The 144,179-nt window shown below is 40.4% G+C and overlaps 5 protein-coding genes across 5 annotated transcripts; 2 read left to right on the top strand and 3 right to left on the bottom strand.

Moving 5' to 3' along the window:
• The first annotated feature begins 13,339 nt into the window (after positions 1-13,339).
• Positions 13,340-34,884, top strand: LOC129101689 (calcium-binding protein 7). The gene is made up of 5 exons (XM_054611592.1): positions 13,340-13,448; positions 30,716-30,859; positions 30,981-31,093; positions 32,752-32,902; positions 34,754-34,884. Exons 1-5 carry the CDS (start codon positions 13,340-13,342, stop codon positions 34,882-34,884), a joined length of 648 nt encoding a protein of 215 aa, XP_054467567.1.
• Positions 34,885-58,116: 23,232 nt separating this feature from the next.
• On the bottom strand, positions 58,117-60,955 carry zgc:112294 (transmembrane protein 17A). The gene is made up of 4 exons (XM_054610179.1): positions 60,829-60,955; positions 60,041-60,147; positions 58,789-58,902; positions 58,117-58,437 (listed from the first exon to the last, which is right to left on the bottom strand). Exons 1-4 carry the CDS (start codon positions 60,953-60,955, stop codon positions 58,117-58,119), a joined length of 669 nt encoding a protein of 222 aa, XP_054466154.1.
• An 831-nt stretch (positions 60,956-61,786) lies between these two features.
• selenoe (selenoprotein e) lies at positions 61,787-63,793 on the bottom strand. The gene is made up of 4 exons (XM_054611605.1): positions 63,652-63,793; positions 63,354-63,430; positions 63,013-63,091; positions 61,787-62,100 (listed from the first exon to the last, which is right to left on the bottom strand). The coding sequence occupies exons 1-4, from the start codon at positions 63,757-63,759 to the stop codon at positions 61,957-61,959; spliced, it is 408 nt and encodes a 135-aa protein (XP_054467580.1). The 5' UTR covers positions 63,760-63,793; the 3' UTR covers positions 61,787-61,956.
• Positions 63,794-73,512: 9,719 nt separating this feature from the next.
• scarf2 (scavenger receptor class F, member 2) lies at positions 73,513-93,319 on the bottom strand. The gene is made up of 11 exons (XM_054610607.1): positions 93,061-93,319; positions 90,791-90,849; positions 90,602-90,703; positions 88,939-89,458; positions 88,179-88,397; positions 87,268-87,396; positions 86,812-86,915; positions 85,387-85,501; positions 84,984-85,081; positions 78,625-78,780; positions 73,513-77,289 (listed from the first exon to the last, which is right to left on the bottom strand). The coding sequence occupies exons 1-11, from the start codon at positions 93,168-93,170 to the stop codon at positions 76,052-76,054; spliced, it is 2,850 nt and encodes a 949-aa protein (XP_054466582.1). The 5' UTR covers positions 93,171-93,319; the 3' UTR covers positions 73,513-76,051.
• A 3,596-nt stretch (positions 93,320-96,915) lies between these two features.
• prodhb (proline dehydrogenase (oxidase) 1b) lies at positions 96,916-110,543 on the top strand. The gene is given in 14 exon segments (XM_054611594.1): positions 96,916-97,218; positions 98,652-98,860; positions 101,345-101,396; positions 101,435-101,591; positions 102,234-102,298; positions 102,408-102,524; positions 102,654-102,724; positions 103,015-103,096; positions 103,626-103,718; positions 105,686-105,832; positions 106,941-107,116; positions 108,063-108,161; positions 108,265-108,353; positions 110,353-110,543. Coding segments are annotated over 14 exon segments (1,830 nt in total). The 5' UTR covers positions 96,916-96,936.
• The last annotated feature ends 33,636 nt before the right edge of the window (positions 110,544-144,179 follow it).

Here is a 144,179-nt window from a genome sequence, read left to right as displayed (position 1 = left end):
GCAGGAGTTCGGGGTGCTGCACCCATCCATCACACTTGGGAACATAATGTGCATTTCCATCTGGCTGTTTTATGTGCATTTTTATATTAACGCATTAAATAACCTGAGAAGAAACCCAGAAAATTAGAAGACAAAAACTTTATGGTTTGCTGAGATGTAAGAGTTGGTGTATTAATACATGAAAAATGTGACAAAGTGTAATAGAAACAGACCTAGGAAATAAATCATGAAGCATAAACGGCAACTGAAGCTTATGATCCACTGAAGGGATGAAAAATGGCGTCAGACAAAAACATTAGATCTGTATGGAGCGATGTGGAGACTCTAACGTCCCACAAATTAACACATGAACCAAACCAGCGCTCTCTTAATTATGTCAATTTGTTGCGTCCTCTTCTTCTGAAATGGCTTGATCGTGATAAAACAACTCCTAACACTTGCTTATCAGTGGTGGATAAATTCAACTTTCTTTTGCAATTCTTTTCAGAAAATTCGGTCGAAATTTTGCCCATCAGGTGGTTAGAAACTGCCTCCAGTTCTGCAAAACATCCACTGACGACACCGTGGCGGTCTCCCTGGTTATTTTGGGAAAAAAATGGATTGGCACCAGCTGGTTCCTTCTGTCTGCACCTCTGACATGCCCTTGACTTCACTTAAAGGTTTCCCTCAGAGTGATTTCACCTTTGTACCAGTCAGTCATTGCAAGTTTGGTTCAACAAAGCTAATTCATGAGGCTAAAAACAGAATGCTGCAGAAAAAGCACGCTCATGACAGTTAGAGGCATGGAATATTACTCACGCCTTTTAGAATTTGAAAGACATTAAATGAGGTGTGTTTCTCATTTACATTTAAAGCACCATTTTCATAATGTATGCATGCTTTGATGCAGGAGTAATCTAACCAGGGACTTCTGCATATTGCAGAAATATATCATTACTGTATGGCTGATGAAGAAATATAGAGCAATAAGGACTGCAAATTGAAGGATTTTATGTATGCTCAGGTAAATTTATTCCAACATTTACATCCATTACAGCGCCAACAATTCATTCATAAAATCAGGATAAAACTGACATTTGAATGACTCAGATGGTCAAATTAACTAATCACTTCCATGTTGAGTAACGTTAAGCAAGACATGAGAATAAAAAGGGAAATGAGAATCAGAAAACCACATATTTAAAAAAGAATGATGCAATTAAGTCATGGGATGAACTTCCTGCTGTTCCATATCAATATTAGCGTAGTGAAACCGAGATGTGGACCAGATGTAAATAAGAACCATTGGCAACAATTCCTGCACTGCTTTTCTATTTATTTTATCACAGTCTGGTGGATCAATCTCATAGAGAGAACATAGTGCACAAACAGAACAAAGCATGGCAGCTCAGCATTCAGATCGATGTTGACCACTGGGTCACACACTGCAATGTAGCAATGTAGGTTATTGATGGCATACACACGAAGCGGGCTGAAGATAAAGCATCACTTGTTTGGTATTCTGTAGGAAACTAGGTGCGGTGAAGTGGAGAGGGGCTGTTGATTGTATTCTGAATAAATCTGAAGACGTAAACCCCTTGTTTTTTCACGAGGCAATTGTGAGAACTTTGTGATTAATGAAAATATAAAAATGTTTTAGAATTTTAGAGGTTTACAGGAGTCGAGGATGTATTTTCTGCAAGCTGTAATGGTAGGTATACTTGTATACTTTTATACTTTAACATACAGTACCAGTCAAAAGTTTGGACACAACTTCTCATTCAATGGTTTTCTTTTTCTACATTGTAGATTAATATTGAAGACATCCAAACTTTGAAGGAACACATATGGAATTATGTGGTAAACAAACAAAATGCTCAACAAACCAGAATATGTTTTATATTTTAGATTCTTCAAAGTAGTTGAATGAGAAGGTGTGTCCACTTTTGACTTTTGACTGGTACTGTATAACATTACTCAACCGACCAGAAGATGTTGAATGTGTGCTCATATAGAACAATAACAGACATATTTATTATTGGACATATCTCCTCTTCAACTGGCAGGCTATTGGGTATGCACTAATAATTTCTGATATGGACTTAAAGTGTCATCGAAAAGAAGAGGAAAATGGAAATCAAAAGAAGAAATGAAGAGGTATAGAACAGATGTGCAGGCATGCGCGCACACACACACACACACACACACACACACACACACACACACACACACACACACACACACACACACACACACACACACACACACACACACACACACACACACACACACAGAGTACCAGTCACAAAAGGCTGCAGAGGAACACTCTGCGTCCTTTCTTAATAAAACATTCACAACTTCTCAGCAGTGGGATCGTCAGTAAGACTCCACACTGAAGAGACACTGTAACCTTTTCCTATCTGCTCCAGCAGACCTGTCTGAGAGGCCCATTTACTCAGCGGGGCTCAGTCATGGAGGGGTGTTCCCGGTTACACTCCACATCCTGAATCTTACTCACATTATGCTAAAGGGTTTAGCCTGAACCGTCCACATACTCAAACACACACACACACATTTCGAATCATCTTAGGAAACTGCCAGGGCCTGCACATCCCTAGAGATTACTGTGAATAATTGATTTTAACCAGGAAGACGTTTGCATTCCACACAGTCCCACCTCCACATCCCCCCCATTTCCATATAGAGGAGAGTCTTGAGGAGGTGATTCAATAGTTGACTGATGCTTGCAACACTTTGGAAAAGTTAGAGAAAGTATCATTTGTAAGTCTACAATGTGTCCCTATGGATGTAAGGAAACATTTTCTAGTTTTATTGAGAAATATCTGAGCTTAACTGTATGATTTTGTTCTGTACAGGTTGATTTGGAAATAAATATTTAAAGTGACATGGAGCTACAACTTCCCCATGCATTATGCTTAATGACATTCACCCGTACCCTTTAAGGAACTTGAGAGTTTTCATCTTATTATTATATTTTCTGCCCTCAGGAACACTGGTGCAAAGAACATTTTCACCAGTGTCACAGTTATCTAATCAGATTCACCTCACACTCACTGAACTTGGAGTTTACTTAACTTTTTTCAAAAGGCTAAATTCCCTCGTGGTTTCGCTTTTTCCCACCGCCTTCAGTGTCTTCTTTCATTTCTGGGTCATGAGAGCGAAAAACAGACTCAGGCGTTTTTTTTGATGTGTCGAAACGGTTCCTGCAGAAAAAAGGTGCGTAAACACTCGGTGGCTCACTCAGGAGGTAAACATGACGCGGCTTTTCTTACCCTAGTTTCCACAACTTTGATGTTTGGGAGATGGCATTAACATTCTGGAGCGAGAGCGAGAGCGAGCTCGGAGCTTGTGTTCATCAGATATCCCTCTAACTAGGGGCTTAAGGCTGAAAAGTCTACCAGGAGTACAGCTCTAAGTCCTGAGCGTTTGTGTAGTTCAGTTGCTGTTCCGACGCCTCTGGCTGTTGGTAACACGGTCAGTCTGACATCACAGGGATTTGTGGGAGAAGCTGGGGGGCGAATGTGTGACAGCTTTTTCAAAGGACGATGTCTCCTGCGTGCATTCAATACAAGCGGCCTCAGTACTGTGGCTCTGTTAAGGACTAACAGGCATCCAAATTATTAAAAATCTGATTGATGGAACTCTTAATGGAACATTAAGTTTCATAAAACGGCTGGGGGATAACCATGCACTAGCCGGAAGCACAGCGTTTTCTGATTTTGATGAATAGTGGCCTGAATTATATATGCACAGTGTTATCTTTGCATTAAAAACTGCTCACATAGCACTGTTGCGGTTAGCTTGGGCTCATTTGCCCCCAACTCAGCTGCAGCACCATTGGTCCAATAACTTATAATTATTAAGAGGTTGAACAAATACTGGAAACTTCAGCTGTTTTTATGTGATAGTCGAGGAGACTTCAGTCAAACCGCAGAAACCTCCTCTGGGCAGTGAAATGATTGGCCTCCTTGGATCACACTATACACAGTAACACCACTGATTATTGCACGCCCGAGGTGTCTTTTTTCCCAACGCTGCTGCCAAGAACAAGCCCGTCAATATTGACTGATTCTGCAAAACTGGATGATGTTCAGTGACAACACTTTTCTTGTGTCTGATGCCAATGGTTTGTGCAGTTTCTGTGCATGGTAGCTTTGTTATTGATAAGGATAGGGAAAGATCATGGTCATGGCAAAAAGCTATGGTTAGGGAATGGATACTAACTAGTTCTAGCAACTGTGGACCTAGTTAAAATCTTAACTAGTAACTAAACATGCAACTTAGTCATTTTTTTGCACATCTGTTTGTGTTCCCACTGCATACAAATTTAGAGCATGATATTTCTAATCAAAATTCAACGTTCCTGAGATCCTGAAATGGTTCCTGGGCCGACAGAGAAGATCCTGTAGTGGAACCATAGGCTTTCGGTTAAGCAAAACTTGTTGCTACTGTTTTTGAAAAGGGGAATGTTGGACAGAATTCAGACATGCTACACGTTAAGCTGCCACCTTTATTTCTTGCCTCTCTACACACAGGGCATAGAACATCTTGAAATGTGGGATTTATTCCAGTTTTTTTGATGCACATTTAATGATTTTCATCTGCCAGATTCTTAACAATCTCCCTGCCTGTCAACAACTGTCAAGTCTGCCAGGGTTGTACATGTGCTTTGTTGAATCCCTCTGGTGACTTTTATCATCTTCACTCGCAAGTCAGCGCTGTCAAATGAACAGGGTTCATACTCGTGTCCAGGTACAGCACACCAACATTTTGTATTTTGTAAAAACTTTTATTTTTCATAAAAGGTTGTTCATCAATCAATGGATGTGATTTGTGTGTTGCAAAGGCTGTATGTTCCACAACAAGAGAATATATACTTTGCCAGGAAAAAATCTCAGGGTAAAATAGATAAAATATTTGGAATGAGACCATTCTGCCTGTTCAAACTCAAAAGAGGGCAATCTCTCCTTTTCCTTCCTTTACAAAAGTACCTCAAATATCCTCAGAGTCTCGGGCTCCTTCAAACGCTTGCATGATTTTTATTTGGAAGATCAAGGCCCCCTTTTTACTACAGGGACGAAACCAGCCTGCAACTGTTTGCCACAAGGGGTTGCTATTTGGTTTCTTCCCCAAATAACAAGGTTTTCTTTGCTTCCAAATCCAAATCTTTTTTTCCTCCTACACCTCCTCCCGGCGGAAGCTCCCCAAATAGCAAAGCAGCACTTCAAACAGGCACCGACATCCTCTTTAAAACCATCAACGGGGTCCAGCTCAAGGGCTGCCCAGCAAGATGAGGAGGGGGAGGGAGAGAGAGGAGGGGGGTTGGGGGATTGAGGTTATAAAAACAAGCCAAAACACCTAGGGAGTACATGTTTGGGCCTGCAGTGCGGCTTATGTTGATCCTGCAGCTGCATTCAGGGGCGTTTTCAGCGCAGGCGCCCACTGGCATATCCATAATTCCCTCCCAGACCGGAACCCCTTCTTCCCACAGTGAGAAAAGCCATTTAACAATGTCAGCACCAGGACAGCCATGTTTGGTAGAGGAGAGAGGCAACATCTTTAAAAAGAGGGATGATGCCAGTTCTTTCAACAGAATTGTCTGGATGTGTAAGGGGATTGGGGGATGTTGGAGTCAGGCGCGGCGCCAGGATTTCAATTTTGGGTGGGCCAAAGTAATTTCAGCTGGGTCTTTTAATTACAGAAGTTGATACTGTTGGCCTTACTTTGATGGTTTCCAAGTGGAAGTCTTGCTAAGACAGAAATGACTTGGAAAAAAACTTATGGTATGAATGTAGTAATGCAACGGATAAAGTAGAGGGTGTTGAATAGAAAGCAGTTTTACATCTGAACACTAGAGAATAGTGGACCAACAATGAATAAACAAAACTGATTTCATGCTGCAATACAAGCAGCAGTTTGTATTGTATTATAAGTGGCCCATAAGTGGATATATGCCTACAGCTCAAATTGGGCGAATATGAAACATGATGTCCTATCCATCATGTTTATTTCTTTGCTGTGGATTTTCCATTAATTTAAACACTGACATTAATTTATAATTCTATTTAAGGAAATACCATCTTGTTTGGAAGATTCTGTTGGATTATTATTTATTTAGGTTTATTGCAGATCGAGTGCGATCGACTGCTGTGTGAGCAGAACGCAAAAAAAATATTGTGGGAGCAGCAAAACATATTGCGATGTAACTAAAAAGTAGTCTTGAAGATAATGATCGCCGTCCTGCCGACATTGTTTAGGTCTTCTAGTCTCAATAGGAAATGCATTTGGAGCTGTGAAAATAAACAGTTACTGCATCTGCAAACTACACAGCTGAAAACTGATGTGCTACCATGCAGCATATAATGCTGGGAGAAAGCCAATAAAAAAAACACAAAAAGCCAAAAAATGTGACATTATTAATAACAGTTCTCATAGAACATTGACGTAATTCTTTCTTAGACTTTTTTTATTTTATTCTTCACAATATATATCATAAAACAACATGAGTACCAGGCTCTGTATAGCCTTACAAACCGTGAACCACACTCATGCTCTAAAACCCAACCCACCATAATAAATGCTGTCTTTTACTTTTTTTAAAGGAAAACTTTTTGGGTGATTATTGTATATTTGAAAGTCAATTTTAATGATAAGAAATTTAAAAAAAAGTCACTTAGGATGGGAAAGTTGTACAAGCGGCCCAGGCCGACCCACAATGCAGCGCCTTTGCGAAATGACGCAACATATCCTCATTCGACAAATCGGTTTATGTTTTGGTTTTTAATAAGTATGTTTGCTTCCTTACTTACCTGAAGCGTTAGTCACCTTTGTTTGACCCATCTACCCACCCCGACCTCATCTCTATGCAGCCTTTTGTTATTCTTTCTACAATGTCACCTGACTTCTTTAGAGGCAGCCCTGCATATGGCTCCCGATTACGTGATAGATACAAATGACTGTGCATTACATTTCGTAAGTATAAGTACGGACCACGAATGAGAACAGCCTGAGTGATGCAAAGTAGAGCAGAAATGGCAGACTTTTGTCAGCATTTCAGACTCCCAAAACCTCCTTCTTGTCATGCAGACATTTTGTAAATGCATCACCTAACAACATTACCTAGTTCAAGTGCCGAGCTTTGATGGCATGTCTGTTCAGGGGATTGTGAAATGACCACATTTGTCTTTCTTGTTTCTCCCAAACAGAAAGGGAAAGCTTTTTCCTCCATCTATCCCCTTCAGTCTGCAGCCCTCTCTGGCTCCATGCTCATAATCCTGGAGCAGCTCAGTGGGCTCGGAGTATGGGCCATTATTCACTCCAATACTTTTTTTCTCTGCTGGTCAATAGCCATGGATGTAGTCAGAATTGAAAAGGTTTATTTGTTCCATGGAGGGGCAGCACCACAACAAACCCTTATTTTATGGAATCTATAGCTTCCTTTTCAGAGAAATGACGAAGAAAACAACAAGTATTTTTTTCCCATATTGCTTTGTTTATATTTTTTTTGTCACCCAGGCAATTTGGTGGTTGCTATTTGTTTTGAAATATGGTAAATCCTCAGAAGTATCCTCAGAAGTAGCCTAACAAGAAATTGCAGTATTTTTCTCCCATTCCCTTTAATCTGCGGCAATTCAATCAGGCAGCTTCGAGTGCGAACCTGGGCTCTTCTCTGTGCTTTGTCCTGTCTACAATCTTGTCAAGCCTTTGCTTATCTGAGGATGAGATCTGGGCAAATAATGAAGCAATAGGGTGAGATTTCATGTTTTTTCCAAGTACTGTCAGTTGAGCTGAGAATAATGTTTTAAAATCTGTCAAGCCAAGTCGTGATTAGAAATCTTGAAGGGGGCTTGAAGGTGCAACCCCATCATACCACTAAGTTAATTTGGGGTAACAACACAACATGTGTGTTATTAAAAACACATCATTTTAAATAGTAGGACATTTCCTCTTGATTTTAAGTGTTGGTGGGTAAAATGTGTCACAAGATTTTGGCTTAATCTATCTCCTTTCAAAACAACAAGACTCTGGTCTTTAATGGCACCCAATTATTCTAATAAGGCTGTCACCTGTCGAGCTATCTTCAAAACAGCTGTAGAGGATGGAGTGTGTGGATCGCGAAGCTGAAAATTCACTGCAGCATCATGAACCAATTTTATTAAGAAATAAACTAATTTCGTCACGAAATCTACAATTGATTCAAACACACATTCAGTAGATAAAAAGGTTTATTTTATGAAAGTTAAAGCTACACCAATTAATTATTTTATATTGACAAAGGAAAAAAAAATACTTATAATGTGAAAGGTGTCACTTGTAGTGACGGATTCAGAGAGATTGTTCACTCAACACTGCAGTTCTCCTGATATCTATGCAGAGTTTTATCGTCTTTCAGCTCGTTGTTTTGGTTTTACTGTCATGGTTCTAATCATCCTACCAGCTAACTAGCTAAAGGATGTCAAACTAACTTTACTTCATGGGCCACATACAGCCCAATTTGATCCCAAGTGGGCAAGACCAGTAAAACCATTGCATAATAACCTATAAATAACACTAAATGTTTCCCCTTCTTTTACTGTAATGAAGCACACTTTTATTCTGAAATCTTTCGCAGAAAATGAACAATCCATCACAAAATAGATGATAAGCAGCCTGACATGTGTTGTTGATCTCTCGGCTGTGACTCAAAACAGGCTGTTTCCTCAAACCTGCCAACAAATCATTTATATTCTCTGTTCACAGTTGTCCTTGCAAGTTCTTGCACTTTTTCTAATAGAGGTGCTGTGAACACACCAAGCACTTTGGTTTCCCATTTACCTGAAGAAAAGAATCAAAATAAAACTGAAGAAATAGAAACTGCATCCTTTTTTTTCCCTGGAAGATCCGACACTGTGTCCACTTTTCTTGTTTTTGATGAAGACATTTTCCAACGAACGCTCCTTCATAAACAGTAGCCTACGCTTGACAGCATTACAGGATCGATATTAGCATATACAGCATTGGACCTGCTGGTCTTATTAGCGCGACCCCTAATGTACGAATAGGAATAGCAGTGCATTTTATTGAAAAATTGGAATTAATAAATAACACTTTGCATAGTCATCTAGTTAGCTGTATTAGACCGCTTGGTCATTTTAGTATTATTGCAACCTAAAGAGCGAAACTTGGAGTTGGTCGAGACGTAAACAAATCCCAACATTATTTTTATTGCAGGTATGTCAGTCCTGACATACAATCAAAAAGGGAAAAAGACAAAAGCACACACTCCTTGTTAAAATATAGCAAACATACGATTACGGGTCTTCTAGTCTTGCTCATACTGCCTTGCTCATCCAACAAAATGCACGATTTAATCAAAATCAAATCCAAAATGACTCATGCAATTCAAATACTACTCAGGGATTCTAAGCACTTGAACACGCACATAAGTTTTAGGCTTGTATTTGCAACTTTACGTCTTTGAAAGAGAAACTTATGAGCAGATGAAGGCAGCAAGACTTGTGCCAGACTGCTGTGAGGCGATGCATAGTGAATGAGAGAAATCTAGGACTTAATGAGAGAAAGATTGGACTCTTGAATCCGCAGTGCAATCATTTGGCTTCAGAACACTTGGAATATACCGCTGCACTTTTTCTGGGTAATATTCAGGTCCTTTTTCTTCCAGTTTTGGAACTTAAAAATAACATGTTCACCTCCTATTCAGTTAATAGAGACTTGTGCCTGCAGAGTTAACATTGAAATTTGCTTTTTAGATTTACTTGAGGGTGAGTTGAAAATGACAACGTGTTCATTTCTGGATTTAGTTTTATGCATAACCAGAAATTTAGAGACTTTAGCCTAGCAGGGGGCAATCATTCAACATTTTCAGTGACAAAAGAGCCATGTGACGTATTGGAGTTTGAACACTGCAGCTACTGGATTCTGAAAGTGGTCTGACCTTCAAAGTTTCATGCTGTAGAGAGGGCTTTAAGTAGCCTGCTTTTGCGAAAAACAAAAGGTGCCACACCCGAGGATACAAAGTTGTTGTGGTGCCCTTTTGCCTCCAGCCAGCGGTTGTGGACACTGCTGACACTGTCACACTGACACCGTTAAACATTAGGAAATGCCAGCCAGCACAGTGGATGCTTTTATGTGTGGAGAGTGTTGCAACTCAGTGACTCAGTTAAGGTGTTTTAAGTTTATTTTAAAGGTTATATATCCAACTCAGATATTGCAGATTATAGCAAATCAGGTTCCGCCCCATGACATAGGATAACAAGCCAATCTCCTACAGCAGGCACCAACCTAAAGCTGCTTTCACACCCCTGCGTGGCAACTGCCTACCTGCAAGTGCATTCTCAGAAACAGAGTTCTCAAAAAAGCAACTGCTGCCGCTACGGTCCAAGGCTGCGATGACAAGCAGGTGCTTGGGTGAACGTTATGAAGGCTTTCTGGCAGAAGTGCAGGCTAACACGGTGCTGTACAGATATTTCCCCAAGAAAATAGGCTTGTGGTTGTCCTTACAAGTCACTAGCACCATGTTGTACAACTCCTGGTATTTCAGAAACAGCATTTTCAGCTCTTCCCCAAGGAATTTCTTCTTCCACCCTCTTCTATTTCCCCCTAATACCTGGATGCTTCCATAAGATTTTTGTCCTGAAACCTTTCTAACAGAATGCTTGGTTGTGTTTTTAGGTTGGCATCCTGGTTCAAGTGTGAAGAGAATGGAGAGATCCTCTAAGCCCAAATGTACAGTTAGGGGAAAACAAACACAGGACTTTCACCCAGGTGTTGCACAATCTTATGTTTCATTCAGATTTTGACGCTAAGTTTACAAACTGTTATTTTTACCCAAACAATGTTTCCTACACTCAACTAAGGGGTTTTGTTGCCTACAACCAAGCAATCCTTTTTGTTTGAATTTGCAGTGTTAACCCTGTGTTTACAACCACCGTAGTGGAGCGTCAAAGTTTGAGATGCTGTCCAGTGCGTGCCTCGGTCATTCTTTCCGCATGGATGGTTGCACGGAACAAGAGCTGAAGCAGATTTGCTGCGAGGAAACATTTCTCCTCCTCGGGCCAAACCAATATTTCTAACTTCTACCACCAGCAGCTCCTCAAAGTTCTCTATTTCATCCACCTGTCTGCGTAGTTAGAAAATGTTCGATGTGCATGGATGGGCAAAAACCTGCAGCATGAACCCCCCTCAGTTGCTTTAAGCATAAATTAGGCAGAAAGTGACGTCAAGGGGTCCTGACAAAGAATCAATATGTGACAAGTTGCATATAATCACCTTGTTAATTAGCCAACTTGTTGGTACAGTTGATTATTTTCACAACCAGCAACAGTACCGTTCATTTGGAGTTGTGTTTGTTGCTACCTGTTGAATGTAAATCCAATATTTAACCTCTTATGGCTGCTTTTGGTCGCTGCCAACTCTTGAGGGAAATAACAGGCTCTTTAGATGCTAAATGTATTAATGTGTTTACCAGCTAGAACCTAACTGTGCCTGCTGTTTGGTACTGAGCAGGTACAGTGGGTTCCTAGAGGTTTTTTCACTGAAAACAGCTGCCAGCTGCGGCTGAAAACAAAGCTTTGAGAGCAGTCAGAGAGAACCAAAAAAACTAAATTGTGTGTTGGACAGATACACAATGAGCTGCAAATTCAGGTGATAATAATAAATCACTTTTACTGCTATACGTTCCTCAAAACAGATCCATAGACCCGTGAAATGACATGTTGAGCAAGATATCGTTTTTATTTTTTATATTGAAAACTTGAAAGATATACATAGTGGATGGAGGCCCCAAAAGCAAAATCCCACCACAGGGCCCCAATAGGCCGTGACTGGCTCTGAAACTGAATGAAAGAAAAGAGAAAAAGAAAGAAAGACGTTGTTGAAACCTGACTGACATGCAGACTCCTTCTTAAAAAGAGTTTTCAGGGGATTACGAAAAAGACAGCTCATGGTTATCAAAAATTCAAGTGGCTCCATTTAACATTGGCCTATTACATTTCACCCCCAACTTCTTAGCCAACCATGTCATCTGAAATGTACAACAGTTCATTTCAAAGGGTCTCTCCGCACAGACAGTGGTGCAGCAAAGCATACGACTGGAGATGATGAGAGACAGGAAGACAGATTTCATTTTTAACTCTGTTCCCCCCCTTTTTCTTCTTCTCTTACAATATGAAACACTGTATGTCACCTCATTCTAGCCTACTAAATCAGCAGTAGGTGCAGATTTGCGTCACAGTAAAACTTAAAAAGCTCCTGCAGCTTTATGGATTATAAATTAAGCAAGTGGCTTTGAATTGAGTTTTATTATAGCCTCGGCCTAGTAGGCGGAAATCAAGCATACACCTACCACACATGATCATCAATCACACTTTGTATGCTTTTCAGTCTAGCATCGGTGACTAACCGGAATGTGCACGAGGAGAGTATTTGAACAACACAAAAAAAGAGAAAAAAAGAAAGATAGAGATACAGGAGGGGAGGGTTTTTAACGGAGTGTGTGTGTGTGTGTGTGTGTGTGTGTGTGTGTTTTTGTGTGTTATGCGGGAGGGATTGCCTACACCCATATGTGCAGACGTATGTATGGGAGAGAGACAGAGAGACAGAGAGAGAGAGAGGAGACTGACTAAACCATCAGAGCACTCCTTCATTCCTCCAGCTGAGGATGGAACAACTGTACCCATGACCAATTAAGAGCCAGCGAGCAATTGCTTTCTTTTTTTTCTTCTCCACGCTTTTTCAACAGACACGTTTAGTATTTGCTCATCAGTCTGTCTCAGCGTGGCTCTGTGGATTATGTGAAGGTGGAGCTGTTGGATCCTGAGGACGGAGTGCGTCAAGTGAGCGCACGGATCCAACAAGTGGATGCACGAAATCTCTCCCAGCAAACCAACGCCGGGACTCAAAACACCAACAAGCAGCGCGTTGATGAGCTACAAATCGGCTTATCGGTTGCTCGGTGTCTAACCTGCAGATGTGGAGCTCGTCTTGGTGTCTAATGGTGATGTATATGTGTGCGCGTTGTCTCTGCCTGAGGTAGTTTTTTATTTTTTTTTTTTTTTTTCAATCAGGAAATTTTTTAAAGAAAAATTAAAAAAAAAAAAAAAAAAAATTAACAAAACTGCAATGAGGTAAGACACCCAACATTTCCACTGACCAAAAAAAAAAAAAAAAAGCAAGATTTCAGCGGACACGCTGCGGTACCCACCGCCGCCCACCTCACCCCTCTCCCCCATCCATGGACTCGCTCCTCCGTTCCCTCGGTGGCCGTGGGGGAAGCTGGGCACCTCTCTGTAGACGTCTCTGTATGACGAGGGCGCAGGTGGGAGAGCCAAAGGTCGCAGTCATGCCGATGCATCCAGTCACCTCCACGCTGATGTACCGGGGCATCTGCACCATCCCTGACATCCTCTCCTACAGCGCCCCGGTCAACCTGCCCGAAGACGAAGTTGAAGGTGAGATGTTACCTGCTCTTGTGTGAAACTGTGTGTGTGTGTGTGTGTGGGGGGGGGGGTTGTTAATAACAGGCTCATGAAGTGTGGGTCTGTGTGGCTGTGGTCAGCTCCCATTCAGACGGACGCGCATTCAGCACCTTGGACAGCGCTTGGAGATCCGGTGTGATGAGAGAGATAAACTGCTTTAAAAAAAAAAAAAAAAAAGGCCTGTTTTTTTTAGGGTTTTAAAGATTTATTTTGAAAATCGACCCTTTTCCCAATGTTGATATATGAACGATAGAGAGAGAGAGAGAGTACCCAACTAATCACACACTTTGTTATCAGTGTTACTCTAAGATAAGCCATCTTGTTTCAATTTGTCTCTCATTGATTTGGAAATATAGATTTGCAGCTCATTCAGAAGGTTGGTCACAAAAAGCCCTCAGTGTGGAGCTGATGTGTTTAGTAAAGAAAGGCATCCCTGCACCATTTCTGTCACAAAGTGTTGCTTCTTCAGGAAAGCAACGATGCATTGGCTCTGACTAGAAGCTGGAGCTTTTCGGGTGGAAATTTGGTCCATGGAAGCCCAGTTTCATTGGCTCATTTTAAGTCTGTCCACAAAGACTGGCCAGATTAAGTGGTATTAGATCGTTTTGTAATTTTTTTTTTTTTTTTTTTTTTTTTAGTGGGTGGATGGGGTGCTAAAAGATTTAACCAACTTCTCTTGTTTAACAAAAAAAAGTTACCTGCAAATCATCTCTCTGCATCAATATAGAAAACTCAACCTCTGCAGCACTGTAGTGGCACCTGTCAACAAAAAGAAGCATCCTCCAACAAGCATGCTGACACATGACAACCATTCTGAGCGTTTAGATTCTTTTCAGTATCCTGAGAATATTCATGCCTGGAGCACTTGTTATGTCAACCTGCAACATCTGCACATTCTTGCGTTGTGGCTGTGTCTTTAGTGTGGTGACACTATGCGGGAGCAGACGTTTTCCTGCTGAGTGATTTGTCAGCTGAGCCTCTCGTCCTTGTTACCTTAATAATGCATAGGGAAACAATGTGGAGACACATGCCCATCTGACTGGTCCGCTGTACGGATTCAGAGGGATCACATGTGCACACGCGTCTTTAAAAGTGCTGCATTTCTGATAAGGCTCTAATTGAAATGCTTGGTTTTGAATTACAGACAAGCTGGGCCTTGCGGGAAACTGTTGCAGTGTATGCTGGTGCAGAATTCCCCATGAGGAATCAGAAATGAACTGTAAATTGAACCAGAAATGTACACACAAGTACACAGCCACACACCCCTTGTTTGTCTCACACAGACACACATACGGTAGAGGTTTGCATCTGCATTACAGTTGGTGCAGAGGTTGATAATAATTAGACTCGCTGAGCGGAAGAGGCCAAATATGAATTGGTTTTGACTCCTAAAAAGGTGATTATTGATCGGCCTCAGTATCTGCTACATGACACCTGTTTCAGAACGCACACAGCACCGAGAAAGAACATCTAGAAATGACAAGAATGGGTGCAAGATAGATCAGGCTGCTTTAAGGTGCCATTGTGCTTTCTGTATTTTGCCTTTTTTTTCTTTTTTCTTTGACAGCCATCAAACTGAGCCTGTGATAAAAAGAGAAGTGTCAACGTGTCGGCGCCAAAAACGATCTTTCCACGATGTCATGCCCACCATTATAGCATAAACCATCACTCAGCGCTTTATTCTCAAACTTGATTTCCAGTGTGCAGAGACTTTGCGTGGCAGAGATATATTAGATGGATGCTCAGAAAAAACCCCAAAAGATGGATGTCTCATATTTCAATCATTTTGGTTATCGACTTGAAAAGATGCTTTTGGTTGCTGAGAAATTGAGGAATCTCAGTTTCCTCTTCACCCTCCCACTATAATTTACAGTCAGCTTCTGGTGCAATAAACAGAACAGCGCTTCACTTCGACTTCAGTTAGTCAAATCCACTTGTGCTTGCGCCTTGCTGCAGTCACTCTGTCGCAGGACAAAGTGATCCGTTTGGGGCTTTACAGCTCAACTTATAGTGGCAGTTTGACTGGAGAAGCAAATGAGGCTTTATGGGGAGAAGAGGAAAGCCCGAGGTAATGCACAGTTAACAGCAGTGACAGTGCCTTCTTCAGCTGTTGGAGAGCATTAGTGATCCCGTGTGAGGGATGTCTTACAGTCTGGGAAAGAGGCACACTTTAAAAGGCAGCGTCACCGAGGAGATTGAATGTTGTTGTTGTTGTTGTCAAGAGTTTAACTGAGGTTCACAGCTTTTCCTTCCAGATAGCACAAAATGGGAACAAAACAAATGAGACAGGACTGATTGGTTCATTGAATAATAGCTAAAGGAAGTGACTACAAATACAATACGTTGTGCCAAGATTTATGCTTTCTGAAATATATTTTATTAGCTTTTGGGAACAATCCTGCCCTTATCTTTCTAATGTTTTCAGCTGCTCAAAGATGGAGGACAGTGCTACAAGCGAGCAGCTGGCATCATAATGTTTTTTTCCTCCAAAGCAATTTCATGTTGGAAGATACATTCACCTCCTAATTGTACGTTTTTTTAAAATTTTATTTCTGCCATGATTGAGGAACTTCCTAAAAGGGACCAGGTCCACTTTAAGAGTTCAAAACATACTTAACATTTTTTTAATAAGCTTGATACTTTATGATTCTAAGTAACTTTGTGATTTGATATGAAACATATTTCTCAAGATGATGATTTTGAACTGAGGAGGTTTCAGAAGTCCGCTATTACTTCTATTTTGGGTCAGCTGTAAAACACGACAAAATACATGGGATTTAATATGCTTTTGATATGCATTTTGCTGACAGTAGTTCTAATGCAGTACTACCCTCTGAAATCCCAAATAACTTTCTTATACAGTAAAGTAACAAGCGTAAACTTAGCGTTTACTTTGGGATTTTCACAGCGGTCTCCTGGATTAAAGTCCTGTGTCTGTGTGACCAGGTAACTATTGTGGACTTTCTCCTTCTTTATAATTGATATTATTATTTATAGAAATGTGCAATGCAAGCATTTTTCTCCTGCCAGCTGAGCTGTGTAATAACAATGCTTTCTATTGCTGCATACAGGTGTTTGTGCGTTTAATGAAGGTAAGAAAATGTGGAAGGGTTACCGCTTCAAATCTTTTAATATATTGGTATTTAATGAGGTCAGAAGAAAAGAGGGAAATATTTCAAACGAGAGCAGTTTTGCAATTATTGTTATTTTTACACAATTAACGCAGTAGGAATCCATAAGACCCCAAACCACGAGGAAGTAAAGCCAATTTCATCAAAACACAAAGTCATTGTGCTTCCCAAAATTGCAGATACAGCAAAGGTCGATCATTTTCTAATTATAATATCAATTGATCAATCTTGAGCGCCAGTCTGATTCTCGTCACCGCTCCCATCTCTTGAGAGACGGACGTGAATTGCCTGGAAGTCTGGAAGTGTCACATACATCAGCTCGGCGGTCAGGGAGACAGGGCTTTGTCACGAAACGAAATAGCACATTAGTGAATATGTGTGTGCCAGTGCATGTATAAGGACAGGGGGCTCAAACCCTACCGGCACGCATAGCCAGAGACGCGGCTTTCAATTACTGGCTTTCGACACCCCAGTGGATTGGACCAGTGGCACCGTAATTTGCGGCCAAGAAGGCTGTCAAAGCTATAATTGGAACAAAACGCTAGATTTCTGATTCTCTTGAAGCCTGTATGTGTGCATTTGTATGTGTGTAAGGTAGCAAGTACGACAATGCGAGCATAAATTGAACACTCCAAATTGGGCTCCATATTCTCCATTTCCCCTCCCACACAAGAGGGATGAAAAAAATAAATAACTGTTGGTCATATTACCGGAGCTTGATATAGTTTAGACCTCCTCCACCACTACACACACACACACACACACACACACACACACACACACACACACACACACACACACACACACACACACACACACACACACACACACACACACACACACACACAGCCATGTGTCAATATCACTGCAGGTGGAATTAAGTGGGAAGCCATTTCCACACTGCCTAACAACAGCCCTATTGGAAGCCGCTTCAAAATAGTCCCAGAGCTGAGCTTACAGCATTTGTAACAGATCCCAGAGTGAGGCTCGGGTAAACAGACGCCAAATGTTTCCTGTAGACACAAAGCAAAAGATAAGGCTGGATCAGAATGTTTGCATCTTTCCGAGAAGGTCATGATCAAGGCAGTTTATTTAATTAATCCAGTTAAAATATGCTCTCTTTCCTTTTATTGTTTCTAACTTTTGTTATTGATGGAATTGTAGAATCAAATAAATGTAGAATGATACATATTCCAATGTCTGCCTCTTGTTCATTCACTATGCCTTGTGTCCATGCAAATAAACTTAGCGTACAGCTGCCCTAAAGCAACCATTAATTTAATGAGTTAGGCCCACATTTTCTTTGTTACTGACAACATTCCCTAAAGAGTTGTTCCAATAACCTCAAAACACCTTTATTCATTTGTGACCGAGTGTGAAACCAGAATTTATTCATAAATAGTCTATAAATGCTGATATTAAAGTAAATTATTCCATTCGACATACATGAGCGAACTGCTAAAAAATAGATAAACAAAAGGGTAATGTTATGCTACTTCCCCATTGGGCAAGTAGGAGAAGCCACAAATGTGAATTAATTCACAATAAAAGCTTAATATTGTAACCAGCCCAACAGAAAAAGAACAGAAAAAGAGAATTGAATCTATTTACATGACATATTTGATTTCATATTTGACACAGGAACCCTTTTTCTTCAGATGGAACCAGAATATCAATGATTCATCGAAATAAAATGTCAATGTACGCCAGAATTATGGTTTTATATCCATGAACAGTTGTTTTTTCCACACTCAGTTCCAGTTCCGGTGTGTTTGGCTTCTCTTAACCACTGTCAAGGAAACACAAAAGTGTTTCCCAGACCAAACCTGTCACAGAAGCCCAGCAGGGACAAATCTCTCCAGGAGCATTTCAAACTCACGGTGTAACTGTCTGCGGTAATTGAAATCAACACCTCCTGCAAAGTTATTTCTCCATTTGTTCACGCCCGTGGCAAGAGAAGGGGCTTTCCTCTACTCTAGATCTAACACAGATTGGGCTGTCACTTCACCCGCAGAGACAGGAAGCTAGGATGTTGGAAACAGGAAGTGATTGGATTAATGGAACCAAAGCAACTCAACCCTAAAGCTGAATTTATAAAAAAAACTATCTTTTATTTACTTTGTGAAATAAGCGATGGTGGGAAGTTGTGGGAAGACTATCAGCATGCAATCAACGTGTTTACTTTATTTCATTCATTTTCATATAGAGTGAAAAGATGGTTTGCAGAGGAGATGGGTTTTTAAGTGTTGCTAGGAAGGAGAAGATTACTGAGAACTTCATAAAATTGTTTAATGTTTTTAGTAATGCTAGCAGCCTCGGCTCCGATAAAAGCATTGCGAGTTGTTCAGCCTTCCACCAGTTTGGCCCAGACTGAAATAATTCATCAGCTCTTGGATTGGAGAGTTAAAAATAGGATTGGCAGCAATTCTGTTGCTTCTGTTGAGCCAGGAGCTTGCAGCTAACGGTGCTAACAGCACTAACGCTGCAATCAATGGCAAAAGTGTCATGATCGAGTCCGGAAGGTGGTTGCCATGCTTCGCGTTCGTTCCCCATATACTTTGGTTGTTTTTTTCCTTCTCAACAATCTCTACCTCTCCACCAAATCTTGTAGGAGAAAATAAAAGCAGGCCAAGCTAGAACAACACAAGATGTTATGTTTTCCACTTCCTGTCTTGCTATCTGCCAATTTTTTGTCAACTTTTGCTGCAGGCTAAGGGTTTTTGTTTTCCCATATCCCCTGCAGTCCCCAACAATGCAGCCCAAAATAACTACCCACGTTCAAATGAATAGGGGGAGTAGCCGTTTAGCTGCAGCACCTTATTAAGAGGGAGTGCAGCCCATTAAAAAAAAAAAATCCTTTTTGCATAAATGAATGAAATTAGTCCACTAAAGTGGGATTTGAGTATATTTGTTCACAGCTTTGGGTCATAAAATTAGTTGACCTCCTAAACAAATTAATTTGCATCACAGCTCATGGTTAATTTGAAGTGTGTCAAAGAGAAATACACTCAGTGGGGGGAGGAATGCAAGGTTGAATGTGAAACCAAAAGAAATAAAAACAGTGACACTACAATACTGCAGGAAAAGCCTTTACATCTAAACTCTGAAAGTCAGTGATCTTGGCTTGTAGACAGGACTTAATGTTTTTTTTTTTCCTCATGTGTGTCCTTGACTTGTAAATATGCATTTAAGAATATTTTCTCAATATATTCTGACTTCCACTCTGCGTTGTTTTTTAAAATGGTTTGCTTTCCGTTGTAGGAAAATGCAACACATGCTTCTTTTTTCATCATTTTTAGTCGTTCCCTTGGCAGAGTTTTGGAGACGTTGCAAATCGCTTTGACTGACAGCTCCTCAAAAAAAAACACTGACACCGCTGTGTTCCTAATGGCATAAACTGCCTGTGAGGCGATCTTGATGTTTCTGCTCGACTCCTACTGTAGCTGCAGCAGAAAACATTGACTCATCCCATCGCCCCGAGGTGGAGGGTTGACTTCCATTCCTTTGGAAATACTTACATGAATACAAATGAAGATATTTAAAGACACCGGCATCTGCTTGGAAAGACAGAAATTATGCACATAACGTATTGCTGGTGCAGAATCAGTGGGCGTTGTGGGGGTGAGCTTCCAAAGGGGTCAACTGCAACCGTTTTAAAACATATGCTGCTAAAATGATTTTATTTTGATATGCTGGCTCATTTTCAACAGTTAGGAGTGTGCAAATGATCCAGATGTGTTTGTTTACCAAAACCAAACAGTTGTTTTTCCTCTCCTGTTCACTTCAGCAATTGACTCTCTCCCTGGAAGCCAGAATTAGTTCAATTATTGTTCTCTTACAGAAACAAAAACACCTTGTTTTTACCCTTAAATTGGATCTCACATATGCGAGAGCTTTTCATACCTTCCTACAGGAAAAAAAGAACAGTTTCTCATCAAAGCATTCTCTGTCTGAAATAATATTGAAACAAAAAAGTGAGGCAAATAAATGAGGTTTTTTTTTTCTCGACTGCCAACCCCATTACATATCCACTTTCTGCCTTTCAAATCCTTTTGACAATGTAAAAAGTCGGGTAAACATCAGTTCATAACTCAGATGGCTTTTGTTAAATGATTAACAAAGAAGAAAGACTTGCGGCAACAACAGCAACTGACTGCTGTGATTGTTAAATTACGGCAATGCCTATAAAGCCTGCTACATATCCAGAGTTCTCCGTCAAAATTTGACTTAGTGGTGATGGATTTGTGACTTTTTATTCTAGAAAACACTGAAGCAGAATGGTGAAATAATACTGCATGAATGTCGACAGAAGGTGATGGATGGATCTGTAGTGAAGTATCAGTTTGTTCTGTTAAAGTGCCTAAAAGGCCTCTGAGGCGTTCCTGATTATCATTAGATAAAAACCCCTAAGGGTGAAAAAAAAAAAAGGGACACAACTTGGGGAAAACACAAGCAAAACAGGAAGATTAACTTCATCCATTTTGGAAAAAGGACGTGGTTCTTGACATTACAGATATGCTGCACTGGGGACGTCCATTAAAGCACCCGGCTCGTACATAATCAGGATGAGAATAATAAATCTCACTTTGTACGTCTTCCCGTCACTCAGCTCAATCCTCAACTGTTCCCGCTCCACCTGCATGATGGAGGATCGTTTTATACAATCTGCCAAACAGACAGACAGGCAGGAATGGATTTCAAAATGGCTCTCTCGGCTGTATCACCTGCCTGGATGAGACGGGCGGCATACGAAGAAGCTCTTCTTGACATAGATGGTGATAAAAGGGTGAGAGCAGAAATGGGTCACTTGTAAAGGGGGGGAGTGACCCAGCACCACAGCTAAGGAGCCAAAGGTTTTTATTTGTCTTTTGAAAGCGCTTCTGAAGGGTTTAACAAAAAAAAGTGTGCAGTTTGTTATGATATTATTAGCCAAACCTTAATGCATAATTCTAATATGTATATAATATAATAATGTATTCTACAAATAACCAACGAAAGTCTATTAAGTTAAAAAAAAACTATAAAGGTGCAAAGATATGGCCAGAATTTTCGTAATAAAACATTCAAAATATGAACTAAAATTATGAACAGAATGCTAAGAGTTGTTGACGTTATGTCTATTACATTTATGCGTTTTGTAGCTGAAATTAGCATGCTTAACAGCTAGCCTTAGCCTCACCCATCTTGTATTACAACTTGTTCCTCGAGAGGCGGTAGTGACTCACTGTATCGTCCAGTCTGCCCTTAGTTCCACATGAAACGATGAAGAAGTAGCCGCCCCGAGGGCTTGATAACAATGCTACCATGGGTTTTGTATGTTTTGAAAGTTTGATAAATAGATTAGTCGAATGTGGCCGCAAAGAGACTATTTTGCCGGGAGGAGAGCTAGGAGACGGAGACGGACCTTCAGTTAGCGATTAGCCCGTGTGAATCTCGACGCTGGTGTTTTTGTCCTTCAGAGCGGAGTTTGATGCGGTGAAAACAACAAACATTCCCTCGTCTCTGGCAACCCGGATCACAGCCGATAAACAAACTAAAGAAACATGCACGGACCACACAGCCCACAGTTAGTGGCACAGTAGATGTAAACTCTAGGCAGACGGCACACGAGAAAATTACAAGATGGCATATTCTCGCCCCGCTGCTCTGCTGTAAATTTAGATATTATGGACCCAGTACTGCAGGTGAAATGTTGACCTCTATTTCTGCCGAGAGTGCGGCAAGGCGTTACACGGTGCGTCTTCAAACCAAAAGGTTGATATTTGAGGAAATACTCGCTCTCTAGCGTAGAGTTATTTCGAAAGATTGATACCACTCTAAATGTCTGTACGATAAATGTGAAACTACTGCTGGCAGACAGTTAAAAGGCTGGGAACTGTCTCTTCTAAAAAAGGTACCAAAATCTGTCTTCTCGCCTCTTTGAAGCTCACAAACTAACGTGTTATATATTTTTTTGTAAAAAAAAAAAAAAAAAATGACATTTACAGTTTTAGAGCAGGTTATGTACCAGACTATATGGTGGTTCTGAGAAGTTGCCTGGCAACCAGAGAAGATTCCAGCGAGTAACAGTGCCTGGCCAAATTATAACCCTCTGTAAAACCTTTCTCGTTAAACTTTGGCTTTTGTACAATATAGCGTGTTAATCAATGAGCTTTAGAATTGCTGTTTGGCAGATTTAGTTGCTGTTAGAGCCAGACAAGCTATGTCTCCCTGTTTCTAGTGCTTGTGCTAAGCTAAGCTAATTGGCATCTCACATTAGTATCTCAACCAACTCTCTGCCAGAAAGAAAACAATTGTATTACCCCAAAATGTCAAACAGTTCCTTTAATATTAAAACCAAGAAAACATTTTTTGTATTTATTTGAAACGGATGCAGAAAATCTGTTAAAAGGTTGAAAAGTGGATTTGATATTTCCACTACGATTTCAATAGTGACCACTTTATCTAGTTTTCTCTGACATCCAGATCATAGCAACAACCACAGTCTCGTATAAATTCTCAGTTAATCAGTTACTGTAATCTGGCATGACATCCTACCTTGCCAAGTTGTGTGTTGATGGAAAGCATGTGGTGTAGATCAGCGGAGAATATCATGAATTGCTGTGATTACGGCTGTCGGGTAGGTTAAAGTAAAGTCATCTATTCCCATTTTGATCGATTGCCACGAAGGAGAGGATCCAGCAGACTTTATTACCTGTGAAATTAACTGTGATGAGTTCTGGAAGGTGAGGTGCTTTTTCCCCCTGTGTAATATTTCCTCCCTTTGATGAACAATATTGCAAAGTCTACACCAGACAATAACAAAATCTAGAGGTAGAAAAGAAACGAGATCCATAAAAGATCTGAGTGCGAAGCGTTAATGTGGTGGAACTGATGAGGGAGTGTTGGATAAGCTGGAATTCAGAGCGGAGGCTTTTGATTGTTCGTTTCTGACCTTTGTTTGAGGTGCTTCTCACAGGTTTTCCGCCATGTGGATATTGGCACCGCCTCAGTATGATATTGTCTATGATGATGAGAACTTGCAGCTTTGAAAACATAAGAGCGAGCGAGAAAAAAATAAAAAATAAAAAATAAAATCAGAAACAGATCAATGAATCCTCTTCCCTGCTGGATAAAAAAAAGTCTGAAATGAGCAACAGAGACGGGCTAAAATTTCACGGCCTTTCACTGACTTCAATCACTCAAGGTCAAGTGGGGTTTATGAAGAAGTCCTGGGGATTTTTACTTATTGGGGATGAAGCACCTCGACCTTTCCAACTTTTTTTCTCCTCCAGTTTCTCCCTGTGGTCGTGGCAGCGTTGCATTGCCAAGGTTTAAGCGGTTCACATTTCATAATGGGAAGAGGTTCTATCCAAACCCAGAGATGGGATTTTTTTCCTTACTTACACTCTGCCATATACCCCTTATGAATACTCCAGAGCCTTATTAGAAGCCTGTTATGGTAATATTCAAATCCTCCCGTCTTCGGCCCGTATCCAGCTAAAGATGGATTAAGGTTGCTATGGATGTTTAAAAATAGTTACCTAAGGTTCTCTCACACACACACACACCCAAGCAGTGTTTTTCTCACACTGATAAGGTCTTACATAAAGAGTCGGTAAGATGCAATTACCGTTTCCAAAGCAGCTCTAAGCAGATGCAGGTCTGACTGAGGCTCAGAGGTTTTTTTCTAGCCCTGAAAAACAGGCTCCTGGATTACATTCACGGACACTTCACCGCTACAAAAAGCCGCGGCATTACCCCGTTCTGCAAAAAGTGCAACGTTTGTAATTAGCAAAAGTTTTCACTGATGCTAAATTTAGACTGAAAAAGGGGTAAAGCTTTGCTCCAGGCATACCTGGAAAGTCCAAATGAATATTTCCCATGTGATGTGTTGATGTTCTGTGAGGATGAGGAGAGTTAATTTCACCCATTTTTCTTCTATTTTTTTTCTATTAAACAGGCCCTATTATGTTATTTTCCAGGTGCATATTTGTATCTCAAGTTACAGTTACACATGTTTACATGCCTTAATGCTCATAATCCTCCTTGTTTTTCTCATCCTGGCTGTCCTGCAGCACCTCTTCTCACCCTCTCTCTGAAACGCTCCGTTGTAGCGCTTGCTCCTCCCTCCAGAAAGCAAAGTCTGCTCTGATTGGTCAGCTAGCCCGCTCTGTTGTGATTGGTCAACGTTCCACATTTCCAAAAACTCTTCCTCCGGAGCTTCAGCTCTCTCTTTTGTTGTTTAAGGGCCAAAGTAGCCGGAAGGAGTTTTACGTCACTTCCGTAACATTGTGACCTCATAAAGTTACAGAAGTGAAGGAGAGAATTCAATGGAGCCGTTTCAGGAGCTTCTGAGGGGAGGGTAACTCCTTTTAGGCGTGGACTTCAGGTTTTACACTCTACGGACCTTTTACATGTACAAAAATATATATAACACACTAAAGGAGAGGGGAAAAGTGGAAAAGCATAATAGGGCCACTTTAAATTATAAACACCCAGAGATAATGACATTCTTAAAATCTTGTACACTCTATCTATGTACCCTTAAAAAAATCAAATGGAAACCTTTGCAAAAAAAAGTTGATGTCATGCCCTTTGCCATTGGTGCTTCACCCTCGTCATGAATCCAAACACTTTTCTATTTATCTGCATGAATCAGCTCCTTGTCCAAATGATTCCTGGCTTTGTCTAGTGCTGCATACAATTCACACACTGGTTCAGGTCTCTGCACTGAAGTGAGGATCCAATGCAGTTCATTGATATACAGCAGTGTACGGGGAGGGCAGTGCAATCGGAGTACACGATGCACCTTTCTCTTGTGGGAGTTCAGCTTCAGATGCTCGGCTCTCGCAGCGCATGATCTTAACTTGGGCTTTTCATCCTCTGTCAGATCACGCCACAGGGGAGCGCATGACATCGCATCTTTGAAGGCCAACAAGCACCTCTCTACATCAAAGCAAATACCACATGCTTTCAACAAATATATTCACATTTCCCCAGCGGAGCCGCGGTGTCAGAGGCACGAGTTGAAGATGCAACAACAGCATCTTGTAAAAATAAATTAAAATGTGTATATCAATAAGGTGCTAAAGTAAATTGTAATTGAAGCTGGAAGTGAGAGTATCTTAGTATAAAGAAGACTGAAGCAATTATAAAATCTGCACCAATTTGGGAAAATAAATAAATAATGAATTTAAATGAAAACGCAGGTTCATTACATAGTTCAAAAGAGGTCAAATTAGATTTTAACAGACATGGAGAATTACTCATCAGCTCTCATCAAACCAGTTTCCAACAGCAGCAGCTGTTTTAAGCAAAAAAGCTGAAAAACTCAAAAGACGGAAAACATCTGCAACTAGCTGGGGCATTTAGCAGCTAAATGAGTTGCTAAAATATTATACCATGCATTACAAAAAAAGTGTTTCACAGAGTTTAAGGTGGCTGAATTAATCTGGTTTACTTATGAAGCATTATTAACCCAATTTGAACAACAAAACTAAAGAAATACCACATTAATGCTAAAACGTGATGTAAATAAATAGATTAGGCCAAATAAATGAAAATGAATCAAAAGCAATTTTGATAATCAATTAAACTTTTAAATCAATAATCAAATCAAAAACCACAACTTTTCTTTGGTTTCAGGCTCTCAAATGTGAGGATGGATGATTGTAGACTGTTTATTTGGGAGGTTTGAAGGGTTATTTGGACATTTGACAATGTCAACTTGAGCTGCGGGAACATTTTTCATCATCATCTCTTATTTTAGATTTCAGATTAATGGATAATAAAAACAATCTAGACTTTAATTATGGTATATCCAAGAGGATTGTTTTAACAGGTGTAATAGGAAAAAGTTGTATGGCATGACACAATATAGGGAATTAGCCAACAGTGTGGTATTGTGGCCAGCCAAAATATCTCTATCCCTTACTTTATTATTTATTTTTCACCTCTGTGATTTGGTTTGGGAACATGAAAGTGGATTATAACTACTGACCCACAGTTTCTTTAATTATGCGTGCCTAGTTTTTAGATCCATTTATTTCAAGGCTACATGACTAACTGGTGGTGACATTTTGCCAACTGCCTCTCTTTGATTGGACAGAATAATTAAGGCCAACACCAATATCAGAGCTATTCAGTTTTTTTTACCGCCAGAGCATTTATTCACAGCGAGAGAGAACATTTTCCTAATTCTGACAGGGGCAGTCTCTAAAGGACAATAAATTCACTGTGCTGGCATTCGTGTGGATATGGCCCATTTTCGGGCTCACTGAGTAAATTGAAAATTGGATAATACACTTGTCTCTCCGAGGACAATTAAGACAGATAAACTCTCAAAGAGATAGCACTCTATCTTGATGGCGTGTGGTTAAAAAGAGAAAGGATGATTAGTCAGCTTCTTTTGATTAATTGGAGTGGGGATTATGTTTGTTCTTTTCTACTTTAGAGATTTGTCAGTACATTCTAGTAGTACTCTGTTTGCCCTGATATCAAGTGCTTTTTGAAAACACATTTGTAATGGCTACACATATTCCAGCTTTGCGCTTGTATATCTCTCTAGACTTGATAAGCCATTCATAATATTTCCGGCCCATGCAGCAGTGTTTGTACTCTGTAAATGGTTCGTGACAGAGTATACAATTCCCCTTCAGAAAATTGTGCCCCCAATTTCATTACAGCACAATACAAACTTTTTTCGATATGAAATATAGTATAAACCACTCACAAGTCGGGATGTTTTTGCTTCACCTTGGCCCCTTGATCAATAAATAAAGCTTTCAGGGGAGACAGAGTACTTACCAAAACTGTGTTGGCACCTTATTTAAGAGTGTGTTTGCCTCCTGTGTGGCAGCAGCATGTGTTTCTTTTCTTTTTTTCTAATGGAAAGCCCCTCTTTCTAAAGTAAACAGCTGGAGCTGGGACCTCAGGTGGATACTGAGGTATTGCTATTCTATAAACATTAAGATCACATCCAGGGAAGGGAAGAAAAAAAAAACACAGCTGGAGGCTCTCAATGATTCAAACTAAGACATTTTGTTGGGAAAAGCGATGTGAAAAATAGCTGCAGCGAATGCCATTCTGATGGGTTTTTATAAATTGCATGGCCCAGATGTAATCCATTGTAATACATGATTGCCAAATATCCCTGTGGCACGGTTTCTATTCTGCGGACGTGTGCTTGATTACAACAAACTATATTTCCTGAAGCCCTGCAACCACATTATACATTGGATGACACGCCGTTTCCTGCCATCACTGAACAGCTGAAATGTTTGTCTCAGACTGTCATGCTGCTGATTTTTTTTGGCCCCCGAGGCCCGGGCCGTTCGTCGCCGCTCTGACACTCCTGTAAGTCACCGGAGCAGCAATTCCCATTTTCCACAAGGCGGCGGATTGATGAAGTTTGTTTAGCATTACACTTCAGTAACTTAACAACAGCTAATTGGCTGTAAACTTAGAAGGGAGAGTCATTTAAATTCAAATTTGAATTCATATTTTGCCTAGGCAGAAGGTTGTTATTGTGATTGTCAGTCAATTGTATAGCAGAGACGTTGTGCATTATTTAGCACAGCATTCAGCTAATTTGGTTTTCCTTATTGATTCAAAACCAACTTTATACTTTTTTTTCTTTATTATTTAAAAACTGGTGTTTACTTTGATTTATTCTATCTATTCTTTGGAAAACACCGTATTCCCCTGAACCTTATCACACAGACGTGACTCTTGCATGACTATTCAATGATACGATTTATGGCTTCTGATTCCAACAGATTAGAGAGATTACAGATTCAACATGTCATTTTCTACAGATTTACTCCGTGTATCATCCCCATCTTAAGATTCATCCCCTGCTCTGCTCTTTTGTGTGCTAATCAGGCGTGTGACACGAAGATGTGGGAAGTCTAAAATTGTAGGTGACTCGGTTGTGGATGTGACTGCATATAAATGAAGGGATTTGGTACCTCATGAAGAGTAAACAAGCAGAGGACGAGGGGAAATACGCAGCGAGGCTGAACTGAGGAACTAACTGCTCAAAGATTTCCTGTTGTGATCGCGGCTACGTGTTAGCGGGGGGGCATCTTCTACTCTCGGAGGTAGAACCGTGTGTCTGGTACTCGTCTTTATTGGATTTAATTTTGCTGAGGCCTGAGTTTCTGTGGATGGAGCCGTTTTCTTTTATTTTGTGTAATAGCCCTTTTGTTTTTCTTCTGTTTATCTCAGATTATTCTGCTGTTACTACTGCTAATAATGTGACGCATCCAGTTTTTCAAAGGGTATAACATTACTTCAGTTGATTAATATTCAAAAGAGACAGGGTCAAATGGTCCAAATCAGAGCTGCAGAGGGAGATCTCTTTTACTGATTCGACACGTTTTATTACAATTATGAGTCGATATAGGTCGCCTAAAGGTTGAGAAGCTTGGGAGGAGTATGTTAGTGTGACTATTGCGTGAACTGGACAGCAGAGGTGAGATTCAACATGGCAGTATGTTAGGAGACAGAGCAGCTAGCAGCTACTCAAACAAACACACTTAATGAATAAAAACGAAAGCACTGATCAGCCCCCACTTAGAATTCATCTGCTCCTCGAAAACCAGAACAGAATAATCGCACACTTGGATGCTTTTATTAACCACTGTTATTACCGACTACACAATGACCCATACCCATAATTGCAATAAAAACAAAACTGATATTATTAGTAGGGTTAGTTTGTCGGTTAGATTGTTGTCAAAGGTACTTTGTACTTTGCAAGACTAGAAAGCTGATCTGCAGCAAACACAAGTGGCGTGCACCTTTAACTGACAATGTACAGCCATAGGCACTTATGAGACAATGGGCCCCTGGGCAAAAACATGCAAAAGGCCCCACCACGTCCCATTTATTTGAGGAAGACATGCAGACTTTATTGGTCTGTCATTATTTTCATTATTTTGTCTCTAAGCAGTTGCTTTGTGTCTCTTTGCAGTAATTTTATGGGTTTTTGTGGTCATTTTGTGTCTCTATTTAGTTGCATTTGTTCCTTTTTAGAATTTTTTGTCTCTTTGTAGTCTTTTTGTGTCTCCTTGTAGTTCTTTTATGATGCTTTTTGGTCATTTAGTGTCTCCTCCTGGTTGGAACGTGTCTTTTTGAGTGGACATGTTTTAGGTGAATGATAGGCAGGTCCCTGACACTTTGGGCCCCTGGGCCTGTAATTCGATAGGCTCGTTCAATAATCAATCAATGTATTCAGCAGCAAAACCGATACATTTGCATATTGAACAATCCAGATCATTGACTTAAGATACAACTTTTTTGACAGCCAGAGAGATCCTTTGGCTATTATATATTATTGAACTTATCATTACATTCATTAAATATTCTTCACCATTCACATAGCATTTTGTTATATATTTTGGTCTATCTTAAAATCAGCTTAGAAGTGGATGGTAGTATGAGTGATCCTGTCACATTTGATTTTAATGTCAACTCTTGGTTTCAGCAATTATTTTGAATTGGCTGTAATCGTTTAAGATATTTGGTATCATATAACCTTTTTTCGTCATTCATTTGTCTTCCTTTCTAAGAACTTATTGTACAGATGGGATTAAAGGAAATGCAAACACCAGAATATCACACTTCCTCCACCTTGTACGGTGGGAATAGATATTCTTGTTAGGTTATTTTTGGCACTATAAATTTTGGCAGTGTAGAAAATAAGACTTCATAGGTGTGATTCATCCCCATAACATTTTAAATACAAGGACATTAGAAGTATTACTTTAAAATGAATAAAATGTGTCCTGATCTCAGCTCTTTGTTCAAAGGTATTTATCTTATTATGGCTCTTTTTTCTTGTCATTTTACTGGTGAAATTTGTTCTCCTGAGCTGCCAACCCTCATATAACTATGACTCAAGCATTGATGCGGCATAACAAATGTGTCTTTGGTGGGTGGAAGATTTCCCACTTTCATATCCTGCTCAGCCGTGAGACTTCAGCTCGTTTGTGTGTGTGTGTGTGTGTGTGTGTGTGTGTGTGTGTGTGTGTGTGTGTGTGTGTGTGTGTGTGTGTGTGTGTGTGTGTGTGTGTGTGTGTGTGTGTGTGTGTGTGTGTGTGTGTGTGTGTGTCTTCTCTGCAGAGATCCGTGAGGCCTTTAAAGTGTTTGACCGTGATGGGAATGGGTTCATCTCAAAGCAGGAGCTGGGAATGGCCATGCGCTCCCTGGGCTACATGCCAAACGAGGTGGAGCTGGAAGTCATCATTCAGAGACTGGACATGGACGGTGAGGCAAACAAACAGCTTGGATTTTTATTAGCTTTGCTCTCTATTTGTCCACAAAACCTGACTGTAGCGGGCAGTAAAAAAACAGCGACAATAAACACCAACTGTTCCTCTTTTCGCAGGCGATGGCCAGGTGGACTTTGAGGAGTTTGTCACTCTTCTGGGCCCAAAGCTGACGGCAGCTGGGTTGCCAGATAAATTCCACGGCACCGACTTTGACTCCGTTTTTTGGAAGGTGCTGTCACTCATTTTGGGCCTATTAGTAAGAAGATATACAGCAGCTGTAGCAAACCTCCCAGCGCAGAAACATTTAGCCTATACCACAGTGCGACTTTAAAGGAAAACCAGTTTTAATTGCTGCATGCACTGGGTTGTTAATGGGATGATTTAAATCTTGGCGATATGTGGATTCCCTCAAGAACTGCGTCCCTCATCAAGACTTTGAGGTGGTATCTCCACCTCTTTGTGTGTGGGCGACAGTCTTATTACTTGGAACATTAAAGTCATTTTTTTTTATGTAAAATAGATATTAATTTATTTACAGACACCTCATTAGATAATCGACTGCTCATTTTGACAGCGGGATGAAATAATGGGATGGAGCTCGTGTCTAAGCCTCCTTTGTTGTAGTTACGTGATAACAGCGTCAGAGCCCTGTCAGAAAGTGAGGCTTCAAATGGAGTGTGAAAGAAAAGGGGGGATTTGTGGGAATTCTAGGTGTACGGAAAAATAAATCACAACCAAAGACACCCACTGGGAGAGTGAAGAAAACCCGAGGGACTGTGGCAAAGGCTGCAATGCTTCACATATCAATATATATAACAGAATAGTGGTATCAAGCATGTGCTGCTGGATTGATCACACAGAGCCTCCGGTCACACTGGTGAGCGTGGCTCAAACTGAGCAGAAAATGAGTAACATAGATGAGCTATCCAAACAGGCACAGACCCTGGAGGGGCATTTTTAGTTTTGGTCTTAGTCATTCACTGATTCTCTATTTTATTTAACTCCACTTTTAAATAATGCCAGTGGTGGAATTTAGTAGTGCAATTAGTCAGAAACAGAACTTAAATATTTGAATTCAGCTACTTTAGTCTTTGAGGCAAAACTCCACTGAATTTATGTAACAGCTTTAGTAACTTTGCAGAAACCGATATTATATGACTGGCTTATAAAATACAATGCATTGCTATTAATGTAGGTTAAACTACCTTCCATATATCATACACTAATGCATTGGTAATTACGCAGCTATCCAATTATATAGTATAATAATGTGACACTGACATGAGCAATACTCTAATTGTGCACTTTAACTTTTAATATCTTAAGTTCACTTTGTGCATTCAACATTTTACCTGAATAAAAACAGTAGTATTATCATCAAAGGGTTATTTGTAAAGGAGTGTTTTCAGAGATTATTATAGTGTGATATTTATACTTTTTCTACTACTCTCCTTCAGTACTTCTTCAAACAATACATAATGCATTAGCATTTGTAATGATGTCGTAAAAAGAAGCTTTATTCCTAAATCCATCATATTAGTGATCCAATAGGATCAACAGGTAATCTGGTTGTCCAGAAGGAGAACCAGACCGCTTAATCATCTAATGGGAAATAAAACTGGGGTCGCCTTGTATTTCAATTGGTGGTCAGCTTGGTCAAAAGTTCCTTATCCTTAATAGGTCTATTTATGCTTTCTTTTTTGTCATATTTTCAAATAATTATACACGTAATGCAACTTTTTCCATACTCTGCTATTTAAGTTGTCATTGTTCACCCTTTTTATGTGTTATGTGTGTGTGCCTACATACTGTATGCTTGTGTTTGTAGATGTTATGTCCACCAGCCTGTGTCTAAGTTAATGTTCAGTTATGTGTGTCCATCCCCAGTGTGACATGCAGAAGTTAACGGTGGAAGAGCTGAAGAGGCTCCTCTATGACACCTTCTGTGACCACCTCTCCATGAAAGACATCGAGAACATCATCATGACTGAGGAGAACCACATAGAGAACCCTGAGGACTGCCAGGTGGATATAGACAGTAAGGAAGAACCTCATATATATATACGTTCACAGACTTCTGCTGTTTGTGTGCAGCTGATGATATAATGGAACAAGCTGGAACTAAACTAGGGCCATTGCAGTTATGTTGCATGCATCTCAACCAAGAGGCTAGGATCCCCTCTGATTCATTTCTACGAATGTCATTTTTTCTTGGCTTCGAGAACATCTTGAGAGCCATTAATCTGATCTACTTCAGACTTGGCGGGTGTATTGCTGGGGACCAAAGAGAGTGCTGTGTTGTAGCACATACAAACCTTGAATAAATGAGAGCACAGCACTCTGTGCAGTGGTGGGGGCTGGACTCCGGGGCTCTGCAGACTGAGTCAGGCATGTCGTCCGCTGCGGTCCTTTAACGTTGGCAGACAAGCCCCCAGGAACCAGCCTTTTATGCCATTTTTGTAGTGGCCAAACGGTGTAATTACAACTTCTGGGTCCGTCATGTGCTGAAAAAAAAAGACCTCTTCCCATAAACTTACTTTGGAAAAGAGACTTCAGTTATTAAGGATATTATTATTAATAACTGATGTCTTATTTAAAAAATCTTTAAAAAAGCGATTATTTTTGTCATTAGGTCATAAAAGTCTTAGAATTAACTAATAGTTAAATCCAGAGTTATTTTCATGCTGACGTTTACATAAACAAGCTGAGACCAAGAAGTTGGGCTCTATTGGCCATAGGGATGTGGAAGATCAGGCTTTCATATGAATGGAATTATAGAGCTATCTCAAATAAATAAAAAATGAAAAACTATTTACCAGAATGGGTAAGTGAGAGGGATGTGTTTTGGGTCAAATTAACCCCACAACATACGAGCAGCATCACTTCTTAAAAAATGCATCAACAATGATACTGTATAGGTTCTAGTGGTGTGTTTTAAAGATTATATGACCATCACAAGCCTCCATATATGTTATTAATATTATTTATGAAAGTGATGAAGGCCCGGTAAAAACCTGATCAACACTCCTCCGATGCACTGTATTGAGCAGTGCATGTCTAATCATAGTGAAACAGACACCGTGTGTAGTCTGTCACCACACAATATATTAATAATAATGTCTTTTTCGATTAACACATTACAGATTTCCTATTTGAAAAATTTCTCACATAGAGAACTTGATAGAGTCGTGATACCAATTTCTCCCATCAAGAGCTCAATAGCTTATTATGTATTCCAGCCACTCAAACAGTAGCGTATGAAAAGCTGGGCCCTCTTGGTCATGTTAAGTGGTCATTAATCTAATGTGTAGGTTTAATGATTGTTGGAACCATTGCCAACCCGATTCTACAATTTACATAGAGAACATATTTTCTGTTGGATACACATGACCTGTTTTTAGAGTGGAAATGACCTCTGGAGGAAATAAAGATAAATCAAAAGCTAGATCAATTTTACACAGTTCTTCACAATAACACAAGGTATAAACAAACACAATGTACAATGGATATGATAGTTTCTTTTTGAATATTTTGTTTTGCTTCAACTGCCTTGGTTCCCTACGCTACAATCAGAATATTCTTCAGGTATACTTCACCTTTTCTCGGAGCGCTAGTGTTTTGAGAATCCTTTAATATGCCAGTCAGGCGCCAATCCATGTGTTTGATGTTCCAAAACCGCAATCAACATTTCAATCTAAATGCAGTAACGCAGCGTACAGGTGTGACAACAATTTTCTTGGCAGTGTTCCCCCTTTTGTAATTGTGTTCATGTAATTGTCAAGGCTTTGTGATGAGCTCCTTCACTCTGAATGGAGATCTATTTCAAGCATTAAATAACACCTGATTGAATAGACTTTCAGGTAATGTTTTTCCTCTCTTCCTCCCACAGCTTCCAGCCCAACGCAGCATGTCAAGCAAACTTGTGTGCGCAAGAGCCTGATATGCGCCTTCGCTATTGCTTTCATCATCAGCGTCATGCTCATCGCAGCCAATCAGGTGCTGCGGAGCGGCATGAAATAGGAGCAGCGGTATCTTCAGCCTTGACCACCACCTAAAGGCTGCATTACGGATAAATGACTGAGGAGATAAAGCTAAAAAAAACAACAACAACAACAACAACAACAACAGAGACAAACAGACAATCACACAGCTGTAAACCAGGCCCGACATACGACTGCAGAATAACTGGAGTTACAGGACACTACATGTGCAGGAATTTGTCTTTGGTGTCAGAGCCACCGGTGGACAGATGACTATACATATCACTCTTCGTAATACAACATTTAGTATTCATTAGCTATGTGCATTTGAGCAGTGTTGCATTCAGTATGGTGGCAGCTATAAAAGAGAAGTGTAGTGACTGTCCAGTTCTGTATTCGTCCAGTGTACCATGCGGTTTATTAGAAACGAGTAGAAAGAAATCTGTGAAACATTATGGGGACATTGGAGAAAAAATGTATTCCTGAGGCTGGAAGGTGTTGCTATGTTTGGAGGTCTGGAGTGCAAGGCGCTGTGGAGATATTGTATGCAGTGCAACATTGTTCAAAAACCACTTGGGAATGACAACAGCTTGGTAAAAAAAAAGCAAATAATAGGGTTTGCAGGGTGGTGCATGCAATTGTGTTGATGGTTTGGCTCAATCAAGGGTTGCAGGGCTGTAGTTTGAGCAGGGTGAAGCAGGTTACCAGCTCACAGGGAGGACGGTGTTCAGGTCTGAACTGATAGGTATCTGGCTGGAAAGTGGCTGGACGTGCAGCAAACACTAGACTCTCCATGTCTCCACTGCGGGGCTTTGCTGGCCTCAGAGGATGACCACCATCTATGCATGAAATGCATGGATTTAGTCGTCTTGACGCATTTGTAAAAGTTCTTATCAATGTATTAATCATAATGACTGTGTAACAGCTGTTTTCACTTACCTAATGACAACTGTGAGCAACTGTGTGTGTGGTTCGGGGTTATCGGCAATCACAACGAAAGCAAAGCATACGACTGCATGAAAAAAGGAAGGGCTGCTTTAGTATATGATCGTAAAAAAATAAAAATAAAAGATTTTCGGGATTGCTAAACTGTAGACCTTATGCCTCGCCGGGGCGCCTGACGCCCATCCACTGCCACCGTAGAGCAAACGACTTCAACATGTGTGTCACTCAACCATTTAAAGAATATGCATCAAAACTGATCTGGTTGGTAGTGCGGATGCAAATGTGCAGGAATGTGTTGTGGTTCTCTTCTTTTGTAGTTTTCTGTCTGGATGCGTTGCTATAGAGCAATAAATGTGTGTAAAATAGACATCTCTCAATGCTTCGGACAGACAAGAATCTTGAAAAAAACGTGAGACGGACATTAACTTTTGAGGTCAGAAAAGTTTCTATAGCACTTTTCAGACTGAGGTTTTGGCAATACAACAGAGACATTGAAGGAACCGTCCTCTTGATCAGTGAGGTGCAGAAACATGAGTGGGGGACGCGGGATTCAGAGGCTGCTCAGTGCATTGAAGTCTGACAGGGGCCAAATGGTGTAAACTGTTGCAATAAAAACATAACTATCTGTGAAGCACCACATTATTTGATTGGTTGTAGTTTAGGCTGTGCATGCATCTGGGTTAGGTCTGTCATTGTCAATGTGTATTGTACATAGAAACCAACTTCAACCAAAGCTTCGGGGGGTGATTTGTGATGGCAGAACTGGGCCACATAACGAGAGCAAGCTCAGTAAACAACTGAGGAAATTAACATTTTAATTATTGAGAATAAAAATAGAAATCCGACAGTCACTTGTACTCGTGTTCCGATCAGTAGATCATCAGGAAAGATTTAATCTTACCTGAAACTAGGTTAAAAAAAAACATGGACTAAGACATGTTTGGAAATTCAAAAAGGCCCTAAAAAACCAGACACTGCAATATAGAGATGTAAATAATTCACGTCTAATGAAAAACCCGTTTTAGGATCTCCATTGGCGGCTCCCCAAACTTGGGTCACAAAAAGCCAGAACCTCACAGAGGCCACAAAATTAGACTACTGAGCCAGGTCGGGACAACGATCATCTGAAGTACCCGAGGAATTTATCAAAAGTGTCAACTCTGTGGGGAACTTTGTTCAGAAAAAAAAGCCCATTTATTAAACAGATACCTACGTTTCCATTTTTGCACTTTAACATGTGCTGCAGCACACAACGGCAACTCACCGCCATGATTGTTCATCCAGTTTCCTGATATAGTTTGAAGCATTACTTCACCATAGATGTATCTATTTTTGTGATAAGATTATGATGGCATAGAATATTAACCGACCGACAAATCAAACTGTCTCGTTTGTTTTCTATTTTATCATTACTGAAGGAGCATTTCATGGGGAATAAAGTTATAATCATACTTTGTTTACTACATGATTTGTTGCCTTATTCTTTAGGACACTTTGTCATTGTGCATACGCATTAAATACACCAATCATAGATTATTATTTATCACCAGAGCAAAATGTACAAACCAATATTTATTTTTATTTTTACCAACTGAAAAAAACAAAACTGTATGAACATGTTGATAGTCTACTGAATGTTCTATTTCCATTGTACTGTACTTTGATACTTGTCTTTGAATCTTGCAAAAATGTTTATTGACTATGTGATATCTGTTCATCGACTCCACCCGACGTTCTTCTTCTATGTCTGTGGAATGGTATGTCACATGAATAAAATAACAACCATTATGTGTCTGTGATATGGTTCTCCATTTGTCAAAATCCTCAATCAGGGAGCTTGAGATGACTTTATGTCAAGCTGAGGGAGAGTTTGACTGTATCGATTGACGTGCTGACAATTGAAATCCATGATGGATTTTTCAAGGTCAGCTGAATCCATGGATTGCTTTATTCCATTTCGAGATACCCTTTGGCTTAGAAGAGGGGTTTTGGCCCAATCTGTCGCATTTATCCCAACAAGATTGTCTCTTATGCCTCCTATGTCCACGAGTGATGGTCAGGCTATTCTATTCATGCAGTATAAAAGAGTTTTTGCGAACACCATTTAATAGAAAAATACTGCTTTTACAATTACAATTTTTAAGTAGGTTATCTTTACAGACTGTTTTCCTCATGTCATTGCAAAAGGTACATTAAATAATAATCCACAACCCACAACAGTTGTGTCTTTCCCCTTGTGCTATGGTGGCCTGTAATGACCATTAAGGAAGGTAAAATCCAAAAGAAAGATCTTGTGAGGCAGCTTTCCGTGAACATACAGTACCAGTCAAAAGTTTGGACACACCTTCTCATTCAATGGTTTTTCTTTATTTTTATTTTTATTTTTTTCTACATTGTAGATTAATATTGAAGACATCAAAACTATGAAGGAACACATATGGAATTATGTGGTAAATAAACAAAATGCTCAACAAACCAGAATATGTTTTTATATTTTAGATTCTTCAAAGTAGTTGAATGAGAAGGTGTGTCCAAACTTTTGACTGGTACTGTACATATATTGGAAAAACAACACTGCATGTACATTTGCTTTTTTATGGCTCAGGAAGGAAACATCTCAGGCATCACAACATTTACCCACAATGTGTCTCCTGCTCACAGCACCATGTTCCATCTTTGAGCTGCTGAAAATGCACGTAGGTGGGTGAGAGGAGATTAGGAGAGTGTTGAATTACCAGGAGGCAGAGAGTTTGTGTCCCCAAACTGAGTTGAAACCAAATCCAAACTCCCTTTGATGTAATTGTGGAATTGTTTATACAGAGTTTTGATTAAAAAAAAATTGCAGGAGGATGCTTACTTCGCATTTGGGTAGTATTCTCAGGTTTAAACAATTTAACCCTTAAAGCTTTAATTGTTACTCGTATAAAATGATGAGCTTCTCTCAAAGTTTTGACATTTAGCTGTTAAAAGTTAGTAAAGGCTAACTTCAGATTGCAGGCAACATTTGGACCCCTTTCAGATGTGATGCTAAATCAGATCAAAAGCTGATTTTTTTTGCAATGCGACCTCAGTTTGAGCATTCATGTAAGAATTCACACGATTTTGAAGTCACTCTTGATCCACATTCATCACAATTCTTCTCTTAGAAGTATTTCACGTCACAATTCTACAACTCCCGGCTCTAACTCCACATCTACAAACACCTCCGTACAGATGTAGCAGCCTAATTATATAATTATATCCCGTCTCATAATCCTTGTTTTTGCTGCCTCACACTGCACATTACTAATGTATTTTTTCCATCGTCTCCACAGACGCCATTCAAGATCTCTCAAGTGTCAATTCTGCATAGTAGATTAAAAAAGGGCTTCACATTGTTGAGAGAGTCAGCAACTGCAACATCCTCGTGAAATCAGACAACAGAATGATGATTGATGTTGCATGTTATTGACGCCTAAAATAGAATAAGCTAAAAAAAAGATACAACTGCAGCATCCCGTCCCTCTAGGGAAGTTATACATAAATTAATATATTAGATCTATTTGAGACAAAAACCTTATGTAAGAAATAAATTAGTGATGAAAAAATATTTGCAGTTACAAAGAAAACTGAAACACCTGGAGGGACAATCGTAAAGCAGCTTCTAGAGAGCCCTTTAATGCATTATACCATTGTAAAGAAGGTCCCTATCAGAAAACAGATGATTGACAATGATCATTTTGTGTGTCCTTTGCTATATTTTTTCCAGCCCGACACGCTCCACAAGGTTCCAAATGGCAGCACAAGCCCTTTGCCAGAATGACTAACGATTTTGTTATTCCCAGAGGGAGAGGAAATAGGAAAAGTATTTCATTTCTTTTGTCTCAACATTAATCAGTTACTGAATGCCTCAAGGTGAACACTGGTAATCAAAAGGAAATAACTGGCATCACATTAATCTTTTTTTTTGTGCGCTGTGTAGGAACCTTGAAGACACAAAAATAAAAAAATAAAAAATACTCCAATGACTAGCGAACCACTACAATGACCCGATGATCAATGGAGGTCAGAAAATGAAGTTCCACTAGAACACATAAATCACAATGGAAGAAGAAGAGGCGCTTGTCAGTTTTCTACATGGTGATAGAGAGCCAGAGTCAGGAGCCAGTTTTATCCCAGATTCCTCTGAGGGATCAGTGACTCACGGTAACTTTATTACTCAACTGCAGGGTTCAGAGAGAGCTCCATTGCATCAGTCCGTAAAGGGCTTCTCACTGAAGTTCTGCATATCTTCAGGACGTCCATGCACCCGTGGCCCATCTCCCTCCTTGGCAAGAGCTTACAGGCTTTTCATTTAAAACTAGAATAACCACCAGTTGTAAGCCTCTGCCAACCGTGTCAAGTTGCAGTTTACATCATGTTTGCCCAAAATGTCGTCACATTATTTGTGTTAAATCGTCATAGTATCCATATTAATTCCTGAGTTATTGCAAAACTATTGTGTGAAGTCAATGTGGCCTTGACCTTTGATCACCAAAATCAAATCAGTTCATCCTTGAGTCCAAGTGGACGTTTGTGCCAAATTTGGAGAAATTCCCTCCAGGTGTTCCTTAAATATAATGAGAATGGGTCGGACGTTAGTTTACAGTGACCATGGCCTTTGACCACCAAAACCACCAGTTCATACTTAAACAGGCCCTATTATGCTATTTTCCGGGTGCATATTTTTATCTCAAGTTACAGTTACAACATGTTTACATGCCTTAATGCTCATAATCCTCCTTGTTTTTCTCATCCTGGCTGTCCTGCAGCACCTCTTCTCACTCTCTCTCTGAAACGCTCCGTTGTAGCGCTTGCTCCTCCCTCCAGAAAGCAAAGTCTGCCCTGATTGGTCAGCTAGCCTGCTCTGTTGTGATTGGCCAACGTTTCACATTTAAAAAAACTCTTCCTCCATAGCTCTCTCTTTTGTTGTTTGAGGGCCAAACTAGCCGGAAGGAGTTGTATGTCACTTCCGTAACATTATGACCTCATAAAATTACGTAAGTGAAGGAGAGAATTCAATGGAGCCGTTTCAGGAGCTTCTGAGGGGGAGGGTAACTCCTTTTAGGAGGACTTCAGGTTTTACACTCTACGGACCTTTTACATGTACAAATATATATATATATATATATATATATATATATATATATATATATATATATAACACACTAAAGGAAAGGGGAAAAGTGGAAAAGCATAATAGGGCCACTTTAAATTATAAACACCCAGAGATAATGACGTTCTTAAAATCTTGTTCACTCTATCTCTGTGCCCTTAAATCTATATATATATATATCTATATCTATATATTTATATCTATATATATATATATATATATATATAGATATATATTTATATATAGATATATCTATATATCTATATATATATATATATATATATATATATATATATATATATATATATATATATATATATCCTCCTCATGGCATTCCTGAAATATCGCGTTCACGAGAATGGACCAGATGGACGGATGGATGGCTGGACAACCCAAACACATAATGCCTCCGGCCACTGCTTTTGCCAGAATGGAGGCATTAAATGATCTTGATGCTGCTTCAAAACAACAAGCCAAAGTTTGACATAATATGACTTGGAACCCAGATATGGCAGGAGCCCAATGAGTGGCAGAGAGAGGACATGATAATGTTTCCAAAAGTTTATACCCAAGAGCACCGCAACCCCTTAGAGCAAATTTTTATTTAATCTCATCACAGTGGCACCAACAAAATGGGCAACTGAGCATGTTTCCCTCTGTGCCATACCTAAATAAGCACTAGAGCTTAACCGATATGCTGCAGTACCAGCGATAATCAAATGTATTTGTGGAAGGGAGCAAATTAGAGAGCAAATAAAAGTTTGTTCTGGGGATCTCAGAATCTATAAAAAGCGTATTACCATAGATAAGCAAATGTTCACATGGGAGGACAACAATATTAATTCTGGAAAAACACTAAACAGAGCTGATTGCTTGGACGTTTGCCAGACGGGTGTATAATTTGCATTTGTGTGCCAAGTATATCTGAGATTGAGCTTCGATGTGAACCATTAAAAAGGCTGCACTTTCTTATTTCAGCCTGTTCTTTCAACTAACTGAGTCTGGAGTTGAACTGAGTACAACAGATCATAATCATTTCCCAATAAGGTGCTAAACGCATTTGCACTGTCAAACTAAGTGAATCGTCAACGGACCATCTGCATGGTTTGCCAATCACCATTAGTTTGCTGCCTCGGCTGAATAAAGATTAGTGGTTTTGATGGACACAAGCTCTCCATATCCGCACTACCTTAATATGTATCAGTGCGTATTGCAGCTTCAGATTTCAACGGAGACATTAACGGTCACATCAGGCCACACTTTGATTTCCCACCGAGAGCGAGTGATTAAAAGGACTGATTCTCAGAAAAATGGAGACATTTCTCATCCATTACTGATGAGCCTGTTTAGCCTCCATAGCTGAAACCAGGGATCTGATCATATGAATGATTTATTCTTTCAATCTCAGATCTCAGTGAGGGCAGAGTTAGAATTGTTTAAAGGGACTTTTTTAAAAGACATTATATCACCCAGGGTAATTAATAGCAGACACAAAGTGCAGAAAACTACAACCATTTAGGGAAGTTCAGAGTGATCAATGTCATCGACCCGAGTTATTGTCGACTCTGTAAATTCGATCCACTTAACCTTCTCTTTACTTCAGACTCAAGGCTTTGTGTGCTTGCTCCACAAATCTAAAACGTACAGTGGCTATTGCTTAAACCCCTCAGATATTTTTAGCATATTGATACACCAAACTTTGTTTTCAGCCTCTTGGACACAGAGCTGTTTTTATGTGAGTTAAAGTTGGACAGAGAGAAAGATGAGAGAATTATTCCTCTGTGAGTTCGAGCACAAAATGCAGCAGTGGTTTTGCACAATGCTGAAAAAATACAGTCTGAACAAGCTTTGTTGATCGGCAAACTAACCATGATGAGTAAAGAGGAAAAGAAAAAACAAGATAAATCCAAATGTTTGGTCAAAACTCCATATCTTTAGTCAGATTCAACTATTAAAGTACAGATATTTAAAGTCAAAACACACAACAGCGTCTAATTAATGTCCACTGTTCAGTGCAGGACGGCCCGCGAGGTGCTACTGATGATCCTCTTGCTTGGAAACTTGACAAGGCGATACTAAAAAAAACAGGTACTATCAACAACTTTTTCTAATGGAAAACCAAAAAAGAACAACTTGAGTTGAGAAGCGTGCTACCTTGTGATTGACAGATCTCTACCACAGCACTGTGCGGTCTTGGCTGTTGTCCAGTCTTGCCATTGACGTCCTTGTTTTTGTCCTCCCACTTCAACCCTTTCCCAGTGAAAGTTAATGGAGACATTTTGATCACTTAAAAATGTCTTATTCAGTGTTCGGTTGTACTTAGCTCCACCCTCTCATGTCACTTTTGGTTTATAAAAAAAAAAGATGGCAAAATCCAAAATGGAGAACTCGAAGGCTTCAAAACCGTAGCACACAAACAAATGTTTGTGTACGTCCCTGTGACGATGTCCACTTCTAACATGTATTCTATGATCTTAACCCTTCAAATGGTACCAACAAAAATGTCCCCAGCAGTCTTTTCTCATATTCGTTTTTAGGACATTTTCTCCAATTAAATCCAAGGAAATTATAAGAAACACCACAACAGCAGCCTTTTGTCGCAATTACTTAAAAGGCTGCTGAAAAAAAAAAAGAAAAATTAAAACTGCATGTTACCAAACAAGTTCCAACAGGCTTCCACAGGGCTGGACATAAAAGCAGCTCATATCCAGCCATTTTCCGCTTAGAAATCATCAATCACTGGAACAACATGTCTGTCCAGTTCATGCTTCCACTCCCTCCCACCCTGTGCCCCTTACAGCACGTTCAGGAAATCAAACAATGTTATATTTCCTGCCAGGACAAGAGGTCACGGCCAGTTTGCTCATGTGAGTGACGATCCGGAAACCCTATGTGATGCCATCAGTGCTGGGCTTGATTGAGTACTCGCTGCTGATGTCGGGCCAGCTGCAGATGTCAGGAGCTTCAACTCTTATTTCCTCTTATGTTTGGTTATTTATTTATGTTTTTATCTATTTTATGTTCACTCTTTTTGGACAGGAAGAAGAGTGCTGGCATTATTGTTTTCCAGCTGAAGTGACAGAGCTTCAGTGAAGGGTTTAAAAGAATGTTGTTTTACCCACTCTTCTGAGCAGTGTGGTTATTGAGAGGTCAGGAGGCAAGAGGATCAAAAGTCCAAGTTCAATTAACACTTTTCTTAACTCTTTAAAGTTGATGACTTAGACTCTTTGCTGTATTTCAACAGAATGCTCCTACCAAACTGCATTTCCTATAAGTGTTAGGTTTAAGACTTCCAAGAATACCAATGCTGATGGGCTCATAGAGCTTGTTATCCTTTACTACAGTATCAAAACAAGTTTGATCACATAAATTATGTTATTGAATATTGAAATATTGATCCCCAAATACTTGATAGTGATGCTAAAGGACAGTGTTTTGTGTCTATTTTTCTACTGGAGGTACCTCTTTGATATTTTGGACCACATACTGGACTGTATGTTTGGTACTTTGGTTGCAGTTTTGAAATATTGCGGTCGACTTTGTACCGTCTTTGTACGAGTTTTTAGCATTTAGCATTTTTTTAAGCCATTCATTAAACAAGCAAAGACATATTTATGATACTACCAAAGAGAAAAAAAATGAAGAACTCACAAACGTTATTTACGTGTCTCCGGCTTCAAAAAAGCAAAAAAGGTGCAACAAATTAACAGTGATCGGAAAATGTCAATCAAGAACAGCCTGTACACGCCCACACAGACCTTAGAAGTGGTCTAATCAGCCCAAATAAGTGAAAAAACCTGTGTGGTGTACCTTGTGTAGGGGCCTTAACGAACTGGAAATATGTAAAAATTAAACCAAAACTAAGCAAAAAGATTTTATGTACCTGGAAAAATGAAGGTTTATTTGTTTATTGTTTACCATGGCAACTGAGTGGTGCAAAAATAGATTTGTTTTCAGAAAAATGCCTGTTAAAAGGTCCATGACTTTACCAAAAGTTGCTGTAAACTCCAGCAACATTGCTTGTGCATTCAGTTCTGTAACTTTCCATTCTCACTAAAGACTGAAAGGTGCTCTTGTACCTTAATGAGATCGAGTTGGAAAAAAAAACGCCTGATCATTTCACCTTCACAAAGCTCTTAATTGAAAGCTTAAGGTCACAGCAAGCGAAAGGCCACTGTTCGTCAGCCTCATGAGCAATTGGTAAAACCTTAACATACAGGGAGCCTGGATCTTAACATTTAGAGAGACGTGACCCTCTGTCTGCCTGAGGCCATCGACTGCAGATTCGGAGGCTCAGCGGCTCCGTGCTGCAGAGGTGTCAGGCTGCGGTGCTGCAGGAGGCGGTCACACAAGCTAAAGGATCAGAGAGTGACTAGAAATATCAAGCTTTATTCTGTGTGCTTCATCCTCACATTCTCAATGCACAGCCTCACTTATATATCTCATTTATATTTGAACATAAATTCCTGAGACCACACAACTACTTATAACATCCTGCAGCAAAGGATGATTTTCTTTCTGGGCTTGAGCACAAAATGCAGCAACAGATTATTGAGATGCTGTGAAGAGAATTCTCCTTTTTTGCAATATGGCTGGAACTGCTTAGTTGATCAGACAACTTGTGAGGAAGCCAAGTGATTGTGTTGGAAGAGTTGAGTTGAGAGGGTTCAGTCAACTCCACATACATTTGTCAAGGTCAACTGTAATTCATTTAATGTTTTATACACCTCTGCACACCACTTTAACCGCTGTTAAAGTGGTGTTCACTGTTGATTTATACGCTTCAGCTTTTCTCTTTATAACCTGTTTTTGCCGATCAATCATCTTCACATCCTTGATATATCCCTTGTTGACCCTTCTGGCGGTTTACCTCTGAGATCCCTTTTTTGTTTTTCAAAAAATATGATAATATAATAATTATTCAGGGAGTGCAGTTAGTGACAGTGTGGGCAAGGGGGTCTTAGCGAAGTCAATTGTTGTAGTTGTGAGCATTAAATGGAAGGGAATGATTTGATGACTAAAAAGACACTTTGGGTCACAAGTTATGTATTGAAATGTGAGTGATGTCGGACATAAAATGATTTACATTTTATGTAGACACCTGTATTGATTCAATGGGAAGAGCATTTTTTCAATCAGAGGTGGGAAATTAACAACAAAAAAAGGATGAAACAGGCCATTTGTTGTCATCAAGCCCCCAGGAACAGTGCTGGGCTTTGAAGATCATTTTATAATGAGCAAATTGTGGATTCAAACTTCCAGGACTCAATGCCATTGGGCCCCCCAAAAAAATATTTTTATCCATTGACTTGAAAGAGACATGTGTAAATCAGTGGATATTTGTCGGAGGTACATTAACTTCCCATTACAAACAGTCAAATAGTCCCTTATCTTAATTATTATGTACTTAAAGTTAAAGAATTCATTAAAAGCTGAATCTTTTGTCCAAGGAGTTGGGAGGTGGGATTAAAGAAACACTAATGGGCCTGCTCTATGGGATCCGGGTAATTTTATACCTGCAGGTCAAACTGTTTTTGTTCGTGTGTGCCACTGAGCAACTTTCATAAGAATGATTGGGGCCTCGCCTCCAGCGCTGTATCCAGTTACTCTTTATATCTACATGGTAGACATACTGTAAAGGAGTAGCCTATCTAGGCCTATCTAGCATAAAATACCCAAATCTCCATTTTACATGTTTGCATTGTGGGTAATGTGGGCTTTGATGAGAAAGAAGATTCAATGGAATAAAAAAACAATATCTCTGATCCTGCAGCAACTTACCATCACGAGACAATGTCATCTTTGTTTGAACGCAGGTAAAACGTCCAAATGGAAACCAAAAGGAGACTGAAATGAAATCTCACCCACCAGCTATCGTCTGACGCTACTTGTGACAATCCGGCCATTGACGTTTTCTCTCAACTCCAGACGTGCATTTCAATGTTCTAATGGCGCCTCAAACAATGAGCAGCGAACTGAAAAATGAACTCTTGACCCGGATATCCAGTGGCCTCACCGGAACTCCAGAATTACAAGTCATGAACAACAATAACATCAACCCAACATGCAGTCACACTCCACATCAATAGAGACCGCATTGATCAGCAATTATTATTATTTCCTGTTATTGTTTTTCCTTTTTCCTTTTCTGTTTACATTTAAATATCATTATTCACACAATAAATACAAACACTTAATCAGATTTATGCTCAAGTTGTATTCTGTTAATGGTGCGGTTCTGTTCTCCATCTGAAGTTTCGTGCTGTGCAGCACACAGTGCACCATTGGGGCGAAGCTTTTTCCCTCCCCAGTCTTTAATTCTATTCAAACTGAAACATCATCATTGCAGTCACATCTGGCGATCACGCCGCAATGACTTATAGATATACCAGTTGTTTCACCGCGTATAATATATCTCTGTTTTTTAAAATTTCCATCACTGCCTGCCAGATTCAAGTGTCTCATGTTTCTGTCTGTCTCTGTAATTGTCTTCTGCGGCATTATCATTCATGTCATGGTTGTGGACCCCAGCCAAGAGCTTGATTGGATCAGGAGTCACCCAACTTCCAGTTTTAATTGAATTGAAGATGCTTTCTCCCCGGGAGTCTACCAGTGGCCCCTCGGCTACAAAATACCAGGCAGAGCATTAAGAATATGCATGAGACGGTTAGGGTGCATTAACTGGAGGCTTTAAATAGGTTAATAGCCAGTGAATATCAATACATTATCATTTTTGTTAGACATATTCCGTGGTCAGAATACAAGTGGCTTGATTTCAGACTGAGGATGGGGATATAAACAAATCAATGATATTTGGAATCTATACAGCTTGAATCAATATTCAATGAAAGATGTAAATGCGGCTCAATGTTGTGTCCTCTTCTGACCATGAATTTTAATCTCAATATTTTGATCGTCAAATGGTTTCAGCTTTTTTTCATCTTTTTGATATGCTGGGCTATCGGCCTGTAGGGCATCTTAACTCAAAAACAAGTGTTGATGAATGCCAGCAATTGGCTCAAAGTTGTTTTATAAGACCTGTCACATAAGCTCCCCAAAAGCAAAACTGAATTCAAGTCAGAAATGCACTCTACACAGCTGTGTTATCACTTGTGGCGTTTTTTTTCAAAAGCCTGGCATCACTCCTCCTCCAAGTTTTCCCTCGACTCAGCTTGGAGGCAGTTCGATCATCCGCCTAGCTATCACAGTTAAAACATGTTTTCCCATAAGCGCCTGTGGAGAATTCTCAGAAGCTCAGTGGCTATGGCTCCTGCTGTTCCTGCCCTCCACACAAACACAAACAAAAACACACCAGAACATGCAAAAAATTCAAGTTCATTTGAGAGCGAATTAGGGAGTTGTGAGGCATATTAAAAATTGTACGTGCACACCTCAATTAGCGTGACCCCTCTTATCCTCCTGGAATCTCGGAGACCGAAAGGCTTTAATACTTTTGTCAGAACACACCTCAAACGGATATCAGAGACCCGTCTGAATCAAACGGTTGGCAGGCCTGCCACTGCTTCATCCCAGCTTGGATGAGGAACTCTGCTGATAAATATAAAAAGGGACCAAATGAGCATTCACAGTTATATTCATAGTCACCTCATCAAAATGTCTTTGATGAGATGACTAAAAAAGGAAGTAAAAATCAAAAGACACAAATGGCAAGAGATTTGGACTTCTAAGATCATAGAGATTATGCAAAATGAGGTTTCTGAATTTAAGCTTCACAGTGAGATGAAAAATAAATCCCAAAATATTTTCGATCTTTTCAAACAAGTTGTCCATATCATACATTGACAATGGATGCAGCAAATACTGACATTTACAAGTTAGATTATGTAACGCCATATCAGTGTACATAACTCTGTATGACATATTACTTTAATTCTAATATTTTTGATATTCCTTTTAAACAACGAAGGCTTTAGAAGGCTACTTTTTTGGCAGCTTTTCTACTTCTATTTGAGGATCCGCTCTCCATCAAATGTCCCAAGACTTTGCCATTAACAGCAAAATTGATGTTGACAGATTGGTGGAGACACTTCTTCCTTTGCAGTACGTTGAGCTCTCAGGGCCACCGTAGATAAAACTGCATAAGAAAAATAAGTCACCATAGTCATGCCTCTCCAAAGCCAGCCTTACCGTTTTTGCCAGCGCCTGCCTGAAGGATATATTAAGCTGATGAAAGAAAGATGGTCCATGTGCTCAGTCATTGCAACAGCAGGTTACTGTAGATCCATCAAGTGTCAGGCTGATGGAAGTGTCCTTGAGTGAGATGGTTAACCCCCACCTGCTCACCCAATGACCGACCCTTTGATCATCAGATACTATAAAGGGCTAAACCAATTCACATCTGCTCAAGTACGATGTTTCTGTCATCTGTTTGTTGATAGGTTGAGTTTTTCTCACCGTGGGTCAGAGTGGACGTCACAAATCTGGAATCATTGACATGTTCACAACTTAAATCCGTAATGGTAAAAGAAGCGATAAATTACTTTAAAGCTACAATATATCATGTAATTTAATATGAGTGAATCCACCACAGCATGTTTGGGTTTACCAACCTGGCTTTTTTGGAACATTTTCACGACTAAGGAAACCTAAAGTGCCAAAAAGCCCAGGTTTCCATGAATGAAATACTTGGTAGCAGATTTAAATATTTTGCTTTTCATTCTTCAGTTGTGCTGCCAGTGACCATGACAAATTATCTCTTCTAGGCAGTGACTCCACTGGATTTAATTTAATATGGCATATGGGATGCTTTTCTCAATTTTGCTTTTTTTCGCTTCATGAAATGCCCTCCTGCAACTTATTTAACTCTGGTTAAAAAACATTGTTTTAATTGTCCTTTTACTGCTTGGTAACAGGCTCAATATCCACCATAGCTAGAACATCTCTCAGATTGTCCATTGTAGTTCTATTCTATTGTATTATTTAAGGCCTATTGGCTGTATTTTAGATAGCACTTGATTCCCACTCTCAGTAGGTAAGTGTGAATAACTCCTACTTGTTAAATTCACCAAGGACAAATGATTTACCAGGGAGATGGAAGGCTTGTATGGTGTAGTTAAATTTGATCTATAATAGTGATACTGAAGCAAAAGGCACCCTTTAGCGTCTTCATGAGATGTCTGGGATTTCAACGTACTTGTATTTAAACCCATCCATGTCATTATTATATAATCAGAGCAATGCAAGTAGAGGAAGGTGGATAAGGCTGGGAGGGAGTGGTGGAGGTGGTGGATGGGTCATATAATAATAACACAGGACTTTTACTCAGGCGAAGACTGCTTATGTCCCATGTGAAACCAAAAGTTGAGTGATTTTAACTGATGGCATAATGTCACATTGTGATGCATCCATAGCTGAAAAGTGGCAATACTTAAAATGTAGGTTCTAGAATTAGAATTTGAATTAGAATTTCTAATTCTAATTAGAATTTCTATTCGAGTGCAGACACTAGGATTGTGCTGCGAGTTTAGCAGTCTGGAGTCTTGTTGGGTGCATTTGTAAATTGGATATTAAGTCTGTTGTTCAAGGAAACGGAGCGTATTTCTACATGAATGAACAAACAGGTAAGTTGAAATGGATCGGTTTTTACCATCCTGCTCTTTTCCACTAAAATGATAATTGTTTAGCCAGAGTTATGCAAAAGTCTACTTCTGCCCAGGGAGTAAAATATGAAGAATGGAGATGAGATCAAGTTGCAAAACTGACACCAATGTGAAGAAAATTGTACTGTGATAACAAGTCTTAGCTCTTCTCTCTGTTTTGTAAATGCACTATAGTTATGTCCGTCTGACCCTTCAGATATGAAGTCTCCTTTTTCCTGTGTTCTTCCTTAGTTTTTCCTCACCGTTCTGTGGTCAGACGGTGTGGTATGCTGTACAGATTGTAAAGCCCTCTGAGGCCAATTTGGTTCTTTCCATATTTATTATGAAAATGGACTTGACCAAACTAATAAAACCGGCTTTCAAATGTAAACTTTACTGACCTTTGGGAATACAGTGAGTTTAACAAAGTAAATGGACCTTTGAGCTCAAATCAGAAGGTTTTTTTCTAAAGTATGTTTGGTTTAAGGCAGAAGTTGACATATTGCAATCCCATATTGTATCATGCATATTACAGATAAATGCTTTTGAATCTTTGAAAAATGGAGGGATCATTAACATCTTGTTCTTTCAAGTCAACATGAACATAACGTCTCCAGTTTGCCAGACAGAATATAACAAACCTTCTCATGTAAAGAGCAAATTCAATTCATGCAAATGGTTCAATTCAAAACCCTCTCAAATTATAGAAAAAACAAAAACAAAACATAAACTGAATATACAGCCTTAATGTGGTTTGCTCTGAAGCCAGTACATTCTCCTGTGTCATCATGCTCTGCAAATTCAATACCGTCGCTCCTTGATAAAATATTAATCTGCACTGTATGGTGAGTGGCCATTTAAACCACCGGGAGAAGTGAATTGCCCTGCCATTCCTGATAACCCAGGTAATCAGACCCAAATTGAAAATATCCAGCCACCAAATTTCAATTTTCCCTGCCTGCCAGTATGATGCCACATTTCCTAAAGAGCCTGCTGGCTGGGAAATGTGGAGAAAATACAAGTGCTCTATGAATGAGATTTGAATTTCATTGCCCAATATCATTTTGAGGCAGTAATTGGGCAATATGTATTATGTATGACGTCAAATAATGGAGACGTACATATGTTCCCCATCAGCTATCATATTGCCATTTCCTTTCAGATGCCAGGTCATTTTCTATGAGCCATATCTAGGGAAATGAGTAAGAAAAATTGAACAATGTCCCAGAGGATTTAGCCGAAGGCTCCCAGCTTGACACTCCCAGCAGGCCCACAGAACGGAGGCTCACAGGATGTTCTCGGAAGTATTTTTTTCTTCAGTTGCTAATGGAAACGGTTGTGGAGGTGGGTCAGTTTTAATGTGTAACTGGTTTAATGAGTATCCTTACTGGCAAAGGAGACTCAGTTAAAGGACCGGTTCACCAATAAATGCAAAAAACATATTTTGAATGTCTAGTTTGTTTAACATCATGATAACTGATGTGTTGAGTATAACTAGGACATACTGCCAACGTTCTGACATACTGAGCATTGTAGGTGCCATATATAGACAATATTTATAAATTGAAAGTCACAATATTTCAACTAAAAAAAAAACAGCATTTGGCCAAATATGAGGTATAGTGCAAAGCATGGTAGGCGAAACATGATCGGATCCATGTTTCAAGACGGGTTGGTTGGGTTGCTGTCATCGCCGTTTCAGTAGCCACTCTCACTCAGGGCCTTTCCAAGCCAATCTAGAGGCAATGGCAATGCACAACACCACGAAGGAAACATGCCTGATTAGGGCAGGCCGGCCAGGGAGAGGGCCCATGAGGCAAGACTGTGCAAATCCTGTCTGTTTAGGAGTGTTACAATATTTCTGGTTCATTGTGAAACTGTGGTGGACCTACCCAGACTCAATTCCCAGGCTAAAGTCAAGCTTAATTAAAGAGTCTCTATCCAAAGTTATCTACAACCAAGGACAAATGCCTGAGGCAGGTGGCACGTTGAATGAATGACTTGGCATTGTGCACCAACATTTTGTAATGATTTAATTTGTGCCAATGAATATATACATAGGAATTATTTAATCAATTTGAGGTAATTTTATCATGATATGTATATTTTCTCTATGGCCCCTCCCTGGCTCGATACCAATAGACCTGCACTACAACACAGCATGACCCACAAGAGTGGGTTGACAAAACGATTCAAGAAACCTAGAAAAATGGAACAAAGAAATAAGCACCCAAGCAGTTTTACTTTCCTAGGTTTTGAGATATTTGTCTGATATTTCTACCTTAAAGTGGCCCTATTATGCTTTTCCACTTTTTCCCTCTCCTTTAGTGTGTTATATATATTTTTGTACAGAGTGTAAAACCTGAAGTCCACGCCTAAAAGTAGTTACCCTCCCCCTCAAAAGCTCCTGAGCTCCTGAAACGGCTCCATTGAATTCTCTCCTTCACTTCTGTAACTTTATGAGGTCATAATGTTACGTAAGTGACGTAAAACTCCTTCCTGCTAGTTTGGCCCTCAAACAACAAAAGAGAGAGACGGAGCTGAAGCTCTGGAGGAAGAGTTTTTTTGAAATGTGAAACGTTGACCAATCACAACAGAGCGGGCTAGCTGACCAATCAGGGCAGACTTTGCTTTCTGGAGGGAGGAGCAAGTGCTACAATGGAGCGTTTCAGAGAGAGGGTGAGAAGAGGTGCTGCAGGACAGCCAGGATGAGAAAAACAAGGCAGATTATGAGCATTAAAAGATGTAAACATGTTGTAACTGTAACTTGTAAATATGCACCCGGAAAATAGCATAATAGGGCCTGTTTAATATGATAAAGGTGAATAGATCCATTCTTATTCTTTTAAGTGAGAAAATGTTTTCATGAGTGAACTAGTCATTTAAACAACAGCCATGGTGTACAGCAACTTGTCATCCGATTTTATGAATGAAGCTGAGCTACAATGGTTTGTGAGGGTTAAAGCCCTTCACCACATGGGATTAAAGGAGCGGGAACATTTCCAGGCTCTTGGCAGGGCCGGCGAGCTCTCCACCATGAGGGATTACCGAAATGAGCGCTGAGGATGTCTGCTGTGATGTCTTTGATATTTCTTCCTGCTGCCGCAAAGCACGGCCTCGTCAGTCACATTCTATGATTACCTCTGAGCTGCTTGCACCCAATCACAATTAAGGTGAAGACAGACTCACAGAAGCCCAGCTGATGGCACGCTGTGTTGCTGTATTATACAGAAGACGTGGAGAAGAAAACTTGATCAGAAGTTGCACATTTTCAAAAGGATGCTTCAAGAAAAAGCGTTGAGGGGAACAATATGTTTAGAGAGATAGAGAACATCATGTCCCCAGACTATAGGAGGCTATTATTCAGCACACTCCACCAAAGAAAGGCAATTTGATGAGGCGAAAAGTGCAAAGCGCTTCAGATGTGACCACCGTGACTCCAAAGACCTAATAGGAGTTCATACTTATTAAAACCAGACCCAGGAGAAGCTGAACGGGTCACAGCATCCTGGTGAACATACGGCGCTCTCTGGAGAATCTGAAAGCGATGCTAGAATACAGAGCAGACTAGTGTCACTTTGAGATAAAAGCTCGACACCAGGACTGTCATTCCGCTTTCGATATACGTTCAACATATTTCTGATGACCGTGGAGAACATTAGTCGGAGGAGAGAAGAGACAAAATATCGAGCGATGCTCCGAGTAGCATTTTAATGCAAATCAGTAGGTGACAATAAGATTAATTAGGATTCCTTGGTATAATTACTGCCAACTAATGAGAAGAAGAGGATCACTACTCTGATGCCTGCAGCTTTAGTAGAGCTAGTGTTTCTCACAAGTGTCTGTCGGCATGCGTCTGTTTTCTCTTTGGCTTTACTGAAGAGGATAAACGTGTTGAGAGTGACTTCTCCCTGAGCTCTTCACTTGTCTCAAAGTCTGGCATGATGGGACAGCTCTGAAAGGCTAGTCAAAAACGAATGATTACTTGGCACTCTTTTCAGGTTGAGTGTAAAGTCATTTTTAAATCCTATCAGATTTAAAAAACAGCAGCATTTTCTCTTTAAACTTAGATAAACCACTGCGGCGTTTGAACCAAAACCCAGTAAATGCTTGCATGGTTCTTTAATGATGGTGATAATCAGCATCTACACATGATAAGTGACCTGAGCAGGCAACACAGGTACTGACAGACAACAAACAAACTACGTCTGCTGAAAACCCGCCCTCTATATATAAACTTTGAAGAGCTAATGAGGGACAGGGTGCAGCTGGGCAGACAGGTGAACAGAATCAGGTGATTAACTAAGAGAGAAACCTCAAAGAGGAGGAAAAATGACAGAGTCTAATGCTAAATTAATATATCACAATGCACTTTGTAAAAGTCCTAAATGAAATACCCAGTTGAACAATATGTATGTGTTGTGTAGGCTATATATAAATAAGTGTCTACATGGATATGGAAGTATATGTGTGGATATATGTATGGGCACAAAAATGATATGTGTAAATATGCATGATTGGTGTGTATCTGTGTGGGTTTTTTTTACATTGTGAGGATATAAATGTCCTCCTCGAACAACAAAACCTGCCTGAAATTAATTAACACTGAGTAAACTGCTCTTTTTCTCTTTCATTTTATATTTGTGATAAAAGCAGCCAACCAACCTGCAATCATCATCATCACTGCTTGCAGGTTTTTTTACCCCGCAAAGGTTACACAGGTAAAATTCAAGACATGTGGAGCATTTGCAATTGTGTTTCAGAGATAACAAGATCATGTGTTTGGTGCCACTTTACTTATGAAATCATGGTACACTTGTCTCAACCACAGACAAGACAAGGACATAGTCACAGTGACGTCACCCATTGGTTTTTGTTGACTACTGTTTTGAAGCATCGAGTTCGGTATTTCGGCGGTCGCCATCTTTATTTTATAGGACCAGAAGTGACGAGAGGGTGGAGCTAAGTACAACCGAAAGCTGAATAAGACATTTTTTTTATTTATGGGACCACTATGTTACAATTATCATGACCTGAAAACACACTGTGAAAGGGTTAACATACTAAGGGGAAAACAGGGACGACTCCCAGACCGTTGAATCTGTCAATCACAGAGTAGCCACGCCCTAAAGCATAACCTTCTCTATCGTCCATTTTACTCTAAGTGGTACCATAATTTACTAGATGAACATCATGCTGTATTAAATAATATTTGAAACTATAGCTGTTGAGACCATAAACTCATGTTTTCAATATTCACCGAGGTAATAAATCAAGTGAGAAGTAGGGTCATTTTCTCATAGACTTCTATACAATTAAACTTCTTTGTGCAACCAAAGGAGTCGCCCCCTGATGGCCATTAGATAGAATGCAAGTTTAAGGCACTTCTGCACTGGCTTCACTTTTCAGTCACCGATGTTGTTGCCTGGTTTCAACCCTTTTATTGCTTAGGTTTTAACTATAAGGACAAGCAATAGATAGATAAAAGAAAAGTAAATAGGTTTTCCCATTTGCTCTGTACAGCAATATGTAACCTCGAGTTTATCTTGTGAGCAACCACTTCCACATAAAGTGGTAAGCATATTACCTCCTCCACTCTGAGTGTTTTCCTTGTTCTTTTCTGTTCTCCGTGAACATTGCAGCAGCCACTGCGGCTTGCTGTATCCTGAATGTAAAGTAGAGAAGAATAACTGTGACTCTACCATAACCAGCTTGTTGACTACTTAGTGCACCACGCTCTAAATAATTTCTCACCAGCAAAGAAACAATAGAGCACCAAACAGTAGCTGTATAAATGCTTGCTGTGAAAACAAGTGTGACATCTGTATAGTGTTTCGATCCAAAACAACAAGAAAGAGAGGTGTAGACAACAAGATATGAAATCGATTCCCATGTTGACCTTGAGTTGCAGATTATCCAATGATACATCATCATATCCATGTGCGGACAAGCATAACCTTTATTCTACTGCCAGAGGCTTTCCTCATCAGCACATGGGAAGCATGATAATCTGTTCTTGTTGGACTTTGCAGCACTGCCAAACGCTCCACATCCCTCTTCTTCTGGTCGCTGACTGCCACTGTGTGGTCATAAATATTTAACACATTTCTGTCTGCTGCAGTCAGGTTTCAAACTCTTTCACTTTACAGGCCATAAGAAATTTGATTCCTGCATCCTACTCATCAGACTGTAATGGTAATTCTATATACTGCAGGGAAGACTTTCAGAACCAAAAGAACAGGTTGCTCTATGTACCTGCTAATCTTGTTTCAGGGTTAAAATAATTGAATCTACCTCGGATAAAACAATTATCTTCTACCAACACTTTAGAGTCCATCATCCATCATCATGGACACTTATTGTTAAAAGCAGCTACTGTATTTGTGAGGCCCTTTTGTTGTTTGATGATGTGTTTTGCTGTGTTTTCGGTGTCGCTCCGTGACAGTTTGGCTGGCATGGCGGCAGGTTTTGACATTTAGAGTGGGGCTAAAATGGTGTTTTTCATCGTTTTTTAAAACATCACCTTCAAATTGTTGAGGGCTTCTTTCCAGAGATGTCATTTAACACCAGCAATGGAAGTCATAAAGAAGATATGGCACATCAGTGTGCTCAACGGACCAGGATGCAATGCTGTCACAATACATTTAGACTGACACAACCACGTTTGTCTAAAATAGTGGAATATTTAAATGTTTCCAATGCCAAATAACAATGTTGCATTTATTATGCGGCAGTTGCAGAGAGGCATTCTGGGAAACCCAAATTTCATAATGCAGAATGCTTGTTTTCATCCCCTATCCTATTTTTTGGGGAGTTGCTTCATCAATATAAGCAGTAGGTGGCGCCAATTCTCCCAGCTGAAAACCAATAAAAGATATAGTGCTGCAGGGTTGACGTATTTTTGTATGCAAACCCAGCATTGCATTGATTCCCTAGATGAAACGCTGATGGGATTTTTCCATTGGAATTTAGATTATTGCAGATTAGGGTTTTGTTACGTTTTATTCAGCAAGATAACTTATTTTTAGCCTGAATGCAAGCAGCAGAAGTAAAAAGCTAACGTTAGGCTACAAACAAAGTACACTCAGTCGCATGAGAGTGAGTATACACAGCTAGGCTGTGAAGGTGGAATAGTCAGCGTGATGATGTTATCTCGTTTGGCCACTTGTTAGCAACGGCCTTTTTTAAGACTCGTAAATGCTTCAAAATTAACAAAAGGGGTATTTACGGTTGTACTGTATTTTATATTGTAGAACAAAACTTTTAAATATCTTGAGCTTGTGTTAACCACAGACCACAGAAGAAGGAAAAAACATACCACAAACCCATTAACTTTGAGATGAGGGAACCGGGTTTGGGACTCATTCTGCAGCACTCTATTGCAGAAGATTAGGACGCAACAAGATGATGAAACTAAAAGACGTCAGTCAGTTAGATATGTATGATATAGATCATTTCCACTCACAATTTTTTAAAGGCCCAGTTTGTAAAATGTCCATCAAAACAGGAAGATCTAAATACTTTAGACATCCCAAATACCTAAAGAAATATAAATACTTAAAAGTGTATGGTCAACTGAAAAGAGATGTTTACTTTAATGGTCCATATCATGGGTGAGTGACATGGGCAGCACACTGCGGTGGTAGGATAACCCGTAGACGGGGCTCATCCCTGCGTGCTGGAAGCTCTCCACCTTCCCAAACTGGCGCAGATGGAAAAGCAAAGTGAGCTTTCGGGTCATGGTCCTGAGCGCCAGGAAGGATGCCAGGATCTGGGCGAGCAGGAAGAGGAGGTAGAGGGAGTGGACGGCTCTCTCCAGAGGCAGGATGATAATTCCCTCATCGGTCAGGAAGAACAGCAGCACAGGCAGCTGGAAGGCGAAAGACAGGAGCCAGAAGGCTGCCAGCTCTGGCACCTGATGACAGGGAGGGAGAGAGGGAGGGAGAGAGGGAGGAGAATTTTGGGTTGGTGCACGAAGGCGATGCAAAGATACAGTAGAGCAGTCAGGCTTCTAGTGCTTTGGTTCTATACACATGAAAAGCAAACACACACACACACACACACACACACACACACACACACACACACACACACACACACACACACACACACACACACACACACACACACACACACACACACACACAAACTCAATGGACAGTTGTTGTCAAGGGCTGATTGTTTACACACGCAGGCAGAATACTAAAGCAGAGTCCACAAAAGAGCTCTGAGTTGGAGGTTCCTGGAGGATGTCGGTCTGAATTACCTTTTCTCTAAGGTTGCCAATGTATCCCAGATAGAGTCGGACCACTTCAATGAGCGTGAGCAGGATCATCCCGGTTATGAGCAGAGCCTGGTAGTACCCGGGAAGATAATAGAACTGTGAATAAAGCAGAGCAGGGATGTCAGGGAGGTATGAACACATCTTTTTTTAAACTTGCAGTTCAACAGGACTTCACTGTGCAGACAAAAGTATTTAAAGATACTTTATGCTGGTTTGATCCAAAGGAGGCTTAAAAAAAGAGTTGTTATTGGGGTATAACACATGAGCAGACGAAAAAAGGCTGACTAAGCATACTAGGTATCATAGAACATGAGGACGATTGATTCGTTTCACTGATGCGTCTCTAAGGAGGGTGTCATAGTAGCCTACTTTATGGGTGAGAATTATATTTTCCGCAATTATTATAAAGACCACAAACAAATGCTTTCTATTAGAAAATATTCTATTGTATATGAGCTGTGGTCCATTTGAATGTTTCCCAGAAAGTTCTGTTGGTGAAGTGCTGCATGAATTGATCTCACTCACCAGAATAAACCGTTTGTTCATACGACACTAATGATGCAACATGACTGTCCAATGAATGAGCTACCTATCGATCCTTGTGATCACATTTTTAACCAGAACTAAAAGGAAACTGTTTTTTTCTATCCTTTGGACCAAGAGAACTGAACTGAGAAAAATACTAAAATGAACTCTTCTTGCGTGGCTCTAACATTAAATTGTGAGTCACCTCCAGCTCCATGCTGTCCTCGCTGGCTGAGCATGCTGTACTGCACCAACATCCTGCACCTCCTAGTTGAGTCCAGATTTCCCCATGCTTGTAGCACACAGTGTGCCTAGTATGTTACTGTCACTAAAATGTCTTGTATATTGGATGTATTGTTTTATACAGTTTTTTTTAATGTTTTTTTCTCTATTTTTATATTATTTATTTTTATTTTCTTATCATTGCATTATTAATTCTACCTTCAAGTCTTATATTATTTCCTCTGGCAAATGTCCAACTCATTCTACAGAATTATTTCTTTTATCTCATCTATACACTCACACATGCAGGGGTGTTGTTGTTTTTGGTGTTGAAAAACCCTCAAATCAATCTAAAGTTGAAGGATCTAAAAAAATGAAAATGAAAATGTTTGCATTTTGCCAGCCAGTTGAATGAGTCCCTCTTTAAAAAGGGTTTATTTTGTGGTTTGTTTCATGACTAGTATTGCTTCCCTGCTGCCCAACTTACCTTTACTTCCAACATGAAAACAGCAGAAAACCACCAACAGGGAAAATAAAACATGTTGAAGTACAGAAGCATCTGAAGGGGAAGGTGAGAAACCAGCTCGTTCACCACTGCAAGACAAATAACATCATTAGGCTGGTTAAAGACTCGTATTCATTACATCCGTGATTCACTATTAATGGTTTCTTTGTGTAATACTCATCATAGCAAACAGTTGCTTGGTATACAAGGTTCTAATTATTTAGATGTCAGGGGTCTGATTTGCTTGTATTGAAGACATTTAACAGAGGGTAAACAAAGAAAAGTACACTTCTCATGACAAGGAACCTTTATTGTAATGTATCCAAAATTACCAGCACTGAAAACGTTGTTCATATTAAGCAGTAAGCAGCCAGAAAGCAGCAATTTTCAGCTATTGATGACATCTGGAAATCAAAACTTTGTCATATGACTTTTTAAAGTGACATAAAACCAGTAATAAATCTTCAAAAAGACAGAAGCATGCATTATTTATTGCAAGCTTTGTTTCAGGAGCATTGTTTAATTCAATTTAATTAACATGTCAATAGAATAGATGACAACATATGACAATCACAGAAAAAAAAACTCCAGAAGTCAATGTTGGACTACTATGAAATAAGAATTCTTTGCGTTACACATAATGATAAATTGTCTATGTATGCTATCACTTTTCTATATAATAATGTTTGTATTACAATGTTATTTTACATTGTACAGCAGTACTATACTATACTAGTGTTGTAAAACAGTGTGTTGAAGCAGTGACCGACCAGAGGCATCCTCCTGCTCCCTGGTGAAGTCGCTGTCTGCGGTCCTGTTGTTGGTGAACACAGAGCCTCCCACATAGGCCAGACCCATCTGCAGGTTCTCTGGAACAGGTGAGTAAAACACAGGCATTGTGGGTAGAGCCGTTGACCATGACCGGGCCGAGGACTCAGGAAGCGATAACGGTCCAACACTGTGCTTCCGTCCCAGTGTCTGCTGCCAACCCCCCTCGTCTTAAGTCACACAAGTACACAAACGCATGGAGGATACAAATGGACACACGCAGACTCATGCTGGCAGACTCCACTGCTAATCAGATTAGAGCGAGGGAGGCGGGCGGGCTGAGGATTAGGATGAGACAGCAGCATGGCCGTTTGTGAGGAAGTAAGTTGCCGTTTATGATGCACAGTGAATTTGTTTATCTTGAGAATTCAGGATCTATTTAAAGGGACAGTTCAAAGCCCAAAATCAAAAATATACATATATCTGACGGCATATCAATCTTCATGGTTTTGGTGTGAGCTGCCTAGTTTTTGTTTGTGGAATATCTTGAGTAACCGGGAAAAGATATCTGGAAAAACACATTGCTGTTGAGTTTTTTTTAAATGTATAGTGCAACATAGTCCCATTATTAAAAAAGATGGAAAATATCTCTAGGGATGATATCTCCAAAATGCAACTCACAACAAAGCAATCTAGATTGATAAATAGCAGTACAGATTGGAGGAAAAAATCTATTTTTTTTATTTTATTTTCTGCTTAGATGACCATTTTATCTTTGCAGAAATAGAACAGGGACCGCAATTTTTTTTTTGTTTTGAAAAATTCTCTTTTCTTTTCATAAAATAAAATAAACATTTATTATTACAGTGTGTTTATACTCTTATCATACCAGATTGATAGTTTGGAAACATGAGGCACATTAAAAAAAGCATCAATCCACTCATTGAGTTATTTTACAGCTTTAATTTGAAAGCATATAAACAGTGACACAGCATTGACTAACACAGTGCACGCCGCACCAAGCCAGCGAGTCCTCAGAGTGGTGCCTGGCCTATCGTTTTGGCCTTGGGGCCCCACTCGTCATTAATGTGACCGCGGGTGCAGCGGCAGAGTTCGGCCACAAGGTGTCGTCACAGCTCGTCCCTGGGGGTGCTCAGGGGGAAATGCTGGAACTCCTCTGGCACCTCTTCCCCTTTCTGGGACCTCTTGTAGAAGCCCAGTGAGTCCAACAGGCTGCTGATCTCCTCGGCCTTCATTTTCTTCACGGGAACCGTCTGACGTGTCGGGTGGGAAACACACAAACACACACACACACACACACACACACACACACACACACACACACACACACACACACACACACACACACACACACACACACACACACACACACATTTGGACACATAGATTAAGGCTTTAGGCAGCAATGCAGTGTAAGTTTCATATTTGCGTGTTTGCAAAGATACACTATCTTCTGATTCCGCTTAGTTTATTCGCATATATTAATTTTGTTTATTAAAACGTATTCAGTCTCTGCTGATATATAGGTCCCTCCTGCACATTTATTTTACTTTATTTGTTTTCAATAATTTAGTCACTGGAATAAATCCTCATATAAAGTCAATTTACCGTCTCAAAGGGCGCCCACATTATGAAACAATAAATAAAAAACAAGAAACATTAGACCGGTAATGTGACAAAAAGAAAAACTCCCACTGCAGGCTTTATGAGGAGAAATAAAAGGTGAAAACCTCAAGAAAGCAGTAAAGTATGAGAACAGTTGACTTTAGAATCACAGCAGTGGCTCTTTGTGGATGTAGAAGAGGCTGACGCTAAATTAATTCATCAGTATTAGTTTCAGTGGAGAGTTTTATTGTCTCATGCTGGCCTTTAAAGTGATCAAATTCATATCACCATTCACAGCCACTATGCTGTTTCGGTACCAAAGTAGCTGTTAGAAACTCCAATTTATAGACTTTTTTTATTGCCATCTGTTTGTTTTTTTTGTAATTCTGTCTCGCTCTTTCAAGCACTCTCGGGTCTGTGTGACTTGGTATCTGACAGAGGATCTGAGATCAGCTGCAGCAGTCTTAAAACTGAATGTATCTCGACATCCTGGAGCTCCCCAGATAAGCCGCATGAATCACAAGACGGATGTGCAAAAGATCCCCGATCTCAAATCTCACCTTTACAACCTCGTCCTTTTCGTTATAGAATATCAGACGTGGGTCCTTCTCCTCCGATGAATCATATTCCAAGTTGTGGCTACACAGGAAGGAGAGGATCAAGGGAAACAACAGAAAGGCAGCAGTGTGGTGAAGAATAAAACACATCCATCTGTTTTTTGCTACTTTTAAGCTAACTCAACATGATTTCTACTCGGAAGGTTTTTTTTGGAAAGCTCTCAGAGCTGGCAAAGGACTTGGCAACTCGCTAGAAATATTGTTTGGCTCATGAAAGAGGTCATGAGAAAATCTGTGGTGTTTTGGAAGGTCGGGTCTTAACAAACATCCTGAAGGAAGGATACTATAATGCCCAGCGCTCCATTAGAAAAAGATGGAGCTCGGGCATTTTCTTTATACCTCATCCGACCACACTGGGAGCCTGCAGGGATGACAGGAAGATGGTTGTTAAAACAAATTTCTTTGTGGGATAACAGGTGCCAGAAACAGCTTTCATATCTCATCAGAAAGCATACTGACATGACAACACATGGTTTATCCCTCATTTTAATAAAGTGTGTCCTCTGTCCTCCTGTGTATATGTAAAGGACATGGCAAGATGTGCAGATGGAAGTTTAGATTTCCACAGAACTCTGTACTCACCAACAGTTTACCTCTGGCGATATCAAGCTCCTCTTCAACTGCTGTGTCGTTGTTGGTGTCTGATGCTTTAACAGCGAGGGCAAAAGTGAGAACCAAGAAGGCCCACATTCTCTAACAAGTATCCTTAAGTGCTTTTGCCTAAGTTATTACCAACGATATCTAACCCTTTAATCCACATGGAGAGTTTATCAGGGTGGACAAGACCATGACACCTTCCTGTAGGGGAGCACTGCCCTCCTGTGTTCGATTTTTCTCACTGTTTCTTGTTGGTTTTCTGTCACACAGTCTTTCTAATCTGAGGAGGAGATCACTGGTTAGCCTTATTGTTATTTTGGCTGTTGTCGTATAGTTATTAAGCTGTTTTCGATCACACAAAGGCCATGCAGAGGCCCCTGGTTTTATGGTTTATAGTTTCTTCCACATCAGATGTCATCGGGGGTCTGGAGAAACCACACAACATCTGTGGTCTTATCAATTTTTCCCATACAGTTCAGTTGCAGGTGGTTGATGGCCACTAAGAGCCAGCCACGCTCTCATAGCTGCTGCACAGGTGTCTGCACTCGTCCTCATTCATCCCTTCAATTAAAAGTATCGTTTATACTCATTAAACTCAAATCAGCACATCACATCACGCAACATGTAAATTTGAGGAAAATATGATATGCACAAATGTACAACAATCATTCTTTTTCAACTTTTTGTAACAGCAAAGTAGCAAAAACTCATATGGAAAGTGTTATGAAACACATTTGAACATTGTGTGTCGTTTAGTAGCTTATAATAAGTATATTTGAACTCCCAGAAAACACAGTAGGCTAACTTGTTTTCCCATCAAGATTATATGAATCTATTTTCATATAGTTGTTCTTAGTTATGGTCCTCGGGTACGAAAGTAGACCAAACTATTTTACAGCATGCAGGTTCACCAGGAACTCCAGCGGGGCCTTCGGCAGCGATGGGTTTCACCTCGCTGCTCTGCAGGTCCCCGCTGGGATCAAACACTGACACCACACTGCTAGAGAGCCAGGACATGTTTCTAGGCCCACTGGAGGGAAGGGAGGCACGGGAGAACCAGAACCAGTACTGGGTAGACTGTTCATTGCAACCCAGTTTCCCTGCTGCAGTAAAACAGGAAGTTTTCCGAAAGGACTCTAGCTGTGCCCAGAATCACGAACACTTTTGTCCATGGGGGACCGCCAAAATCAACAGAAAATGAATGTCCTTGGTAGTAGCTATGCCAAAAAGAAGGAAGGAAACAAGAGGTAAAGAACTAGCAAGGTTCAAACAACTACCAACACCTCTAAATCTCAGTAATTTACATGTCTTATTGTTAAATTCATTCATTTTAAGGGTTACATATCGTAGTCTCTTTCTTGCCAGACAGCCAGGCACATCGACTTCCCAGAGACGCCACACAGAAAATGCCGCAAGAAAGCAAATAAACTTATTTCCCAGAATCTAAATTATATATGCAGATTAAATCAATGATATCATCATATCATGCCTTGTTTTGCTTTCTGCCCCAAAAATCTTTCAACACATTTGTTAAATTTGCACCAGTGAATTATGTATCCCAAAGTGGTTTTGCAGACCAGAACATCAGCAACGGAAACAATGAAATAACATGACAGACTTCCAGTATAATTCTTTCTCACTGTGTTGCATGAGAAGAAATGTAATAATTTCAATGTGTACTCGTGTATGAAATATGTCCTCATGACAGCACAGCACATTTGCATTGCGTTAACACCCTGAAGTGGAAAAATCATCTCTGCCCTTCAAGTTTATACAACTTCTGGGCTCTAAAAAAAAAATCAAGTGCATCAGGTCACCACAAGAGAGCAGCAACACCCACATGTACACTTTGAGGCAGTTTGGCGGGTAAAGTGTACTTGTGAATCCATAGCCACAGACAATTATGTTTCCAACAAAAATAAACCATTCCTGCCTGGAATGCTGGAGCGAAACCATCTCTCTGTCTCTATCTTTTTCCAGACACAGAGCTCTGCAGCTCAGAGTCCTACGCACTGCATGTACTGTTTGGGATTATGTGTCAAATGGCAGTAAAACAGTCCCCCTTTTTTAACAGGGTTTCCTCCCCCTTGGCAGCCATCGTAAATCTTTGGGTCCTGTATACTTCTCTTCCTCTACTTTCTTATTTTAATACCCTTTGCAACTTTGTGTTTTAAAGTTCCACTCCTGTTTCTCACAATGCATGCTGGGCCTGAAGGAACTTAAATAGTGGATTTAGAGAAGGAAAGAAAGAAGGAGTCGATGAGAGAGGGGAGAGAGCACAATGAGAAGTGGGGGTGGGGCTGACTGCTCGGCCTATATGTGTGGATGCATACCATATGTGCTCACATTCAGCATGTTTCAGCTTACATCATGCGGTGCATGCCAAAAAGGGGATGTTGTTACTATAAATTTGCTGACAACGGGGAAAACGCAGTCATTTATAACTACAGAGACGAAGACAGTTGCAAATTACAAACTGAGCAACTTTTTTCCAGTAGGATTGATGCAAATTGCCACACTTGCAGCTGGCAAAAGATCAAACGCTGAAACACCTCACTGTAATCCTGCCTCCCCTCGGAGAGCTTGTTACAGAGACACACACACACTTCCTGTTTCTCCAAAGCACCGGATGCTGCCCACCAGCCGGCGGGACAGTAGTTTGGGTGTCTGCTATTATATGATGTGCACGGCCATTTGTGAGAAATATTCCACTCTGGTGTCTATTTCTCTGGGCTTTAGGGGGGAGACATGTATTTATATGTTTAAGGATGACCAAGGGAGATGAATAAAAATGAAACTTGGGAGTATAAACAGTTATCTGTGTGTGTGTGTGTGTGTGTGTGTGTGTGTGTGTGTGTGTGTGTGTGTGTGTGTGTGTGTGTGTGTGTGTGTGTGTGTGTGTGTGTGTGTGTGTGTGTGTGCTTTTCTGTCTGGAGCCTCAGGGCAACATGGGGGGGAAGCCTGCTGCCTGTCTGCCTGCTGCGCTCCAGTCTGCTTATAAAGAAGAGAGGCACTGTTGAAAGATGTAAAGGCCATTGGGAGGGCTTCATTCACTGAAATACAGTGAGTGTGCTGCACTGTGTACTGTACAGGGTTCAAGGCACAAAACATTATTTACTGAACTTGGACACTTAGTTTGTCCAGCATAATTCATAAGATAGCATCACATCTGGTTAAGAAAACTCAAAATATATTGTGTGTTCATTGTTGTATTCTTTTAAGGTAAAGCTTACACATGGAACGACTACATTGTTTCATTGTATAAATTGTTAATCTGTTGCATTTTACAATACAACAATTATTCTGTCTGTATATAGAATATTTTAGTTATTGTGGATTTTTTACTTTTTTTACTTATTTAATATTCTTTACTGTGTTATTACTTATTTATAATACTTGTTTTGATCTTGTTGCGGGACTAATAAAAGATTATCTTATCTTATCTTATATTATCTTATTTGATTGACATGATGTTGCTTCATGGTTGTGACACTAAAAAAAACAACAACAACGCACAGATTGAATTAAAACAACTAAGCAATAAAAAGGGGAATTGAGTGAAATGTCTATGCGTGACATTAACTGTAAGCAAATTTACAGCTCGAAGAGCTGAGTTTGATTTAGCTTGTGGTTGACTTGAACCTACGACCTTAAAATAAGTGGCTCCAATCTCCCCACACAGGGACGCCGCAGAAGGCTGCGAGGCGCTCGTGGCCTTGGCAGAGGAGCTGTGTTGTACAGGCACGGATGACATGAATGGTATGTTGCCAGTGACCTTGTTTGCAGGGTCTTTGTTATGTTGTTGGTGAAGATGAGAAGAAAGGCTGAAGCTTTTTACTGAGGTCACGGCCTACAAGTAGTTCGAATTAGCTTCTCCTCAACCAGATACGACAACAATGTTGAAACACATTTTGCCAATAATTCTTCGGTACTTAAGTTTCGAGAGAATTCTTAGACATTTTTGGAATTATTAGCTCTCTGCCAAGAGTTAGATGATTGATATGAAAAGGGATAGGAAATATCTGCAACCGGCCAAAAGAAAAAATTGCACATGATTCAATGTATAGCTGTGAATTCCTATAATAGCTAGCTGTTTTTCCTCTTGTTTCCCCTTGTCGTTATGCTAAGCTAACTGGCTGCTAGCTCCAGCTCGTTACAAACAGTTATGAGGGTGGAATCAATCGTCACATGACCCTCAGTAAGAAAGCGAATAAGCACATTTACCAAAACTATTTCCTTAGATTTTGTGAAAATCCTATTGGCTTCCCTTAGGTAAACGGTGTTGGCTTTGTCAGCACCGCTGCCGTTGTTTGCGCTGTTTGCTCCGTTAGCACTATTAGCTGCTAGCCGCCGGCTCAGCCATCGCCATGTTGAGAGCCACGTGGAATCTGAGTTTTGAATTAAGCACCTGAGAAAGATTGTATGTATTTCCAGGTCTTATGTTTGGGATGTCAAGGATCAATAGGTTTGGACAATTCTAGAAAACCGATGAATGTCGGAAGAAATTACTCGTGCTCTTGAAAGCTAGTGTCCTGTCAAGCTAGTGTCCTGTCAGTCAAACAATCTGGTCCAGGTGCTTTGCTAGCATATAGTGACCAAGCTAAAGTGTCCTGTAAATCATAGATTCCTAACACTCTCTGTTACGCTGCTCTTTGGCTCACACTGACCTCTGACCTGCCTCTACAGAGTAAGGGAAATCAAACAAGAGTTCCCCTGTGTAGGTCAAATTAGTATCTCATTGCTGAAGCAACTAAAAAAAAGTCCTTGTCTTCTGCAGTCACATGCAAGAGCCACGACAGTGTTTACGATTTAGCAACGAGAGCCCATTTTCAAGAATACAGCAGCGACAGCGCTCTGCTTTTGGCACAATATGTAGGTCAAGTGGCAATCATTTCACTGACAAAGATTCAAGTGTTTTCATATTTAAATAGGGAACAGTATAAGGCAAAAGTTGGGCCTCGTAGTGACATCGTAGCGGATGTGAAGGTTTGGCGTAGAGGTGGGAAGGGGCGAGATTTGCACCCGTGGATGTCCAGTTGCTGGCCACATCAAGAGAGGCCGGGGGGGACAAGCAGACAGCAACCGCTACTCCCCTCCCTCTAATCTGTGTCTGGGTAATCAGAAACACATGGCTCCCCATAATGGCTCCAGTGTTGTCTTATGAAGTGGAACAGGGCTGTAAGGGTCGGGTACACACCGACACACAGCCACGGTGACGGTAAATATACAGCTAACACTTTCCTTCGCATGCCAGTGCACTGCGACTGCATACACAGAAATATATATGCTAGCATCCATACAACAGCTTATCAAAGTTAGCCTCTGTTAGGCTGTTATCAAATTGAGTCCAACCACATAGGCCGTGGATAAGAAGGGTGTGAATAAACCTTGACCTGCATGGCCTCTGAGTCGCAAAGCAAATCTGAAGAAACAGGGAAATGTTCTTGCAGGAGAAAAACTCCGCATGGACATGTGTTTTCTGAGATTGGTTTTGGCAAAGAAATATTTGGAGGGAAAGTTTGCGTCTCAAACAACAAAGCTGTTGTAAGCTACAGTTCGTCGGTCGCAGACAGGCCTGATTGTCGGGACAGTTTTGGGGTTCATTGCGTAAAAACATAAGCCATCTGCTTATTTTCCTTGGGTTTGGGTAGACACATTTGGTCTTGTGATCATTTTTCCGTCTCAATATCTGGAATAAGGTTGCAGCGTTCTCCTTCTCTCTTTCTCCGCTGCTCCAGGTTGCAGTGAGTGAGAAGCAATGAGGAAAAAAAAACCCAAAAAACGTTGGATCGGCCTGTGGAATTATGTGAAAGCTGAAACCTCAAACCACATTATGAAGTCTGAAGTCCCACTTTACTGCACAGATAGCGGATGGATGGGTGTGTGAGGGAATAAAGGATGGGGGTCGGAGGGAGGAAGGAAGGAAGGAGTGAATGAGGAAGGAGGAAAATAGGCTAAAACATGAGAAAGGAAAAGAGAGAAAAGAAAAGGAGAAAAAAGCATCAAACTGATCTGCTTTCTATTAGCCATCCAAATCGTCCCCACTAATACACTCATTCCATAGAATTATGCTGACAAAGGGGAAAAAATCCAGGGCAATTTGAAGCCCCAGACATCTTTTTGCACACCCCTTCATGTGAAAGAAAAGGGAAAGAAGAGAGAGAGAAAAATCTCCATCTGGATAAAGAGAGAAAATGTGGCCTATTACATTGCTATTCATTTGTATTTCAACATTTACAACACTTGTGTGTCTGCCATTAGCTCGACATCCAAACACGGCTAGAATAATGATGCATGGGTCGAGCTCGGAGTAATTGACACGTCACGGATGAAGCAAAGTGAGTTGAAATCGAGTAAATAGCAGTTCACGGTATCATACATTGACCTCGAGCACAAAACTGGCAAGTGTTTTCCATCCCAAGCTGAGTTTCAGCAATTTTGACCTAGTTTAAGAACTTCACCAGTTCGTCTGAGCATCTATTTGGGAGGTCGGGTTGTTGTGTGATTGCTCTTAATTTGCGCATTAAGAGCTGCTTTTTCTTGGTCGGTGGCCCTGCGAGGGAGTTTTGGGTCCATTATACTGGCAGTCTTAAATCGCAGAGTGAGCAGATGTCACTGGAAATCTATAAACACACATTTGATGCTGGTTGCTGCCTCTCCTCCCCGCTCTGGTTGTGCGCTGACCTCAGTTCTCGGCGGTTTTGGCTCAAGAAAAGCACCAGCTCCATTTCCAGTAAATGTCATTTCATAGTTACTGCATTTCCACAGTGCTGAGAAACAACTTTTAACGTGTGAGGAGGACTGCAATTAGACGGTGTTTCTCGCAGACAGCGCGTCGACAGGGATAAGAGAAGAAAAAAAAAACAGCATTCTCAAATCTCTTCTGGTCTTTTATGATGCAGAGAATCAGCTAGGGATATGACTGCATTTTAGTGGGAAGAAGAAAAAGTGCTGCAGCAGAAACACATCTATGTCAGACAATGAGTCGGTGGTTTGAACACTAGAACAGACTCTTCAATTGTAAGCGTCAAAACCGCAGACTCTTTTACATTGTGGTTTTTCAAGAAATACCATATGATGGAGTCTGCGAGCATTTTAGCAATAGGTTTTCAAAACAAATAAGGGAATTCGCACAGAAAAATGGCTTTCCATGACCACATGAAATCATAGCTTTGTTTCTTGAGCATATCTATCCATGCACGCTTATAGAAAAGTTTCTCTCCACTGAATGGCTCTTGCAGGATTTCAACTCAAATGGAGTAAAGCTTAACCAATCAGCCTGATCTTACATGGGCACCGGAAAAAACTTCTCTCGACCGAGTCCACGGTAGAATTAATATTTTCAACCCCTTTCAAGTGTAACTCGACTCCACTTTCTTTCTGCTTTGCATTGCAGAAAATATTTGTCTTTTCCCCCCTCACTCATAAATTTCTTTCTTCCTCTCCTTGCAGGGACTGAAATGGCTACCAGATGTGGCTCCAATCTGTTCCCGTTGCCATGGAAACACAGGGACTGCAATAGGTTTTCTGAGTCCAGGGCTTTTGGCTGACTCATAGGGCCTGAGTTTAAAAGTCTTGCTGTTTCTATAGACCTGGCAAACTGAGAGTGCCCCTACTCCAAGTCATGTTTAGACTGGCAAACCCACATGTCATCGAACCCCCATCCCACACTCCTAACACTGACTTTTTGACCAGGTTTTGCATTATCCTTTACAGTCGCTCCTTTGTGTTCCTTTGTGTTGCAGCGTCAACGCAAATTTATGTTCAACCTTCAAGTCCAAGTCAATAAAATGCGCAAAATATTATGCTTAGCTAACTGCAGAGTAGATATGAAAGGGCCAAGATCCATAATCCAAATCAAAAGCAGCAGGCACAGAAATCCAGTACAAGTTATACACATGCTCAATTTACACAGTTTATCCTGAAATGCTGCGCGGTGGCGACACGCATTGCACAATTCCAAGCCCTGACTTTCTCACAACATGTGGAAGATAAAAAAGCCAGAAAGCATGTGTTGGTATGCTCAGCTGAGCATCTTCTCCATCTGTGACTTGAGGACGGGCAGATGGAGGCAGTTTTGTCAACATTCCTTGTCATCCCGACAATGAATCAGACTTCAAGCCATTGTCACAGTGGAATGATTCGGGGTGGTTGTTGTCCGACAGTCTGTATGTGAAATTAAAAGGAAGATTAATTCCGAGAATTCAAGGTTGTGGTAGTTGAGTCAGACTCTACATAATCCAAAACAGGGTAAAAAAAAGGAACAACCTATTTGATAAACTTTAGCACGTATTTTATTCACCATGCTCCCGATCTTACTTTAGGGCTGTTTCCACGTTAACATTTGCTAATTAGTGCTTAACATGAAATGCAGCTGATGATTAAATCATCCTTTTATATGAATAACGATAAAAAAACAAAAAATTTGGATGAATTAAAGTTCTGACCTGCTGATGACACAAAAGTTAAGGGCTCATACAAGTCATTGTTATTCAGCCTGCTGGGAGCATAAATGTCTAAAACAAAGTTCATGGCAATGAATTTGTTGCATCCAGGTCCAGTGGTCGAGACATTTCATTCATTCGTTCTGGGGACCATGAATGTCTCTACAACGTGTTGTGCCAATCCATCCAATAGTTGTTCAGAAATTTTAGAAAAAACAAGTCAAGGTCATGGTGACGGTATATTATAAATAAAAGGATAACCAACGTCATCAGGGTTCATTCTCCTGCGACCATGAATGTCTCTACAACATTTCCTTGCAATCTATCCAAAAGTTGTTCAGACATTTCAATATATAAAAAAAAAAGGTCAAGAGGTAAAGTCATGGGATAACCAAGGTAATCAGGATTCATCCTCTGTCGACCATGAATGTATCTACAACATTGCTCGGCAATCCAATGGGCATTGAAATATATCAGTCTAGACCAATGTGGTGGAACAACTGATATTGACACCCCTTAACTTATGGTGCTAGCATGGTGCCATGTATCTTATATGGTTTTAAAAAGTTCTGCCTTTCCTTGTTTTCTTTAGAGCAGATCAACAGTGTTCATTTTCTTAGAATGGTCCATAAAAGGTCAAATCCGCATCTATTTGTTGTAAGAAAGACAAGGCTAAGACAGGCAAGTCCCTGACGAGTCCAAAAGTGGATGATAAATCAGATTCAAGGTCTACAACTCTGAAAAATCTGAATACAATTCAAATTTTTTTGTACAATCTCCACACATGTACACAGCAAGTAGCTCACCATGTCAAAAGAGCAAAACCTAAACAAAGCTGCTTCGCCTTCTGCTTCCAATTACCCATCACATGACCCATCCATCCATCATTATATCCATTCATTTACGCTCCTTCATTGCCTTGTGGCCCAGTCCTGCTATATCCCTCTTCTCCCTGCCAAAAGAGGACACATATGCAGCGCGTGATTAACTCCTTAGCACAGAGTTTCCACTGTTTTTCTCCCTCATGAAAGGAGCCTTTTGTCCCCACCATCCTTAAGGAGCCAAATGAACAGTTCCCTGGTTCCCTCAGGCTCTTTGAAGGACCGCTGTGACCGAATGACTCCTCGTTCCTGAGACTCGGCAGCCCAGTAGCCAGGAGTCACAGGAAAGGGTCAAATATCAATCAGCATTCGTATGAATCTGTTTGAAGAATACTATAAAGATATTTATGAGTACTACCCAATACCTGCCTCTTCACCATATTATTGTTCTAGTTGATTGTACACTGGTATAAGACATTTGACGAAGATGCCAAGGAGAAGTCACTCCAAATGAGTATGAATGAGGTCTTAGTGATTCTAAAGCGATTAAAAATAATGACGGATTTAAAAATGTTGGTTTGACTAGAGCTACATGTATTGCTTTTTTATTCCAAAGAAGTAAATGAAACACAAATTGAATGACCATACACAAAATGGAAATCAAAGTTGCCAAAAACAAACCACAAAAAGCAAAATATACCTTACAGTTGGTAACGTTTTTGCAGCTTTTCAGGCCCTTCTTTACAAATATGCACTGTACGCCTATAAAAAACAGGCATGGGCCAGTCAGATAAAAAATTGGCACTTCATAATTACACAATGTTATGGTTTGAGTATATGCAATTGTTTCAACAGTGGTATCATAGCAGTATTGTACAATCCTTTTTGTATGAGTTGTATCTTTGTTTTATGGGAGGCAAAAATAACAACTGGAGGGAACAAGAAGGTTATAGATTTCCGGTGCAGCTATTAATGCCATATAATTACACTCTGCGTCATGCAGTTAAGTGTTACACAAACAATAACATCAACAGAGAACAATTACAAAGCCAATGTAAACTTTACAAGATGGAAAGTACTCATACTGTATGTTTGCTTCAGAGCTCAAAATAAGCAACATATAAAAAAAAGCAAAAACAACATGAAAGCCAGTTCATTGAAACCAAGAAAAACAGAAGAACTAAAAAGGTCATATAAGCACAGCTTACAAAGATAATAAAAAGTACACAATGTATACAAGTTGAAAAAATAACCAAAATGAGTTGTACCTTGATAAAAAACACATAGAACCAAGACAATTTTTCAAATTAGCTGTGTTTATGTAATATATTCTCCAGCCCAAAACATACCCATGGCATGTTAACATACATACCGATCATCCATAGTTCATAGCTCATGTTTTGAATGCTACTTTCAAAATAGCTATCCACCAACAACTAAAATAAAAAGCTTTTTTTCCTCCAGTTTAAGTATCCCACCCCGCTACCCTTTTTGGTTTACTCATTTTAGGATCAACAACATTTAGGAAAACAAGGCATATTTTGCTTAAACTGATCCACAGTTGAGGCACATTTTAAAACTGGAGGCACGGTACCATTTAGCCTTACAGTCTCACCCTAAAAAATATGAAATTGAGCAACCTGTTACTTCAGCATGAGTATACTAGTTTAAAATAATACGATCCTTAAGGGACATCGGGTGTTTACAAAACACCCGATGGGATAAACCAATACATATGAAATGGGAATAGTTGGCGATATTGACCTAGTTTCTCGACAGAACTAAAAGAGCAGATAAAGACACATGGCAGTCTCCTTCTGTGGTCAGATTGAATTAGCCCTAAGATAAATACTACTAAAAGTAATTATTTCAACGAAACTATCTATTGCATTTGATATGTTGGGGTATGCAGTATGTTTTTCTTAAAAACAGCATAGAGAAACTGCAGATTTTGCTGTATTACAGAGAATGTGAGCGAGTTTAAAGTGATTTACAAGCATGACATAAAGTAAGGACATAGAATAGCTTGGGATTTCATTTTTGGTTTAGTGGTTTAGCTGACTGAATAAAATGTACAGTAAGAGCACATTTGGGTGATTTGGTGTTAGCCGAAGTATGAAAGAGGTTTAGAACAGCCCTTTTTGCAGAGAGATCAAAGATCTTGTATGTGCTCTGAAAAGCCATGTCTAAGAGAGTTTGATAAAAGAGGGCTAAATAAAAAAAAAGTAATTTTTCTGGAGGTAAGAGCCTTGAGACCAACGCTAAAGCTCATTGAGGAATTCAAGGTGATTCATAGGACACTTAAGTCCTAAATGTAGATTAACTTGTGTACTTTGTGGTTCAAGATTTTGTTTATTACAGAAAAGCATTCCTTATAATGTTGTATATCAACCTGTAACTTGCTAAGGTAGAAAAATAGAGGAGGAAAATAAAAAGGCCCTTTCTTGCCTAAGAATTTCTCTAACAAAAAGCTTGCTCTTAGTTGACAATAATTAAGTTGACCTTCATCTGCAAAGAATAGTCTTGACATAAACAATGAGGAGGGTAGCTTAAGGTATAGAACTGTATTCATGCATGTTGGACCACAAACAAAACAAAAAACAAAACAAAATAGCTTGCAATACCCAGAGGATCTAATTTCCTTGTTATTAATAGTACCCTTAGTGCCTTTGGAGAGCGTGCATAAAAAATAGCTATTTTTCCCGACACCTTAGCAAATTACAGTTATGCAACGCCAAAAGCAATCCATATATAAATATAGTGGTGGACATGACTGCAGGGTGATAGAGATGAATGAACTATGGATTATGTCTGTGCACCACTGTTCTCACAGTTGTGTCCGGCTTAGCCACAGGTTGTGGTGTGAGCTTGATACATAGTCGTTACACAATAAGGGATTTTTGAAATGAAATACAATGGTGTATAGAGGTCATTATAATACAACTCACCAATACGACTCAACTGCACCCTTGATTTAGAAGCATTTCTCGCTCTTGCCCGGTCCTGGGGTCGCAGCACACAATGTTTAAATTCCTTGATTGAAAAACTATGAGGTTCACCTTCCAACAAATCCATTTTACTCTCTTTGGTATCCATCACAAAATTAGTCTTTGAGAACATTTATTTCACTACCTGTGGTGGCATAATGGCTGTCTTTTGCTGGGGTGTTTTACTTTCCGATGTATCCAAAGTACCCTCCTTGCCTTTCTTCCTGGGTGGCTTTTTCATGGGAGTCTTCTTTGGTGTAGTATCAAACACCGGGTCCCCTGCCCTTGAGCCGTTCAAGTCCTGCTTCTCCGGGCTCTTAGCTTCAGGGGTCCCGAGGTCAGTGGCGACGGGTGTCACCATCTTCTGGAGGCTGCTCGAGGTGGGCAGCAGGGGCTTGTTGGAGCCCTGCTGGCTCAATCCACTGGAGGGGGTCCTCTTGGCTTTCTGTGGAGGTGTTGGCTTCTCCCTGTGTCCCTTGGGTGTGGAGAGACCGTTGGTCTTCGTCAGGCCTGTCCCCTCGTTCCTGTTGATGCTTTGGGTTTTCTCCTTGAGCTGAGCAGCCAGGAGTGTGGCAGCCTCAGAGTTCATATGAGGGTGGTGAACCTTGGGGCTCTTGGGTGGCTCCTTGGGGGTCTCCTTTGGACTTTCAGCACTCTTCTTCTCAGACGAGGAGCTGTGGAAGCCGCTTATCTTCTTGAGGGCATTCTGAACCACACCATTGATGTGCTCCATGTGACTGGGACTGCTGTGCTCTTCCCCAGACTTCTTACCTCGCAGAGGTTTGTGTTTGCTGGGAGAGCCGTTGACGTCTGCCTCCTTCCCCTCTTGTTTCTTCTGCTGCTCATGACTCCTCTCCTTCATTTTCTGCCGCTCCACGCTATTGGCTGAGCCATCGCTGGAGCTCCTCTTTTTCTCCTTTGGGACAGAAAGGGCCTTCGATCCCCCATGCCCCTGTTGCTCTGGTTGGGGAGACCCTGGCTGAGGAGTATTGCCGTGTATCCACGATACTTTGGGCTTAGTGGACGGGTCTGGTGGACGTGGTTTGGGCTTGCCAGGTGAAGGTGGTGGCCTTCCGTTGCGCTTTGCCTCTGGTGTAGGAGTGCCATCCCCATCCTTGCCGCTGCCATCGTCTTCCTTGGACTGCTTGGAGAGGCGAGCGATGCGAGCGTAGAGATTGGTGGATTCAGAGCCACTGGTGGAGCCTTCGCTGTCCGAGGACTTGAGGAGGGGCTGCTCGCTACCTTCTGGTTTTGCGACACTGGTGTCCTTCAGGGAGGTGTACTCCCCTGCATCATCCTCATCAGGGACAGCTTCTGGCTTCTCTGTTGCTAGGCTGGGGCTGCCCTTCTCTTTGCTTTCATTCAAAGACTCTGTGGATCGTGAGAAGACCAACAGGTATTAGTCCAAGATTAGAAAATCAGATAATTTAACTATCCATACAAATGATCAATTAAAGTGAGAACATGTTATTTATGACAGAAGAAGTAACACATTGTCTCTCTTTGAAATAGCATTTTAGATGCATAAGCAATAAAATGAAACCATGGCAAAATGACACTTTTGCTTAGCAATACTGTGCAGCTGTTCTTGGCCCTGTTTAAAAACTAGCATTTTAAATCTCAGTTTTTTTTTTCAATTCAATGAAGAGTCTAGAGAAAGATGGTGGCGTACGCCATACAGACATTAATGGCTAATTTATGTGTTTAAGCAAAGATCATGTAAGGAGGAGTAAAGGTTGAATAGATGAGTCAAACACAGGACTACCATAATCTTTTACTAAGATTGGTACAAGTGGTAAAACCACTATAACGTTGGCCACACGTATCTAAAAATCTTGATATGAATTTTTTTTATATTTATTTTTGGTTCGGAAACGTCGAGATTCAATATATCTATGGTTGGCAAAGACGTACAAGGCCAACATTTTATTCTGGCGACTGGGTTGCAGCCTTTATATCAAAACAATGTGATTTATCTGTTACTTTCACAAATAGCAGCAGTTCACTATCACTTGAAAAATAATAACACACGATTCAAGGACTGATACCTCTCCCACTTCATTAGCTAATTTGTTTACACATACTTGAGACTGGAGTGGCTCCAATGCGACAGATCCTATCAGTGGGACTCAAAACCCTTTTGTGATGTTTACAGTAATCATTTTTTGCCCAAGGCTTTTTACTCAAAATCAATTGTTTCAAAGCCCTTGAACCATTCATGAGAAGAATGAGAACTTAACCAAACTAAAATGAGAGCACTAAAAAACCCCATCAATCACTCAGCACTCAACAAAAATCCCCTAAAACAAAACCTGACTTGCAATGTCAGACATCCAGAATAGAAACTGATGGAACGGGTGTTTTCCATCAAACTTCAAGGAGTTAGTCACTGTTTGGATTTGTGCCATGTGCTGACTTGACCAATCCATTTCCTGTTTATACTCGCCTTCTTCTCGAAGCAAAAAACCTGGGTCTAGATGGCATATGATAAAGAAACTATCTCCATAATGAGATTTACAGAAGTGGGTGAGTCACTAAACGGTCACACTCGGGAACTTGACTTCTTCACCGTGTCTATCAGTTTGGTGTGTGTGTGTGTGTGTGTGTGTTTGTGTGTTTAAAGACCCCATGCCAAAGACAAATTAGGGGATTTATGTGCGTCATTCTAGATAACCAAACTGTTTATTTATTCTAACGATGACTCACCTTCGTGGGGCAAACAGTAAACTGGCCCCTCGTCTCTGCTCTCAAAGGAAGAGAAAGACTCTTGGGACGACCAGGAGGAGGGGGAGGGCTGCTCAGCCACCGAGGGGGGCTCGATGAAGCTGCAGTTGAAGGTGTTCTCTGGGTCGTGGTGGGCTACTGAGAACAGAAAACAAACGCAGAAGCCAAAAGGTCAGCCAGAGGGCATTGTACCATGTTACAAGAACAACAGTCTGTTCTCACTCACTTCTCACAACTGCTGCATAGATGTAGAAAGTGTTGGTTTAAATGAGTCTGCGGGAAATCTGTGCTTTTTAATTGGTTTTAAATTTGAGTTTACAAAGGTTCCAACATTATGGGTTTCTGTAAGCGACTGTAGATAATATTTTTTTGTATCTTTTTGTATAAGCTTTTTTTCTTTACATTTTAGATTTTATTGTTTTATTCTCAGCAGGTTAAAAGACAATCAAGAAACAGCATTGTGACCAGAGTTTGAAGCGGGACTGCAGCTCCTTGTTGACCCAAACAACAATATAATTCATTTATTTATGAATAAATAGATTATTGAGTATGTGAGCTATCATAGAGTGTTATAAAAGCACACTCTATATCAAACAATTAAATGAAAGTGAAAATCAAACCAAAAAGGCTGAAAATATGCCGTTTTCTTTCAACATGTACTTCAGCTTTTTGGGAAATATGCGTCTCTATCAGAGCGGGATGAAAAAAATCGATACCAATGTCATCCAATTAATTAAAAAAGGGAAAAAAGTACATCTTCACCTAGCTTAGCATAAAGACAGACATAACCAAAAACAAACACGTAGTATATACACCTGCAAGTATATACACAAAAGCATATTCCCAAAAATGTGAACTATTTTTTTAATAATTGAGAATATGTCATTACAAAAGCAATGTATCTTATAATATCTGATATAATTATTAAATATTAATAACACTTTGTGGGTCAGGTATGTTGCCTAGCTCTCTCTCAGTCTTCCTGACCCTTCCTCCCCTTCACATACTGCAGCATTCTGCTGACCCTTCTGTCTCAGGACAGCTGTGGTTTCTGAGGAGAATGTGAAGCTGATCTTTCCATCGGGCGTGAGTTTTGGATTAGATCCTGCTGGGCGTTAACTTGCCATGACCGACCACATCAGATGCTCCTGTTTACATGCCCGATGACACATGGGTCGATCCAATTGTTTAGACCTCCAATAAAACATAAGTCGAAAAAATCCCCCTAAAACTGTGCCAGAACCCTGGCCAGGAACAAATCCTAGCTCCTTAAACGATGTTGTTTGACTAAACTTAAAAGATGAGCTATTAAGAATCTCTCTACAGCCTGATTTTTGCAAACTTGGTGACTTGTAGAAGCACTAAAAATGCAAAAACTGCATTTACTTTGTATTACATATGTAATAGAGTATGGGGAGCCTATATCGCACAGCTTGGTTTACATTCTCAAAGCATCTCCCTTTGTAACCCTTTGTAACATGTACACTAAAGTTATCTGCTATATCTTTCATCATAGACCGGTGTCCATTTGTCTGCCCCACAAACAAACAAACAAACAAACAAACAAACAAACAAACAAACAAACAAACAGGGTAAGCCATCAGAGGCAGAGGAGGGAGGGTCATGCCTTCACCACAGACAAATATCTCAACCAGGAAGGTCCGATGAATTCATTTTTAAAAGGTCGTCAGAAAAATGGGACTTTGGTCCAATGGGGCATTTTTCAGACTAATTAGACTATTGACTATTTTTGGAATAAAGGGCCGTTGGAACAATGGCAAGGCACTGGCAGAGCTACTGATCTGAGGGACCATAGGGCCTAGGGAACATAGGGATGAGGGGAAATAGAGCTGAGGGAAGGTAGGACTGAGAGGACAAAGGGTTGAGGGAACAAAGGGCTGAGGGATCACAAGGTTGAGGGATTATAGTGTTTAGGGAACGTAGGGTTGAGGGAACATAGAGTTGAGAAAACATAGGGCTGAGGAAATCTAGGGCTGAGGGGAACATAAGGCTGAGGAAACATAGGATTTAAGGAACATAGATTTGAGGAAACATAGGGCTGAGGGAACATAGGGCTGAGGGAACATAGACAACACACTCCCACTCGTTGTGCCTTTCTTGCTTTCAACTGTTTTTATTATCTTTTCAAACAACAACTAAATTTAGTCATGGTCGAATCAAAACTGGCTTGTGTGTGTGTGCTACATACTTTTTTTGTGTACCGGCATAATTGTACAAAGCAATTTTCAAGGACCCTGAATTGTTTTTTTTCCCTTGAGGCCGCTGATTTTATCTACTTTTTCCAAATTACAGATTTGAACTACCACAGATAGAAGATCTGTTTTAATATCTTGTTGACATGAGAGATAAGACACATAAGGTAAATATATATTGCTACACTGATCTATGTTCTTTCTCATTTATCCAAAAGAAGTCACCAAAACCTCTGAACAACATGTTTCAGTTTGGCAGCCTGATGTCTTGGTGTTGATCAAAGGATGAATAACGTCAACACAGGTGCAACATTTTTATAATAAGTGAGTACAGATGTGTGTAAAATGGGGAAAACCCTAACAATAGTTTCAGTATGAATGTAGATTTCCATCCAAAGGCATCCATTCATGTGATTATTTAAGAATATCCTGTTTACAAGAATAATGGCACCCTGCCCTCTCTACATATGTAGTTAATGTTGGACAGTTGGGCCTACAAGAATGACCCCAAAGTCTTCCATGGTGCTACTATTCTGATTTGATTAACTTTAATAAAATAAATCAGGTTTGTGTGGATGTGGTAGATTAATAATAATATACAGAACCCAGCAAAATGTTTACCTAGAGGTGTGGATGACAAAATAAAGTTTTTCCCAAATTCAAAGCGAGAAATAAAAACGTGAACAAGACAGGGTGCGTTCTCTGACTTCACTCTTGCCCGTGTGCAGGGTCAGCAGCAGGCAGATAGGCAGAGACTCTGAATGACTGAGGAATGTAGAGCAGCTAACCTATGCAAAGACTTCAGTTGAGCAAGTCAACAAGCTAACACATGGGCATTTTGCGACATTGCTTGTAAGTAGTGATGAACAACTGCGGCCCTTGAAAGCTGCTCCCTCCAGACTGCGGGTCTAGTGGGGTAGATTGTTCTGCAGACTGGACGCCACTGTGATCCCTCCCTACAGGGAGGTTCAACACACAACAGGGCACTATTGACACATCCCAGCTGCAGAGCTCCGCCACCACAGTTGCTCAGTGGGGGATCCGTTAAAAGGCAGAGGTAGTCCAAAGGCTAGAGGGCTGGGCTGGGACAAGAAAGTTGCTGGTTCAAATGCCTGGTCCAGCTGTGGAAAACTGGGCATAGAACGAGGAAATGACTGGCCAATAAGAAAAAGAAACAAAATGTTTCCACCTGAAAAAGTCTCTGAAACAAAGGCAGTACACTAAGTGACATCCAACATGCCAAACTTAGAGCCTGATAACCACTCAGTGACACAACCAATTGCATTTCATTTTCAAATATTCCTTAAACTCAAGTTGACCTTTCTTTTCTTTGTTCCATCTTAATTATTTCCTCAAGAGTGACTCCAGGGTGTGAGAAAGTTTTCTTTAGGCAGCTCCCATCTGCATGAATGAGGAGTCGCGTGTTGCTGCGAACGCATTTGCAATCCCAGGCAACTTTGCCGGGATAAATCAGGATGAAAAAAGCAGGTGGCGCTGTTCTCAGCCCAAACCCGTGGGGAAGCATTTGGACACAGAGGAAGCAAGGAATGCCGGACAGACATGAATCTGTTGGGCGTGGAGTAAACATGCTTAGAATGGAATGTCAAACTACAAGCAAACAGCCTCAGTTATGCCAAAGGGAGAGTAGGTGACAGTGTGTTCATGCAGCTATTTCTCTGAAGCTAAGCATGCTAACAGAGGTTGTTGTCATCTTTCAACCTTTTTCCTTTTTCATTTTGTCTTGCCACATCTGTTGCGTCTGACCCTGGTGTGGATAAATCACAGTTCTGACACGGGCTGGGGTAAATTTGACCACTTCCTGTTTCCAGCCCCATTGGGCCCCCTCTGGAATGCGTGTGTGCAGGACTGTGTAGCCCCAGTCAGAGTTTGAGTTTCCAAATGTTGGCAGACCACACTTCTGTGGGTAGCCCAACAGAAAGCAAAGTGGCAAACATTTGGATAGGAAAAACCAGGAAGGAAAAGAGAGACGCATACTTGTTGTGATGGATTTGACTTTCGACTGGTATTGAGGTCGGTTCTCAAATATGACTGGTAGTCCTACTTGTCTTCTAAGATGTAGAAATCTTGACTGTAAACGCCTAAAACAATGCTTTCTTTGTTTGTTTGCCTACAGTGGAAACACATACCAGTATGTTTGTGTAAAGGCATTTGGCTAAGATGACGTTGCTTTTTTTATGCCTCTAGCCCATTGCTTCACAAGGTCAAGCTCTCCACAAACAAGCGTTTTAATATTCCATACTGTGACGACAAAGGCAAGTCTGTCCAAGTGTTTCGTTTTTTCACCGTGGTAGAATAAAGACATATTCTATCTGAAAGAATCAGCTGGATAATCGAAGAGGCACATGTTGCTCAGACATGCAAAAGAAAACCACATCATCAACTCCTTCCACAGTACACTGCCTTCAGTAGAGTCCTTTTAAAGAATCAAATTACAGTGTTTCATAATGAGGCTAAGCTAAATCTTAGTTAGGAAACTGCAGGGAAACACTGCTGTTAATTTATATCTGCCTTTTAGTGCATGTTAGTGCATGTGAGCACGCGCTAATAATTAGCTCATGGCCGGCGCTCTGCACTATGCTAATACAGCGATTACAACCAATAACGGCGTCCCAACCGATAGCGTCGTAGCATCCACCCCTCGGTTCCCCCTCAAGTAAACACTGTTAACTCTGTCGGCACTGCTGGAACTCTTTGCACTGCTAGCTGCAAGCCGTCTTCATGTTAAGAGCTGTGTTCGTGGCAATAGAAATGCTCTGAATTGCTATCCAATCAATCATTGAAGAATATGGAGAGTCCACTCCCACTCCCTGGTTTTGTCAGACCAACAGTCCAAGGATTTCATTTACAATGACAAACGGGCAAAAGCGGCCACTTAGACAAGCTGGAGCCAGGGAATGTTTGGCTTCTTTACCTTGACTTTTTAACAAGAAATCGATCATGAAAATTGCTGTACATTAACTTTCTGTCAGTGGACAAATTCATTAGTTGACTAATTGCTTTACCACTACTGCAAATGTCACCCCTATATTCTGTCAATGTTAGCTAAACATGATTAATCCCCTACTTCAAATAGTAAATACAAACATTTGCATTATTAATACAGACGGACTCCCTTATAGGTCTGTACAGTAAGAAGAATATTTCCATGTCTTGAAAATATTGGATTCAAAATAGTGCAGATAAATATTTATCTTCTGAAAATACAATTACCCTAGAGCTGCAAGCTTGTCCCCATGAAGAACAATCATTTGTATAGTGATATAACATGGCTAATAGGGGCCAAGACGACTGCTTCTGCTTATACAAACAGTGGAGTTCTGAAAGAAAGCCAGATAACTGTGTATTTTTAAACTGTTAAAATTGTTTTTGAACCCCGAACAAAAGCAGCCACGTTAAACTGCATGTGGTGGGGTTTAAAAGATCATCATATCTCCTCTGTCTGTTATGAAAAAAGACTGGGTCCACAGACAGATCTGTCACAGACCACGAGACCTCCGCATGGGGCAGCCGTACCGCAGCGTTCACCCAAACAGTGCGGCCTTTGATAGCGCGTCACTCACCACCGCCCGGGGCCCCCGGCAACCACGGGCCTTCTTTTAATAACACAGCCTCCCTCCTCGGCCCAAGACAAATTTTCTTGGGGGGAAGAAGGACGATGGAAACGAATAAAGAAAATGGGGGAGAAAAAAAAAAAAAAAGGCCCAGTTTAGGGTTGTAATAATATGAACACATGGCATTATAGGGTGCCAAGAATAATAAGGGGCTCCAAAACCAGTGCATTCCTTTCAAATGAAACCCCATACTCGCTTTTGGCAGAGACCATACACTTTTCAACCCTATTCATCATCAGGTAGCACTGAAGGAAAATGCTCCCTCTGACTGTCATTCATTGGTGTCATAGTCCCCCCCCCGCTGTGTTAAGCTGAAGACATATACGAGCGCTGATAACCAGTGAAACCACAGTTTAGCATCCTTCGCCTCATAATGAAACCTCTGAGTGATGCGACTTTAGCAGACTGTGCTGCACAAAGCGAGATGATCACATGAAACACAGCAGCTTCTGGAAGCACTGCGGTGGGATAGGAGAAAAAGAGTTTTTGGGCTTACCGACTACTTTGGGCAGTTTCTGTCGCCTCAGTGGAATACGGGGGAGTTTAGTGCTGATTCGGCTGAATCGTCCACACAGGATCCGCTTGGCTTTTTTGCTGTTGGTAGAGTTGTCTTGGTTAGGACTGAAAAGGGATGACGCCATGGAAACCCAAATGAATCATTCAAAAGAAGGCATATTAAACCCTGGCCCCGTGCCTCTTTTGAGGGCCTGCTCACATTGCTACTAGCACTGTAATGTCAATATATAAAATTGGCTTTAAATTACAATTTAAATGCATTTATTAATTTAACAACCTGGTTCATGCAAGAGAGAGAGAGAGAAGAAAAGAAAACATTTTTACAAAACAGCTACTCGAGCCTTCCCATCATGGAGGTGAAAATATCCATACATGTCACTCACTTGTGGTCGTCTTTGTGTCGACACAGGCAGCAGCAGCACAGCAGCGACAGGAGGACAATCAGTAAAAAGGAGACCAGGGTTCCAGCCGCGATCACACCCATCCGCTGGTTGGGCTCTGAAAGAAGAGATGCAGGGAATTCTGGGTGTGCCACATTGGATGCCAGTTTCAACAAATCCCTCTCTCTGTCATCACTAACACTAGAAAACCGTGGAGCATAGCAAATGATTATGATTTAACGAACAAAGTTAGATCAAATGACTTGAGGAGTGGGTTAAGCTAACTGTATCATCTTTATTAATGTGCCAGTTAGCTTTTGATAATAAAAGCAGAGCACTGTGTTGACATTAACAATTGATTTTCAATAGCTGCTTGACACGAAGCGTCTCTGAGGAATGCTGCAACAGGCGGAAATTCACTGCAAATAATTCACTATTAATCTTTATTCTCCCTGCAGACTCGGGACCACTTATGCTTTCCTCGCTGATTTCCTGCGAGCAATTTCCTCCCCTTCACCCCTCCCTCTTCACTACGCGCCCCTCGCCATAACTCATCGATGATTTATTAGGGCCCCCCCTCCCTCCTCAAGTTGGATACACCCCGAAGATAATAAGTGCTGTAATTGCATGTGAATGGACGCTCGCAAGGACAGATGACACTGGGAGAGAAGAACCCCTTCAGTTAAAGGGCGAGTGTAGCGGCGGCCCCTCTGGGTCTTGTCACATGATGGACTGTTGGGCTGTCTGGGTGTGGCATGTTGTCACCGCTCTGTGCTCACGGCTGGATAAAGAATGGAGGAAATGGGTTTGGGCAAAAGTTTTCATGATATCACTGACCATCTTGCCAACGCCCATCAAAACCCATGCTTCCAACAATCTTCTCCTCGCATGCCCACCAATGACTTCCTCTTTCCAAACAGTGCGCTTTTTTTTTCACCCTCTCCCTTCCAAGTTCTCTTTTTTCGCTCATATTTTCTCTCTTTTTATTTCTTCTTCCTTCCCCTCTCCCTCTTCCTCCCTCTCTCTCTGGCTGGACAGGAACAGAGCCAACAAACACAGCCATTAAAAGGACAACGGTCTGGGTCTGGAAACGCTATCAAGGCCTCGCTACGTTCGCTACGCTCCAGCTACACGCGCTGACCTGAATAGATGTGTTTGTTGGTACTCAGTGCGTCCAGCCAACTATTAGACATTTTAATACACACAGCAGTAGTGGCATCTGGCTCTTTGGACAAACAGTTCAGCGGGTTATAATCCTTTTCGTATGTGAAGTCAGAGGAAGAAATAACTATTTGTCTTTGGAAAAGGTACATTATTTGGAAAAGAAAACACTAGTTACGGACTACTGCTGATCACAGAAACCTCTTTTAAAAACACCATAACTACAAAGCATGTGGTTGCTCTTTAAAAAAAAAAAGATTTTCTTACGGAGATAGCAAGCACCAGACACAGGATCGCAGTTCTTGTCATTGCAAGAGCAGGTTTGGTTGCAGTTCACTCCATACTGGCCGGGTTGACAGGTCATATTGCAGCTTGAGTACGGACAAAAACAACATCTGTTTAATGTTCAATCCAAGTGAAAGATGTATGAAGTAGGACACAGGAAAAAAACAGAAAAGGCATTAAAGGGATCAGTTATTTGTTCCAGGCCAAATGTGTCCTTTGATGGAAGTTTGTAGGTATTTCACTTTAGTATTTCAAGAGTGTTTTTTATCACTATCTATAAAAAATAAATATGCCTCAGAACACATGCTCGCTTATTCAATTCCCAAGATATACAAGTGTGTGACAAAAGTAATAATAAAGCCATCAACCATTTTTTACTGTGTCTTGTAATGCATAAACATGAGTTTTTTGGGGGATATGAAGTGTCTTATAACTTACTAGGTGCCATAAAATCCCGGGTCACACAAGCACTCTCCGGTGACAACATGGCAGATGCCGTTAAAACAGTGACTGCAGTTGTTCTCGCAGTTCTCGCCATACGTGCCGTTGGGGCAGCGCACCTCGCATCTATCACACACAATAGGAATGTGATGATTGCAGTTATTTTGAAGCTCAGCAGCATGAATGACAGACATTAACGCAGTATGGAAAATGGTTTAACAGTAGCTACGTGTTAAAGGCACTGCCATTATGTTTTTTTTAACGTCGAAAATGAGAAAAGAAAAAAAGGGTCACAACAATTGCTTGTTACTTTTCATCACAGTCTCACGGCAGTAAGTGAAATAGTCACAACATGCAATCTATAGGGGTGCTAATTGTCTGTTTTCTTTGTGTCGCTCACCACAACTTTTTTTTTTGCGGGGCGACATTACGCTCCAAAACAAAAGTTAGGTTTAGGCAACAAAACCAGATAAGTAGGTTTAGAAAAAAGCCTCATGTTTGGGCTAAAAATAACTACGTACATTTAGATTTAGGCAAAAAAAAAGAATATTTGGTTTAGGCAACAAAACCACAACAAAACTTTAGGTCACATTGTGTCGAACCCCTGTTTCGTAGTTTTAAATCAAGTGCTAGTTTGACCCATCCACCTCCGATCCCACCTACCAAAAGTCATTCAGGATATTTAATCCTATTTCACCATCTCTGGCAGTTGCATAGTCACGTCAATGCATTTAATTTGTATAAATCACCGAAAAAATATATCCTTATTGGCTCTCCATTGCCATTGTTTTCATGCAGAGTGAAATTTGTGTCCATGCGCACAAAACCAACAGATTTTTCACGACCTGCCATGATACTGCGCTGTTCATTTACATATTTCTAAAATTGCACTCTTTGTGTTGTCTTACCTGTCCCCAATCCATCCAGGGTTACAGTGAGAGCACTTGCCATGAATGGGGTCGCAGTGGTGACCGTCTTTACAGACCGGACACACGTCTTGGCAATTTTCTCCAAAGAAGCCCTTGGAGCAGAGCTGGTCACACCGTGTCCCGTTCCAGCCCCTGTCACAGGTGATGCAGCGTCCCTCCGTCACCTTACAGGGCTGCTGGCCCTTACAGTGCCCACACCTGTGGTTAAGCCAAGGAGAACAGTCAACAACAACAACAAAAAATGTCCAATTTATCTTGTTTTTATGTCTTCTTAACGTAGTAAAACTGTGAGGCTCTGAAACCAGATGGAAAAGATCTGTTTGTGTGCTTCGAATTGTTGTTTTAATGACCATTTAAAGAGGGAGATAAACAACACTGTGCTCAACCGTGCTCTTTTGAGTTTATAACAACTGTTTCGTGTGAGAATGTCACAGTCCGTGGAAGGTAAAGCACTTAACCTGAATTGCTTTTACATGTTGGCTGATGATGATGGGATAATGTGAATACCAACTCCCAAATCTCACTATATTATTTTTCCATTAAGTAACACGGCCAGATCTTTAAAGGATTATCTACTACAGCATATATCAAATCTTATTTCCTACTAAAACCACAAAGCTGCACCATAATATGGATTGGACAAGGGAATTAAACATTAGGCATCTGTAAAACTGCATGTTTCCTGTGTGTTTTTTTTTATGTGGTGCATTTGCTCTCTGCCAAGATTTTTTTCCCCCACCTGTTCCTGCAGTTTTGTCCGTAGAACCCGGCCGGACACGGTTCCCTACAGAACTTCCCACGGTACCCTGGCGTGCAGGTACACGAGCCGTCCCCCTGGTTGCACTTGCCGTGGATGCACTGGCAGTAACGTTCACACCGTGGGCCCCACAGACCCTCCCGGCACTGGCAGCGCCCCGTGAACTGGTCGCATGGTGAATTGTTGCAGTTACACTGGATCGCACAGTTCCTCCCCGTCCAACCAGGATTGCACATGCAGCGCCCCGTCTTGGCGTTGCAGATGGAGTTGATGCTGCAGTAGCAGTTGTTGTTGCACAGGGGCCCCCAGATGCCGGGGTGACATGTGCATTTGCCCGTCTCTTGGTCACACTTGCCCTTTTGGCACATGCAAGGATACTCGCAGTTTGGTCCCCAACGATTGTGGTTGCAGGTGCACTCGCCGGTCAAGTCGTCGCACTGGCCGTTGGGGTAACAGTTACATTTCCCCTTGCAGTCGGGGCCCCAGAACTGGGCCGGGCACTCTGTTGACAGACAGTGCACTTATCAGTAAAGTGTGAATAATATTCTGACTTGTGAAATATCCTTGAGCAATAGTGAGAGCCTGCAGCTGGGGTGGCCAAACAGCATGTGGCACAACTCTGGCCTGCTGCCTGCTGTCTGTTTTCATATAGCCGGTGGTGAATTTTTCAAATAAACTAGAACATGTCTTGAGCATATTTCTAATACATTTTACTGTATGTACATTGCACATCCTGGTTTAAACACTTGGTGTCGACTACATGTTTGTGAAATTTTCTCAGCCTCTCCTTTTTTGTTACATCCTAAAATTAGACTTACAAATGTACATCTTATGTTTACATCTGCATTGTCTTTTAAGTGGGCGCCATGGCAATGAACAGAAACCAATATTTGGCTATTTCTGCCTGTTTTACCTTTACTTTTTTAAATATATAAACACAACATCATAATATTTTTACTGAGCACTCAGGCCATGCACTGTATTCAAGCTAAAAAGTATTAAATTAAATCAAATTATTAAATGCAGTAATAATTTATGTAATACACAGCGTTGGCACACCAATAAATAAATAAATGCAATGCCAAACAATAAACTGTTAACTAGTACTGCATAGTTCTTTTTATCGTAAATTGTTTTGCCATGGCACATGGGGTTTTCTGGTCTGGTAACACGAACTTTCTTGCGGTGTAACTGGTTGCAAACTTCACATTGTCTATTGTTTAGCAGAGCGTTTTTCTTTATATCAAAAAAGATTGGCCACCCCTGGTTTACAGCCTACTAGTGGCTCTGTGAGGCCTGTCTTAGGCAAATCTATGCTTTGTACTAAACGCCAGCATGCCAACACAATCACAACGGCCATGTTAACATGCTGATTCTGCAGGTAATATGTTTAACACGGCCATAGTTGTTGAGATGTTTCAGATGTGAACTTGTAGAGACAGAACAATGTTGCCTTCACCAGAGCAATACTTCAAGCATGGCTAAAAAGACCCCAAGTGCAGTAATTTCCACTTATGCTGTAGTTTAAGACCTAAAACTTGTATATTTAACAGGCGAAAAAATTATATTTGCTTGACCTTTAAGCACCACAGACGAAAGACAAAAGGTTGAAATGCTGATTTAAAAAATTTAAGAAATCCCTTACTTGTGTCACAGCTTGCTCCAAAGTATCCATGGCGACATCGACATTCATTCGGCCTGACACACACCTCATTTTCCTTGCAGGTGAAGTTGCCTTCGCAGAGAGCTTTGGGTGAACAAGAATAGGCCGTGTTATTCAAACGGGCTTGCACAATGAGCTGTACTGATACATGATGTCTGCATGGGTACATACGTGTCAGGCACTCATCCCCTAGCTGCCCCCATCCGCTACAGCACACAAATCCTGGTGATCTGGAAAAGAAGTTATGACATTGAGAATGAGAGGGGGGGATGATGAGGAACCTGGCTTCAGTGAAAGAAAAACACGTTTCAAAGCCACAGCCAGCGCTTTCCTCTTTGATCTCACAGTGTTTTATTGATGTGGCCTATGCTGAATTCTGCAAATGTATGAAGGGGATTGTACACGATGTAAATTCTTCGACCGTGGCTGTATAATTATCTGAATTAAGGGTCATGTGTACACTTAGAAGCCCTTAACCCCACCGAATCTGTTTAGTTTATCAGTTTCCTTAGGTTCCCTCAGCCTTTGGGGAAATGTGAATATTCAGAGACAGATATTTTGCAGCCGGGTTTTGAGGGCCTGTCAGGAAAAGGACAGATGTGTCTCTTCTTCCTCCCACGCCTGCGACCTCTGTGGGGCCCCTGCAACACGTCAGCTTCCCCTAAAGTGTTTGAATTTGGCAGCTTGCTTTCGGTCATTGAGAAAGGAGAAACGCCGTTATTTATGCTGCCAAAATAGGCGCGTGGTAGAGATAACAGGTCTACGATCTGTGTGCTATCACTTGTTCTGGATGGATTATGATTTCTAAATAAGCCTTGTAGAATTTAATGTACATTACATGACACTGGGTGCAACTTTTTTGTAACTGTGCTGCTCAGGATTTTGAAAAAACTCCGGTCAACGTGTACGGAGCTGACTCTTGTTGACCTTTTAACAAACAGCCAATCCGTGTCACTACCAGAAAGAAAGCTTGTGGAATTCATTAGGTGTTTGGAAGCATAGCTGCACTGCTGTTTGCCTTTCATTGTGACATAAAGAATGTTTCAACACCCTTTGCCAAGAAATTCAATAGCTGCTCTTTAACTGATTCAAAAGTCTATTTTTCTGCATCGGTGCTGAAAGCATCACATTCAAGTCAAAAAAAGAAGAAAAAAAAAAACATAATGGAAAAACAGGTGAGTGGAAAGTTCACTGCAATGAATGCTGAATACTGGAAGGAGGGCAAAATGTCAAACTTGTAGAGCAGAGGAGGCCAGTGCTATTTATATTACACCGGAAACTTCACAAAGCACTAAAGGCTATATTTTTCTGGAGAATGACGATTTGTTGCTCAATGGAGCAACGGACAATCTATGAGGTGACAGCCCAACTTCAACTTTGGAAAATAAGCTTTTGATTACATTTCACTGCAGCGTGCGACTCTTCATATCCCAAAACTCTGACTGCTCATGTATCAAGAAAACAAAAGCCAAAAGTCTAGTAAGCATATGTTTCCTTATCTTTTTTGGCATATTGGAGAATGAACCCTGGAATACATTTGCTGTTTCTCTTCTGACACAATTTCAAAAATCCATAAACATCACTCCAACAAGTTTGGATGCTGCAGTCAGCAATTGTGGCCTTGGGTTAGTTTTTTTTCTTTTACACTAGTCGGTCCAAAAAGAGATGCTTTTTGGATACCTTAACATTTGAGAGAGAGAGAGAAATGTCTGGATATGTGGATTCCTAGAATGCATTCTCTGCCTTTTATTTTGAAATATCAACTGTCAAGCAACATGTGCTCCTTTAAACATTACATAAACTTCCAACTCAAAAAAAAAGGTCACTTCTAAAAGTGCATTATCAAACACAAACGTGTTATCAAACTGTGCCACGAATACTATGGCGGTCAATGAGAGCGCCCCCTACACGCTGCTGTTCCAGATGTACACATCTGTAGAGCTGCTTTCTTCAATGGGCTCCTCCTCCTGCTGCTGTACAGCGGACTAGGAACACGTTATGTGTGCAAAAGAAAGAGCTTAAAGTGGAATTATTATTATTATTATTAATAATAATAAAAAATGATTGATATAAACGTGAAATGCAAGTTTAGAGAATAAAGTCAGGTATTTATTCCATTAAAGGTGATTTATTTCACTTTAGTGAAAACCGCTATTCGGGCATGAGGCCAACACTGCAAAAAATGTCAATATTTTTTTAGTGTTTTTAGTGTGCTCAGTTTTAAAACACTGTTATTTGTCAAGAAGCTGGAAAAACAAAGCGAGGGATGAGATGAGAGAAGTTTTAAGTTTTGGTGCAATTTCAATCCTTGACTATTTAAAAGAAAGTTGCATCCTGAAGTCAAAGAAAATGAGAAAAAAAAAACTATTTTCACGAGAGAAACTTCCAAACAAGCAGTGGGGGGGTTTTTAAATCCCATTTTCTCCTGCACTGATGCTTACCCAGGTGCTTTGCATACATTCCTGCCTTTGGGATTGAGTTCTTGGCTGAAAGTGGAGCAAAAGCAGAGACAAACCACCGCAACCACAGCAAAAGAGTTCTTCACTTCCATTGTGCAGGCAGCAGCATCCTCCTAGACGCCGTTTCCACTCCGCATTCCCCCTTCTCCGAAAAGTGACGATGATGGCTTCTCACTTTTGTTTTTAAACACTCCAGAGATGTTTTACGCACATAATCCAGATGTGGTCTGCTGGGTAGATATCAAATCCTTGTCCCCCCCCCCCCCAAAAAAAATGAGGTGATTAAACAAAAAATTGTTTCAACCACCTACGCCATGGAGAAAGTCAGCAGCTCAAACAAAAAAAAGGTGACCAGCGACAGCAATCCCAAAGAAAAAGATGGAAATAAAGTCAGAAAAACAAAAAAACTTTTTAAAATCACAGTGAAACGCAGTTTATTCCATCAAAGTTTCTAAAAGAGTCCATCCTGCAAAACCCCTTGGTCCAGAACTCATAATGAAATAATAATAATTAAAAAAAAACAACCTATTTTTCCAAAACAATGCCCCTCAAACGTGTCGATGTGATGGTATACTTGGAAAAGAAGTGTATTGCAGGGAATCAGCTGCCTTTCCGTGAGTTCCTCTGTGAGGAGAAGCGCTTAATCCTTAACTCCTGTCCTCTCAGGCGCTCTCAGGAGTGGCAGGAGGGGGATTCCTGATTTGTTCCTCTGTCTTTGGCTTTGTGCGCCACCAAATGTACACAGGCCTGCGTGCGGCACGGTCTGTCCCAGTGGTGAAAACAATGTCCTGTGGCATCATTTTGTTATATTAATAAAACCCCAAAAAAAGTTCACTTAAGGAAAAGCACAGCACTTTTTTTGCATTATGAAAATGACCACTACTGTCGTTATTAGCATTGATGTGCAGACTTAAAGCTTCTGTGAATCGTCACATTTAAAATGACATTTAAACATTTTTTTGTAGATATGAGTTGTATTTGCAGTAAACTACTTTCACAAATCATTTAAGGTATTTTTTTTTTTTTTTTTTTTAAATTGATACATGAGTGAGAGTGGGTGCCTGTGTGTGTGTGTGTGTGTGTGTGTGTGTGTGTGTGTGTGTGTGTGTGTGTGGGATGGATGGGGGGGCAGCAGAGTAATAACTATGTTAGACAATAGCTCCCCCATCTGTTAACACCAACGAAGTTATTTTGACTTATGGCACGTACTGCACAAAGCTCAAGGTCTCCTGACCACTGGAAGATAAAATGTATTGTATTAAATCAGATGCATTAGGACATACAGTCCAATGTGTTTCTCCACTAATGGTGACACAGTGCATCTCCTTTCTTGCATTTACCCAAAAGCATAGTGCAGAGGGTATCTTTCCTTCTTCTCACAACAAAGACCACTGACAATCATGTTGTGTATTCTCAGGCGTCTCGAGGGGGTTTAAGACCAAAATAAAGTTATTAATCACCCCTCACAAAATGTTATGACATTGGCATAATCCCTGATCCATAAAAAACCCACTGCCAATTGTTATAGTCTCCATAAATATATATATATATATAAAACTTAATTATAATGAATGATACTTTCTGATGTTTTAACTGTCATTTTATAAGGTCAAAGTTATTAAAAGTAATGTGCGCTGTTATGCATGGGAAAAAAAGAGTTCCAGAAGAGAAGTCTGGCTCCTACAAGTACTTAGATAGCATGAGATTATTTACCTTGCAAATGTTGCTGAACGGGAATGAGGTGTTGCTTGTATGGCCGCCAAGTAAGGCCACCAATTATGTGGTGAGGAATTGTTCCCTGTAAGACAGGTTTTTGTGTCAAAACAATCAGTTGTATGAGGGGTATGTAGGTCCTTAAAGTGAAAGTAGTAATGCCTTAATGTATAAAAAACTCCACTGCAAGTAGAAGTACAAAGTTTGACAAAGTTGTACTAATATTGGTGAAATCAGCCAAATGTACTTCACAGGAGCGTCTCTTAGATTATACTTCTGCACTAATGTAGCCAGTCTGATGTTATGGGTAAATTGTACAGTGTAGCCTATATTCATTCAAGTCTTTATTATGTTCTCTAGTTCACTTCTCATTTAATGATGCAGTATCTCATTTGTTTTAGTGATTTATGTATATTCACTGCAGTAGCACTGCTATTTCCCATCTATCCATCCTTCTGTAGCTAGTTGAGGTAGAGCTACAGCCTATACAGTATATATATATATATATATATATATATATATATATATATATATATATTTAATAGGGCTATTCTCAATCTGCAAATTAACCGGTAACTACTTGCATATGGAGTAGTCAACTACTTTACTGAGTAAAGTAAAACTAACTTAAGGCCTACCACACATTAATGCTTGTGAAGTCCTACATATGCAGAGTACTTTACAGTTGTAAATGTAAACATTTATAAATGCACCCCCTGTTTATTTACTGTTGTAGTGCAAGGAATATATAAAATATTCATAGTTGCAGCACAGCAAGGACTATTTAAATGATTAATATGTACAGTACCAGTCAAAAGTTTGGACACACCTTCTCATTCAACTACTTTGAAGAATCTAAAATATAAAACATATTCTGGTTTGTTGAGCATTTTGTTTGTTTACCACATCATTCCATATGTGTTCCTTCATGGTTTGGATGTCTTCAATATTAATCTACAATGTAGAAAAAAAATAAAATAAAAATAAAGAAAAAACATTGAATGAGAAGGTGTGTCCAAACTTTTTGTACTGGTATATATATATATATATATATACATATATATAATATTATATAAAATCCCCTGGGTTACAGTGTATTTGAATGATATCAGCTAACCGAAAGTACACATGGACCAGAGTTGTTGCCTAGCAATGCAATTAAGTTGAAAGGGTCCATATGTTTTTTTAATACATTGTTCTAGGAAATCTTGGAAAGCCGAGCAGGTGTGTTTAAAATGTAGCCACGTGGTTGTCTATAACAAGGAATTATTCAGCTCATACTTATCTGCTGAAATGAGGAAAAAAAGTGATACAGTAAGACTTGGTGTGCACCTATGGGGGACGACGACGACACACCTTCTCATTCAAAGGTTTTTCTTTATTCTTTTCTACATTGTAGATTAATATTGAAGACATCCAAACTATGAAGGAACACATATGGAATTATGTGGTAAACAAACAAAATGCTCAACAAACCAGAATATGTTTTATATTTTAGATTCTTTAGTTGAATTGTGTCCAACACTTTTGATTTTTACTGTATATTGATGCAAAGTTTGTAATGGATTAACTACTTTTATACACTTGCATTAGTTGCAGTTTAACAGTAAGTTACACTCAAATATGGAATATTAAAACATACAGTACCACAAAAGAATATTTTTATTTTTTAATTATACATTGTAGATTTCAAGACAGTATTTGAATGTGGTAAACAAACATATTTTACATTCTTCAAAGTAGTTGAATGAGAAGGTGTGTCCAAACCTTTGACTGCTACTGTATGTGACATATTAATCATTTAAATAGTCCTTGCTGTGCTGCAAATATGAATATCTTATATATTCCTTGCACTACAACAGTAAATAAACAGGGGGTGCATTTATAAATGTAAAACCCACTATTACGTCACAGGCTATCCACCAACAGAGTGGTGCTCATGCTTTGGCTTCCTATCTGTATACAATGTATTTTGGTCGGTCTGCGTGACTTCACCGCACCGCTGATGTCTCCCTCCTCCCCCTCCTTCTTCTCCTCTCCTTCTTCTCCTCCTCCTCCTCCTCCTCCTTCTCCTTCTTCTCCTTCTCCTTCTTCTCCTCCAGGCTGATGTTTCATGTCACTCGGGCCGGGGTGGACGTCCCCTTCATGCGGTTCCTTCTCAGCCCTCGGAGACTCCGGTGCTCGACCTCCTCGACCCAGACGCGTCAACATGACCCTGCGCGGTCGTCTTTCCCCGGACAGAACACCACCACCACCACCACCTCCTCCACCACCTCCTCCTCCTCCTCCTCTGCTGCTAATGAGACCCTCGTAGACTTTGAGCAGTCACAGAGGGCATATAAGAGCAAAGACTCATTAGAGCTGCTCAGAAGTTTGGTGGTTTTCAAACTCTGCTCTTATGACTTCCTGGTGGAGAAGAACACAGAGGTAAACTCCACCATTACGCGCGTTCACGTGAGGTGTTCAGGTGACTTGTTTATGTCCACAGCATCTTAAAAGGTTAAAATACTGAAATACATAAAATAAGTCATTCAACATTTGTTAACATAGCACTGCAATGCATAGCAGTGGGCACAGATACATTGTTAACAGTTTCTATACAGACAAACCTATGTGTGCAAGTTTTAATAATAATAAATAATAAATAATAATGGGTTTTGTTTATATAGCACACTTTAAAATACAATGAAATCTCGAGGTGCTGCACAGGGTCAAACAATCACAATAATCAAATATAATAATAAAACGCTAAAAACAAATTAAAAATAAATGAATTCATTTAAAGTTTTGACTTCACATACAGTACCAGTCAAAAGTTTGGACACACCTTCTCATTCAATTGTTTTTCTTTATTTTTTTATTGTTTTCTACATTGTAGATTAATATTGAAGACATCCAAACTATGAAGGAACACATATGGAATTATGTGGTAAACAAACAAAATGCTCAACAAACCAGAATATGTTTTATATTTTAGATTCTTCAAAGTAGTTGAATGAGAAGGTGTGTCCAAACTTTTGACCGGTACTGTATATGACATTTTCACATAAAATAGGTCATTCAAAAGGCACGAGACGCCAGAACATTTGTTAACATAGCACTGCAATGCATAGCAGTGGGCGCAGATACATTGTTAACAGTTTCTATACAGATAAACCTGTGTGTGCTTCACATAGACCTAAATGTATCCATCTCAGGTATGGATCCAGAGGCCCACAATATCAAATTACGACCTGTTTTTCCAGGCATGCAACCTCTTTGCAGTCCATGTTATATAACCTAGTCTTGTTCTCAAATCATTTTATAAATTTCAATGTCCATCAGGTAATGTTAAAACACAGTATATCAACGGATTTGCCATAAAATACACCTTCCTTAAAACATGGACATGGACAGTAATTAAATAGACATGCAGCACAGCGGGTTCATTCCTTTCAAATTGATCACACCTACATGTAATCAATAGAGAGCTGTGGCTTGTTAAAAGCAAGTAGCTACACAGAATGTAAAGTAGTAGGAATATAATCTGGCGATACTCGGATTTTAAGTGAAGCTGTAAAGTTTCATATTTTTTCCCTGTTGTTGTCCCTGCAGTAGTCTTTAGCTTGAGGGTAGGAACATGATTTGAATTCCTTTGCTTATGAAGGATCAGCATGTTACTTTTCGTAGTCTCTCGGTAAAACCTGTTGCTTTCAAACCCTGCCTAGAAACAGCATGTCTTTTCTAGGACACTATGATTCACACAAACTATGCTACAGTAAATGAGATGTTGAATGAATTAGGGTTATAAATTATTAGCACAATGTTTACCTGTCAACAATCATGAACCTGTTTTTAACATCCTATCCCTTTCTGCTCAGATAATGGACATAGGTAAGAAGATCCTGGGCCAGAGGGCCTTCAACCAATTCATGAAGATGACATTTTACGGCCAGTTCGTCGCCGGTGAGGACCACGTGGCCATCAGGCCGCTGATCCAGAAGAATCAGGCCTTCGGGGTCGGCTCTGTCCTGGACTACAGCGTGGAGGAAGACATCAGCCAGGAGGAGGCCGTGCAGAAAGAGATGGAGTATGAAAGTTGTGGTATTACCAAACATTTCAGTAGACATGGCATGCAACAAAATATGATTTCGAGTCCACATTTTTAGTGTTTTAAGTGTGTTTTTCAGGATTTGGATAGATGTCAACAGTTGGTATTACAGTTAGGAGGAATCATTGGTGTACAAACAGTTTTATAAAGATTCAAATTGGCAATAGAACTTCTTAGATCTTGTCCCGTTTGAATTCTCTAAAAGTAAACTGACCTCCACACAGAGCCTTTTACCTTGCAGAGTATTTTCCACTTGTATGATGTCAAAAATAGGTTTGTTTTTAGTATGCCTCATCAACAGGAAGTAAACACTCTTCACAGCATGATTTGCTGCCTCGGTCCTGGCCCCTCGTTCTTGATTGGCTGGCTGGGAGAGAATTTCTCACTCGGTCGGAATCCTGTTACATGGGGCAGCACAAGGCAGTGGCTATTTGATCTGTGAGCTGATGTTCACTTTGGATGGCAGTACCGACATTATGCAAGCAGTCTCTCTAGGCAGAGGCAGCAGCTACGTTACTTAAGTTGTAGCTCTGGGCGGTCATGCTTTATGAGTAATTAGGACATCTCGTAGTCCAAAATAAATTATGGACTTTTTGGCCCATTTAGGACTCGCTACAACTTAAAATCAGTGAATAGAAAAAAAAAAAGTAAAGCGAATAATATTTGGAGCCTTTTTCATTAAAGTGAAAAAGACAAATGCACTTGTCAGATCTACTTTGCATGAGTGTTATAATCAGCCTAAAAGGACAGATCCTTTTTTTAAGACTGACTTTTTTTTGTATCTCACACAACATCTCTAGATTTATAAAGGTCAGATGTAGCGAATAACAAGGCTGTGAGGCTGTGAGGCATTATGTTTATGTTTAAATCTGTTGACATAAAGGGACTGCTGACTGCAAAGTGAGCTTGTGTCGCACATAATGTCTTCTATTGTTTTTTTTATCCTGTTATATCACATTCTGGAAGGAGATAAAGCTACCAGGACTTGCTATTGCTTTTTCCAACTTTCTTTTATTTCAACTCAGTGTATGTTTTTCTTTTTATACCTTATCACTAGTGACAAGATATCACTGCACACAGCTTTTATATACTTTGTTTTGGGGATGTCTGCTTGGAAACATCAAAAGAAGCATCAAACCTCAGCCTCGAAAGCTTTTGTTTGGTGAACACACACCTTCAGACGGTAAAGCAGTAGGACAAGATACTTTAAGCCAGCTTGATCTCAGACAGCAGGTTTGACAGGCTCTGCGATGATCTGTCAAGACAGCAACAACAACATTAGTTCCTTACAACAGAAAGTAGATAGAAGGAACAGAGGCCTGACTTGATGTTGAGAGCATTAAACTTACAATACCAGGCTTCAGTTGTGTAGGCCAGTTAAACATAAAATGCATACCTTTGATTTTACAGTTAGGTTTGTTTTAATGCAGGATTTTGCAGGGCAGTACTGAGTTTATTGTAATGAAGCTGTCATAAAACAATAATATTCCAGAACAATTATATTTTTTGGCAGTGTAAAAGGGGTTAAATAATGGCAGGGTTGAAAACCTCAACTGGAGCCATTACTGACAGGGTTTTATCACCCAGCTATGTAAAAACTCAGATTTTTTTCCTAGAAGGCTGCATTATAAATTATTCTATCTTGTTCGTATTATTATACTTTTATTCTTCTTCTTCTTATTTTTTTTTTTAAATAAGTAATTGGTAATTCTAAAATATGCAAGAACCAATGAAAAAATGGCCAGTAAAAGTTCCAAGAGCCAAAGCAGACATTTAATAGTTTGTTTTATCCGACCAATGTTCCAAAACCCCAAAACATTCCATTTCCAATGATATAAAACAAATAAAAGCCAATTCCTTAATTAATGTCATAAATTATTATTTAATTAAATTAATCATAATGGTTGACAATAAATTTGATGTGTTTTTTTTCTTTTTTTAAATGAACATAAAGAAAAGTACTTAACAAGTGCCCATAGCTAAATGTGTGTAAGACAGTACAATTTCTGTCAATGTCGAACAGATTCCACTGCAGTTAAATCCAGATTTCTACAATAAAAGCGCCAGCCAAATAACATGAAATGTTAAAAAAAGAACTGCCCTCAGTTCCCTAGCTTTGAGTCCTATTGTCGTCCCTAATGTAAAGCATGTTGAGTGCTCAGTCATCCATTTGGTTACATGAGCTCCCCAGTTCCCTGTGATGAGGGGGGAATAGGTCAAGTGTGGTGTGATGCTACAAACTGCCCTCTCTGGAGGGTCAGCAGGCTGACAGCAGGACAGTTCAGCATATATAGGGTCCCTAAACACAATGTCAGCCTTTGGCATGCTGCTGCCACAGGGCCAGAATGTTCACAAATTTAAAAAAAAATAGACATTTGCTGTATTTCTCTTTTATTTCTAAAGCTGCCCAAAAATACAGGGCAAATTAACTTATTTTATCCTTTTGTATTTCTTCTAATTCAGCTCATGTGTATCGGCTGCAGAGAAAGAGAACATAGGTAAGATGCCTCGTTTTGTTTTTCATTCATGGATGCATTTGTATGATGCAATTAGAAGTAATGGGAATGCTAAATTTGTTTTCAACCCCAAGCACACAAACAGTTCGGGGATCGCCGCGGGGGTGTGACCGGAGCCCGCACGTATTTCTACGCCGATGAGGCCAAATGTGACCAGCATATGGAGACCTTTATCAAATGTATCAAGGCGTCTGGTAGGTCAACAGAAACAACACTTCATCAGTTATACAAATTTACAATATGTCGAGTTTGGCACATCGTGCTAAAGTTCTCCTGTATATTTACTATACTGGATATTTTCATCCCTCAACCAGCAGACATGTAGTCCGGTGCTGTAATCCACTCCATTTATCACATGCAGCAGAGTCTTTAGAGTCGAGATGACATACAAAAAAAAGCATTTTAACCCTTTTAGATCACATTGCCTATAGCATATTGTGCACATATTTAACAATATGCTATAAAAAGACATTTTTATTTTTTATTGTCATATCAAAACCCAATAATGTACTCTTCCTGTAAAAACAAAATATGAAGTGTTCTAACCTGAACGAATACCAAAAAATTCAACCAATAATATGACATCCATCCTTCAATCAATCTGCAACTTTTAGTGAAGTGAGGTGTGTGTGGAACGAGCCTCTGTAGCTCAGTGTAGCGCTATAGGCACGCACACTTTTTTAGAAGTCCAATCAAATGCAAAGCATGTCATTTAAATTCCTCTAGTAACTGTACAAGGCTAAAAAACATTGTGTTTCACAGGGGGGTTACTCGTATTATAATGTTAATAATTTTGTCTCTAAATCAATAGAACTCTAAGTATGTTCAACTTCTAGGTGGGAGTTCAATGGACGGTTTTTCTGCCATCAAAATGACTGCTCTAGGACGGCCACAGTTTCTGGTAGGCAGTAAAGGATAATAAAAAGGTCAGCACACTTGTTTAGTTGATACTCTTGTGGTAGTGGACTGACATCCCACTTTTCTTTTTTTTTTTCCCCTTCTTTTTAAAGCTCCAGTTCTCAGAGGTCCTGGTGAAGTGGCGGCAATTTTTCACTTTCCTGGCATCACAGCAGGGGAAAGATGGCACAGAGGCCTTAGAGCAGAGGCTGGAGCTGAAACAACTGCAGGTGGAGTTGTTGTTCTCATCTTTTACATCCAATGTTATCGATCATCTTCACTTTTCAATTTCACACACAATAGGAGGATTTTGCAACACTATGTGCTTTGCAGTACTTTAGATCTCTTTGTCCATCTAGGAGTTCCTGACCAGACTGGGCGCAAAGGGTGACTTTTATAGCTGGTTCATTGGACAGAAGGAATCTCCAGGGTAAGCATGAACACAGTTATTGAACTCTTACCATTAATTATTCACAACGTTAAATCGCATAAAATCACCACTTTTCACCCCAACATGTAAAACAAAATACAATATTTTATTCTTGATTTATGCAACTTCATAGTCCACTTCACATTACAAGTACTGTATTGTTCAATATATTTGTTTGCCAATCTCTTTTTTTTTTTTAACAAATGATTATATTTAGTTTATAAATAATTAAAAAGACACTCGTAATATTTTACACTCACTAATACACTTTCTGTCTTCTGCCTTGACAGAACCATTGACATGCTCGACTGGAACAGCCTAATAGATGACAGAACAAAGATATCTGACCTGCTGGTCATCCCAAATGTGGAGGTCAGTCGCATAAAACACAGAAAGAGAAATTCACTATAATTATGTGTTTTATTTTAAAACATTTTACTTATTTATTCCATTCTCACTGTCAAGTTGGCTTAAAATAAAATGTTTGTCCATACAGTTTCCTTTTTCATTTTTTTTGTAATTGAAATGTTTGTTTAGCTCCTTTTGCCATAACAACACCTTTAACCTTACATGCTCAGTGGTGTACCAATTGCAGCTATTTATTACTTTTATCAGCCCCCAAACTTGCCATTGAAGACTTTTTTTGTTTTATTTTAGGTAATTTAAAGTAAAGTTACTTTTCTTTTTTTAAAGTAAACCATCATTAAAAACTGGGATAATTGAGATGTTAAGTGATATTCACTTGGCTCTGAGCTTGCTTTTTTAATTGCATTTCTACAAAATTTGTACAAGTTACAACATATCTGTTGACCTTGGACTAAAAACATCTGAAGGTCTCAAGGAGGGATACAGTAAGAAGTATGTCATGGTACACACTGTCTCTCCTGTGTCGTTTGCTCAGCTAGGGGAGCTGGAGCCTCTGCTGAAGACGTTCACTTTAGAGGAGGAGAAACAAATGAAGAGGATGTTACAGCGCATGGATGTCCTGGTCAAGGTAAAACTCATAATAACCACAAAGATCAGCTTTTTGGACATTTTTTTTTTTTGTTGGTACCATCTGACAATATATTTGTTTTTTATGTTTATGCAGTACACGTAGTTACTAATATGAATATCTTTTTCAGTGTGTACAAATGTGTTGCTAGATATTGGGTAAAAGCTTAACAGTATTGTACAACAAAGTCATTTAAATAATGATCAAGGCCATTGTAGTTCTGCATCATTGTAAGCATAAGCACAATTACAAATCTTCTATATTATTTGTATTTAAAATCACAATGTGTTAGGAACTGGAGGAGAAGACAGACAAAGGGACACAGTGGGAAAAGTGTGAAAAATTTAATTGTAAATTTAAATAGATTAGAACTGGAAAGGGTAAATCTGAAGGCCTATGCTGTGGTTGCGTTGAGGGATTGAGGCAGGGAATATGGCGGTGTTAGGATGACGTGGAGGTGAGGGCGTGGCTGTTATGGCAGAATGGAATGGTGGCGTGTGCAGACAAGTTGAGTGTAGATTTGCAGGCTTGATAATGTGAGCGATGATCTTGAGACACAGAGAGCGTTATTGAGTGAGGCAAATAAACATGAATTAAATATCAAAAAGAAAACAAAGTAGAAGGTCAAGCATGAGGATTATTGGCTATAGAACTACCAGTGAGGGCTGTCAACAATCGGGCAGAGAGTTGGAGTAGAGCTGGGGTTTATATACTGTGGTCGATGAGGCTGATGGAAGGCAGGTGTGGAAAGCCACGCACACACTCCAAGGAAACACAGGAGAACACTGGGGAACAGTTCTAACACAATGCATGTGTAGACAGAAAGTTAGCAATCACCTTCATTTAATAAAAAATATTAAAGTGGCCCTATTATGCTTTTCCACCTTTCCCCTCTTCTTTAGTGTGTTATATATATTTTTGTACATGTAAAAGGTCCGTAGAGTGTAAAACCCCACGCCTAATGCGGTGTTCACACCAAAAGCGAAGCAAATTTCTTTAAAAGGGATGTCCTTTTAAACATGAATTCTGACTTTTTACAAACCACCATCATTATGTTGTTATTTTGGCGTCCCTTTTTGTATATTTATTATAATCAAATCACAGTAAAATTGTTTATTTTCGGTCCATACAGCTGTAGTAAACAAGCCGACATGTGGCTGACATCTGGATTCAATGAATACGGATTAATGTTATGAACCAGACAAGACGGCGTTTAGTTTCCCTGGATATCTGGGACTGCCACAACAAGTATAAAGCAAAAATAGTTATTTCTTCCATGGTTGATGGCGGAAATAAATAGCTGAGTTGACAGAGTTTTCGTTGGAGATAAGCCCCTCCCCCTCTCCAGCGAGTTTAGCACGAATTAAGCGAATAAACACAAATGGACCTGCGAGTAAACTGACGCGAAGACGTGTTGCGAATATTCGCTTCGCTTTTGGTGTGAACGCAGCATAAAAGGAGTTACCCTCCCCCTCAGAAGCTCCTGAGCTCCTGAAACGGCTCCATTGAATTCTCTCCTTTACTTCCGTAACTTTATGAGGTCACAATGTTACGGAAGTGATGTAAAACTCCTTCCAGCTAGTTTGGCCCTCAAACAACAAAAGAGAGAAGAGTTTTTTGAAATGTGAAACGTCACAACAGAGCAGGCTAGCTGACCAATCAGAGCAGACTTTGCTTTCTGGAGGGAGGAGCAAGCGCTACAACGGAGCGTTTCAGAGAGAGGGTGAGAAGAGGTGCTGCAGGACAGCCAGGATGAGAAAAACAAGGAGGATTATGAGCATTAACGCATGTAAACATGTTGTAACTGTAACTTGAGACAAAAATATGCACCCGGAAAATAACATAATAGGGCCTGTTTAATTGATTTAACATTTTTTCTTAAATTATAGCACATTAACACTGTAATTATTATTGATATTATACTTAAATGTATGTATTTTTTATTTTTTATTTTATTTCTCCTCCAGCATGCCATTGAGAATGGTGTTCGCCTGATGGTGGATGCAGAGCAGACCTACCTGCAGCCGGCTATCAGCAGACTGACATTACAGATGCAGAGGCTCTACAACAAAGAGAAGCCTGTCATCTTCAACACCTACCAGTGCTATCTGAAGGTCAGGAACTGGCACCAGAAATACCAGCGATTTTCAAATGAATACATGATGCTTCTGCACACAAAGCTCGCAGACACTACAGTTCTAATTCTTATGACGGAGAGAGAGCATGGCGCTGTGACGAATCGTGTAACTCCAAATGTCAACCTGTAAAGAGATTACAGTGAGTCAGCTGTGTTGGAGGGATGAAACAGGGACATGGCCAAGAAGAGGATAACGTTGAGGGGAATTGTAGGGGCTTTATTTTGATTTCCTGTGAATACACCATTTCAAATGAGAAGCTGATTCAGTAGAGCTTCATTCATGAGCTTAACATCCTTTTTTAAACCTTCTTTTATTCTATCAAACATTCATACAGTAGGCTTACCATACTGTCACCTACAATGTACGGTATTGTGAGGTAAAGTTAACACGTTGGATAAAATACAACTATATAGATTATTCTGGGTCACAAGTTGCTTTACTTAATGATAAACCAATGCTTTGTTGCAGATGTTTCCATATCTCCATAATATGTGTTTTCTTTTGCCATGAGTCATTAATAAGGAAACACATTCATAAATACAGGTGAGGATTACCCTATTTGACTGGTAGGGAAAGTGATATAGAGCCGTACTGATGTTTTAAAGAGATAAACTCATATTTCTGTGGGTTGGGGTGCAGGATAATTCAGGTGGGTCCGGGTAATAAAAAAGCTGGCTTGTGCATTACTTCTAGGTCAATTTTGCTTGTCCAGGTAAAAAAGGTAATAATAATAATACATTTTATTTATGGAGTTCTCAAAGACACTTTACAAACATTCAAATCATCATAAAAAGCTACACACTAAAAACACAGAACACACAGCATTTGTCACACATTAAAAGCAGACTATATGCGTAGACCCATATAGCATGTAATGAAAACTATTTAACTGTATTGTGTTGTAACACATATTTTGGCTCTGTAATAGTTGACTAATTAGGTCTACAATTGTTAGTAAAAGTGGAAATGAGTTACTCTGCTAAGCTCAACATTCAAAAGTCAAATTTACATGTTATATCTAAACTTGAAGGACTTGATTTTTGATTCAGCTTTGTTGAAGTGTGAACCTTCTTTTTCTCTGCAGGAGGCCTACGACAACGTTACCATGGACGTAGAATTGTCCCGACGTGAGGGTTGGCACTTTGCTGCAAAGCTGGTGCGTGGGGCCTACATGTACCAGGAGCGGGAGAGGGCCAAAGACATCGGTTATGAGGACCCTATAAACCCGGATTATGAGTCCACCAATATAATGTACCACAGGTAAGAGACCAGGTTCATCTCATGGTTTATTAACTGATGACCGCTGCCCGAATATGCATCTGCAAAGTTCTGCACCAAGCCCAGCTCTCTGTCTGCTACTCTAGCCTTTTGCCATTGGATAACGGTTTGGAGTCGAGGGTGTCTTGCAAACATATTTTTAAACTTGTGCCACCCTGATTTTCCCATGAAGTTCAAAGATTAAAACTGGTCACCTTCGAGGCAGAAATCTGCTGCAATGGACATCACAGTTAATGGAATGAAGTGCTCCCTCAATCGAGAGTTTCTGGGCTTAACTTCTTGCGTCAGCCATCTTCCACCCTGTTGAGTAATCCTAGTGCAAGTTCCAGAGTACCATCCAGCTGCAGGGCTGCTGCGGTTTTTTTTTGTAACAATTTTCTGACATTTCCTACAGTGGATTAAGGCAATCTCAAAGAAATCACCCTGTGGAGATAAATATGTTTTTCACCCCAAAAAAACCCCCAGCTAAGGCCACCCTCAAGCATTCGTTTTTTGAGGTAAACATCAACATATTAGAGACACAAGGTTTAGCTGATTTGCTACAGCACAGCAGGAGGTGGGGTTTGAAATATGCAGCGGATGCTAAAGCATGTGCATATAAACACAGCTAGACTAGCAGGAAAGCAGAACACAGAGGTCCTCCGTGAATGGATTGGGTTTGGATTTTATTTAAATTTATTCCGGTTTTTTGGATACTTTGCGGATTAGTGAAGATAGTCCTTTTTAGTACATTAAATCATACATGAGAGATTAGTTTGGACGAGCTATTAAACCACAATATGCAAACGATAAACTATAGACTAGTGTAGTAGAAATAAAATGGTGGTAATTCACACTTCAAAGGTAACAGTTAACAATTTTGTCAAAGACAATATTGCAAATAGATTGCCGTCCTTTTTCTGCATTTTAATGTCTGTATTTGTGAAAGGTGTCTGGACTATGTGCTGGAAGAGATTGCCCTCAACAGAAATGCCAACGTTATGGTGGCTTCCCATAATGAGGACACAGTGAAACACACCTTGAAGAGGTACCCTTTTAATCAAACCACTGTTGGAAAACACATTTCAACACAGTTTTGCACCCATACAAAGCTGTTCTTGTAAGTCTCTCTTTCTCTCTTTCTCATTCAGAATGAATGAGCTGGGTCTCTCAGCCAGAGAGAACAAGGTGTACTTCGGTCAACTCCTGGGCATGTGTGATCAGATCAGCTTCCCACTGGGTGAGAAAAAAAAAAAAACACACACACCAACACAACCAACAAGGACTAGGCCCGATCGTTCCTGCCCTACATAGGGACGATTTGACGGTTTGAGGTCAGCCTTCTGGAGGATCTTTATCCGCCAACGTCCTCTATAACTCTCTCCTGTGTCTCTTAAAAAAACAAAAACTTTCAGCTGCACATCTATACCCTACAGGCCACTCGGACTGCATGAAGTGCACATGTAGAAGTCAGGCCCGTCAGGTGACACATGAACTGAGACGCTTCGGTATTGACGAGCTGTCTTAACGAAGCTGCCAGCTGCTGGCTCTCACCACTTTGTTTGTCAGTCAAAGACAGACACGGAGGCGGCAGGCAGTTGTCTGTCAACATGAGGCTCCAGTTAAAAAACAGCCTTGACCGGTATTGATGTAAACAGACACACATGTGTTTCTTTGCAGTTGTCTCCAGGGACAGAGCAGCCAGTGCTGTGTCTTTTAAATCTTTGAGACATACAGAAGTTGAGATCTTTATTATTTGCTTATCATTCACAACACCACCAAAACTCCCCAACATTCTGTGGTTTCAGCTTCAAAATGTCATATATCATATTGTTTCATTTATATTACAAATTTGTAAACTGAATATATTTGGGTTTCGGATGGTTTGCGAGATAAAACAAGACATTTGAAGACCTCATCTTTTATTTTGGAAAAATGACATGGGACAGTTTGGTCAGTTTTCTGGATTTTTATTTTTCGGGGGCAAAATAAATATTGACTGATCGAAAACATAATCTGCAGATTAATCAATAATGAAAATAATAATAATAATAGTTGCATATTCTGTGCAACAGCCAGGAAAAATAGAAGAAACCTCAAGCAACAGCCTGCAGTGACAGACATAAACTGTAGTAGCAACAGTAAAATCACAAAATATAGAAACCAGATGACAATATCAACAAAGATTTAAAGTATTTGGGAAAGGTGCCATATTCAGTTTCCATGATACTGTTTTCAGATACTCAGTGGCCCCACAATGTTGTTGTCATGACTTTGTTTTTTGAAAGCATTTGTGGATTAGTTGAAAGGACATTCATTTCAATGAGTCAGCCTCTGCAAAACAGTCACAGTATGAGAGCCCGACTGGCAGACGGCGGCGGCTCCTCTAATTCAAATGCGGTAAAACTGAGGGCGCCTGTGCAAATACTGCAAACCTGCCTGATTAGAAGGATTGTAGCAATCACTGGGCGAGGAAAGCCAATCGAGATGGCGTCCAGTGGTGATGTGCTCCATGGAGCTAGTCAAAAATAAAGTTTTCCCAAAACTGAAAAATGTAACCAGTCAATCAAAAAAAAAATCCCATCTTAAACAGGCCCTATTATGCTATTTTCCGGGTGCATATTTTTATCTCAAGTTACAGTTACAACATGTTTACATGCGTTAATGCTCATAATCCTCCTTGTTTTTCTCATCCTGGCTGTCCTGCAGCACCTCTTCTCACCCTCTCTCTGAAACGCTCCATTGTAGCGCTTGCTCCTCCCTCCAGACAGCAAAGTCTGCTCTGATTGGTCAGCTAGCCCGCTCTGTTGTGATTGGTCAAAAAACTCTTCCTCCCGAGCTTCAACCAGTCTCTCTCTTTTGTTGTTTGAGGGCCAAACTAGCCGGAAGGAGTTTACGTCACTTCCGTAACATTATGACCTCATAAAGTTACAGAAATGAAGGAGAGAATTCAATGGAGCCGTTTCAGGAGCTCAGGAGCTTCTGAAGGGGAGGGTAACTCCTTTTAGGTGGACTTCAGGTTTTACACTCTACGGACCTTTTACATGTACAAATATATGTATAACACACTAAAAAAGAGGGAAAAAGTGGAAAAGCATACTCAACAATTTAACAATCTCCCTGACGATAAATTAACATAAATAGAGAATTATTCTAAATATCTAGATTTACCATCTTCATCCATGTCATGCTTCTTCTTTTTTTTCTTTTTTCTCCCATCCTATCCTCTTCGACCTCAGGCCAGGCTGGCTTCCCCGTCTATAAGTACGTCCCCTATGGGCCGGTGAACGAGGTGATGCCCTACCTGTCTCGGAGAGCCCAGGAGAACCGGGGCTTCATGAAGGGCGCCCTAAAGGAGAGGGAGCTGCTGTGGAAGGAGCTGAAACGCAGAATTGCCTCTGGGGAGCTTCTCTACAGACCGGTGTACTGAAAAAAAAGAGACAGAGAGTATGTCAACGTGTCGAGTTATTTTACTTTTTTTTATCTTTTCTAGTTGACAGGCTGCTGCTGTGGCTGTCTGTTCTGTCTCTCGCTCTGTACAGCTCTCCCTGGATGTACATCTCTCGTTGTAGCCTGTCCTGGAGTTTTCATACTGATGGACTCTGTTTTATTGTCTCTTCACAGCGGGTTTCTTTCCTTTTCTGTTCCTGGTCGTTCTACCTTCACCCCCCCCAATCCTTTTATTTGTGTACTACCCTGTGTCCTCTTCTATTTCGTTTGCTTATCCGCCTCTGCATCCATAAGCATTCCTCATTTTGTCTTCCCGTTGTCTATAGAGCTCTGGTATCCATCAAGTGGGCATCTTTACTGCTCCAAAAGGACTCCCTAAAATGTCAACGAGACCGGGGCGGGCGTCTCTGTTTATCACCCTATTCATCTTGGAGAGGGACAACAATAATAAAAATAACAGTCTTGATTTAAATGGTAGTAAAGGAAACATCAATATTCCCCTCCTATATTATGTTATTTTTTTGACTCTCGGACAGCCAAGCGGTTCCCCCGAGGACGCTCCTCTGCACTATATTTGTGTGTGTGTGCGTTTGAGGTTGCTTGTTTGAAAACGATGCCTGTTTATGAATCAATGGGGGAAAAAAAGTACAAACGGCTCCTCACAGCACATCCCTCTTCTTCCAAGAGTGCAATGCTTTTGTAATTGTATTTACTGAAGGAAGCTATATTCTTGGCCACTGAGGCGTTACAAGAGAACGCACAGCGCTCAGTATTCAGCGGGTGGATCTGTTTTTTAATACAGGAGCCTGCAAGTCTGGCAGGTTGTTTTCGCACAAGATACTATGTGAGGGAATAATAATTTAGAGGGGTTGCCTTTTTGGTCTCATTGCGTGCTGATGGATTAACACTGCAGTTGTTATCTTTCGCAATGTAAATATGTTTTGAAGCAGTTAATTCCAAATTGTTGGTTTAAACGTGTCACTTTATGGACCTGTGATATTTCTCAATGAATAAATACACACTGGATGAATAGCAAAAGTCTCCTTCATTTTCTTTTTTCTTGTGAAGAGGAGGACTGGGTGTTATTGACTGCAGAATCCTATCTGTGAGCTATTTGCACAGCTTGGGTTGTTTTGGGCGTAAATTCTGTGACATCTTCCACTTGGTTATTGATACACAATTAGTATTTGAGTCAGAGGGTAACCAAGCTTCATGATAATTATGGCCTTGTCATTTTATGGGAGCAGTCAGTGCTCTGTAGACCATCATTTAATTACCCATGATGCTAGGCTCAATACAGATCACAGAAATTGGATGCATTAATCATTGCTCAGAAGAAAACTTTAGTGGCTGTTAAGTTTTACTCAGGCGAAGCGCCAACGGAGCTGTCACCGCCGCTGTATTCTATCGGTTTAATTAAGAATCAAGTCTACTTTTGATGTAAGATGTGCCTTTGGGTATGCATTTGCCAACAAATCCCCTTCTCACAGGGCACTGGAGTTTTCCTCGTTAGCTACAGTTGCAAAGCTGATTTAGAGGACACATTGAAGTGTGGAAATGTCGACTCAAGTTCCAAGTCAATCAAAACAAGCAAGGGCTCAGCATATTCTTCTGTACTTATCAACACGTACCGCTACTTTAAAGCACACAGGCATGTAATAGAGTCAGCCGGGGGTTCATTTACTTCACGTAATGAATGTCGACATTGTGTTATGTGAGATGTGAAGGATGGCGTATGTAAACCGATTTCTTTGCGGCTCCTCGGCCATTGGTTCCACGCGGTCTGATGTCTTGGATTGTTTGTTTGGCTGTGAACTTGTGATTTGTGGTTCCAATGGGACCTCACAGCGGTTCGATGCCTTTCAAAGCACAGCTACATTATGCCGTGACGGGCCTGGATTTAAAAAAAAAAACAAAACGTACCGAGCATTGTTCTTCAGGTCTAGGAATTTGGAAAGATTTGGCTTTTTTTTGTAGCACAATGGAATTGAATGGTTTGCTGCTGCATTCCATCAGGCATTTAATCTCTAATCAGCGTTTGTGTGCCAATAGATGAACTGACAGGAAGGAGAACGACGGCTTTGTGCCGCCCAGGAGTATTGTGCATTTTTATCGTTTGACAGCAAACGGAGAGATTACTGGCTTCACAGTGCACCAAACGGAAAACTGGGCCCGTGGAATTCAACAGCTATAATACCCTCAGTAATGAGATGATGTTTTAAAATGTATTTCTGGGCTGAAAACAGTCTGATAAATCATTTTTGAAATATACAGCAGAAGGCTAATTCATTAAAAAAAAAATCAGGGATATTTAGTTTCTCACTTTACCGACATTTCAGTTGGAACCAGAGTCAAAGAATAAGCGAGAATCAATCAGTGCACTCCTACATATGTGACTGTAGCAATGGCAGTAATACTCACTGACTTTTTAATTAATCATTACTTGCCTGGATGTTTTAATCATCTGGTTGTTCTGTACAAATATAACTTAAATACAGTGGAGACGGAGGGACAAATCAGAAAGACTAGCTGTAGATTGTAGACTGTATTTCCCGACATTGCAGCATAATCGCAACATCATTTCTACATGGCCAGTCAGAATGACAAGCACAGAATAACTTGGTATATTGGCATCAATGAAAATGCTGCAAGACACGTCAATATTTTATTTCAACATCTGAGGCAAACTTGGCTTAAATGTCTTGACGAGGCGGAACAAGGAGAAAGGAGGATGGTTACTTTCTGCAAGACACCCAAATAACAGGCCTTTTCACCAACACTTTACAATAACTTACACAGAAGATTCGGAGTAATTAGCAAAAAACTAACCGAGAAACAAACCAGAAACTTGGTGCTTATTAATTAATAGCTAATGAATAATTCCTGAATAATTGGAAATACTATATCAGCATTTTGTAAAAAAAAATTAATAAAATAAGCTAATTTGCTTATTTGTTGGGAATAAGATCAGAAGATTGACACACACTACTCTCATGTCTGTACAATGAATTTAAAGCTACAGCCAGTGTTTGGTTAGCTTAACAAGACTCCAGGAAGTCGCCGCACCTGGCCAAGAAATTGTCCAGCACATAACACCTGGTAAAAAAAAAAAAATACATAAAACTAAAATTGCAAGAAATGAGCCTAAATCTGTTAAATAGTTTACTTTATAGATACTGGTAGGTGTATTTTGCTACCCACGGCTAGCTGTTTCCAATCTTTGTGCTGAGCTAAGCTAACTAGCTGCAGGCAGAATATTCCTCATATTTTGAACGTCGAAGTGTTCCTTTAATGAAATGTTACATAAGAACAGACAGCTAGGGACCAACCAAATTGTTTTAATACACAGAATTAAAGTTGTCAGAAGCAAAATTTTATTCAAAATATCTTAGGAATGGGTGAGTTATCGCCTACATTGCAGACCAAGCAGGAACATTCAATCACTTCCTGAACAGGTTGTTTTTTGCATTTATGTAAATCTTTAAAGGGGACTTATCAGGAAATAAAGTTAACAGTGTAGTGCACATACAAGTGGAAAAGCATTTTCTCAATCCACGGATTGAGAACTACCTTTGCAGAGGTGCGCGTGTTTCCCTCTCAAGCCAATCAGAGCAGGTTAGGCTTTTTTAGGGGAGGGGCTTAAAGAGACAGGTGCTAAAACGAAGCGTTTCAGACAGAGGGTGAATACAGTACTGGTATTTTCAGACTGACAGAGAAAAATAATGTGTTTTTTCAACATTAAGCAAGTTAACATAGTCGAGAAAAAAACCTAAAATACAAGCAATGGAACAAAATTAGCATATTATGTTATTTGTTCCTGATGACTTGTTTGCTCTTTTTGTGTGTGCACAAGGAGTGTGAGCCACTGTAGCCTGAAGCTGTGGAAGCTTTGACTGTTTTGCACATAAAGAATGACCTCCGAGCAATGATTCCATAACTATTAAAGCTAATGATATTTCAAGCTATAAAACTTGCAAAAGTAATTGATGTGTGAAGATGATCTTATATCACAAAACGAGGGAATATCATCATATGCAATCCAGAGTTAGTACAGGGAATAAAAAATAGATGCAGGGATGAACGGACAAATCGAGAGCCTGTGGAAAACAGCTTTGAGGAAGAGACAATTGCCCGTCTGGCATACATAAAAAAAACATCATGGTGGACAACTTTGGGTTTCAGCAGAGTTTTAATCGACTGCGAATGACTCCAGCTGCGTCTGTTATGCTCATCTACATAATGTGAAACTATTGCTGGCTTGCTTTACATCACTACCTGTACTGTCAAGTTCATGTTCACAGCTATTTCACTAAAGACAGCAACCACATGCAATCTGTTTGACATTTTTTCAAATGTTGTCTGGTAAATTAGCGCATTTCTGTCCTTGTTAAGCATTTAGCAGATCAACATGTAGACAAATAGTTGTTCTAACCAAACAGCCCTGTGAAAAACTTTCCCATTCCCATTTTGGCTCAGTCACGTGGCATCTTTTCACTGCTTTGCGTTTCATGATGTTCAGAAATTAAGGAAATCTGTGTTGCTCATCACAGCTACTTAGTGAGAAATGTGACGAATCATTGAGCTAAGTTGACCTCAGAGCCTGGACCCGGTCCTGCACTGAAGGAATCCCCCTGGTCGCAGCACGCTCTGATGTGAACCAGCGAGTAAACAAATGAGTCGTAAACACAACAGATGGGACAGGGCGATGACTAATCTCATCGGCCCCAAATAGAGCAGCAGAACGTAGCGCGAATGATCAAAAGCCCAGGGAAAGCGGCGGCGGAGAAGGGGGAGAAATGGAAAGTTTGTGTTTTCCGTCCTGCACGCTGTCAAGTGTGCGTGACGGAAAACACTCTTATTTCACACACCAAAGTGTCACATTGTGCCGCCTCCATCGGTGTCTTCACTGCACTATCAAAAACAAATCACTGAAATAATCTGTCAAATCTCCTGAGTGGATGTGTGCGGCAGAGCGTTTTATCGCAGGTTTTGTGACAGGGAGGGCTGGAAAAAGGAAATGCAAATAACATGCCTCACACATCCCTGAAATTAATTTTTATAATTTCTCTTCCAGTCAGTCCGTCATCGGTGACTGCTTTGTGTTTTTAGCAATGTCGTTTGGAGGCGAGTAGATCTGTCCAGGAAGAATTACCAACACAATGGACGTGACAGCGGCTTCTCAACCCTCTCCATTGAAGTCGCCAAAGGTGGATGACACAAAATTAATCTCGTCTCAACTCCTTACAGTCTGCGAATCCTCCCCCAAACACCTAAACCTTTTGTTCTGTGCCTATGAATGGCCCCCATGATTAATAAATCATTAAACCGCTTTCATCTCTTCTCTTTGAGATGAACGCTGGCTTCCCTTTGAAAGTGATAAGCATGGTGCAGCACAAATGAGCAACGACTGGATGAGATAAAAAAAAAAGAAGACAAGAGGTTCTCTCTCTGTGTGTGTGTGGGGGTGTTCAAGAGGAAAGTTCTTGGAGAATGCCACCAATGTAGAAAAAGGAGCATAGCAAGCGATCCGTCACAGCCGCTGACCAAGTAACCTTGTTTAAATTCTTGAAGATGACCCCGAAGACCTAGATTTACAGTGTTTTCCCCAACACAAACACACATGAAGGCACCCATGCATAAACTGAGCCAAGTCGCCAGGAAAAAAAATAAATATTAGTATTATATGTTTCTACAAAGCCACGGATACATTGAATGTTGCTGTTTTTCATTTGGTCAGATCAAGTAACGTCGTATATCGAGCGACTGCTATTCTAAGTTAAGGGGTACAATGACGAGTATAGGTGTGAGCGTGAAAGTACAGCTAAGGTGGATGGTTAGGGCTAATGGATAAAACAAACATAAGACTTTCACCCAGTAGACCGCTGTTCATGACTCATGAGAAATCGAAAGTCAATGTTGTCTCTACGCTTGGGATGTAAGTTATTATTTTAACAATAATCGTGATGTATTTTTCTAACCTTAATGGTCCTAATTTTAGATTGAGAGCATTTCTATTGTCTGTCAACGGGTCTCAATATGGCTGTCGGCTGAGCTAACGGTGCTAATAGCGCTAACAGTGCAAAACTATCGCAAAAGTGCTGACGGAGACCTTATTGGGTGGGTGCTACGCTCCCCTGACGACGGCAAGAGAAGCTTGGTCATCACTCTTCTATATCTTTACGAAACAAATAGTTGTTTGCTGCTATATAAATGCTCTGAATATCAAATTAAGCCCCTTTAACCAAGTGTTAACCAACCTAACCAATCCATAATACAAGGCTGATGTGAAACGTAATCATGAAACGTGTTTTTGGATCAGAAACCTTGACATTCAACATATCCAGGGGTTTTTTCTGCCAACTGGAATGCATAACCACTTGTGCCCACGCAAACATAAAGAGAACATATAGATGTGAGAGAACATGCATTCACAGTGAGACACTCATGCTCTGTCAGTATAAGCTCACACGAACACATCATCCTGCACCCACACACAGTCCTCCTCCCATCAGTTCCCATATCTATCAGTCTGAGGGTGAAAGATGATTTGGAGCGGCTCAATGTTTTGATCATTAGTTTGGACTCATGGAGTGCAGCAGCGGTGAAAAATGAGACTGCTATCTCATGGCCACCTGTTCTTTTAATAAGAAAAAGAACAATTACCCATCACAGGATGGATTGGCTACCTGATGCCTGGGGAAGAAAACCATGGTGGTGTGTGAGTGTGTGTTTGGTTTAGTTTTTATTTGCACTTGCATGCGTATACACCTGAATTCAATTCTCCCTATATATGTCTGTGGTTATGTTGTGTATAAACAACACAGCCGGGATAAAGGTAACACATACATCTTCCTGGAGTTCAAAGATATGAGTGAATATATCAGGTAGTAGAGTGTGCAAGCCTATTTTTTTTGCCACATACCCTGCAGGTTGCCATTTCTTTCCCAGTTACAGCTGAGAAGACATTTCTGCCCCTTGGTGAGAAATGTTTGATAATGAATTGGGTTTCTAACACAGTGTTCCAACCCAATTACAATTAAGTAGCACTTTGACTCTGCAAGTAAGTCAGTCATGTACCAGTTTAACAATCTTGCTTAGAAAAGATTCTAGTTAGTACAGGGACAAAACCAACAGTGTGGCTGGTTGTCTGTTGGTTTATGATAACAAAAAGTCACATTGGAAGATTGGAACCATTAGAGCAAACACAAATTCGCTAATGGTGGAAGGTCATAATTTTAAAGGAAAACCGATTATGTTCCTTATCATGATCAAATCAATTTATTAAAATCACAAATGAGAAAGTGTATCCATAAAATAACAGCCCAGTGGAATTACACTAATATTAGATGAATCAGCATTATAAGATTCATGTCCAGTGCCAGTGATAGTTGTTTTCTTCATATGGACCAAGGCAAAAAGCAAGGATGTGGGAGTTCTAGAGGTGGATGGATGTGTTTCAGCTCCGACTTTCATGCTGGAGACTGAAATTAGCATCTTTCCAGAGACTTGCACATTTAAATGACCTTTTTTGACCTTAACCACGATTTTTCCTCAACCTTAACTGAGTGTTTTCGTTTGATAAACCTAACCATACTCTAGTCGTAGTTTATTTTCCAAGACCAGAACATTTGACCTTAACCTTTTGTAGCTGCCATGCACAGATATTTTAGCATAAAAGAAAAGCATGTGTGGGCAGATCGATACGATAATATGGATACTACCTAGTTCTCTTTCTGAAGATTGATTCCTGTGTCGATGGGATCGATACCAAAAAGGGATCAGTTTCTCTTCTACACCCATTTGTATTCCATCAGAGTAGAACTGCCTGAACAAACAACATCCTGCTGCATTTTTTGCTTCTCGCCGCAGTTGTCATGTTGTGTGCATTCAATCAACACACGTGCTTTGCATAGATGGTTACACATGGTGGCTGAACAACAGAGGAGCATCGTTTTGGAGCTATTTCACATCTGTAAATGATGGTTGAAGGTAGTTTGGGCTTTTGTTTAAAAGTGTTATAACATTTTAACATGCATTTGATTTAGTATTTAACAGTGTAAAGCAACATGAAAGTACAAAAGCCGCTTTAAAAAGTAAGTAGTATCCGTAACGGCATGTCAGGCCTTGTAAAGGTTCGAAACCAAATGCAGCAATTGCAATACATTGTAATTTAATGAAATCCAGGATTTCACAGAATTTATGCTGTTTTGTTGCCATAGGATTGAAAAATAATGTTTTGTTTAAGAAAGCAAGGATATTAGTTTTATTTGGAGGCCTATGTTAGTTAATAAAGCAAGTTTGTTTTTTGACATAATCAGGAAGATGCAAGAGCTGCCGTGTACAATTTCTTTGGTAGAAGATTGTCTTCCCCATTAAAATAAAGAAAAATAATGAATGCCTGTGGTGGTCATTTGAATCATGAACCTCATCAGTAAAAGGCAGAAGCAATGTAATTATAAATAAATGGGGGATCAGAAAACGCTCCTAAGAACAGTCAGTTTGTCATTGTGTTGTGTCAATATCTATTTTCAATACCGTTCTTTTTATAAATTGCATTAGAATGAAGAATGCTATTTCCTAATACTATTTATACACACAGAAACACCCACACACTGATGTGCATACGTGTGTGATTATTTGCTTTCTGTCCCTTTCATTGAATGTGTGTAATAGAATATGTGTATACCTATAGAAAGCAGCATGCTCCCATGCGAACGCAGCATGATGCTCCTTGGTTTGGGGGTTCCAATTGTTGTGCCAGAATAGCAGGAGGAACATTAACCAGACCAGTGATGCTGAGATGAAAGCAGAGAGAGTGGAACGGACAGGATGGTTTTCTCGCTGCAGATAAACAGCAAATCGACCAGACTGGTGTTTGGGTTTGTTGGGTGATAGCTCTGAGGTGCATTTGTAAAGGCAGCAGAGCTTAAACCAGAGTAAACCATGTTAAACTTAACCTATTGAGTCCGAACCATTTCCAAAATGTACCTACACCTCTCTCTCTATCTCACTGACATATATTTTAGCTTCATATTTGTTTAAGATATTATTTTCAGTGCCTGCAAATGCTTGGTTCACTCATATAAAACCATATCTGGCCATGCACATGCGTTTTATTTCTCCAGGTTTTGAGATCTCTTTTATGATTTGTTGCTCAATGCCTGGATTAAGTTGAGGGGAATGTGTGTTTTTCGAAAAACATGGCTGCAGAAATTCTTGAGGTACCTCAAAATCTGGACTACATCTGCATGGTTAGATGTCAGGAGAAGAAAGACAGAAAGTATGTATTTCAATTTGTGTGAACTGAACCCTGAATTTGTTAATTTGCCATTTCATTTATTATCATGATGTTTTTAAGTGATTGATTTTGCAAGACAGGAAACTGACTCTGCTTCAGATAACCACTTGGGGCGACTGTGGCTCAGAAGGTAGAGCGGGTCGTCCCTCATTGACAACATCGGCAGTTTGATCCCCGGCTCCTCTATTCCATGTCGATGTGTTCTTGCTCCCAAAGGCTGTGCCTCTGGGTGTGAATGTTAGGTGGCACCTTGCATGGTAGCCCCGACCATCAGTGTGTGAATGGGTGAATGACATGTAGTGTTTAAGCGATTTGAGTTGTCGGAAGGCTAGAAAAGCGCTATACAAGTACAATCCATTTACCATTTACTAAGGACTCATGTGAAACGTATGCCCAATGACACTTAAGACTAAAGTGAGAAAATTACATTACATTATATTACAGTCATTTAGCAGACGCTTTTATCCAAAGCGACTTACAATCAGTAGTATATTACATATCATTCACCCATTCACACACTGATGACAGGCTACCATGCAAGGTGCCTCCATCAGACTCTAACTAACATTCATACAACATCCAGTCCACACCGATGGCAAGCCTTCGGGAGCAACTTGGGGTTAAGTGTCTTGCCCAAGGACACATCGACTGCCGAAGCCGGGTATCGAACCACCGACCCTCTGATTGGAGAACTACCTAGCTCTCCACTACGCCACAGCCACCCCTTGGAAATGTCAACGTTTCCATTAGTCTCACACAGGACACGAACAGCGGTCTCCTGGACCAAAGTTCTGTGTTTGTTTGACCCATCTACCACCCCTCCCCCCAGCGAACTCGCTCTTTATAATAAATAATAATAAGTCTCACCGTCTAATAACGATGCCATTGGGTTTTTGAAGGGTCTACAATCAGGTTTTAAGGATAAATCCGGGATTTTAAATGGATTCAGAATAAATATATCACATTGAAAAAGTAAAACGCCACGTCACCTGAGGTTTTATTCAGTATGTTCAGTATTCTTTCAGTTTCTAGCCTAGCATAGAAATGCTAGCGCTTGTTCATAATGTGCTAACATACTCTGCTAATGTTAGCTCCACAGGTTTTTACATAGAAACATATTGTTTTAGAAATGTATATCTCCTTCCAACCTCTCCGGGTTTCAATGTCACTATTACACAACGTTTAACCATGACCATTGTTAACCATGATTGGCTCGAAATCCACAAAACCAGCCTGAAAAGCTTGAAAGATTGTATAAGAGTCTATGGAGCAGAGCCGATTGGGTGTCAGACCCTGGTAAGAGATGGCAGAGATGCTATGATATGATTGGCCAGTCTGCGTTGGAGGGCGGGACTCTGTGAGTTCATCAGAAAGCGACAAATTGACTTACAATAGGTAATGTGATCCATTGCTATAACTTAACTATTGTGCATATATCTGCTTACATTTAAATTTGCTTTATATTTGCTTCATGATGATAATATGTCATCTACTGCATGATTCAATTGCACTGAAATTTGATTAGCATAATATTCATTTCCAGCCATTTACCCCTTTCTCAAGTGAAATATGATTGCTTAACTGGACAGACCTTTTCAATCAAATAGCTTGAATAAAAATTAAATTGTACAGGGCCGTTCTTTTCAGAAAACGATGAATAACTCAAAGAATTAAATGGGTGTCTTGATTGAATGGAACCGATTTGACACTTTAATCACATTGTGATGAGACTTTAGAATGAAGAAACATCCTATATATAGTGGATGCATTGAATAGAGCAATTAGGTGGGCTGAGCGTCGTGTCAGCGGCATTAACTGATTCTTCTCCAAATGGGATATGAATAATTGCTTGTTTTATTTCAGGATGATGAGTCACAGAGCACCTCCCTGTTCTTACACAACTTCAGGCAGAATGTGACGCGGCAGCCTATAAGAGCACTGATTTTTTTATTTCTGGATAAGGGAGCCAAGTCTGGCCCATCCTCATTGATTCCCTCCCTCTTTCCCTTGTGTTTGTGTAGGCTCCGGTTCTGGGAGCTGCAGAAGGAGGGCGTGTGAAGGGGAAACAAACATGGACATCTCATCCGTTCTCGCTCAGTGTTTTTGGACACCCACATCTTCATTGTAGCCGTGATCACGCTGCCCATGTGAGGAAGCTGAACCCAGCTTGCCTCGCCAAATGCTCAGATGAGGGGAGCCTCGGGATGAAAGCCCAAGTGTGGAAAAAAAGAAAGGTATCCCGATGGCAAACACTAGGGGGCAGAAGCAGTCTTCACGGCCCTCCCACAAAACCTCGACTAGGCTTTGTGTGTGTGAGTGTGTGTGTGTGTCTGAGAGAAAGAGATCCTCAGCAGCATCTTCTCCTCCACAATCCTCAGTCCTAAAAAGCCCTTTTAAAAGCCTGTATGAAAATTCATCGTGCTTTCAAACTGACCTATTTTGGGAGATTGGTTGCTTGGCTTCTCTGAATCTTTCCTCACTTATATGCCTTTTTCTTTTGCCTGATGAGGATTTTGGAGAAGAGAAGAAGAAATCTTGGCAAGTTGCTGGTGCACATTTTAAAAACACATGAAAAGCCCAAATAGCAAACAGTTTGAGACGATGGGTGCTAAAAATAGAGCGGTAATACCCCCGTCTCTTCCTTTCCATGAATTAAAGAACATATGGCAGCTACGCACCTACACACACACACACACACACACACACACACACACACACACACACACACACACACACACACACACACACACACACACACACACACACACACACACACACACACACACACACACAGCCAGGGTTGCATGCACAGAGAAACACTTTCTTCTTTTTCTCTCTTTGCCTTTCTTCTCTGCCGTTTCACGAAAAGCTCCTTGGAAGTCCAAACATGCCACCATCACTGGGTGAGAGCACTCCGTTTCCACCGACATGCATCGTAGTAAACACAGTAATCCCCTCCTCCGTGTTTTAGGGATTAATATCATCTTTATTCATAGGCATAGCGGGAAGACTGTTGTCGCGCTTGTGAAGGGTTCCCACACACACACACACAGACACAAACACACACAAACACACACACAGACCGGCATGCGCAAATAACCATTAAGTGTCATGCAGGCGGGCCTCGAACACACGTGTCCTTGTCTTCTCTCTCCGTGATGGCATGACCCGTGGGCGGGCAGATTGATTTGGTCCGGCGAGAGGGAGAGAAAGAAACAATCAGATCAAAGCGGAAGAGGAAGTGAGAGAGAGAGAATACGCAAGAGGGGTAAAGAGAGAGAGAGAGAGAGAGAGGAGAGAGAGAGAGAGCTCTTCCACTTTCACTTGATGGATTTAAGTCTCATTCAAAGGGACAGACTTATGACACATGGGGTTCTCTTTTCCTTGCTTTTATCTGCGAAAGAACTACAGTGTCTCTCACACACACACACACACACACACACACACACACACACACACACACACACACACACACACACACACACACACACAAACACCCCAGCACTCTACTGTCCTCTCCCTCTCTGCTCTACACACACAACACACACACAAACACACACCCCTCCAGAACTCATCTTTCCTCTCTCTCTCTCTCTCTCTCTTCTCTCTCTCTCTCCTCTATTCCTCTCCCATCTTCCCTTCTTTTTTCTCTCAGATGTGACTCCGGCTAACAAGCCCGGGCTCTGGGGTTGCATTAGCGAGGTCCTCGGTCTCTGGTCGCCCCATCGCTGAGCTGGAGGAAGAGGTTTCAGAGCGCACTGCTATCTGACTGATTGCCTGTGTGATAAAAGAATGGAGCTGTTAGGAGAGGAAGAGGAGGAGGAGGAGTATCATCATAACAGCCCTTTTGGGTTCGGCGTGGGGGGGGGGGGCTCTGCAAGTTGGGCTCCTGGGGGGCGAGATTGTGCGACTCTGATTTCCCTGTATGCTCTGCAGCCAGACTGATAAGACACAGGCAAAGTGCGGAGGGGCTTGGATGTGTGTTTGAGAGGGATCTTGGTGACATTTTGGATCTTGGGGTGTGTGTGTGTGTGTGTGTGTGTGTGTGTGTGTGTGTGTGTGTGTGTGTGTGTGTGTGTGTGTGTGTGCTTGTCCCAGGCGAGGATTACCTTAGCACTCATTATCACTCATGGTGAAGATCATCATAACAGCCTTGCTTTCCCCCCCCGCGTGGCTCCCCGACCTCCCTCCAGTTACTCACTGCTAATACCCACACTGGTCTGAGATGCACCAAAGCAAAAGGGCACACGCTGTACATAAAGTGAGTGAAAAAAATAAATAAAAAGAAATGTGTGAGATAACACAACACAGAGTATTTAGCTGTTCATCCGCAGAGAGCGCACGTCTCCAAAGCAGGCCGCTGTTGGTATTGTTTTGTTTTTTCCGTCCGAGTGAAAGCTGCTTACAAGCTCTACCAGCGGTTTACAAATCTGTAAACCGGAAAAAAACAATTTCACTCTCACAGACCTCCCCTCACACTCATTGTTCTCAGTCTCCTGCGTCCCAGCCAAGCTCGCCCCTTGATCTCACTTTTCTACATCGAATGCATTGTTCCCGCATTGAAGATCTGTCGCTTTGTGATGCAGATGCTGCCAGATGTACTGCACGTGCATGTTTAATAATGCTAATGTGAAATCAGAGATTGTTATTGTTGTTTACTCCTATTATCTGGTAAGGTGAAGATTTAAAAAAAAGAAACATTCCGGCAGCGATTCGAAGGCTTGACGGGGAAAAAATGTCAGATGAAGATAGACTTCTACTTTTGCAGCAGCACAAATGCATTAAAGCGTGAATTCATGGGGCCACAGTGCACATGTCATCATCCAATTTCGAGTATGACTAATGTGATTGTCGTGATCCGGTTCCTGTTTTTATTTGGGAACACTCTGGAAGGCTCAGTTTTCCCACAAAGAGAAAAAAGAAAAATACCCCTATTATTTAGTTTCAGATTGGCAAGTAACACATCAGAAGCATGGAGGAGGAAACATACTATGAAATCCTGAAATATATATGCCACAAAGTAGCACAAGCAGGCTTTTGTCACAGCAGCAAAGTGAACCTTTTTCTTCACCATTTGTCAAAAAGTAATCTTGAAATGCCCGAGAGCTGTCGTCGAGATCGCATTCCAAGTTGAAGTGTAGTCTTTAAAAGTACAACAGCATTATTATTCATGAGTGACATCAAATCATATTTCACCTAAATTTTAATGTTGACTGAGGGAAAAGTGGTGGGTTGTGAATAAATGTCATCACCAACGGTTAGGTTCTGATTATCTTGCCGCACGCCGAGAGAATAATAAAGACGAACCCGGCCCACACAAGCAAGACGGAGAAAAAAAGATACTATCAATGCTTTTCATGTGCTTTCAACATGGTTTAATGAGAACTGGAGCTGTTGAACATAGTGTTTTGCAGCCCTGGCCCGTAGCCAATGAAACTTTTCAGACCCCCTTATGCCTTAAAGTACTGAATCTGATGAATGAACTTCAATCACTCATTCGATAACACCAGCATTGAAACGCATGCTTCGGGGGATACCTTCTTTTTTGTTCCTTTTAAATGCAGTAAAAACAAATAGAAAAGAAAGGCCTTGGTTTCTTTAAATGCTATTTTGCTGTGTTGCGTGGCACATAAGAATAGAAAAAGAACCCAAAGGGCACAAAGACGAGAGCAACAATGGTTATTATCTCTGCTCATTTGACAATGACATATGGAGACAATCCTCGACGCAATGTGTTTAAGCACTTTCCTGCTTGTTTTCCCCTCCTTTTGTAGTTTCTCCTTGACAAAAGAAACCTGCGCTGGAAATTTCTCCCCCCCCCGACGCCGGTGGAGCTCCGGCTGGGAAGGAGCGATGAGGTGTGGCTGACTTTCGGAAAACGAGACTATTTTGAAAATGTAAACAGAAGCATTCGCGACCACTGAGTCGCATCTGTCTTTGTCTGAGGATCTGTCTCGGTGTCTTTTTTTTTCGACACGCCGGCCCAAAATATTCACCGACATGCACGCTCACACATAAATTCATCTCGGTTCTCTATCCCATCATCCCCATTCACGCTTCCTTTCAGTTGTTTAATCACTGCAGAGGATTGTGGGACACAGCGCTGATAAATAAAAAAAGAGCAGATATTGAGAGAGCAGATATTGGTCGGGCAGTAGTCGAGACAGGTTCCAGTCGAAGCGCTCGTGACCTCGGCCGACCTTGAGGTGTTCATGGGAGATATAGAAAAAGTCCCCCTCCCTCCCTCTCTCTCTCTCTCTCTCTCTCTCTTTCTTTCAAACACACTCACAATTTCAGTTCAATTTTTTTCTCTTAACTCTGCTTCACATAAAAAGTATACAGTGTTTTCCTAATCCGCCCCACTCTTACGCCGTCTCCCCCTCCCTCTGTCACACACACACACACACTCATACACTCACACCAGACTAATCTCATCAACTGTAACACCCAGCGGAAATGAGGCCTTCCCTGCCATTACCAGCTGCCACATGTACAAGGATTCATCACGTATACGTAACTTGCTCATAAATAAACACTGATTACGCTTCTCTCTATTTTCAGTTGAAACACACAACCTATGGCCAGGTCAAGAGAGCGTTTATATATTCTGCTTTGTACTCATGCATGACTATTGATTTACCTGGTTTACTTTACCCAGGAAAACCAGCATACTTATTCAGATACCTCAATAAACCTGATTCCAAAAAACAGGCCCTGGTGTAGTCACCATGTGGGTCCCCATTGGTTTTATGGACTACGATTTTTAATCCTTGAGTTCGGAATAACCACAACAAAACTCCTCTATAGTTGGTTACTTACATTAATAAATTATATTTGTATTAGTTTTCTGTAATTGTTTATTGTTTAAATATGCAACTTGTATATAGTCAAGTTCAATATTCTTGTTTGATTTTGTTGACATATTAGAGCCAAAGAGGGAGTTGGGATATCTGTTTATATAATTTCATAAATACAGCCATAAAAAAAAAAAATAAGGAATGAAATGTTCTATAAATCAGGCTAAGAATGATATATGAACAACCTCCTCTTTAAAAACCTTCAGAATACAGATAGGAATGGAACTTGACATCTCTACTGAAGTTGAGATGTCTGGCTAGTCTCGAATTTTCCAATACATATAGTTTTTTTTCCTCAAACATTTGGCAAGACACTACAGGTGAATAAGGTCAAAATCATTAACTAATAGATATAGATCACCATGGCATTTCCCAAGTTGATTACTTCCATCAAGACAATTATTAAGTTTTCTGAAAGGTCATGTTGAAATATTTGCAATTATCTCAGGCATTATCTCACCCTAACTTTTGGTTAAGTTAATGATATATTCCATTAGTCTAAAAGACATGGAAGCAAAATAGCCCAAAATCTCAAAATGTATTAGTGCATGAAAATATGATGTGTTCTTCAACCACATTAAGTTTAATTGCACTTTCAATAGTTTCTGGCTGTTTATCCTTGTTTTCGGATACTAGTGATTTTTTATTCAAAATACTGTACAGGTTTTGTTTGGTTAGTATTATGAATAAATGTAAATGCCTGTAAAAAAAATAATGAAAGCAGTGATAATTTCCAGAATTTTAACCTAAATTGTGTAGTATGGTCATAGTCTTTGGGTGACATCACCCATGGGTGTCTTAGGAGCCGTTGTAAAGCTCAGAGTTATGGGCTTGGGCCGTCGCCATCTTGGAAGTTACGACACAACATAACACACAGCTATTCCAAACATTGTGGAGCTGAGGTGGACCACTCAAAGTTGCCATGCCCTCAAATATCTGAATTATTCATAATGTTAAGCCTTACAATAATTTAAACGCCTCATAAACGCAGTATAACAGGTATACAAGCTGGCCTTTTTGTTTTAAACCTTGCTGTAAACATGGTTCATGGGGATTGACTCACTTTTGAATCCAGCCTCATGTGGACATTTAAGGAACTGCAGGTTTTTGACACTTTCACCTTGGCAAAATATTCTCAGCAGCGCAGGTTACCGCTTTGATTTTAACAACCCAAAACAGCTCCCTTAAAAAAAACAACCCACAGACCCCCAATGGATAAATAAGCCGTTGCATGATGAAATAACCTGACAAAAAGCTACATGCACTAAAAGGTCACATACTGCCTCGAGTTCAGAGAAGCAGAAGCAGCTGAGCTAAAGAAGAGCCTGACGCAGAGAAAAAAGGGATTAACCCTCTCCTCCAGGACCGAAGGATACTCCACTGACTGTCTGAGGACGAGTGCATGTTTGTGTGTTTAGAGGCGGGCCTATCTGTATTCTGCTCACTTCCTCTCTATGTGGGATGCAGCCGGTAGGTGGAAGGTGGTCTGGCATTTAAGTGTTTGACACTATCAGCGGTGTGTGAGTGAGAGTCAGGAGTGTGCGGGTTGTGCAAGCGTGGGCGAGGAGGAGGAGGGGGAGGAGGAGGGGCGGGTGGGCGGAGGAGGGTGTGTGTTTGTATTCGTGTCTGTGTGGGCTGGTGGGGCGGGGGAGCAGCGGCGGTGGCGATGGTAGGGATTTCCACTGAGCCACTAAGCAGATGGTGCAGATGTGAGTGGGTGTTCTCAGTCTCAGCAAGGCCAGGTTTATCCAGCATTTTGTGTTTTAAGTCCAGGGGATCCATCTCCGTCTCGCTCTCCACGGAGGATTCCGCATGCTTACTAGCTCGTTACCAGCCTCGGGATAAACTGTGAACATTTTCCTACATATACAGCACACGCTGGCACACTGCCAGGCCACACATTTGTGGCAAAGTTTAGGCTCGGTGAAAAAGTACAGGCTTTGGATTCTGCCGAGGTGTCGGGAGCGATGCATCATCATCTTGCATTGCTCATCACACGGCGGAGCAGAGGGCTTAGGTGTGGGATGAGGAAAAAAAAAGAAAAAAACGGGTTTTGCGAGATTGTACCTATTTCTAAAAAAGAGGTGTTGAGTGTCGAGGTGTGACTCTGCCAACAGCTGCCCTGCATGTGTGACTGTGCTTTATGAAAATATGAAAGTAATTACACATTATTCCTCCATGTCTGAGAGAACACACGGTTTCCCCCAAGGATTGGTGCTGTCCCCCCACTTTTAAGGTGTTATGGTAATAAAGTGGTAAGATCTACGTCATTTAACATTGTTGGACCTTTATCCAATCATAATCAACCATAGCGTAATTCAAATTAAATCAAATTGATCTGACATTCAACCAACCACAGTTTCACAATGCACCCAAAATGTTTTACACTTCTAAACCTGTGGGGTGAGTGCAGTTTTTCCAGGGTTTTAATCTCAGTTAGCTGGTGTTGGATAATCCCCTCACCCAGACCTTGGAACACGGAAACCTTTTCTCATTTACGGTGCTTTATTTTGCTGTGCCATCACCTCTTATACCTCCTATGAGCTTATGGTTAAATTGTTTGGAGCAAAGATGTTTAGATGCGCACAACATTTTCCACAAGAGCTTAAAGTTCTTAATAGATCAGGCCTCTTAATTTGGCTCTCACAGCGCACCGGATTGTTGCATCTACCTTTCATTTTTTCAACATTTTCAGCATAGGCTACTCCCGGAATGCTGAAAAATATTGTTGGTAACGCCATATTTCGTCATCCAAAGTTGGAAGCCCCTCCCCCGACCTCAAAACTCATTCCAGCGCCACTTTCCCCAAGTGTGTGTTTGTTAACATCCTTGACTCCATGGTGGTTGGAAAAAGAAAAACAACCCGCATCATCAATAAATGTATGAAACAATTACTCCACAAGTTAATTATTCAAATCTCCCATGAATTAACCATCCAAGCAATCAGCCACATATGAGTCAGTCGATCACTGTTGATCCGACTCCGTTCTCTCGACAGCATTCTGCCCTTCTCCCATCTCAACAGATAATGGAGATCTACTGTCGATGTAGCTTCTGTTGTTCCTGCCCACAGGCTAGCCTGCGGCCAGTTTTCATCATTACTTCCATGTTCTCAAAGTATTCTACAGTGGCCTGTTCTCGACACATTGGTGGATTTTTCAGTATGTCAGGCATAGGAATGTAATCAGCTCAGACATAATGTGGCCTCAAAAACAAAATATTCTCACCTGGCTGCGAATTATGGGCCACTTCCATCAGATAATATCAGCTGGCATTTAGAAATGAGTCACATTTAACCTTTATTGACCAGAAGAACTTTCAGAACAATTTGGATTATCGCGCCACTGTAAAAAACTTTTGGAACGTTTCATTTCGAAACATAAAAAAGAGCAATTATATATTAATTTAAAGGTCACCTGCAGAGTTTTTTAACCTCTAGTTGGGCTGTAGGTTAATATTTTCACGAATGGGCCTACGTTTGGTACGTATGAGGACGCACTTTACTGGATGTGCTCTTGGCAGACTGTTCTGTTTGTGGCAAACGCTAAGAAAGAAGACGAAAAACATGAATGTAAAGAGAGTCGGTTTCAAGATAATAAAATGGCTTTGAAAATGTTTAATGATGAAGGAAATGCATTTAATTTGATAGCGCTTCAGAATACACACAATGTGATGTGGAAACATTGAATATAAACATCTACTAAGTTCAGGTGTTTTGGTCAGATTTAGCCTTAATGATCCACCCCTAATTCAATTATTAATTGCCGAATGTAATCATATTATATATCATATATTCCTCTACTTAAAGCTTTTGATGCATTATTTAGATGAAAATGTGATTTAAATAGCTATTTAATTTAACTATTTATTAATTGTCTATAATTGAATTAAGTCTGTAATTATTCTGGTCTCTCACTCCAGGCTTCATCATCTTTTACCAACACAGCAGAAACTGCGCCAAAAAAAAGAAAGAAAAGGGAGTTACACAATCCTATAATGGACATGCACAGAAAAGTCGAGTTTTAACATCCACGAAATAGAGTCATGTTTTAACTAGAGATGAGTCAGCTTCCTAATTAGGACAAAGATCCGCCAAAAACATGTCAAAAAGAGGTAATTGCTTAGCTTCTTTTTCTTTTTCATCTGTGTTTTCAGGCTTGAGAGAAAGACTGGAGCTAAAATAGAAAGGTGGAGCTTTTTTTCTCCCGATCCACAAAGAGGGGCTTGCAAAGTGAAAGCTATCAATGTTAAATATAATTGTAATTCCATAAAGTAATTGAGTCATCGGTACTGATCAGCAATCTTACTGCACCGCTGCTGATAAATTATTCATTTCTTTTGCTATGGGGCTGGCAAAATCTTACATTCTCTTTAATTGACCTGGTGAAATCTATCCATATTAGAGCCTCTTTACAACGTAATAACAAAACTGATTAACCCACTAAATTGCACTTTAGCACCATCTGATATGCATCAGTGTGTGTCAGATTACGTTCGGCCAACGCTGCAATATTCTCCTGCCCTATGAAAACTTCAGCCTGTGGTCATTTCTCGCTTTCATTATCTCGGTCACATTATAATTACCGTCCTCCTTCCTCCATTTCTTTTCCAGTATTTTTCATTTCTCTTTTCTCTATATCTTCCCATCATCCCCCTCTTTCCATAAAACTCTGCTCTCTTCCATCATCTACTTCCTCCCTCATACAAACTCCCACCATCCCTCTCTCCGTGTCTAATTCGAATCTCTATGACCAATCAGAAGGGCTCCTGTGGTCCAGAGGACAGGGACCGAAGCCCAAGAGCAGCGACACGTTCCATTTGGGATTGATTAACTTACAGTGTTCGGCCTCCCAGCCTAACCAGAAGACAGTCAGTGAGGTATCTGATTGAGAAATGAAAAGGAGATTGAAAAAGAAGCAAAAAAACCAAAAACTGCACACACAGGAGGTCTTAATGGATGTCTATTGGACCGCTGACAGGCCAGAGGCACTGATGTTATGTGTGTGACATTTAAAAACTGTTTTGGTAAAACTGGTCTTTGACCTTTTTACAAATTTTTATACATATTAAACATTTGTCCATCTTTATGACCTCACAATTCCTATAAATAGATGTTCCTATATCCTTAAAAACGTGGTTAAATTCTGCTGCTTTACAAATACCTTTTACAGGAAATGTAATCGCTGCCTTGATGTCACTGGCAACGTTTTCTACAATCCAAGAAGTGTGTCATTCTTAAGGATTAGCATCAGTGGTGTGATGAATATACAAAACATAATTGACAAATACTTGCCTGTGAACGCATGCCTTTGATTGTAGGGGAATATTACCCACATATTCAAGTACAGGGCGGCGCCTTCGTGAGTTAGAACCCAGGACCCAGAGCAGCATCTGGAACTGCTGATGTGGGAAATGCTCTGGGTGAATTTAAGTTCCCTCATTGGTGTAAATTTGACAAAGAAATCAGCACAATAGTAATTTCATTTATATTAATACATGTCTTGTGCTCCTGTCTTTCTTTCTTTATGTCTTACCCGTCTGCTTTCTAATCCACTTCCTGTGCCTGCTGTAGTACCTGTCAACAAAGGGACCACTAAGAGCATCCCCAGGAAATACAGAACGAGTGCCTCTTTCTGCATGCTGGGGCTTTGATGATATGATGAAGATGATAAATCTTCAAAGGACTGAATGAATCATTCAGAATTAATCATTTCTTTATTTTTTCCCTCCCCCCAAGTGAAATGCGGGAGAGGTCCTCATTCCTTTTGTTTCATGTAGACATTTGTAAGGTCAAGTCAGTGTCAAGTCTGCAGCTGGTACAGAACACAGGATTGGACCGGGTTTTCAATGTGGCTAAGCAAAAGGTTGATTCACTTTGATTAAAGCATCTGAGTCGGAGAGCTTCTATGGCAAAACACGCCCAATCAGGTAATATGACACACTTTCTGGAAGCCATTACATTACATTACATTACAGTCATTTAGCAGACGCTTTTATCCAAAGCGACTTACAATCAGTAGTATATTACATATCATTCACCCATTCACACACTGATGACAGGCTACCATGCAAGGTGCCACCATCAGACTCTAACTAACATTCATGCAGCATCCAGTCCACACCGATGGCAAGCCTTCAGGAGCAACTTGGGGTTAAGTGTCTTGCCCAAGGACACATCGACTGCCGAAGCCGGGTATCGAACCACCGACCCTCTGATTGGAGAACTACCTTGCCATATGATCGGCCCCAAAGCTCTGGGGCAACAACAGCTGGGAACAGCTGGTTGTGTTACTAAAAATACGACTTGGCTCTGTGAAGTGAGCGCACCCTTCATTACTGTGCTCTTTCTTTTTTTTTCAGCTGATTATTTCACTATTGATGCATGAAATCAATTTCTGCTTCCTCAGCTTGTTAGCTAGCTTGTATCAACACCGTGTTGTGAGCGCGTCTGATTAGTTTTCAGCTAGTCGTAGGAGCTGGTTGGAATCGGCAGCAGTGTGATTAGGTACGAGCTGAATGCGTTGTAGCAACAAAGCAGATTGTTTTATTTGAGGTGGAGCAAAAGCAATAAGTTCAACAAGCTGGCTGTAAAACGGTTTACATGCATCTGTATAAGATGATGATGCATCAAAGAAGAAAAAAACCCATTAAATTCTTCTGTTCAACACTGGTATTTATCGAGGGTGCCCTCTGGTAACCTCACTCATTTACCTCTTCATTACACAGCCATTCAATCACCTGTTTATTGTCCGTCATAAACTCTACATTGACAGTGTCTCTCTGGGGCTGTAACATCTCATATGTTCGCCATTCCCTTTAATGACGTTGCAACACAATGTCATTTTTTCCAGAGAATGTTGCTATTTTTATTTAATATCCATGCAAGGAGGGATTATTGCAAAGCGTAAGCCAATGGGAGAGCTAGAGGGGGGAAAGGAGGTTATATGTGAAGTGAAGTCTCTTTTCATAGTTGGGATTTAAAATGGCATGCTTGCATAAGCACATGGAGTATATTGATATAGACATTTGAAAAAATAGGCACACATAATGTCCGTAACGGCAAAGCAGTCAACTCTTCATGGTTGGCTACACTCATGACTAATATTTTACAGTAGGAGTTCATTAAGCAATTTAATATTTACATATTAAAATCGCGGAAAATAAATAAATAAATAAATCAATGACCTACTAATTTTACAGTTTTTTGATTCATTTTTATTTTTATTTATATACGCTAATCCTTTTCACACACCAGTCACACAAATCTCTTCGGCTCAATCTTTGAATGGCTAATCAGCCACTGATTGTAATTGATAAACACACGTGCCCAAATTGATTCTACATTTCCAGCCCAATTTATTAAAAGAACACAATCTGAAAATAAACCAAATCCATGCTTATGTGCAATGAGACGTCATGGCACATTAGCAGGCAGTTACCGCTTTAGATTGCGCTCACGGGCTAATCACATCTCTGTCAATACGAGCAGGTGGTGGCTTCCCAGCCTTCGTAATGAGTCCTTCATTCTTTATCGATGGCTGGAAGCTACGTGTCAGTCGTGTGCAGCCGAGCTAGCCTCATATAAGTGCCACCGCAGGGGAGCTATGACACGCTTACATGCATAATCTGCCTGCTGTATATGTAACACCCATGACTATGTGTGATTACCCAGGCTGTACGGGGTGCAGTGGAGGACCAAGCCACCGGAAAGCTTGACTCAGTTTTTGGCACAATGACCGTCATTATTTACATGGACATGATGGATATACAAGTGTGTGACACTAAGAAACGTGTAAAACATAATAATTAATGTTTTATTTCTTGATTTAATTGTGCAGTGCCCATTCAAAACAGGACTTATTGGAACAAGCCTATTGATTGGCTGCTGGTATTTGCTTCTTTTACCTCCCTCTCTCTCGCACATCTGAAACAACGTCACACTCAGTTGTTGTCGGGAAAATTACAGTTATGTCCCGTTTCCCCTTGTCTCTCCAGTTTTTCTTCCTTTCTCTATCTGTTCTTGAATGTACTGTAGCGAGGGAAGGAGAGCAAGATGTACCCAGCATGCCGTTCGATGGTGTGACAATCAATATTGTAGCCATCGACTGAGAGCAAGCTCTACCCGGCACGCCGTGAGGCGTATAACAGCTAATATCGTAGCAAACAACGGTGAGCGAGCTGTACCAAGCACTGTGGTGGAACGGTTGATAGTGGTCCCCTTTCAATACACTTCACAGTGTGAAGACTACATAACGCATTACCAAGAAATTCTTCCCATAGATTTTACACTCCACACTTCACTTGAATCCTCAGCAATACACCGCCAAGTGTGATGTTTATTGTATGAATGGTTATCGAGAAAACCGCTGAGCAGGTTATGCAGTTACAGACAGAGACTCTTTACATCATTGTTAAACATTCATATCGTATATATGTCAAGCCTCGCACAAAGCATTGGTTGCTCGAATGGCTAAGTAGCTCAAATGAGTCGTTCAATGTGGAAATGCGGGTTCCTCTTTGCTGTTTAGTCTCATTCATGGTTTGTTAAGCAAGTTGTTACGTAGATGGATGGATAGATGGAGTTTTGCATGACCGTGTTCCAGAGTACATGTGTGTTTCCACACATGTGAAGAGCAAGAGTGATGATTAATGGCATGTATTATCCCAGGCTGCCAAATTGTTCCCACTAGCTCCTAAACAGGCAGAGGTTAGTGCAATTTAACCTCTGCTCATTCTCTCCCCCCTCTGGACCAAATGCAGCCTCGGCGAGACTGATTACACGAAGAAACATGCATAAATCATACTTTGTCAATTGTTGGGCCAATTCATTATATTTTGCACCCCACTTGGCTTTGCAATTACATTGATGCACAGCAGAAAGTACAATGCACAATGAGTCTGTTTACCCTCAATATTCTACATGCAGGTGCCAATTACTGCACCTGGTAGACTTAATGCAGACTCAGGTTGTGCAGTGTGTGGGCGTGTTAGCAAAAAAACCATTACAAGTATGGATCATACGAGATCATACGAGAAACAGACACATACAAGTGTAATGACATCCAGACAGTCACAAAAGCCCCACTTTGCAGTCAAACACTAAATGTCACCACACACCTCCGCTCTTTCCTCCTCCACATATTCCTACCTTCTCCGTGGAGAGGACCAACGAGGGCCGAGATTCCACATCGAGCCAATTAAGCTGATGGGTAGGTGCTGCGCTGGCACGAGCATATGTTTACGATCTCATTATAAACACACTTCCGTGTCCTGATTGGGGCCGCCTCATCATTATTCCGTGCAGAGAGTAATTCCCAGGTCCTTAATTTGGCAACGCATGGAAAACAGCTAGCCCCGCCAGGAGTGGAGAAAGGTAAATTGAGATTGTCAGTATAGGCCTATCTGTGAATTCAGAGGTGGTGGGAGCAGGTCCTGATGGTGTTGGGGGAGGGGGATTGAAGCACTGCGGAATTGTGGGAGATGCTCGTTTGACCAGCTGTTGCTAATTAAAGATGCTTGAAAGTGTGACATGCGGGGGGTTTCCCTGGCAGCAAGGAGACAACATGGCTCCACATGGGGATGGGTTTTTAAGTTGGAAAGTACTCAAATAACCCCTACGTCACAATCACTGCAGCCCTCCTTGACGTGCTAAAGTTCTGCCAGTAATTTGGTCTTATGCCAAAATACAGAAAAAAGATGATTGTTTGGAATATACTGAGCACATGGAAGGACATATACAGTGTTTCTGTAGGACATATACAGTGTTTCTGTAGGACATATACAGTGTTTTCTGTAGGACATATACAGTGTTTTCTGTAGGACATATACAGTGTTTTCTGTAGGACATATAGTGTTTTCTGTAGGACATATACAGTGTTTTCTGTAGGACATATACAGTGTTTTCTGTTTTCTGTAGGACATATACATATAGTGTTTTCTGTAGGACATATACAGTGTTTTCTGTAGGACATATACAGTGTTTTCTGTAGGACATATACAGTGTTTTCTGTAGGACATATACAGTGTTTTCTGTAGGACATATACAGTGTTTTCTATAGGACATATACAGTGTTTTCTGTAGGACATATACAGTGTTTTCTGTAGGACATATACAGTGTTTTCTGTAGGACATATACAGTGTTTTCTGTAGGACATATACAGTGTTTTCTGTAGGACATATACAGTGTTTTCTATAGGACATATACAGTGTTTTCTATAGGACATATACAGTGTTTTCTATAGGACATATACAGTGTTTTCTGTAGATGTTTTGGAAACTTTTACCTGATGTAAGAGCTTGTCACAATTGGATTCCCCTCTACAGTAAACAACATAAATCAAGGTGACCAGCCTCGGTTTTTTTATTTTTTTTGTGAAGGACCATACAAAATTTTTACATCATCCTTTTATAGAGTGCAAGTGCAAGTGCAGATGTACCTTCGCTCAAAATAGATTTGGGGTGGAGTAGCACTTTAAACAGCCCCAGTGTTCTGTGTTAATGCATTTCCCATGTCTCAAGGGAGGATCTTTCTGCCAACAGTCATGTGTTTCTTCCTTCCCACAGTCATGTATATCTTTCTTCCCACAGCAATGTGTGACAGCTATTGCTGCCACCTGGTTAAATAATAAATAAAAAAAAAATATGTAGAAGTTACATTTGTTTTTTGTTCCACTTTATTTTCGATAAACAGTTGAAATCTAAATTTACACAGCATGTATCGCTGTGGGATGAAAATAAAAACTAGTGTTCTGTACAATAATGTGCAATAATATCTACATAAATACACTGTTCATGCCGAGAGGAATGCCAAAGTTTTAAACAATAACATGATTCAAGTACGTTAAGCAGAGAAGTGGACCAAAGCAACAATAATGAAAAAAAAGAATGAATAACCGAAACATTAATAACAACAAATAAAGAAAAAAAGAAACAAATAAATACATGTTTCAGTGAGCTTAAGGAAGGGTATTTTAAAGTTAAGAGGCATAGTCATGTTAGAAAACTACTGTTTCTTTCATATTTAATTTGTATTATTTTGACAAAAAAAACTACAAATTACTACATACTGACTTTTTCTTCATAATTTTCCTTTAGAAAAATTATAAATGATTATATTCCTTTGCTTCCCAGCCCTACAATACCAGCAGGGTTTGATATAGATCGATGACCTTCATAGTCACGACATTTAGCCACCACAGCCACCTGTGAAATTGAAATAGAGAAAAAAATGGAGGCCCCTATGATACATTACACATGCTGACTAAGGGATTCTAATTGTCACGCAACATGCACGGTTCAGTTCTGTCCTTTGCGTGCAGAGAGCCCGTACAGTATTTCCAGCTTACACTCATCTGCAACTGCCACAGCTGGGCCTCCCACCTGTGTGGACAACTCACAGTGGGGATGTTCCTGTGAATGTAGCATGACTAGAGCCGGTACATGCTTTCATGCTCTGGTGCACAGAGAACACACAGGCCTCCACACACACACACACACACACACACACACACCGACACTCACGCATAACAACATGCTGATGGCGACAAAGCACGCACACTGGTCAGCCCAGCGTGCACACAACAGGTGAACGGAAAGTTTGAGGTGTACACATGATGTGATGGGAGCATATGAAGTCATTAAATAACAAACATAAAGCGGCAGAGAGAATGGATTCTGCATGAGACTAATGCATACCGCATGAACAATATGAGCGTGCGGCAGCGAAACAGAGAAGAGGATGAATTTTAGAGCACTGTATGTGCCGCTAACAAGGTTAATAAAGATCAAATATAGAATGAGTCATGAATATTCATGAGTATGAGGCATGCTGGAAGCCTGTGAAGCATGAACATAACAACACAAGCAGGAGACTACATCAATATAAAGAGACCCACATGATTTATGCACATGCTTTCCCGGTGGATATTGGCTTTTCCTTGCGGCAATAACAGGAGAGAACAACTTATGGAACTTGGGAGGTTAAAGTATAATTAAAGAAATACTCTGGTGAAGTTTTCCTATATAGTACGTAGGAAGGCCTTCCAAATAACTAAAAGTGAGCCATGTCCGGGGCCGTGACAGTCAGTCACTTCTCCCTGGTGTGCTTTAATGCTGATATGACAGAGGTTAATCTTGCGACTTTTTCCTCCAACCCGTTGCTTTGATGTGGGGGAAATATGAGTAGAGTGGAACTGGACCAAATTTCACCCGAGACTCCACAAAGGTTTCGGTGGCACCCCGCAGCAGGCGTTCCACACAGTCACCTTGATTGCCTCAATAGGCCGTGAAAACCGGCCAATGGCGGTTCACGTGCAGTCCTCCTCTTATGAGGATCAGCAGTCAGCCAGCCATCCGGTTGCTAAGTGAAAGTGAATCTCCATCAATAATGATTAGTCAGTGGCGAGCACTCCGTCTCACCCTTTCTCTCCAGCTGTATGGAAATAGATGGTTGTTTCCTCTACACCAATATACAACATAATTACTTCTAGTAAACTGTCAAGTGCTGAAAAGTAAGTTTAGCTTTAGCCTACTTCAGTGGCGCCTTCATGGGTACAGGTTTATGCAAGGAACAGGATCATGTTTTGAGTGTCTGTAGCTGTGTTTTCTTTTACCCTATGTTAAATGTAGCTTTCAGATCTCCTACAAATTGTAAACAAGCTCTCCTCTTTCCTGTCATCAAGCCACTCTTAAAAAAGAACATTCCAGACACGTCACTAATGAACAATTTATAGGCCCATATCAAACCTCCCATTTTGGAGTATTAATAAATAGTAAAACATCTGTTTTTCATTCAAAGGATACCGGTATTCATATCCTGTGTGAAAACAAAAGTCATTGTTATTTTTTAACCTATTCCAAGTTACATAATGTTGTTACGTCGCTTACATAACGTAGCATACTTAACATACATTAAGTAATATTATGTTATGACATCACAAACGTAACTTGGACTACTTAACTACTTAACTAACATACTAATAATCCAAACCAAGACCTTCGTGTCTGTAGGTAAGAACTAATTTGAACAGACAAGTATGACATGCAGAGTTCCCCAAGGCTCCATCCTGGAGCCTCTTCTCTTAAATATCTACATTGGCCTCGATTATGGAAAACAACATAATAATTTAACATAATTATGAGGATGACACACATCGTTATATAAATATCGTAACCATATAAATATCATAACCATATCACCAGTGAATGGGGTATTGAACAATTCAACGATTGGATGTCACAGAAGTTTCTCTAAAGACAAAACGAGGTATTTGTATTTGGTGCTAAGAAGGAATGATTAAAGGTCAGCGCTGTACTTCATTTGGCAATGTTTAAAACCACACATTAAGCCAGAAATGCTGAATTTCAACAGCCACATTAATACACAAAGTCAGCCTACTACTACCTTAAGAATATCTCAAGTATTAAAAGATTTATGTCTCAGCAGGATTTGGAAAAACTTGTCCACGCGTTTATCTCCGTCAGACTCGGCTACAGTAACGATTTGTCTTCTCAGGTGTCCCTAAAATAATCCATTAGACAGCTGCAGCTGATTCAGAACGCTGCTGCTCAAGTCCTCACTGAGACCAAGAAAATGGATCACACACCACTTTTAAGTTTTTACACTGGCGTCCTGTCTGTCAAAGAATTCATTTCAAAATGTTACTGTTGGTTTATAAAGCACTGAATGGTTTAGGGCCCAAATACATGTGTGTTGTTCCATCCAGACCTCTCAGGGTTTTTTTGGACAGGTCTGTTTTCTTTCCCCAAAGTCAAAATTGAACACTGTGTTTAGTTTTAAATGCACCGCATATCTGAAACTCTGTTCATTAAATCAAGGCTAAGACTTTTCCGTTTCCCGCTGCCTTGTATTAAATCAAATAATTATTTATTTCTAACACTGCACTATAACTTTTATTTTTGCATTTTACACTTAGCTTGTTATTTCTTGGCCCTTTAATTAGTGTTGTTAATTGTATTTCAATGTCCTTTTGTGCTGGGTTTCTTTTTCACTTTGTTTCGATGTGTTTTGATGTTTTATGTTGAACACTTTGAATCGCCTTGATGCAGAAAATGTGCTTTATAAATAAACTTGCCTTTTCTTTTATTTCCCAGTATGATTCAGTTACACCGGTTGACCAAATTTTACAGAACCCCCCCCAAGAATACGAATGTTGTTTCTGCTTGTCTTTTGTCAGAATTAAATCTCACCTCCGCTAGCCTCTACGTGATGCAATTCCCCTTTAGGAGTTGCTGGCATGCAAGCAGATATCAGCCTCTGAGCTCCCAGCTCATTGCCCACCGGCAGCCGAGCGGGGCTCTGCATACATGGCTCATAGCGTGGGAGCAGCAAATATCATGGCTGTACGCTGAGCCCATAGACTGTGATCGTCAAGGTGAACGGACAGGAGAAAATGAGGTCCTTCCCACCCACTGAGCCAGTTACATGCCTCCCATTTTGGATGCAGAAAGCTTGAGTCCATACATTGGAAATATCAAACAAACATGGAGCGGCTTCAAAAGACCCATCTTAGTTAAGCTGGGGAAAGGCAGTGAGTCAATTTCAAAGCCAATAGCTTCGTCAAAGCATATTAGGCATCTGATTGACTCTTTCATTTTTCTCATTTAGCTTCAGACATGGTACAGACCCATGATTTTTTTTCACCCACTTAAGTTTGCACAAATCATATTCATGCCGTGCCATGTTGTACATATGCATATACAGACTATGATTCAGCTGGAAGGAAACCAATTTCCCCCAACTGCACCGTTACTAAAAGCGTTTGGAGAAAATAGAAAATGGATTGCATTAAGGCGCAGTGCACACGGCGTGGCAGAATGGATATTGAATCATTCCTGTGGTCCCCCACGAGCACAGAGAGAGAAAAAATAAATGAAAGCATTCAACTAGTAAGTATAATGGCACCCGTGGGAACTAACCCCCCGCTCCTGTTCTGCGACACGACGCAGTGGTCAGTGGTGAGGAATCAGATACGATGATAATTCCAAAGATCAGCGATAGGTTATCAGCTCTTTCTATCTACTTCTGAGTGAGTGTGTATTTACTGAGTGCAGATTCTGATATTGGCCCCTTCTGGCGACACGGAGGCCAGAGGTCCCTGGAGAGAGTGCATCCCTTTAATTCCTCTAAACAAATAGATAGCGGGTTCGCCAAAGCGCCTCTGTGGTGGCACAAGACCAACAACACACAGCTGCCTGGCTGGATGCAGACGATTCGCCTCCCAGACATGCTCAGGAGGATAGAGATCAGAGAGAGAATCAGAAAGAGACAGACGAGAGAGAATGAGTGCGAGAGAACACCGAGTGCTGCGAAGGGAGGCAGGCAGACAGACAGACAGACAGGGGGAGGGAGGGAGGGAGGGAGGAGGATGGGAGAGGGTAGCAGAGCAGCGTAGAGAGAAGCAAGCGAAACCTGAAGGACAGATGATGCAAAGGTGGGAACGTGTTTACGTGTGTGAGAGAGATGCAGCTGATATTTGCCTGCATGCCTGCAACTGAAATTGAAATTCATTCAGGGGCAGAATAAAAAGTCTGTTCTTATTTATATTCCAGACGTTTGCAAGCAGACAAATTTAGATAAATAAACCTATTTTTAATTTCTCTCACGTATGAAGTAATTCATACGTGTAGTTGGTATCCAGTTTTCTATAGGGTAAGGTATAAATATACATACTTACTTTCAAACCCTGCTGAGAAAATATAATTCAATTTACATTATAGCTACTTTATACTAAATTACATTTGCATTTCAGAGGAAAATATTACCATATACCATATCATACTTTTTCCAGCTATGGTTAATACCCATGTTTCAGATAAAGATTATGAATATGATGCATTGTTGTAGATTAAACTACTTAACAGTATAAATAGTGGTTTAAATATAGCATAACTCTTCATTTTAAGAAGTGAACTGCCAAAAATAATTTCACAAATGGACTTTAATCATTTAACCTGTGTGAGGAATTTGGACATAGAGTAAAAATAAATCAATCATTGTTGGAATGCCATGTTGGCTTCGGGAGATGCCATATTTTAAGGTCTCACTTATAAAATCTAAAGTTATTTTTGAAAAGGGACAATGACATAACAGAAGATAGTTTTATCTGTAGATACATAAAGAATGTATAAACAAATATATACATAAAGTCCATAAAAAATTGGATTCCATGAGTGAGATCATAAATCGTTGAAATGCTTTTTTTCTGCATCAGTAATCGTATTAAAATGTATATAAAATAATATACAATTCTCTGAAACATAGCCATTCTGCTAAAATATTTATACTTATTATTACTTTGCACATTTCATAAATAAATATTATGTAGTTTTATTAAAGTCAAATATTTTACTTAAGATTCTAAATATGTTTTCTAAATATGTTTTCCATCAGGCTTACCCTCCCACTTGGTTGGCCTTTATACTCCATAAATTGACACCCACATGTTAGCTACATGTGCATTCTACAAACATTTCCATAATTAATGTCAAGTCAATTTTATTTACATAGCCCCAAATCCCAAATGTGCCCCAAAGGGCTTTACACACTTTAAAGACTCTCAATTTGGATAAGGAAAATCTCCCTCCCCGTAAACCCCCATAATCCCCTGCTGATTACGCTACACAGGGGCAATGCCTATAACTGCATGATGGTAAACTGTAGCCTAAACAGTACAATCCAGCCGTCACGTCGATGCATTGAGCGGCGTCATTGACTAAGGCTTTATCGTTGCTTAAACAGATGGAGCCGGCATCTCTTTGCATCTCGCTGGGTAGGTCACCAAGCTCACCAAAACAGTTTTAATTAACCCAGATCTCTGTAGGGTGAGTTTCTTCTAATCCTTATGTGCTCGCAGCTTGGCACCACCACCCGCTTGGTGTTACGCAACTCCTCCGGCAAGCCAAGAAATGCCATACAAACAAACACACACTAACACACCTCATCTGCCCTCCCCTCAGGTTGTTTAAAGGAACAATCTGCTGTGGAACATTTCAGCTCTGGTAATATTCAGCTTTTGGCAATGTGGCATACATTTCAAGGTCTATTTTGTTATCCGCTAACTTTTTTTTTTTATTACTGGGAATAACCGATCATGAAGTAATGGCATGTCAAAAACTTGAGAGTGTATCCATAATAGAGTTTAATGGGGAGAGAGATGGCTTCTCTTGTCTGTAAGATCAATAGTAAATGTCAGACTTTGGTGCCAGTCCCTCAAAATGAAAGAGCAAAGTTTTCTTTCTAGTGTCAAACTTTTGCACTGATATTTGACTGTCAAACAGGAAGAAATCCACCACAGAGGCAACAGAAATCATCATGTCTTCATTTCTCTGAAGCCCAGAATGCAATTCAACACACTGTCACTTTTCATAATGAGTCAGGAGAAAAATGTTGAAAGTAATTTCATCGCTTTACTATGTTCCTGCGAAATTGCCTCCCAAAGA

Source organism: Anoplopoma fimbria, chromosome 13 (genome assembly GCF_027596085.1).
Source record: "Anoplopoma fimbria isolate UVic2021 breed Golden Eagle Sablefish chromosome 13, Afim_UVic_2022, whole genome shotgun sequence".
Taxonomy (NCBI): Eukaryota; Metazoa; Chordata; class Actinopteri; order Perciformes; family Anoplopomatidae; genus Anoplopoma; species Anoplopoma fimbria.
The sequence above is the reverse complement of the archived record's forward strand: the minus strand, read 5'-3'. Positions and strand labels throughout refer to the sequence as shown.

What these genes read in the sequence shown, in the direction of transcription:
- LOC129101689 (XM_054611592.1), top strand. Translation starts at nt 13,340, where the DNA reads ATGCCGATGCATCCAGTCACCTCCACGCTGATGTACCGGGGCATCTGC. An exon ending in GCCCGAAGACGAAGTTGAAG is followed by an intron (nt 13,449 to 30,715) that starts GTGAGATGTTAC and finishes TCTTCTCTGCAG; the next exon opens with AGATCCGTGAGGCCTTTAAA. An exon ending in TCAGAGACTGGACATGGACG is followed by an intron (nt 30,860 to 30,980) that starts GTGAGGCAAACA and finishes CTCTTTTCGCAG; the next exon opens with GCGATGGCCAGGTGGACTTT.
- zgc:112294 (XM_054610179.1), bottom strand. Translation starts at nt 60,955, where the DNA reads ATGCCTGTGTTTTACTCACCTGTTCCAGAGAACCTGCAGATGGGTCTG. An exon ending in TTTTCATGTTGGAAGTAAAG is followed by an intron (nt 58,903 to 60,040) that starts GTAAGTTGGGCA and finishes CTTTATTCACAG; the next exon opens with TTCTATTATCTTCCCGGGTA. An exon ending in TTGGCAACCTTAGAGAAAAG is followed by an intron (nt 58,438 to 58,788) that starts GTAATTCAGACC and finishes CCCTGTCATCAG; the next exon opens with GTGCCAGAGCTGGCAGCCTT.
- scarf2 (XM_054610607.1), bottom strand. Translation starts at nt 93,170, where the DNA reads ATGGAAGTGAAGAACTCTTTTGCTGTGGTTGCGGTGGTTTGTCTCTGC. An exon ending in TGGAGCAAGCTGTGACACAA is followed by an intron (nt 89,459 to 90,601) that starts GTAAGGGATTTC and finishes GTCTGTCAACAG; the next exon opens with AGTGCCCGGCCCAGTTCTGG. An exon ending in TTACTGTTTGCCCCACGAAG is followed by an intron (nt 77,290 to 78,624) that starts GTGAGTCATCGT and finishes CACGATCCACAG; the next exon opens with AGTCTTTGAATGAAAGCAAA.